At 31.7% G+C, this 111,560-nt stretch overlaps 6 protein-coding genes across 12 annotated transcripts; 4 read left to right on the top strand and 2 right to left on the bottom strand.

Annotated features, from left to right (window-relative positions):
* Positions 1-2,844: 2,844 nt before the first annotated feature.
* On the bottom strand, positions 2,845-10,087 carry LOC109808841 (Core-2/I-branching beta-1,6-N-acetylglucosaminyltransferase family protein). The gene is made up of 11 exons (XM_020371993.3): positions 9,263-10,087; positions 7,991-8,104; positions 6,675-6,775; positions 6,371-6,442; positions 5,995-6,076; positions 5,798-5,878; positions 5,392-5,430; positions 5,131-5,196; positions 4,445-4,594; positions 3,374-3,502; positions 2,845-3,226 (listed from the first exon to the last, which is right to left on the bottom strand). Exons 1-11 carry the CDS (start codon positions 9,497-9,499, stop codon positions 3,203-3,205), a joined length of 1,095 nt encoding a protein of 364 aa, XP_020227582.2. The 5' UTR covers positions 9,500-10,087; the 3' UTR covers positions 2,845-3,202.
* Positions 10,088-13,843: 3,756 nt separating this feature from the next.
* Positions 13,844-20,032, bottom strand: LOC109808089 (GPI transamidase component family protein / Gaa1-like family protein). 2 transcript variants are annotated; one of them, XM_083067770.1, is made up of 7 exons: positions 19,879-20,032; positions 17,762-17,868; positions 17,455-17,546; positions 17,156-17,255; positions 16,213-17,071; positions 15,986-16,119; positions 13,844-15,401 (listed from the first exon to the last, which is right to left on the bottom strand). In XM_083067770.1, exons 2-7 carry the CDS (start codon positions 17,851-17,853, stop codon positions 14,555-14,557), a joined length of 2,124 nt encoding a protein of 707 aa, XP_082923896.1. In that variant the 5' UTR covers positions 17,854-17,868; positions 19,879-20,032; the 3' UTR covers positions 13,844-14,554. The 2 variants fall into 2 exon arrangements, with proteins under 2 accessions (XP_082923896.1, XP_082923897.1); XM_083067771.1 differs by having other exon boundaries at positions 17,762-17,865; positions 19,879-20,022.
* A 9,953-nt stretch (positions 20,033-29,985) lies between these two features.
* Positions 29,986-69,562, top strand: EMB3012 (embryo defective 3012). Of its 6 annotated transcripts, none has more exons than XM_029273065.2 (36): positions 29,988-30,356; positions 31,310-31,575; positions 32,258-32,424; positions 32,531-32,747; positions 34,444-34,790; positions 37,779-37,958; positions 38,162-38,291; positions 38,382-38,530; positions 45,278-45,389; positions 45,472-46,058; positions 46,152-46,275; positions 46,355-46,629; positions 48,045-48,149; positions 48,367-48,429; positions 49,474-49,665; positions 50,412-50,471; positions 51,306-51,374; positions 51,608-51,754; positions 51,857-51,976; positions 57,968-58,087; positions 60,338-60,493; positions 60,576-60,638; positions 61,497-61,621; positions 62,066-62,483; positions 63,104-63,206; positions 63,298-63,410; positions 64,198-64,269; positions 66,568-66,643; positions 66,927-67,034; positions 67,158-67,299; positions 67,396-67,467; positions 67,557-67,764; positions 67,998-68,064; positions 68,332-68,423; positions 68,719-68,779; positions 68,888-69,562. In XM_029273065.2, the coding sequence occupies exons 1-36, from the start codon at positions 30,181-30,183 to the stop codon at positions 69,247-69,249; spliced, it is 5,844 nt and encodes a 1,947-aa protein (XP_029128898.2). In that variant the 5' UTR covers positions 29,988-30,180; the 3' UTR covers positions 69,250-69,562. The 6 variants fall into 6 exon arrangements, 4 of the variants coding, with proteins under 4 accessions (XP_029128899.2, XP_029128898.2, XP_029128897.2 ...); XM_029273064.2 differs by having other exon boundaries at positions 67,384-67,467; XM_083067768.1 differs by lacking the exons at positions 29,988-30,356; positions 32,258-32,424 and having other exon boundaries at positions 31,436-31,575; positions 67,384-67,467.
* Positions 69,563-69,688: 126 nt separating this feature from the next.
* On the top strand, positions 69,689-73,865 carry LOC109793646 (uncharacterized). The gene is made up of 2 exons (XM_083067769.1): positions 69,689-71,122; positions 71,403-73,865. Exon 2 carries the CDS (start codon positions 72,038-72,040, stop codon positions 73,304-73,306), a length of 1,269 nt encoding a protein of 422 aa, XP_082923895.1. The 5' UTR covers positions 69,689-71,122; positions 71,403-72,037; the 3' UTR covers positions 73,307-73,865.
* Positions 71,336-71,713, top strand: LOC114916429 (uncharacterized). Its single transcript, XM_029273098.2, has one exon. It carries the CDS (start codon positions 71,336-71,338, stop codon positions 71,711-71,713), a length of 378 nt encoding a protein of 125 aa, XP_029128931.2.
* A 2,474-nt stretch (positions 73,866-76,339) lies between the features above and the next one.
* On the top strand, positions 76,340-80,104 carry LOC114916420 (uncharacterized). The gene is made up of 6 exons (XM_029273067.2): positions 76,340-76,552; positions 76,768-76,808; positions 76,950-77,113; positions 77,237-77,336; positions 77,898-78,067; positions 79,284-80,104. Exons 1-6 carry the CDS (start codon positions 76,428-76,430, stop codon positions 79,797-79,799), a joined length of 1,116 nt encoding a protein of 371 aa, XP_029128900.1. The 5' UTR covers positions 76,340-76,427; the 3' UTR covers positions 79,800-80,104.
* Positions 80,105-111,560: the final 31,456 nt, after the last annotated feature.

Raw genomic sequence — 111,560 nt, 5'->3', positions numbered from 1 at the left:
TTTTTAAAATATATTTTATTGTTTCTTTTCCTATTTTTTTTATAAGACGCTTACGAATGGCAAAACTTCGGGAAAAGATGCGCACCGACAGCCGCCACGTGTACAAAATGTGGGTCCCAGTAAACCGACATTAATACGCGCGTTGTTGTTTCAACATGAAATCCAAAATATGGGGACACGTGAAGAGTTTACAATTTTTAAAATTTAGCCACTAATTAATAGTAATATTGTTCTTTGTAATTATATTCAAGATCAAATATAATATTTAGTTATTTATTCTACTTTCAATTTTTGTAATCTTTTTTATTTTTACCAAAAAAAATATTGTTTTTAATAGTGAATATAAGAAAAATAAATAACTAAATTCAATTCAATTAAAATTATTAACTTTTTATTTAAAATATAACATATTTTTAAACTATATTTCATTAGAATTTAGTATTAAAAATAAATCTCAATTAAATAAATGGTAATTTTGGACAATATTATCAAAATAAAGTAAAATTTGTTGAGATTATTTATGTTTGAGACTTATAACTTATATATATATATATATATATATATATATATATATATATATATCATACTAGAAACCCTATAAAAAAAATTCATACTATGAAAGTCCCTAATCTGGTTCCATTTATTGAAAATTGAAGAGTGCAATACTAAATTAATTTACATCCTTGAAAATATTTTTAAAAAAGTATTAATTAAGGATTGCATTACTTTAGAGATGTGCAATTGAATTTTCACATACTTTACATTTGTTTACTAACTAATAACTATAACAATTACAAACAAAATATTATCCACTGGAGAAGGATCCAGAGCTTTTTTTCTTCTTTATATATATATATTTTTATAAGGAAGTCAAGGATTCTATTACATAAACAAGAGAAAGGTTCGTCTTACTTTGTTTTCGTAACAACTTATGAGTTATGATATTATTTTGATTTTGAAAATAGAAAACATTTCATCTAGAATTTCATTAAACAAAAGACCAAAGGCACGTGGCTGAGAGAAAGAGAGGTTAGGTTAGTTTATAGCAGTTAGGATACGTTGAGAACAGTTGTTGAGTCAAGAGTGAATGTTGAATGTAATGTGATGGAGAATAATTAAAAAATAAAAATAAATAAATAAATAAAAATCTCAAATTTGGGACACGTGGCATTCCAATATTTGGATAAGAAAAATAATGGATATTGCAAAGTGCCAGTGGGAAAAGGTTACCACCCCTTATGACTAGGGGCATTGCTCCTTTAAGAGAAGACAATGATAATAACATTTGGCAGTTAAAGCCTTTAATTGCGTGTACCCTTTCTTCCACTCTATTACTTGTAGCATGACATCAATTCTGGAAGCTATCTCACACAATATTAGAGACAATTTTATTAAAATTGGATAAAATTATTGTAAATAATTAAAAAAATCCAAATATTTAATGCAATTTATACTATATCATTAATAAACTTGAACAATTTTACATCGATTGATCTATGTACATGTGTTCGGAGATAGATGTTGTGTATAAAGAACTTAATAAATGACAAAAAAAATTATTTTATGTTTGAATTGATGGACGGTGACCAACTAAAAGATAAAGGTGAGTTGTTAATTATTCACCGACCTCAACTCGAAGATCACGGAAACTTCTAGTATTTTAAAGATTGTTGCATTGGTTCCTTTTGATTTTTGGTCCACAACATTGTTGACACCTTAAAGATGGGTCCATCACCTCCCATTTATTCAAAGCACAAACACACGAAGCCCAAAAGAGAACCATGATCACTCTTCATAGATCACTCTTGATATTAGTGTAATTTTTCTATGACTAACTCTATTTAAAAATATGATTGATCACTTATATCATAGATCTTTTCTCTCCATTTTTTATTTACAAGACTTAAACATGACATTTGACTTTTTTTATTTTGATCAACAACATAATCATGTTTATAGGAAAGATAATGGTTGTGCAGATAATTTAGTTAGGTTTAGTTTTAGACATTCTGATTCTTTTTGGTAGTTTGTCATTCTTCCTTGTATTGTATCATCTTACTCTAGGGAAAGAAGTGATTTTCTATACTTCAATTCTCAGAGTGAGAATTGTGGATATCTTTATATTTATTTTTTCATTTCTTTTTAGTGTTGTGTAATCTTTTTGACATGTTACAGATGATTACTTTGAGGTGGAGTGCTAATCTAGTTAGAATCTCTTTCTCACTTTGTGATGCTTTAGCATATTCATTTATTTATTTATTTTTAAAAAGACAAGTTTCAGAACGAGGATATAGAAATTATAACTGAACCATGATATAAAAGTTGGTCTTGGAAGGGGAAAAAAAAAAAAAAAGTTGGCATGAAAAATTATGGTTCGACTTGAGAGATTGGAGCTTCTTGCAGAATTCCCCTAACAACCCAAATAAAGGTTCATGTGGGCCTTTCTCATGGTTCCCACAATTACAGGCCACGGGGAAAACTATTCGACATCTCACTATAAATGCCTCAATCTTAAAAATGATGCTGAATCATGATTTTTGTGCTAAAAAAACTCCATTCAATATATTTAACCAAAAAGGAGTACTATTAATATGCTCTCTAACACACTTTTATTAATTAAAATTTATTTAAAAAAATACAAAATTGGAAGAGAGAGAATATTAAATAAGGTTTAAGATCCACTTAAATGTATTTTTCAATAATTTTCAATCAATTAAAAAAATATATTAAAAAGAATGTTTGCAACAGTGTCCACAAGTCATTATTAACATAATTAAATACAAAAGTGTATCTAATTCATCTTAGAGATTGACTTCTGCTAAACCACATAGTTATGGGACAAAGTTATCTCCTAATCATGTCACCTTATTAGTGGTATTATATAAATGTTTTAAAAAAATTATAGTACAAAAATTATAAAACACATACAAAAATTTGAGGTGTCCATACAGCATCTAGCATGGACAATTACATGACATGACCACTACTTAGAAGTGTCCCAACTTCTAAATATTATTCTGAAAAAACATTAAATGTACACCACAGGCACTCTTAAATTTGTAAATATACAATTCATTATACATATGGCCACAAATACTCTTCAACTGCTTCACCTTATTCATTATCTCCCTCTTATCTGCTTTGCTAAGTGTATTTTCTGCTTGTATAAGCCTCTGACTGACAATGAGCATTTTGTGCTCTCTTAATTGAAATTTCCCATAACAGACTGTCCAACAAAAAAAAGCAGAAAAATAATTAACCAAGTTAGACTTGTAACACATGAATAGAAAGAAGAAACTCAAAAGAACCTCTATTTCCCTAAAAAAATGTTTGAAAGCTCTTCAAGAAAAGACAGAAATATAAATGAACTTACCATATTTAGAAGCCTTAAAGCAGCAGTCCGAGTAAATTTTCTTGCAAAAAGGAAGCAAGTTGATGCTTTACCCTTGCTGCTGCACCATTCTCTTCGGTATTCGGTTTCGTAATAAATATTATCTATTTCCTGCAAACAAATAATCAAACTTGCACATATTTTCTTAATGAAAGTAGAGTACATGCACTTTATATGCTTCTCTACATTAGCTGTCTTAGTATGGTTCAACAATAAGTGAACTTTTTCTTGTTCTTCAGCATATCCCTTCCAAGTCATAAATGCATATTCAGCTCATTATCATAACTGCAAGTGAAATTACTGATAATTGTCCGGTTACTTAAATAATTTGAGGAATGTTTTATTATTTGCTGCTGTGAACTGGCCAGGGCATACATGAAAAACTGATTGCTCATACAAGGTATTGGCTTCAATTAGTTGGCTGATAGGAATCAAAAATAAGATTCAGGTTTAATCAAGGCAAGGATCACATAACTACTTTGCTTTATTTACAAGGTTTAAATACTTATTTGGTCCCTAAATTTTCATAAACTTTATCTTTTAATAGTTAAAAATATTCCTTTTTAGTCTTTAACTTTATACATACCATTTTTGTTTCCTTTTAATATTGTCTATTTATATAGAAACTAAAAAGGTAAAATTTATAAACTATAGGGAGTAAAAAAAAACTAAAAATGACATATATAAGGACTAAAATAAAATATTTTTAACTACAAGTACTAAAAAGTAAAGTTAATGAAATTATTGGGACCAAATGAGTATTTAAACCTATTTACAATAACAAAAATTTCACACCTTGTTCTCTGTAAGTTGGTGAATATGCTGATATGTAATAGGTGATTTATTTGATTGTTTGAATTCATTTAGTCTCCAATAGGGGATTTTCCTATTATTACCACTCACAATGTCTTCCGCTGCTAAGGCAATCGCTGTTTAAAGTCAAATAGTCAATAACCTAACACATTAACCCTTTTTGGATGCATGGAAATGATCATGGAATGAAAGTTGATTCAAAAGAGTGATTTTGCAATGGCAGTACAGTGAAGGTCAAACCTTTATAAATTTCAGAAGCATAGGTGTAGCATCTGAGTACTTGTAAGTTACTGGATGCCATCCCCGGCGCTCACGATCCTTGTTGTTGGAAATATCCCAAGAAGTGTGTGTCAATGATCTTCGTGTGATTTCTTCTTCAAGGTTATTTTGCTAGATTTGGGAAGGCAAACACTTACATAAGTAAATTGAAACTAACATAGTGATCACATTAAAATACTTGTAATGTTATATAAGCCTTGTATCAAAGTTAAAATTAGAAGCCACAAACTTGCTTCAATTTCTTTAGCCATCTGTTTTTTCATATGATGTTTCATTTAACTTAGAAATGCAGTAATGTAATCAATTCAATCTTTGAAACATTGAGAAACAGTAGCCGACAATTGTCATCCCGGTTTTGCATTAGTGTCACCCAAATAAAACAAATACAAGACCCGAAAAAATATACAAAATTATTTTCTTGACATCATTCTTTACTCTAGCATAATAAATTATGACATAGCAAATTGTTTAGTCAAAAGTGTGATTGACACATAGGAGATATGGTAAATAATGTAATCCTAAACTAGTGACTCATAACATATACAGGATCTCTCTTTCTCTCTCTGAGATGAATGCAGCCTGTATCTGATACACATGCACCCGAGACATAGAAAGAGTGCCAGGAGTTAAAAGAAAAGGATCCTTACAGCCAGTAATGTCTGGACATAGTGTTCATCTGGTATACAGTTATGCACCTTAGATGTGTCAGCAGGCTGCATAAAGGAAAAAAGTTATACTTAAAATTTGTTACTTCATATCAGTTCACAATAAAATATTGAATTACTTTGTGACATTGTATGAGCAGAAAATTATTTCAATACAGAAAACAGAGACTGATTGAAGCTAATGTAGTGAAAAGAGAACCTCTTTAAATAATTTTTACATGTGTCATGTTATAGAGCACTTACAATGTAATGAGCCCTCCAAAATTCTGGTAGCGGCTTTTTCTGCATTATTAAATCCATAGGTAAGACAGAGAGAAATGAATAAGGCTATCAGCATGAAAGAGACAAGAAAGATGATTGGCTTAAATACTAACAAGAAGATACATGACCCAAAACATGCATGGAAACCCAGTCATGAGTTTATGATATTTTAAGATATAGAATGTGCGGAAACCCTGACAGATGAAAAAGAAAGAACATGGATAGAAAAGAAATACTCCCTACAACTTTCACTGTCAAATTTGGCAAATTCTCTAAGGTCATCACCTCATTGATGTGTAACTTTATTTGAACAAGAGTCCAACATATCAAAGGAAGTATGTGCACCACTTATTAAAGACAAATTATCAATGGACTGTATCGCCCTTACCTTGCAATATTTTTGAAACATTGGAAAGACAGTTTCATCCTCCACTACGACCTTGGCATGCTTTCTGGTCAGAACAGCCCACTGCAGGAGAAAACATAAATAAACTGGAATAAGATGATATTATTTGGCAAAGCATGTCATGTATTTTGAATTTCAGAATGAACTTATAGTACACTAAGAACTACATTAACCTTTACCTGAGATCCTTTCCGCCAGTTATAGACAGGAATAACAGGATCCATTTTTGGATTGTAACGGCCTTCTTTCGTGTCCGCAAAGCTGCATACATTTTAATGCCAAAAACAATTAAACTGTTGGCAAATAAACAGCTAAAGTTTAAACAAAAAAATTATCCTTTTTAGCAAATTTAACCTAACAAAATTTGCTATTGAGGAATTGTAGTTTCACAACAAACATAATGTCAATAACTTCACTAATTGAAATTAGTGGTATAATTTTCAAAATTTGAGATTTAAGTTTTAAGTCATCAAATGATAAAAATTGATAGAAAAAAAAAGGGGGTAACATTACAGACCCAATATGCTGAAGCATAAGACAAGTGTGTATCCTCACCTGTCGACAAAACTAGTTGATGTTGACATGATGTAGTCATACGTATAGCTGAAGTTGTACAAAGGTACACAACTGAAAAGAGATCAATCAACTGAAATATAGTAAGGTGCTAGGTTCAAAAATAGAGAAATATCAATGTCATTTCTTTAATCAAATAATTAAGAAAACTGAAGTACAATCAAAAGGAAATCATACTTTCAAAACTGTATATAAGTAGCAAGTACATGTAGTTTAAGTCCAGAAAGTGATAAGCCAAAGCATAAGGACTAAAACTTTATAGCTGTTAACAAATTTATACCCTCACCTATCTGAAAGGAAAACAAAGCGGTCATTTAAAGGATCACTAAGCGCATGTCTAAGTAAGACGCGCTCAGCCTCTATCATGCTTGCTTCTCCCCATTCAACCTGGAAATAGATCACATGAACTATATATCATGAAGCTGACACAAAAAAAATGGGATTGCAGATTCCGAAGTACTATTTTTCTGACAAATTTCAGTTTACAATAATTCAAAGTTCACTTTTAGAGAAATAGATCACATGAACTATATATCATGAAGCTGACAGACATAAAAAAAGTGGGATTGCAGCTTCCGAAGCACATTTTTCTGACAAATTTCAGTTTACAATAATTCAAAGTTCTTTTAGAGAAACAATTAAGAACAGGAGATAGCCCAAATTTTTAAGACAAAATGGGATCACAACTTTGTAACAACTATTTTTGGACAAATTTCAAACAATTTGGTAAAATTAAATAAAATAATTCAAAATTCACTTTTACAGAAACAATTAAAAACAGGAGATAGCCTGGATTTTTATTGATGACATGAAAGTTTGTGATAAGATCTCTACCCGATCAGTTTTAGATATAAACTAATAATGCACAATGCTCTTTGAGTGTAACCCAATAAAATGCAACGTTCAAATCAAAATATTCAATATAATGCTAAATGGCACAGAACAAAAGCTCCTACAAAGAGCACAAAGGAAGACTTTTAGGATTCTACTGTGAAACAGCAAGGAAGATATGTCTCCCAATGTTAGAAAATCTGAGAAATATCAAATGATATTTTTTTAGCCTGTCTCCTTTTCCTATTTTATCTCCTTTTTATTTTGATTCTCTATAATCTACTTTTCTCCTTTCCTGCCTAAAATCTTTGAATTCAACACCCAAATTCGTTAATTAAAAAAGATGCATACACTCAACTGCTATTATAGAATGGAGGTGGTCAAACTTTATAGGTGAGAACTATAAATCCTTAAGTTTAACAATTTAAAAAGCACACAATAATCATTCTTATTAGGCATCTTAATGACCAATCCTCTCTCTAAAAGAAAAGAAATAATATACACTTTGAAACAAGTATACCAATAAGGATTACTACATATCTACGGCATTTAATTCTATCCCTAGCAAAATAGTTATACATTTTCATATTTAATTTTATCCCATACTATTTGATGTCCCTATATCATAATGCTATTACGACGTAAGCAATGGGTAGGCACACCAAATCAAGTGCAGCTACTTATTGATATGAACACCACCACATTACAGATCATGGGACATGAATCATAAACAAAAACAGGTTCTGATGAAAACAAAGACAGAAGAGAAACCTGTACGCTATTATTAACTTGGCGATTCAAAAAATATGTTGATCTAGTTGTTGCTTTGTTGAGAATAAATCCTGGCCTGCAGTGAACAAAAATTGAAAATTTGCTATCGCCTCCCTGAAGAAACAGCACAAATGTTTCTGTAAGCATTACTACCTCAAATAGTAAACAAGAAGCACTCCATGAAATTACAAAGAAAAACAATATGTTCATCACCCATGACTTTTCAAAACATAAAAAGGGATATCTACAATTACACATCCATTATAAACACTTACACTTGAGTATGACTTTCCCACTGGGTGTAGAAAAAAGGGAGAACAAACTCTAACAACTAATTTAGCCAGAGGTAGGTCTATTAGCAATTTAGCGTCAATTTTAAGAAGTTATGCAAACTTGCATTAATTTTGAATGAGCTGTTACAATAAGGTAAATATTCGGAACTAATTACTAGACTTGCCTTTAGTATCACAAATTCCCAATATAGATAGCCACCACACAAATCAAAGATTGCTATATGCACATTATTATTTGAATTGATTATTTAAATTAAGAAGGGTCTGTTTGGATAAGTTTTTCTAGAAGCACTTTTAGAAGAGAAAAATAGGGGGAAAATTGAAATTAGTTTCTCCATAAGCTAAAACTAATTTATACATGGGTTAAATTAAGATTTAGAAGAAACTAATAGAAGAAAACTTCTATAAAGTAACTTATGCATAAGCTAATTTCAACTTATGAAAAAATTTATTTCATTTTTCTTTCCTATTTTTTTTTTCTCTCCTAGAAATGTATCTAAAACAGTTTACCCAAATAGACCATAAATTTACACCATCGGCTATTCTCAACAGTGCATTCAAGTAACATCAACAGATTACCAGGAATAATGCACCTCCCCAGAATTATCCATTAGCAATTAAAAGTGGCCCAAGTTTTGAATTGGAAAACAGCACATAGGTCTCAATTAATCCTTACGACTTGAAACTAATCACAATTGATGCACCCCATATTAGCCTCCAAACCTCCTATTAATTAAAAGCCCGACCCACACACACACAGAGATTTGAGTTTAATTTCCATATGCCCTCGGTGTTGAAAATTTTTAAACTAATAACCAGTGAGAAATTATCATTAGTAAGACTTATGAAATAATTACCATAAAAGTCAACAAACTTATGGTGTATAACGGTAAATGGATCGCAGTGTAAAAACACTATTTATTCCAAAGATATAGAGATCAATAATCAATAATAACAACTAAAAGAGAAAAGAAAGTACCCGAAAGAATGCATCCCAAACCATTTCCAAAGGAAGCCTGTTCCTTGCAATGAAGAGAAACGCAATCTTTGGCCCCTGAACTTCAGGCTCAGAAACAAAGTGGTGTTGCAATGAAACCAACCCCGCAACATGATTATAACATGTCTGCATAAACAACAAGCTTCCTAAACAAAACACCACCAAGATCAAAGCAAAAAGCTTCTTCTTCCACTTGTGCTGAATCACCTTACGCTTCATATTCTAACCCAACCCCCTTTTCAGCTAGAACTGCCCCACCATTTCAAACTCATTCAGCAGCTGAATCACACCATAAAAAACGAAACTTTGACCCTCACTTGGACGCTGCAGGACTCAAAACCAGAAGATCCAACCAGATCCATGGCGACCCAAAAATCAAAACCCCACACCTAACAAATTCACTTGAAAATTGACCAAACTCGTGGAAAAAGAAAAACTACACTGACCCAGAAACCAATACAAACCAAGTACCAGTGGGGAAAAGACAAAGTAAAAGAAAGCAAGGTGCTTGTGACGCTATGAGCAAAAAGCTTATAGTTTCTCTCTTCTCTTGTGAACTCTTGCAATAGGGAAGGAATGTTATTTGGAAATGAAAGAAGCTTAAAGAGAGAAAGAGAGAGTAATAGAGTTTGTTTTAAGACTTAAGAGTGAAAGGGTTGTTGGTTATTGATTTGGGTATGAAAAAGTGAAGAGTGTCTCCTTCTTCCCATGATCTCAGTTAGGATGTGTAAAGGTACTACTTCTTTTTCAAGTTGCGTGTGAATCTGGTGATGAACAAAATGCTGTGATTTTCGCTTTATTACTGTGATTGGGATTTGGGAGTTCTAGACTTGTTAAAAAAAACAAAAACATAAACTCTTTTTCTGCAGTGTTGAAGCCTTTCACTTTTTAGAGAGTTTAAGAATCAACTAACATGGATTTATATCTTAATTAACGATTTCTATTGCAAGTAGTTGATTAAGAAAAGAAGAGTTCGAGAAGGAGAATTTCGCTAACACTGTTTGTGTTGTTAAAAAATAAAAAGCCAAGGGGTGTTGATTTTGAAATAGTAACTGAAATTAGACTTAGGTTAAATTATATTTTTATTTATTTTTAGAATGTAATTTAGTCCAATTTTTTTTAATTAGTTCAATTTATTTTTAAAAATATTTAATGTTTTATTTTCATTCAAATTGATACCAACATAATAATAAAATTAGATTAAAGGACAACATTAAATATTTTTAAAAAATTAAAGGAATAAATTATATATTTTTTAAATAGTAAAATCAAATTAAACACTTTAAAAATAATATGACCAAATTAAATAAAAAAAATTAACATTATTTTTTAGATAAATTTAAATATTCTTTTACTTAACTTAACAAGATCATGAATATTTAGAATTAAAAAAATCATAAAATAAAATAGTTATCTAATAAAAAAAATATCAAATAAGTAAAAAAAATTAAATGTATCTTAACAAAAATTTGTTGGATATTTTTTTGTGTAATTTTGTCCCCGTATTTATAGAATATTTAATTTAATTCTTAGTCCTACTATTTTTAAATGACTCATTTTAGTTCTTTAATTTTTAAAAGATATTAAATATTATCTTTTCACCTAATTTTATTAATGTTTTTAGTGTCAATTTGGATGAAAGAATAATATTATATATTTTTAAAAAATTAAAGGATAAATTAAATTATTTAAAACAATGAAACTAAATTAAATTTAAAAAAATAAAAAATTAAAAGTATAATTTAGGTGAATATGCAGCTACTTATACAATTCATCACAAAAGAAAGAGTTATACAACCTCTTTTAGAAAAAATAAAATAAAATAAAATAGTAGGTAATTAATTGATAAGTGTGAATAGTTTTTAATGTGCAATTTATAAATAAATAAAAAAGTTATAATTTACAAATAAATAGTTATAAGAGTAAAACTATATATAAAATGCTTACACCAAAAAGGCTCATATCCTTATTATATTTTAGATATAATTATTTTTGTAAATGTTTCAAAAAATTTATAAAATAGTTTATAATTTATTTATAAATTAATTTTAGCTTATTTAATATAATTCTAATAATAATTTAGGAGAACAAGTTACAATTTCATTATTTATGTGAGAACACCATGTTTAATAGTAAGTATTTAATTCATCTTTTTATTCAAACAAGTCCTAAATATTAAAACACGTTATTTAATGACTTAATAATAATTTTATTAAAAATTAAGTTAAAAATACATTATGCTAACTTATTAATAACATTTTTAATAATAAAAAAAAACAAACATTTTTCTCAATATCTTAATTTCGTTTGACATATTATAACGATTTATGTTATCTATGCCACATGTATAATTCAGTGAAAATAATTTTATTTAAATGGAGTAAGATTATTTAATGCAGCTACATGTTATAATGAGTTTTGAGTGCAGATCCTAATCTTGATGTTGAAAGGGTTGAAAATGGAAGATTCTGCAACGAGTTTTGATTGCGCCACTATGGTTTGGTGGATTTGTAGCATGGCACGGCCTTTAGTGTATGGTGGGCAAGCTGACAGTAGGTGTTAGATTGGAGAATTGCACCACACCTAATGGAGGTTGTTTCTACCCAACTAATCATTACAAATTTGTTTGGCTCCTTTCATAAAATATTCTTATGAATAGTATTTGACACATTTCATGTGCATATGTTGTAACAACTAATCACATTGTGTGTAGGCTTGCCAATATTGTTAAGAAATAAGTGCGTAGTGAAGAAAAAAGAGAGAGAATATATTCGACTTATTTTTATGTAAAAGATATTCTTGCCATTGTCTTCGTACCTTCAACAATTTTGAAGAGAGATTGAAATTCAGAAAGATTAAACTTTGTTTTTTTTTTTCTTTTCTATAGAGGTTGTTCTTAATCAAATAAGAAATTAACATATATATAAATAGTTTCTTCTTTTTTTTATGAATAAGGGTATGCATAGTATTTGAAATAGAATTATTTAATAGAGAAAAAATTAATATAAAAAATAAATTTTATTTTATAAATAAAGATACAAACTCCTTAAAATGAATACTCAATAATAATATTATATATATATATATATGAAGAGGAATCAAATTACTCTAAAAATCTTAGATTTGTTAAAAAACGACATTGAAAAAATAGCCTTAATGCAAGAGAGACTAATTTTCAACAAAGTCGGTAAATACTCTTGTCAATATCATGGTACTAAAAAAAATTACTCCAATAGTAATTCTTGCTAAAGTTACTTCTTTTAATAATTTATCATGTATGTTAAGTTTTAACAATCCAACTATTAAATTAAAAGTCTTTAATGTATAGATCAAGTTTACAAATTTTTTTAAATTTTTAAACTTGATTTATACATTAAAAATTTTTAATTTAATGATTAACCATGAGTTACTTAATGAAGTAACTTTACTAAGAATTACTCTTATATATATATATATATATATATATAGAGAGAGAGAGAGAGAGAGGGGGGGGGGGAGAGAGAGAGAGAAAATTCACTTACTCCAAGACAAATAATAAGTTTTGGTAGACTTACTTCACTCAATAACTTATGTTTTACATCAAATTTCAATAATTCAACACTTAAATTAAAAGTTCTTAATTCACACATCAAGTATGTAAACTTTTTTTAAAAATAAAATATTTAATATTTTATTTCACTAATTCAAATTGATAAATAATCATAAAAATATTTTACATATTGATCTAAATCTATATAAGAAAGTATTAAGTAATTTTCAATTTTCTTTAAATTTGCAAGTTATATTAAAAACTTTTAATTTAATGATCAAATCATTAAAATTTGATATAGAACATTAATTATTGAGTGGAGTAAGTCTATCAAAACTTACTCTTGAAATAAATATATCCCTTATGTGTGTCCGCACACACACATATATATTAACAATTTAATCGTTAGATTAAAAAAATTTAATACATAGGTCAAGTTCACATATTTTTAATTTTTTTTTAGAACTATTTAATTCGTTATTTCATTAATTTAAATTGACATGTAATATAAAAATATTTTAACATTGATTTGAATCTATATGACAAAATATTCAATAATTTTCAATTTTTTTAAAAAAAATTGTAAGTTACATGAAGAACTTTTAATTTAACAATTGAATTGTTAAAATTTGATATAAAAATGAGTTATTAAATAAAGTAAATCTATTAATATTTACTCTTGGAGTAAATAAATCTCTCATACGTGTTTATATATATATATATATATATATATATATATTAACAATCAAACTATTAATTTAAATTTTTTTAATACATATAAATTTGCAAATTTTTTAAAAATTTAAAAAAAATTGATATTTCATTTCATTAATTCAAATTGACAGATAATTTTTATACATTGATCAGAATCTATATAATGAAATATTAAATAGTTTTCAATTTTTAAAAAAAAATTGTAACATTAAGAACTTTTTGAGTTTCGCAGGTCCAGTGAGCGCCTAACTTACCAAGTTTTAGATAGCTAGAGTGTTAAGTTTCAGATGGATAAGAGCCAAATTAAATAACAACTAAAATTCAACTCAAATGATCATCTGATAATGCAATTGCAAAAGTCACGGTTAGACTGAGGGGTGAATGACTGGATTCCCCTGAAATCCACTTACAAGAGACAATACCTGTTGTTACATATCATGGGAACTTGATTTCTCCAAATGGTGAATCATTGTGACTCGTTCGAATGTAGAGGAATCACTATCCAATATTGCCTCAGCTCCCCGCATGTGTGTATGTGACACGCAAGATAAATGCTTTAGCTGCTTGAGTTTTTGTAGCTGTTCTTGTTTTCTCTTCTTAACCAGGTCAAATCACTTAACTTGAAAAGGGACAACACCGGAATCAACTAGAAAGTAAAGATGCTTGGAGCTGGCATGTGGCCAAGCCACACCAAAGTGCCACAATAAACCACTAAGAAAAATAAGTTGCTAAATTAACTCTAAACCCTCGCAGCTCCATGTCTATTAGTCAACTTCAACTTTTTCAGATTTTATGCCACATCAGGCTTGAGGCTCAACAATCATCCACACGTTAGTCATCCATATCAAGATTAGATCCAAAATATTGCGGTCATCACTTAACATTTCTCCTTCCCTAATGCCCAGAAGTCTTCTTGGCCTAACTACTTGCAGAGAAGAAGAATGATGTTCATTGAGGAAGAAAACATAAACATCAAGATAATAAATTTCCCACATGAATTGCTTGCTTGTCTGCCTAACTAATAGTACATGTCAACATGGATGAAATAAAATGTTAATACAGAGTGCCCAGCATGGCAGGTGAACTACACATATATAGAGGTAAGTAGCACTGTTCCAAGCCCAGAGGGATTCCAACCAGTTCCAATAGTCACTAACATTAATACCATAAAAGTCTTCAAATGCACCTTTCAGTAAAACAAATGCAACTGGAGGAAACCCAATAAAACCTAAAGCGAGATTACAAGAGGCCCTTAGTAAGGTTCTCCAGCTCCTAGCTTGAGTATCAAGCTTCAATGGTCTAGCCAACAGACAAATCGGGACAATAAGTAAAGCCCCAATTTCTGCTGTAGCAAAGTTAATGACGGACATGAGAGACAAACCAATGAATGCAGTTGATATAGTTACAGACTTTAAGCTAGCCCACTTGTTTTTCTCATGAAGAGATACAGCAGCTTCAAAAATTGGAGAACCCAATATCAAGTATAAAATTAGCAAGCTAGAGGCTGATAGCGAACCCCACAATATAAAGTTTGTTGTTGGGGTGGTATTGGGTACTTGACATAGAAAAAACGGGAGTAAGGAGACAACAACACCCCATAAATGAATGACCAAAACCTTTCTAGCCGAATTCAACCATTTCCAAGATTTGTGGCTGGCATCAACTTCTAGGGCAGATGTGTTTTGGGGAGTAGAATTACTAGCATTGGAATGGAGATATGCTGCAACTATTGGAAGTGGTGCAACAAGTAATGCAAATGAAATCATGTAAACTCCAACCGACACAAATTTACTAGGAGATGTCAAGAGATATAAAAAAAATGATTGATGAAACTTCTCTAGAAGGTTGTTTATTGAACGTATCACTCCTTCAATTAACCTGCAATATGTACAAAACACTTTGCTCATGGTGATCAAACAGAGAAAGATATGTGCTTTAGAGCATACATAAACAGAAGCAGTAATACACAGTTCTTAAAATGTTAAAGCTAAATATCATTCTATAGAATTAAAAGATTTGCATGTAATGAGAATAATAGTTTCCTATCACAATTCACAACTACAACTATATCAATGGAAAAAGGAAATAAAAAAAGATACCAAAGCATTACCCAATTAAATTTTCATGTTAAAGACTTCAAGAATTTCTTTATCTAAAAATATATGAAAATAGACAAGCACTACCCAATTAAAATTTTCATGTTAAAGGGATCCTGAGACTGAACCGAGTCTTCAAACAACTACCCAAACTTTTCTTTCTTTGGTTTCAAAAACAAGTACAAGATGTTTATAATTTTATACAGTTTCTTGATGGTAAATGGCAAACATAAACAGGACATTATACTATAATTAAGAACTAAAAAATTGTAAAACTTCTACAGTGATTCCCATTGAAAGCCAGCAATTTATTCCATGGTTGATATTCAATACAATTAAATAATACAACTCATGAGTGACACATACCTTCCACCACGGAGAATGAATTCATTACGCCTGATCATTTTAGTAAGAGAAACTTTAGGTGAAATCTCCAGAGTGATTGCATCAACTTGATAATCGCGGAAAGCACCATGAGGACCAGTTGGAACACCCAAACCCTGAGTGGAATAATGTACAGATAAAGAATATTTATAAAGTGGTCACAGGGAATATTATAATAACACATTTTAGATGAAGTAAAAGAAAAGCACCTGGTAATACAATGAACTTGCCAATGTAGCAGCACCCTCAACATACTCAGTAGCAGGAATGCCAAACTTCCACTGAGGGTTTAAGCTTCTAGCAATTCGACCCAAGGATTCAAATATAACACCCAAAGTATTGAGCCACTTGGAACCAAGCAGAGACCACATCTTCTTCACTTTTATCCGCAACCCTTGTTTATGCACTGCTAGATAATTTACAATATTGATAAGGTCGAGGTTTGGCATCTGGCCATTGGATGCCTCCGCATAAATATTAAGACTGTCTTCATACTGGTTACCTTGCTCTGCAACTTTAATTACAAGAGCTGCAGCCATAGTTCCTGCACGTCTAAAACCACCATATAACTTTCCATCCAAATAAAGATCTTGTCCAAGTTCATTAAATGTGCTGCGCTCGTTACAGGTTTCACTGTTAACTATGTCAACTCTTCGGAATGCAGGAGCCTGATATTCTCTTAACCAAGCAGCCACTGCAGAATATTCTCCATATTGTGAATCAGCCACAAGCCATACAATATCTTTTGCCAGCCAAGTAACATGCGAAAGCAGTGAGAAAACTGAATAAGCAATTCCCAAGGACAAAGCCTCACCCAGACCAACTTTATTTGGATTATAAGGCGTCACCAAGACAATAGCTTCCTTGCCATCCCCACGTGGTGCTCTGATAATTCCAAAAGTGTTAATTCCGAACGAAGAACAAGTTGCATTTTCTGAGATTATATCTGAATCGGGACTGGTAAAGAAGTGCAGTGGATGGAACTGATTGAATTGAGGGTAAAACTTGTGAAAAGTAACCTCAGCATCCAAGGCTGACATATAATGTGCAATAAGTTTTTGACTCTCGCTGCATTGAAATGCAAATATTTTATTTCTTTTTCCAGATGAAATTGTATAAAATCTCTTATGATAAGAGTTATGAAGGAGTTACATTGGTGAGGAACCAGATCTGAACTCCAAATCAGTCAAGTCCTTGATGAATTTATTTGCATCCGAGACATGGTGAGTAGATAGCATGTTGTTTGCGGAACCTGCAGAACCAAGTAATAATTAGAATCAGCAAATTGAAGAGGAAAGGGTAGGTAGTGTGTTTTGTTCTCTGTTTGCAAGCATCCAATGTGTGCAAACAGAGAAGCATGTTCCTTTGTGGCTGGTACTTTTGGGCAAATGTCCATTTGAGGCTGCACCAACGGAAAAACAAACATGTAATAAATTGGAAATGGAAGTCACCTGGCATAAGGGCATTCTCGGAAATGTAGGTGTTCTTGGCAAGGATAGGGAGAAGGAGAAGAGCCACCACCCCTGCTGTGAAACAAACCACACTGGAAAGAGCCAAGTTTTAATCAAATTCAAATCATTCAACATACTAATAATAATAAGGCGAATGTTAACCAATGTCTTTAGGGCATTGATTAAGAAATTAAAAGTAGTGTTTTTATTAAAAATATTAATGCACCATCAATGCAATTTCCAATAAAAAATTTCTATTATTGATTTCTTAATAGCACAACCCTAATAATAATAATAATAATAGTACCTGACAATGTTGCTGTGGGAGATGAGAAAGATCCCTAAGCGTACAATTGGGCGTGCTCTTGGTTTTGCACTATTGTTCTCATTGGCACCCATGTCTTCCCTCCTCTTCTGATCCTCAAATCACAATTAGAGCAGTCAGTATAGCAAAACATGCCTAGCAGCCCATATGATCTGAGGCTAAAAAGTCCACTAAATCTGAAGCCCTATGTTGCAAGAGTCCATGAGACCAGGAACCCATGGACCAAATTATCAAGTTTTTTAAAATTCTGCCAGGGTTAGGGCCAGGGCTAGGACCAACCTTGTTTGCCTTTTTGCTTTTAAAACCAAATATGCTTTGACAAAAATAATAAAAATTTCTCCACCTAACCACAAATTCTATAACCTACAACACAAGTGGAGATTCACATATACAAAACAGATTAAAAATGCATACACAGTTCAAAATGTAGTAGAATGAAATGGAGACAAACTCCTAAAATAATATTAGAAAACTAGAAATCCTCTAAAATGTAATTATAAGCCAAAGATATCTCCGTGATACAATCAGGTTTTATTCTTTCAAGTCATAGAATTTAGAACCATTTCCTATAATGCACACCATGTAGGCAAATGTGTAATAATCAAAACCATAATCTAATAATGAATTTTGCGTAAAATGAAGTATTAAAAGTCTATAAGTACATTTTTGTATTTTTTTAATTAGGTACTTAAGTATAGTTTTGCAAATAAATTCAGTAAAAACAATGGGCCTAATACCCGAAACTAAGTGGTCATATCATGTGTAAAAATGCAGGTACGAGATTTGAATTAACAGAACATGGCATTTAGTGCTTATATCCATCCTCCTAAAAAGAAGCTAGCCCCTTCGAGTTGTGACTGGTTATTACTTATTATATCTCACTACTTCTTAAAGAGGAAGGTAATGAACACAAACCCATGCCCATGACTAGTGTTTAGAATGTAACCTCGGTGTATAAAATATTAGTTAGCTTTGCTGGTCCAATCAGTTCTTACTTTATTTTATCTTTCATATCTTGATGATATTGGTTAGACCTTTAAAAAGGATGTGCTTCTCTGAGTGATGTGCCACCATGCATCAGGATATCATGAATAATAGAAAAGTAATGTGTATAAATAGTGAAATATGTCCATATTTAGGTTGATTTGTTTTCTGATCTTTTAACATTTATTTTCCCATACTTCTTAAAGAGGAAGGTAATGAACACGTTATTCACTAATTTCAGTCTTAAGTCAATCAATCAAGTATCATATGTTTTTCTAGTTCACTAGTTCAGGGCTGATCCCCATATTGGCCCCGTCCTGACCCACATACTTTAGGACTAAATTCATTAAGACCTATTTGGATAAACATCCCTTGAAACACTTCTATGAGGAAAAAAATAGGAATGAAAATCAAAACAAACTTCTGCATAAGCTAGTTTAGCTTATGCATCAAGTTAAAATTAAGATTTTGGAAAAGTTAACGAGAGACGGCTTCTACAAATTAGCTAATTTATCTTATTGAGAAACTTATTTCATTTTTTCTTCTTATTGTCTCCTAGAAGTGCTTCTAGAAAAGTTTATCCAAACTGATCCGAGGGCCATTTAGTGATTTTATTAAGGGAAGGGTGAGTGCTAGGTGGGTTGAAAACAGGAATGGGTAGGATTGGCCATTAGGCCACTACCCATATTGACAACTTTACATAAAAGGGAGCAACAGATCTCAGAATAAGAACACATAAGATAAGTAGCAGCTGATTCAGAAATAGAACAACACATGACAGTATCATAGAACACAATCACATTAGGAGCAAGCATAAAAGAAGGCAACGGATCTAGGACAAATAATTTCACCAAACTAAGTAAGCTAAATACATCCCACACCAATGTCATCAACAGCTCAAAAATGCTGGTCTAATCAAAGAATAAAAACCACTATGTCAACACACAGAGAGCGACGAAGAAAATAAGCGAAATGATGCATCCCTTTCGGAATGCGAAAATTCAGTGAAACCTAAAGAGAAAGCAATCGTGCGTGTGCTTAGCTATTTCGTCCGTTCGTTCAATTAGGATAAGAGAAGGACGAGGCAATTCGAACAATGAACAACTAGAAAGAACCTGAGAGCGGAGGAGTCGTGGAACGGAACCGCGCGCGACGGTGGCAGGCGGCGATTGGACGGAGGAGCTGAGAGTGAGAGCGTGATGCGTGCGCCTAGTAAGAGAGAGGAAACTAACACATCACCTTAACCAGTTGATTTTTTTTTTTTTTTTTTTGACTTAATTGCAGTTTTATCTCTCAAATATTCTAATCGTGTAATTTTGATCCCTAAAATTTTAATTGGGTAATTTTAGTCCCTAAAAGATTGAAATTGTGTAATTTTAGTCTTTCAATTTTTAATTAAACAATTTTAGTTCCTCAAATATCATAATTGTGCGATTTTAATTTTTTTTAATTAAAAATTTAATAATTTTAAAATTATGATATTTGAGAGACTAAAATTATTTAATTAAAAATTGAATGACTAAAATTGTACAATTACAATTTTTTAGGGACTAAAATTACTCAATTAAAATTTTAAAAATCAAAATTGTACCATTACAATAATTGAGGGATCAAAATTGCAATTAAGCCTTTTTTTTCTTTTATTATTTCCCATCTTCCCCCATTTCCTTTCTACCTTTTTTCAGTTTTTTGCATAGCAAAAATGTTCGTAATGTAAATTCATATTTTATATTTATATTTTATTTCCCTTAAAAATATATATTTTATTTTATTTTATGTTGTACGAGTAGAGGAAGTGTCTCTCTAATTTTATTTTTTTTAGGATTTTGTGAGAAGATGATCGTAAAAAAAAGTATATTAAAATTTCAAGATAGATGAGTATTTTTTTATATCTATTATGGAGAGAATAGTTTCTAAAATTATAAAGTATGTAAAAAGGTAAAAATATTTAATAAAAAAGATTATAAGGTTTTATATTATTTATACATAGAACAATTGGTTTAGATGAACCTTTGAAAATAAATAGTTCTGAAAAGTCATGCTACAAAATCACTAATGCAAAAATTAAATTTAAATTATCCATGATCTCTGGACCAAGTAAATTGTTATTAGTAAACAAGCAGACACTAAAATTTAAGAAATTAATGCCTTATTTGATTTGTACTTTTCTTATTAAAATTTTCAAGGTGACTGAATTCTCAAGGCACAAGAGTAAAAGGAAGAAAATTTTCAATTACTAAAATGTTGGTTATATTTGAATTTTTTTATTATATTATTAATACAAAATATCTATTTATTTAATTAATGATTAATTTTTTATAAAAAATTTGATTAATCATTTTTAGTAAAATCTTTTTTTTTAATCATGTTGTTTTCATGTACAAAATTCAAGTTCAAAACCTTTTTTTTTAAGAGATCAAGTCTAACATAACTAAACTAAAATGTTGAGTTTGAATCTATATTTAAAATAATAATATTTTAAATCAAAACCAACATCACTACAAAAGAAATGTTTTTTAAAATTATTATTTTATATTGGTTTCCTAAAATTTAATGTACAATAATATTTTTGTAATATTAAGATAAGTATTTTAAATAAATTAAGACAAAAATCAATGTTCTACATAAGTTCTTTAACAATTGATGTGTAAAATATAACCGAACAAATTTTTAATTTGTAAATATTCAAACCGGACTTTCTGTATCAAATTAGTTGTAATTAATTAATGTAAAAAGTGATTTCTATAATAATTCTCATTAAATCTTAAATGTTGATATTGTTAAAAAAAATTAAATCTAGACTTTCTGTTTCAATTTCTAGTACGACCAATATAAAGTCTTACTAGACATCACTTTATTTCAACAAACACTTTCATTATCGGATCAGATAATACAAAGTTTTTAGCTCATGCTTTAAAAAAAATCCTAAAGTTTATGTTATATTTATTATTTAAAGTAAAGTAATATGACAATTTTTTTTTTTGGCTAAAATACTATTTTAGTCTCTTATAATAATTGTTTGTTTCAATTTAATCCCACTTTTATTTTTTGTCTTAATTTGGTTCCTAATAAATTAATTGGTTGCAATGTCGGACTTCCGTCCAAATTATTTAAACGGAGTTAACTGTTGGCCACGTGGATGCCACGTAGATGCATAGGTGGATGCCAAATTTTTTAGAAACACCTGGAACCAGAACGGGCCGTTCTTGGTGCACTCTTAGTGTGTTAATTTTGCATCCGGAATAGCCCGTTCCAGGTGCAAAATTAACACACTAAGAGTGCAACCAGAACGGGCCGTTCTGGTTCCAGACTGCTAAACCCAAACGGTCAATGATTATAGTTAACGGTTGTGAATGAAGGAAAAAAAACCCAAGGTACAAAACATTTCAAACACTGGATTTGGTAATATTGTCAATGAAAATTGATAACTTCAATTGCTAAACAGTTGGGCTTTACAGTATATCATTAAGGACAATGCAGTGTATTACTAAAAACAACGGTAGCAAATTTTATTTCATTGTTAGTCAAACTGAAGTGAACCACTTACTACCAAATTGACACTATACAGTAAAGGATGAAATGACATGGTATTTTTCCTTGAAGTCATTAACGATGTACCCCAATAACAACTACCTGTTCTTGAAGAGGTAGAACCTGAAGTAAAGGAAGAGGATACGCAGGACTAGCATTTCACCACACAACCATATGCAGGGACGGATCTAAGTTAATCATAGTGGGGGCACTTGCCCCCGTTAAATTTTTTTTCATTCTTTTTTTATATGTATAAAATATTAATAATTTTATAAAATATATTATTAATTATATTTTAATTATGTTGTTATATCTAATATAATAAATACATTAATATTTTTTTATATTTTATTTTATTATTTAATTGTTTTTTATTTTGTGGTAAAATTATCTTCATTTTTAATGAAGAAAAAATTTACTTACTTTAAGAGTAAGTCTTGATAGATTTATTCTACTTAATAATTAATGTTCTATATCAAATTTTTAAAAATTTAATTGTTAAATTAAAAAGCTTTTCATGTATATATCAAATTTATAAAATTTTTAAAAAAAATTAAAAATCATATGATACTTCGTTAAACTAATTCAAATTAACATATAAAATATTTTTGTTTTAAATAAGTGTAAAAATTTAGAGGACACTAAAAGAAAGTAAATTAATAATTTTATTATGTTTATCCTATTAATTTTTATCATTTTATTCCTATAATTTTAAATAAGTTGCAAAAAATTATAAAGTGACACTTAAATATTTCTTCAGACAGAAAGAGAAAAATGAAAAGTTATCGCTCTATTTATAAGACAATTGTATTTTATAAAAATAAGTAATTTTAAAATTTTTACCATAAATAAATATTTTTCAAAATTATTATATTTTTTAATAAAATTAATATAGAATATTCTATTGTCCTCACTTAACTTGGCGTTCTGGAACGGGCCGTTCTGAATCCAGAAAGGCTCGTTCTGTTGTACTGGTGGTGTGTTAATTTTGCATCTGGAACGACCCGTTTCAGATGCAAAATTAACACACCAAGAGTGTACCCCAGAATGGCCCGTTCTGGTTTCAGAACGGACCGTTCTAGTTCCAGGTGTTTTCAAGAAATTTGACATCCACGTAACCAACAGTTAACTCCGTTTAAATAATTTGGACGGAAGTCCGACATTGCAACCAATTAATTTATTAAGAACCAAATTGAGATAAAAAATAAAAGCAGGACTAAATTGAAACAAACAATTATTATAAGGGACTAAAATAGGTTTTTAACCATTTATTTATTTATTTTTTCAGCGCATCAAAATTTTATTTATGTCTTGATTATTTTTTTATTAATAAAAATATTATAAAGACCACAACGATAAATGAATCTAGAGGTTTTTTTTAATGTTTTATGTTAATTTAAATCAAAACCAACAAAGCCATACAAAAAAAATGCCTTTTCACATTATTATTTTATATTGGTTTCCTAAATATTGATGTACAATGATGCTTTTGTAATACTAAGATAGACAGTTGAATTGATTGCGACTAAAATCAATGTCATACATCAGTTCCATGGCAATTGATTTAAAATTCATGCTTTTGTAATAAGGTTTTGGAAAATTAAATTTATAAATATAGAATATAAACTACCTGATTATATTTATTTTGTTTTATTTTATTTAGGTTTAATTAGCTAAAAGTATTTTTTAGTTAATAATGCAATAAAAATAATCAGTTTCAAAATATGAAACAAGAATTATAAAACTCCAAGAACGGGTACAATTAGTTCTAACTTCTAAGATAACTAATCTCTAAAACTAAATTTGGATTTGTATAATTAGTAAAACTTTTTTTTTTTTTACTTGTACGTGTTTCTTTTGCCAAGTCATGTAACTTCAGTGGCTGTGTTATTTGAGAATAAGTTCTTTATGCTAAAAACAAATAAGAAAAATAAGTTAGTAAGATAAAATAATATTATATAGTACATGTTTTAAATTATTGTATTATTCATCATTCACTACTTGAGACATGTTAGTATCTATTAGATTTGGATGAAGACTAAGGTTTTCTTTTATGAGCTTGAGTGGCAATTTTTTTTCTTCTTATTTTGTTTTTTACTTTTTTTTTTTTTTTTTTTTTTTTGCTGATTATCATCTTGGGATAATGATTGGAGTTATGGGTTATCACGGTGGCTCCGATTCAAGGGATGGCGAAATGAAGTTGTCAATCATGGAATTGTGGATGATGGTGGAAGAGTGCATCTAGGTGTGAGGAAAATAGATGGAAAGAGAAAAAGAAGCAAATATAGAGGGAAAAAAAAAAGAAGAGAAAGAATAATGTTTTGTGATGATAGCTACAATCCTAAAAGCAAATTTTGATGCATTTCCAATGAAACTTAGTATTTGATTTTACTTATCAAGTTTTACACATTAACTTGTTTGAATTCATACACTTGGAGTCTCAAACATTTTTCAAAAGAACATAGAGTAAACAAAAGAATAGAAAAACAGAGAAATATTCTATATATATTTAAGACTTATTTTGACATTCTTTATATAATTTGCACTCAATATGTGTAACAGTCCAAAATTGTTGGGTCAGAGGCCTAATTGATTGTCCGGAACGGGCCGTTTCAAAAGTGAAACGGGCCGTTCCGGAAGGAGAAAAATGCCCAAAATTGGAGAAGCAGAACGGGCTATTCTGTTGGGATTGAGAACGGGCCGTTCTGGTTTTGGAACGGGCCGTTCCAGTTGAGAATTTTGCGTTGTTTCGAGGGGTCCAGAACGGCCGTTCCACTTTTGGAACGGGCCGTTCCGGTAGGTGAGCCTGAAATCCTATAAATAGCGCCCCTCACCTGTCATTTTCACACATCTTTCATTCTCTCTTCCTATTATCTTCTGTTCTCTCTTCTTTTCCTCTTCTTATCTCTGAAGACCAAGGGGCACTTAGAGGAGGAGACCAAGAGATCCCTGTTTTAGTTCAACTGCTATTTATCCAGGTACGGGGAAAAGAGGATTATTTGTATGCAAAGTTACATGAAGGAATTGAGTAGAAGAGGATTATGAATAATTTCATAATTATTTATGTTTGGAAAATTATTGGTCTTATGTGATTCTGTATGTATTTAAGACTATGAATATATGATTAATTTGTAAAAATGATGCTCTGGGAGAGAGAACGAAATTATAGAAAAGTGCCTGTAGGTTAGGTTTTGGAAAAATTGGATTATTTCTGTTTAAGGAATTGATGATCCCATTAGATTTTGTATGTGTTGAGGATTATAAATATATATTTAATTTGTAAGAATGATGATCTGAGAGGGAGAACGAAACTGTATAAAAGTGTATGTGAGCTAGGTTTTGGAACAATTGAGAGTTTTACCATTATGTTGAAATTATATTAAATTGGTAATTCCGTTGATTATTATATTAATTTATGAATGTTATTGTTATATTACTTGTTAAAAATTGATGATCTAGATGTGAATTGCTTGAGGGGTGTGTAAACCCTTATTTTGTTAGACTTATCTATTGTGTATATGGAATTGTGTATGTGATATGAAATTGAGCTATGAAATGAGATGTTGTATGGATGTGATTATGATTGTGATTGTGGTGCCTCACATCAATGACCAGGGATGGCACGGCCCCTGGGTAAGTGATGCTACAGGGAGGGCGTGACCCTGACATGGTGTGGGATGAGTAAGACGATTAACACGTATCACTTATGTCAAATATGGCAGCCCTGACATAGGGTTAATTGCAAGAGATTTTGTGGATTGTGATGTGATTGTGGTTCCTCACATCAATGACTAGGGATGGCACGACCCCTGGGTAAGTGATGCTACAGGGAGGGCGTGACCCTGGCATGGTATGAGATGAGTGAGGCAATTAACCCGTATCACTTATGTCAGTTGTGGCGTGGCCTTGGCATAGTGTTAATTGTAAGATTTATGTGGATTGTGATGAATTGATTGTGATGTGATTGTGATGTGACTGTGATGTGATTGTGGTTCCTCGCACTAATGATCAGGGATGATACGAACCTTGGGTAAGTGATGCTATAAGGACGAGCGTACCCCTGACATGGTGTGGGATGTGTGAGGTAATTAATACTTATGTCGGGGGTGGCACGACCTTGGGCAAGAGATGCTATAGGCGTGACCTTGGCATAGAGTTGATTGCAAGATTTGTGATGATTGTGGTGATTGCGAATTGTGACGTGATGATGATGCACGATTGATAAAATTATGATACATTAAAATGTTTATGAATATTTCGTTGAGTATCGAGTTATAATGAGATGATATGTTGTGTGTTTGTATGTACTTTACATATAGATGTTTTCTTTTCTCACCGTACAATTTTGTGGATGTTTTAGGTGAGGAAGATCCGGCTGCGAGTGGCATCTAGAATGCCAACAGTTAAATTAGGGGTATGCTATGATATTGTGACATCGGGGCAGAAGACTTTTAGAACCGAATTTTTATATAGATTTGGAATTGTAAATATCATTTTGAAAACAATTTGTAAACTCTTGTGTTTTATTTTCTAAATCTTTATTATTGTAGTTATTGAAGAACGATTTTTGAAGTTTCTCATGTAAACCCTTTAACTTTTTTTAAAACATTTATTTGTAAAGTTACAGTATATGTGTTGGGGTAGTAAGGGTGTCACAATATGACAAAGAACTAATATTTATATTATTACTGTTTCAAGAATTTACCGCTAAAAAGTTATAAGAAAACTATAAAAAAAAATTAAAATAACATTTATATTTTTCATTGATATCTCATACTAAAAGGAATATAAATTTATAATTTAATACTATTAAGAATGACCTTATAAAGGGTCATCATCCTATTTTATGAAATATAAAATTATATTAAAAATAAATATAAATATAATATAATATTCTAATATGAAATTATGAAATTTTTATGTTATTTGTTTTTATTTTTCACTGGACTCTTTAGGTCCAATCTATCACAATTCGATTGAAGACAAAATTTATAAAAAAAACAAAAAAAAAAACTAAAAGCTACTTATAAACATGAATTATAACTAATAAAGTCACTTTGATTAAAAATTTGTAACATCAAATGTGATATCGATAATAAAATGACCAATATGTCAACCATGATAATAAAATGATTAATATTTATGTGTTATTATTTTCATAAACATTATGAAAAAGGTGACAATGTTTAAAAAGAAAACAAAATAGTTCAAACGAAAAAAGAGAAAAATAATTTTAAAATAGAGAGATCAAATAGTTTAAAAAGTTTCTTATCATAAGAGACATAACTTGACCTCTAGTCTTTGTCTTAATATTTTTTTACACATATAAAAGATATTTATTAATAATCATAAATGTATGTTTTTTTAATAACAACTATATTGGTACAAAGCATATAGTATTGAAAATAATGATTAATCTTCATTGACAGTCCTAAGTATATATAAAATAAGGTATTCTCCTTTCAATATAGTTATTTTATATCTTAAGTCAAAATTAAAATCTTGAACCACTTGAAAAAGGAACACAAGTTATTAACACTTATGTCAACTAATCTTAATACTATAAATATATATTAACATCAAAAGTTTATAAAAAAATATATAAATAAAAAAATCTATTGATATGTATATTATAATCCTAAATTTAATCAATTTTTATATAAAACACGAATAATTATATTGTGGAAGAATATTTTATAAGGAAGAAAATTTGTAAGAATTTTTTAATTATATATCTGATTTAAATTTTATCTATCATAATTACTTACGAATTAAATTTTAATATTTGAAGATATTTTTTTAATAAATTAAAATAAATGTTCTATTATATAAATATTTATTATAAATATAAAATATATTTTATATATTTTAAAATATCTACTTATTCAAAATTTAAATATTATTTATATATTTAAACATGATATTTATTTATATACAAGATTTATTTTAAGTTTTAGTTATATATGATAAACATTTAACTTGTATGTTACACATATTAAATTACTAATATAGTTAATTCATAAAAAAATTACCGTAAAATATAAGCACAAGTGTGTGTTTCTCTCTCTATATATATACACACATACATTGTACTAATATATGAAGGAGATATCTCTTTCAAAATAAACTCCTTTTAATTTTCATTTTTACACACTATACTAATATAGGAAGGGAATATCCCTTTCAAAATAAACTTCTTATGAATTCTGATTTCCATTTTTACATAGACCTTTTTATCCTTTATTCATTTTCTATAACTATAAGAATACCTTTTTTATGAGTAACTTATTAATTTTTTTTCTATTCTAAAACTATTAAAGGACTTAAAAAAAAGTTTTTTTAAGACATTGCAGGGATGAACTACCCTTTTTCTACTAATACACACACATACACACACACATACACACACATATATATATATATATATATAATAGATAGGTAGATAGATAAATATATTAACAATTAGATTTGTATCATCTATTTGCTAAACATGACTAATTTGTTGACTAAATATCATTAGTGCAAATAGTTTAATATTTGTATTCTTTTATATAAAAATTAATTTGATTCTTAATTTAGCTACAAAGTTGTGATAAAATATCATTTTTTTTTATAAATATTTACCTAATGAGAAGAAATTATACCTTTCATATAGTTTTCAACATTCATAAAGGATACATATTTCATTATTTTAAAAACTTATTCTCTGAATTACAAAGAAAAATTTAAAAAATTAATTATTTCAAATTTATCTAATACTCTTTCACATCATCCGATGAAAAATAGAATTAAAAATAAAAATTATTTACTTTTTCTTTATATGAAGGTATAATTTCATTATATTAGTCCGGTTATATGAGTAAAGACGTAAAAAAACATCTCCTTTCATAACTTTATTTATGACACAGAGAATGAATATCGATAAAAAAATACAAGTATCAAACTAATTAAATTAACGACTTTTGATTAAGAGTTTAATCTCTTACTTGATCATGGAATTATAATTAAAAACACTACTTATTATAGAGATCAATAAAAATTAAAAATCAATAATAGGAAAAAGGCTAAAATATATATTTATAAGCTTTTTTATTTGTTTTTATGATTCAATTTAATCCACTATTTTTAAAAGACTTAATTTGATTCTCTAATTTTTTAAAAATGTTTAATATTTTTTATCATATAACTCCTTTATTTTTTTTTTATTTCAAATACTTAATTTGTTATAAAAAAGTTCAAATTTATTCAACCAAAAAAATTGATAAATTTTTGTTTTAATTTAATTCCCTTATTATAAGAATGTTTAATCTGGTTATATTACTTTTAAATGATTTAATTTAATTCTTTACTTTATAAAAAATATTTAATATTATCTTTTGATCAATTTTACTAAAGTCATCTATTTGAAAAGAAAGATAATATTAAATATTTTTTTTGTTAAAATTAAGAGATGAAATCAAATTATTTAAAAATAATGAAATAAAATTCAATCTTAAAAATAAATAAATAAAAAAATAATTTTGAAAAAAAAACTTTTGACAGATAGACTTTTAAGAATTAATAAAGTACATTTAAATTTAATAAAAAAGTACATTTAAATTAAATTTAAAAAATTACCTCTAGAACAAATAGACAAAACAAAAGACTTCACTTTCCTTTTTATATGTTGGTGTTAAAAGACGTTACTTACTTTTTGCAGTTTCTTTTTTGGCCAAAAAAAAAAGTCTGACATTACTTTCCACCTAAGAGTCATCGCGCGAGTGCTTCTCCGCTTCCCCAAAACCCTAAACCCTCCAATCCCTCACCAACGCAACTTCTTCAACTCTTCCTTTCACTCTTTTCAATGCAAAATTCCTGAGGAGCGTGAATGATCTGATTCTAGCGAGATGGTGAACCTGGCCTTGTTACTGCTGAGTTGTGCGGTGGCGGTGGCGGTGACGGTGGCGGCGCCGTCTCACGCTGCTTCTGGCCCTCACATTGCCGACGTTAACTTACTCTTGCCGCCGAAAATGACGTTCCCTGTCGATTACAGGCTTCAAGGAAGTGACGGCTGCTTCCAATGGTCCTCTTCCGTTTTCCATCACGTTTGCTTCCTCCGAATTTTTGTTTGAAATTTTGAATTATGGTGGAAAAAAAAAAACTAGGTCATGTCATTTCAGTTCAGTTGTAGACATGATGATAGTAACTTAAGAGAAAACTTACATGCAGTTTCTTAGGTGCTTCTGGTGCTGTTTTTAATTGGAATTGAAATTTTACCACTAGAACCAACGTGTGGTGACCTTTAATATAAACATTTATTACGTTGATTATCTAGATGAAACTTCAATTCTGATAGGAGAACGATGCTAAAAGCACCTACGTTCTTCTTTTCTGTATAAAATAATATTAGTTGATATGATAATAGTAATTGGAAAAAACATGCATGCAGTTTCTTAGGTGCTTCTAGTGCTGTATGCTGGTTTTGAATCAGGGTTGAAATTTTACCACGGGAATGAACCTGTGGTGACCTTTAATTTAAACGCTTGTTACATGGATTATCCGAATGAATTTCTAATTCTAATCGGAGAACAATACTAAAGCACCAACAAATTTTGTCCTAATCATGTTCTTCTTTTTTGTATAAAATAATATTAATTAAAAGGAAGGTACTGGGAGGTTTAGGTTGTGTTTGATTATGTTTTTGTATTTTAGTTTTAAAAATTATTTTATAAAACAACTTTTGGAAAATGATTTTTAGAAAAAGAAATGAAGAAAGAAGTTGTGAAAGTGCTAGGAGGAAAAGAACGAATCACAAAATTTTGAGAATAGAAAATAAAAAAACAATATAGAGATGTTATGGTTTTAAAAACTAAAATAACATATGTTTAGTTTTCAAGACACGAAACAAACAGACCTTTTAGTTGTTGTTCTCAACAAGTGGTTCCCTGATTTCTTCAAGTGGTATCATTGATTCGTTTTGGTTGTAATCCTTTGTTCTTGTGTTGATTCTGATATTTTTTCATGGCACATTGATAGGTCATGGGATCATCATGATATTCTGTCTGTTGTGCCTGAGTATAATTCAAGCAGCAAGTGCTCGACTAGTGCAAGGCTGCAGTCCATTGCCCCTTATAGTGGTCGGAAGGAAACTGCTGTTTATGCTGCGGATTTACAAACTGGGATTGTGATTCGTTGCAAAGTCTTCATTGACAACATATCAAGAATACAAATATTTCATAATTCAATTAAGCTTGATTTAGAGGGGCTTTCCACGCTGCGTGTCCGTGCCTTTGATAGTGAAGGTATTTGTGGAGTCTTACAGCTTTTGTACTTGGGAATTTTATACTTTAGATCATGAAAGTCCAACACCATTGCATATCTTTTCAACATGGTTGATTTTACAATTTTGCTGTATTCCATGTTTTGCCTTTACAGAGTTATTCTCTTGCGAATATGCTTTCTTTGCCATCTTTTGTCTTGAAAATGTAGACATGACCTTTAGTTAACAAAGAAGGCATACTACTGGAGGATTGGCATGAGAAGTGCTGTCAGTTTTACTTTGATTCTGTTTGGATAAACTTCCCTATAGACACTTCTAGAAAAAGAAAAATGGAATTAGCTTCTTGATAAGCTAAACTTAGCTTATGCATAAGTTGAGAAACATATTCTCGAGAAGCTAATATGATAGAGCTTCTACAAGTTAATTTTTGCATAAGCTAATTTTAGCTTTTGAAAAAATTTATTTCATTTTTACTTCTTATTTTCTTCTCATGTAAGTGCTTATGGCATAGTTCATGCAAATAGGCCATTTGCTCTTTTTTGGCTTTTGAGTATAGGCATTCAACTATCTAGCATTTATTTATTTGTCAATTATAATTATTTTCAGCTCAAGCTTTTCTACTATTTTTTTTGTTACCCTTTCCCTCCTTAATTGAGTTGTGATCAGATGGGAAATATTTATCGAACTTCCCTTTTGTGATGCAGAAAATGTATTTTCCTCATTAGTTGGCTTACAGTTTATGTGGAACCTTATGCCTGAAGCCAATGGATTACCTCATCACCTTGTTAATGTTCCACTAAAGGATTCTCCCCTTAGTGATTGTGGAGGACTATGTGGTGACTTAGATATACAAATAAAACTTGAAGACAGTGTAAGGCTGCTACTGGCCGGTTTAAATGGGTTAATAAGCCACTGTTTGTCACTAATAATGCATATTTAATATTATATCCTTCCTTTTTTCTGGTCTTGTTTTGCAGGGTGTATTTTCAGATCTGTTTGTAGTAAAAGGAGTTGAGATTGGTCATGAGATTGTGTCAGTGAATTTGCTTGAGCCACAGTTAAAGACTTTGGCTGATGAGATCGTTCTTACTGTTGCTGAAGCTATGTCACTTGATCCTCCCTCACCAGTTTTTGTCCTCGTTGGTGCAGTCATTCCCTACACCCTTAAAGTCATCCGGGGAAATGTTCCTCAAGGTTTTCTTTAGTTGTTTACTTTTCATTCAAATCTTTGTGCAGGTTGTTTAAAGATGTAAATCCTTTATGTGATTATGCTGTCAATTTATAGTTGTAGCTTTAGCTGCTAGGAATACATGTGGCCATTTATAGATGGCGACTCTTCATTTTTCTGTTTTTTGGGAAAATTTTCGTCCTTCTTGTCTTTATTCTTTTAATGAATTCTTCAAGTTTGCTCAAACACCTTTTGGAAAGCTAAATCTCTAAGGTGAATTTGTTTTTTTTTGGGGCTGTGTTTCACAACCTGTTTAGTACCATTGACTGGTTGCAGTTCAGCACAGGTGTGTTGGTCTTATACGGTCCATTTCTCTGACATGTGTTCTGGGCCACAAGTTTTAAATCAAAGAATAATCTGTTCCTTCATTTGTAGGTATCTTGGAATCTACAAATTAGATTATTTGGGCTTTATGTAGAATTGTGGATCTCTCTGAACCTTTTTTTTTTATCAATACTCTCTAAGTCGGTAGTTGTTTTTCCTATTGGGTTTAGAGGTTTTCACAGTAGAAAGGACTAAAAAAGGAGAGTACGATGCTTTGTTTTGTTGTTGTCTTGTCTGGACAATATATGATTTTTCTGGGTCATAATTTTTGAATCAGTTAGATATTTCTTCATTCTCGTCTTTAGGGAAGCTTTATTCTCATCTTATCTCATCATTCTTGATTCTGGTTTGCAAAAATAGTAAATTGTTTCTTCTTTTATGTTTTGTTTTTATTTCTGTTGTGATTCCCTGTTTTAGGTTTCCTTATCCTCTTACATTATATTCCTTTTCACTCTGTAGTCTGTACGAGTTCTTTTTCTTTATAGAACAAAATACTGTAATACCATTCATTTTCTGATTACATGAAAAAAAATGAGTATATTTTATTTTATGGGATCTATATGTTGGTTTTTCTTTTTTATTCAGTATTCACTTTGGGAGATCAATCAAGTTTCTCAATCTCACCTGACAATCTCTGCAAATGCTGAGAGAACAGAAGAATCAGGATGAATTTCCAGTCAACTACTCTTACACTATAGATTTCTTTTATGCTTTGGTTCTATTTATCAAATACTGTCAGTCTGCCACAATTTGGTCTCTATGGAGGGCATTAGACATGTTCTAATTGAATTCTTCTTTTTCTACCTGCTTTTGAGTTTTTATTTTTTATTTTTATTTTTTTGCTCCAAAAGGGAATAAGGGGCTTAGGAAATTTGCTTTTTGGCTGTTGATTGATGCATTTGAATGGAACAAATGAACAATGAGCAACAGACTTTTGTCTGTTATGCAGAGGGACTGGTTTGCTTGCTTGTCCCTATTATCTTCTTTTGCCAAATTTGTCATTTCGTTTTGTAGAATTTCTGATTCCCATTTGTGCATTTTTGTTTTCTTCTTTAATGAAAAATAAATAAATTAATGTCACAAACTTGCAGCTAATGATTGAGGGTAGTACCATAGTGGAAATCAATAAAAGTATAATTCCTCGTCTTTTATGTGGGTACTGATCAATGGTTAAAGCTGGTAATACTTCAAAAGTTTATAATTGGATATTGTTTACTCCTGTTTTAAAGTTTAGACGACTGTTTTGTGGTTCAATGACTTTTATATATTTGTTTCTGTTCTGATGTAGGCCAGCATATTATCAAGAGTCTTACCAATATTTTTCTTTGGCATTTGTAGTGGTCACCTTACCCTCACCACATCACCAATGGTCTGTCTCAAATGCGTCGGTTGCTCAGGTTGACTCAAAAACGGGGTTAGCATATGCATGGAACTTGGGGATGACTGCTGTTATCGTTGAAGATACTAGGATTGCTGGCCATGTACAAGTGTCTTCACTAAATGTGGTCCTACCAAGTTCTTTATATTTATATATATCACCCTTATCTAGTTCTGGTGATCCAGTGGAAGGAATCAAATCTATTCCTCTAATGACCCGTTGGTATGTTGTATCTGGCCATCAATATCTTATCCAGATAAAGGTTTTTGCACATGATCATGATGCACAAGAGATTTATATTACAGAGGTAATTTGCGTTATTATTCTATTATCGTTTCCTTATTAACATCAATGGTAAAACATGTTTATATTGAGTTGTTACATTTTCTTCTATGATCTGCATCTATTCTATATGTAGTTTATATGTTCAGATTTCGAGGACAAATTTTCTTAATGTTTCTGAGTACTTATCTACATGATAATATTACTATTTTACCCCCCTTTTTAGAAAATAAAAAAATAAAAAAAATCTTGTACTAAAAAGGGATACTATAAATAGTTTATCAATCGGCATAGCTTTTCCTTGGATTGTATTATCTCTGATTAATGATCCGCAGTGGTGGGATCTTTGGGCAATTCACCAACTGATTATCTGTATGGCAGTTGACAAATACAGATGAGGGTAACTATTGTGCATTATGTTTATGCATGATATTAGTATCTTTTCCTGTCAGCTCAGGTTTCTGGTAAATGGTAATCCACGACACAGGTGCCAGACAAAATGCTTCATCTCCAATGATGTATGAAAATCCCTGGAAGGGACTTCTTTTGATTTGGAGTATGTCCACTAATTGGAATTTTACCAACTTTAATCAACTCTCTTTTGAAGAAGCTCTTTGAACATTAAAAGCTTTTATTCTTCTCTCTAGCCAATTGTGTCTTATCAAACAAGAGAAACAAGCAAATATTTGACTTACTATTTGCCAAATAACGGACTTGATAGTGCATCCATGATAGTTCAAACTGTAGACAAAAATGAACACAAGAAACCAGTAGAAATGTTTGACATACTATTTGCCGAATAACAGACTTGATGGTCCTTGTATCAACATCCTAGGATAATAACACAACTAAAGGAAGAAGAAAAATTCTATTCTATTTGCTGCTTTATTAATTAATCCCCGCATGTACTGATGTGATTTGCCTGCCCTGAACTCGTCTGATCCTTCTGAAACACTCAAGTATTCAGCCATAGCCATGCAGGCTAGTCATCCCAAATTCGTGAACGAGATTTGTAACTCACTTTCTACCACTTGGTTACTACCTGATTCAATGAGCACTTGCCCCAGTCCAAGGTTAGGGTATACCACAAGCAAGGGCTTAAAATGGTACTTAGAAGACCTACCTATGAAGGACCACTGGCAGTAGTTGAACCTAAGACCTTTTAGTCCACTATTGTACGATCCTACTATTTGAGTCACCCTAAACCTCATTGTCTGAGACAGTAAGACTGTCTCTGTTTGGAAAGAAGTTTGGTTTAATGTAACCCACGTTCAAATCAAAGTAAGTGCCTCCTTGCTTTAGCATTCCATGCATCAGAAAGTGCAAACTCCTATTTCAAAGCTCTAAAACGGTAAACCAAACATGCTGTATATTTTAAACAGGAAACTGTTGTTAAGAAAAAGTTATCCTATTCTTTCACTGTTACCCATGTCTGTATTTTCCAATTCTTACACCGAATAATCTCCCTATCAAGAGCATGATTTTAGTTGGCAACTAAAATCTTCCATAATCTAATGATTAGGACACATGTATGAAATATTGATGTGTCAATATATCCGACACAAATATTATTTATACTTCACTAATATGTATCCATAAAGTACACAAGCCTTAAAAAAAAATGTAAAAATCTAATAGTTACAGATGAAACATAGAAGTATGTGTAATCAATATAAATCTGGTGCTTTGTACTATTATGTAACATCAAGCTACAATGCAAAAGTGCTCCTTTGTATATAAATATACAATATTACATATATAAAAAGTTATATCACAATAAATATTTAAAATGTTTATCTCAATATTATAGTACCTAAAATATTATAAATAATTATCTCTTAATAATAACAGAGTAATATTATAATAAATATTATGCTAATACTGTGATCAAGATTTAAAATAACTATATCTTAACATTATGAAATTTAAATATTAAACATACCTATCTCTTAATAATTATATGTACCCATCTCTCAATAATAATAAAATAATACTTATTTTGCATAAATAAATATATGTAATATTTAAAATACTTATACTAATACTATAATAAATATTTAAAATAATAATCACTAAATATTATAATAAAAATTTAAAATATCATAAATATATTTCTAACAATAATAAAAATATTTAAAATATGCACAACTAATTGTCATAGCAATATTTTTATAATAATAATATTTTCTAAAGTATAATTATAGAATAAAAATACAATAAAAAATGCACATAAAATAGTTTTAAACATCAGAATATTTAGATTAGAAAATACTTATCTCTAAACAATAGTAAACTAATAATTTAATAAATATTTAAAATATCAAATAATTCTATAAAATGTTGATTAATATTTTATAATATAAAAGTTATGTTTATATACATTTATATTAATATTATAATCTTCAAAAATATAAAGTAAATAAAAATACTAATAATGAATATAAAAGATACAAAAGGTGACTAGACAGATTTTTTGACAATTATTAGTTATTTACAAAACCGGTGGATACTCTGTCCTAATAAAATTATTACAAAAATGATAAAAGAAAGGAATGAGATTAATACTATTTTTATTTTATTTGTAGACTATAAGAAGTGATTTATGATGACAATGATTTATAATCTGTATACTGTAGTTAGTAATGTCCCATAAGAATGTTTTTAATTTGGTTTTGCAAAAATTGCAATTATATATTTATTATGTTTATGAATTTGTATACATATTTAGATATGTATCTTACATGTATTGTATTTTATATATTTTAGAATAATCATATTGCTGGATCAGATACATGTATTATATTTGTGCATCATAGGGGGCACTTCTATTGTGATTGGGGCATTTTTTTTTTGTTTTTTGATATTTTGGACTGGCATTGCTGGTCCTATTTCTTATTTTTTATTTTAAATTATGTGTCTGTATTGGATCTTTCATTTATAATCAATCTCCCTCTCTTCTATGAATTGGTTGTTTTTCTTTCATTAGTATTCAACATTCTTCTTTGCATTGCAGAATGACGATGTTATGGTTTATGATAATGCCTCTGATCACTTGAGAACATTTGGGGTTTCAAATGATATTGCTGTAAAACATGGCTGGCGGAATTCTAAAATCTTGAAGGCTTATTCACCAGGACTTGGAAAATTGACAGCTTCTCTGAGCTATCCTAGTGGGGCTGATGACAAGAAGGAGGTGATCATTCTTCCATTGAAACCTTAGAAGTATATTTTTCTGTGCTTCCCTTCTCAACTATCTGCAGCCTCTTTTAGTTAATGCATCATGTGTTTCTCTGTGGTTGTTACGCATTTCTTCTCCAGTGTTGGACAGAGGCTATTTGATGCCTTGTACTCTTAGGAATGTTGAAGTACTCTTACATATTTGTTCAAATCTTGCAGATTATCAAAGCTATGCAAGAAGTCATGGTTTGTGATAAAGTGAAGTTCACCTTAGGCAATGAAAGTGAAATCATCTTACTGCCCTGGTCTCCAGGTGTTTATCAGGAGGCGGAGTTAAAGGCTGTAGGAGGTTGGATGCTTTTTTCATCTCTCCAATCTGAAGTAAATATCTTATTCTGATATTTTCTTTTATACTTTTTAATCCCACTTTGTGCTGTAGGTTGTGCGAAATCAGTGAGTGACTACAAATGGCTGTCTTCAGACACATCTACTGTATCTGTATCAGATTTTGGTATTGTCCAGGCAAAAAAACCTGGTAAAGCTACTATCAAAGTGTTATCTGTATATGATTCTCTAAATTATGATGAGGTAATGTTGTTAACGTAAATTTATACTTTTATTTATTCATGCCAAATATCTGGAGTTGAAAAAGAGAATATTATTAATTTGTATCATACTAATTACATTCTTCTCTTACCCTATTATAGAGATACATTTGTTCCTAAAATAGGTAAATATGAAAATAAAAGATTATATAAAATCTCCTAAAATAATATCAAATCTCCTTAAGATATTTTTATTTACAACACTCTCCCTTAAGTTGGTAAATGAATATCAATCATTTCCAACTTGCTTATCAACTCTTGAAATCTGCTAGTAGGCAGTCCCTTAGTGAGTACATCTGCCACTTGAAGTCCTATAGGGACATGTGCTGTAACAATAAGACCACTGTCCAACTTCTCTTTGATGAAATGTCTGTCTATCTCAATATGCTTGGTCTTGTCATGTTGAACTGGATTATGAGCAATGCTGATGGCTGACTTCTTGTCACAAAACAGCTTCATAGGTAGTTCAATTTGAAATCTAAGGTCATCAAGAATAATCTTCATCTATAGCCATTCACATATGCCCCGTAGCAAGGCTTGAAATTCAGCTTTTGCACTAGACTGAGCAACTACATTTTGTTTCTTACTCCTCCAAGTCACCAAATTTCCCCCCAACAACATGCAATATCCATAAGTAGATCTTTTATCTATGACTGACCCTGTGTAGTTTGTGTTAGTATATATTTCCATAAACATGGTGTCTCCTCTTTTGAATAGTAATCCCTTCTCTGGACTTGACTTTAAGTACGGAAGGATCTTGTCAATTGCCTGCATATGCCTTTCACGGGATTCATGCATCAACCGACTAACTACGCTCATAGCATAAGCAATGTCTGGTCTAGTGTGATAGGTGAATTAGTTTCCCTACCAATTTTTGATATTGGTATTTTTTCATTGGTGGACTTTCTTTACTTCCAATTTTGTGATTTTGTTCAATTGAAACTCCTAAGGTCCTGCATCCCAACTTTCTTGTTTCTTTAAAAAGATCAAGGACATATTTTCTTTGAGAGATAAATATGCCCTTCTTGGAATAAGCAACTTCAATTCCCAAGAAATACTTTAATCTTCCCAAGTCTTTCATCTCAAACTATGTTGCCAATTTTTTCTTCAGGGTCAATTTTTTTTCTTCATCATCAGCCGCAAGGATTATGTCATCTACATAGACTAAAAGTATTGTAAGTTTACCATTAGGGAAATGTTTTATAAACAAAGTATGATCCCCTTGACTCTATTTGTATCCCAAAGAAATCATTGTTCGGGTAAATCTCCCAAACCATGCTTGTGGATATTGCTTTAGTCCATACAAGGCCTTTTTTAATCTACTTACTTTATTTTCTTTGGTTGAAGCTTCAAATCCTGTGGGAATTTCCATGTAAACTTCTAAATTTCCAAGTCCCAACCAAAATGAGTTGCAAGGGGAAGTATAACTCGTACTGTATTTATCTTTGCCACTGACGCAAATGTCTCCTCATAGTTTATCCCATAATTTTTTGTGTATCCCTTTGCTACCAATCTTGCTTTGTATCTTTCTACTATCCCATCAACTCTGTGCTTTTCTTTGAATATCCATCTGCATCCTATAACTTTCTTGTCTTTAGGTCTGTCTACAATCTCCCATGTTGAGTTTTTTTCCAATGGCTTCATTTCTTCTTTCATGGCTAGAATCCAATGTTCTTCTCTCATAGCCTCTTAGACTGAAGTTGGGATATCTACTGAATTAATAGCAGCTATAAAACTTTGATGTTGAGCAGACAAGTGGTTATTATAGACATACTATGAAATAGGATAATTATAGACATACTATGAAATAGGATATTTAACACAAGATCTTTTTCCTTTCCTCAAAGCAATAGGGATATGGGTATCATCATTAATACTTACTTCCTCCAAATTACCTTCAGGATCACTTACTTCTGAGTCAAACGATTCCTCTTGCTATGGAGCTAAGGCAGGTTTTTTCTTCCTTTGATATTTTATGCCAAAAAACTTATCTTCCTCTTCTTCATTTTGGACATCTTGTAGAGATGAAAATGATGATAATTCTAAGAAAGACTCGTCCTCGGGTTCTAAATTTTTCTTCCCTTGAAGCTAAGGACAAACAAAGGACTCTTTTTCATTGAAGGTAACATCCATGGAGACAAATAATTTATGACTACGAGGATGATAACATTTGTATCTCTACTTGAGATTTGAATTTGTGGCAAAAATCACTGAGTTTCACCTTAGTTGGTATTATATATATATATATATATATATATATATATATATATATATATATATATATATATATGAACAAATTAGGTACACCGATCATAATTGGTTCTAGCCTATGGACCTAAACCCCTTTAGACATATAGGGCCAAAAATCAGCTTTCATAAAGTTGAACAACATATAATAAACAATTGTTTTAACATCCCTTTTTATTTGAAGGGTAACTAACAAAGACACATTTGATTGCCCTCAGATCTAATTTACCTCTATGAGGACAATGTGAATGGACAAAAGCAACACAACCAAAAACGTGACAAGGTAAACTTGACATCAATGGGGAAGAAGGAACCATTGTAAGAATTCAATAATGCTAACACCATTAAAGACTCTAGCGGGTAATCTGTTTATGAGATAGGTGGAGGTTAGGACAACTTCTCCCTAGAAAGTGTTAGGAACAAACATTTGAAAGAGTAAGACTTTGGTAACTTCTAGGGGAAGATGATTTTTTCTTTCTGCAACTCCATTTTGTTGAGGGGGGTATTAACACACGTAAGTTCATGTACAATACCATTCTCAATGATAAATTTAGATAACTCATGATTTGGATATTCTGTACTATTATCAAATCTTATTCTTTTTATGAACTTACCAAATTGATTTTTAACAAGATGGAAGAAGTTGACAAATATTTGACCAACCTCAGATTTGTTTTTCATTAGGTATGTCCATGTTACCCGTGTACATTCATCAATAAATGTCACAAACTATTTAGCACTAGAGATAGATTCCATAATAGGACCCCACACATCGGTGTATTAAATCAAATGGGAAAGAACTCTTATTACCACTAATTGGAAAAAGAAGAACGATGGTGTTTAGACAACTGACAAATATCACAATTAAATGATTCAACAAAAACTTTTGTGAACAAATGTCGAAACAAATATTTAATAAGACTAAAAGGAGGATGTCCAAGCCTCTTATGTTGAAGCCATATTTGAGAGGTAGCCCAAGTATTCGTCTTCTCATGGTGACTTAAGGTTGATTCCATGTTCTTATCACCATTCCTTTTTTGCTCTAGGTAGTATAACCCACCTTGCTCTTTAGCAATTAAAATCGTCTTTCGTGTGGCAATTTCCTGAAAGGAAAGGAACACTGAGAATGAAAGAACGTTACTGAACAATTCAAGTCTATATGAGATTTTGTATAGAGATAAGATTGTTAGCCAATTTTGGGACATGTAAGACATTATGTAAGAAAATTGAGGGTTCAATTTGAATGCTTCCAGAGCCAATAATAGGGACATTATTTCCATTAGCAACTATAATGAATTGTTTGATGTTTTTTTTGGAATATGATGCAAAGCGTGAAGGAAAGGGAGTCATATGATTTGATGCTTTAGAATCAAGAATCCAAACTCCCTGAGAAACGAAGCCAGAAGTATTGAAAGTACTTTTACCCATAGTAGTCAATCCCGGATAGCGGAGCGGAGCGGTTAACCCTAAAAACGGGATAGCGGGATGACGCAGAGCGGGATAACCGCTATTTTAATATTAATTTATATATATTAAATAATTAATAATATATATATATATATATATATATATATATATATATATATATAAGCTAAAAAAAAATCTGCTGAATTAAATTTAATCAAAAATTAAAAAAAATCTGCTGAATTAAATTTAATCAGAAATTAAAAAAATCTGTTGAATTAAATTTAATCAGAAATTAAAAAAAATCTGCTGAATTAAATTTAATCAGAAATTAAAAAAAAAAATGCTGAATTAAATTTAATCAGAAATTAAAAAAAAATCTGCTGAATTAAATTTAATCAGAAATTAAAAAAATCTGCTGAATGAAATTTAATCAGAAATTAAAAAAAAACTGCTGAATTAAATTTAATCAGAAATTAAAAGAAATTCTGCTGAATTAAATTTAATCAAAAATTTTAAAAAAAATCTGCTGAATTAAATTTAATCAAAAATTAAAAAAAAACTGCTGAATTAAATTTAATAACAAATTAAAAATAAATATGTTGAATTATAAAATAGAAAATGAGAAGACAAACAAAGAAGACAGAGGAGGACGTCGGAACTGGAGGAGCAGCATTGGAACTGGAGGAGCGTCAGGCGGAACTGACGAAGTGCGTCGGAACTGGAGGAGCGTCTGACAGAGACGCCTGAAGAAGACGACCGGAGTGCGTCGACGGTCGTTCCCGAGAGAGAAAGAATCGAGTCCGAGAGAGAGAGGAGAGGGAGTGCGAGACGTTCAGAAACCAACAATAATGATTCCGCGAGAGGGAGAGGAAGATTTAGGGCAAGAAAAACCCAACAGAAATGACGGACTTACCCTTAATGAAGGGTCTGTCCAAGACGCGGCGCGATTCCGCTGTTTTTGGCCGCTCCGCTCCACGTTCGACGCGGCTGCTCCAGCCGCAACAGAAATCCGAGATGCGACAACATCACCATTGCGGCATCGGGCCGCTCCGCTCCAGAGCACCGCGATAGCGGCCACTCCGGCCGCGATTGACAACTATGCTTTTACCCTTCATGGACAAAGTATATGAGTGAGAGGGCTTACTCATAGATTCAATCATCATTTTTAGACGATCAATCTCTACCTTACATGCTTTAATATCCTGTTTAAGTTGAAAGAGATCAGAGATGGGAATTTGCATCACCCATGGATGAACTCAAAAAATAAACAATGGGAGAGAGACAAAGAACTTAGATTTGCAATAAACCAGAAGGATTTGGACGCCACCACCCCTTAGAATAAGCTGGGGGGGTCACTGATGAGTGGGTCTTGTTGGAGATGGATGCGTGGCCTACACGCGCCAAGAAAAGGGGCGGATTGTGGCGGCGCATGGGGAGGTCTCTGATCATGCGACTGACCGTTGTGATCATCGATGATGAGCGCTCCTTTCTAGCTCACAACTGACTTCAACAGTGGCAGTGACGATGGCAACGAGGGTGGTAGCGTCTTAGGTTTTTACTTTTATGTTTAGGGCAACGGAAACCGAGCTCCCAAGATTGGGAGCTCTGATACCAAGTTAAGAAAGAGAATATTATTAATTTGTATCATACTAATTACATTTTTCTCTTACCCTATTATACAAAATTACAGATACATTTGTCCCTAAAATAGGTAACTATGAAAACAAACAAATATAAAACAAATAAGAAAAGATTATATCAAATCTCCTAAAATAATATCAAATCTCCTAAGATATTTTTATTTACAACATTTGGTAAATTTGATCTTGTTTGGTTCCTTAAGCTCAAATTTGTACCTATATGGTATTTGAATATAAGTCATGGAGGTCTCACATTGTTTAGAAATAAGACCACAATAGTGTATACAATTAGGGAGTAATCCTCACTTTACAAGTCGATTTCTTAAGATTGAGTTAGGCTCTTAACCCACTTTCTAAGATCATATTAGAGGATATCAATACCTATCCTAGTGATTGTTAGTCGGCTTATCATGTCACCTGCTCTCGGGTTGTTATCGGACCATCCACAAATGTTTAGTCCTGCAAATGTTATGTTCGAGATATTTAGTCCTCGGCGTGAGACGGTGAGAGGTGTGTATTGGAGATCTCACATCATCTGAAATAAGGCCATAATAGTGTATATAAGTAGAGAACAATTCTCACCTTACAAGCTGGTTTTGTAAGGTTGAATTTGACTCTTAACCCCCTTTCTGAGAGTAAGAATCTATTTTTATCAGAGAGCAGTAATATGCTGTGTTCAGTTCAAATTCTTGTTCCTTAATTGTCGTTTTGTCATACTAGTAGTTATCCCATCATACAAAACAGTTGAAAAAGAAACTTATTTTACTAATCTGATTCATACTAATTACATTCTCTAATCATCCTCTTATAGGGGAACAGCTACCCCTAAAATAAGGAAACTGTGACTTAAAGATAAATAGGAAAAAGATGATAACTGATTAAAGATCAAATAAGATGATTTTGGGTCCCCTAAGATATTTCTTTTATTTACAAGTTAAATAAAAAATAGAGACAATAAACCACCATCTTCTTTCTTTTGTGACCAATGTCCAAAATGGTCATGGATTCAAATTCTGTGAACACCCTCCGTGCTTGCAGGGGTAAAGGTTGCAATGCTGAATACATCTACCTTCCCTCCACCCTACTTGGTGGGAGCTTAGTGCACTGGGTTGCCTTTTTACATTTGTTGAATAGTATTACAGATGTGTTACTGTGTTGTCATGAAGAACATACTCACTAGTGAGGTATTTCTGTAAAAGAAAGGAAAAGGAATTAAAAATGTAAAGAGACTGGTTTAATATCTGATGATAGTGGGATGTTTTTCTTAATATAAAATATTCCAAGAGGTGTTTTCTATTGGATCCTCTTTATGCCATCGGTTTGTTTTCTATCTATACATCTATACATAAAGTAATTCATTTTTTTTTTCAATTTACTTTGGAAGTCTAAACAATTTGTACATTCTTTTTTATCTTGTAATTTTAATTTTCTTATAGGTCCTTGTTGAAGTCTCCACTCCATCTTCTATGGTTATGCTTCACAATTTTCCCGTAGAAACTGTTGTTGGATCACATCTTCAAGCTGCTGTGACAATGAAAGCAGTGAATGGTGATGCCATATTTGAAGATATTATAAAGTTTCTTTTCCGTTTTTCTGCTTGCCATTTTTGCTCATGTTGTATCATGTGCAGGTGCCTTTTTCTATAGATGCGATGCTTTTAATTCTTTGATAAAGTGGAAAGCTGGAAGTGAGTCTTTTATCATTGTCAATGCAACTCAGGAGTTGTTATACTTGGAAACAGTGCCAAATACCCAGCTCCATCCATCAGTTGGTGGCTCTCCCTGTTCATGGACATATGTATATGCTTCTAATGCTGGTCAAGCTGTGATCCATGCCATATTTTCTAAAGAAGATCACCACTACAGTCATGGTCCTGTTGTATTAAAAGCATCTTTATGTATTGCCGCATACCTACCCCTTGTTGTGCGTCAGGCAGGTGATGGAAACCAATTTGGTGGTTACTGGCTTGATTTGGCTCAAGCAGAAAGTAACAAGCAGTCACATAGCTTAGAGGAGTTATATCTTGTCCCTGGCACAAGTTTAGACATATTACTTGTTGGTGGACCTGAAAGGTGGGATAAAGGTGTTGAATTCATTGAAACTGTAGAAGTTTTGAATGAAGGGAATGCTCTGGCTGAAGATGGAGTTCTTGTGCATCGAGTGTCTGGAAGCTATAGGAATTTGTATGGAGTTTTATGTCAAACACTGGGAACATTTGTAAGCTTCAGAATTTATTTCTCAATAGAAATTATTCCAGTATATTCATAGAAGTTGACAAATATTAACTTTTTCTTGTTTCAAATGACTTAGAAACTTCTTTTTAAACGTGGAAATTTGGTTGGGGATGACCATCCTCTGCCTTCATTAGCTGAATTTTGGCTTTCAGTGACATGTAGCATTCCTTCTTCTATTGTCCTTATAGCTGATGAACCAGGTATGATTTTTTCAGAGTTAAAGTCCTTCACAGCACAATTATTCAGATTTCTATCTAATAAGTGAGTTGTGCTTTTTAGTGAATGAACGCAGAATTATTAAAGCAGCAGTTCAAGCTGAACGTCGTTCAGGGAGACTTCGTGATACCCCTGTTATTGTGGCAAATGGGCGCTCTATTCGTATATCTGCGGTTGGTATCAGTGATTCAGGAGAAGCTTATGCAAATTCATCTTCTCTCAGTTTGAGGTGGGAACTTGGCGGTTCTGAGGGACTGGCATATTGGGATTATGCTTTTGATATGGTGAAGTCTAACAGTTGGGAGAGATTTCTGGTCTTGCGGAATGAATCAGGATTGGTACTGAAAGATTCTTATTAATTTTGTCATTTTATTTACAGTCTAGCCTTACTGCTGCATTTGCAAAATACCTGGTTATTTAGCAATCAGAGTTGCTTGTGAAAATTTGCTGATCCAAAGTATAGTTTATTTTGGTGTGACTTCAAATATTTTGTTTATATATGCCTTACTTACACTTAGTAGTTAGTACTAATAATGTTACTGTAATAATGTTTTAATTTTTATAACTTGTGACCTATAAATCAGTACTTTAGATTTTGATTTTCTTATTTGACTGTGTACAGCCTTTGGGTAATAATTTTGTTTTCTAAGTGGGGATTATTTATTTCTCATTTGCTTAAAGAGTTCTCTTATTTTGTGTAGATTGCTCTGAGAAGGATTTCTTCTATATTTTATGTTTTCTAATGCTTTCATGTTTTTCTAGGTGGTAAATTACTATATCCTCCTTGATAGATACTTACATTACACTTTCCTTTCCTTTATTTTTAAAAAAGTACACTCTACTCTTAATGTGTTGCATGGGATACATGTTTCTTAGGAACAATTTTTCTATGTGACTCTCAGCATCACTGATAGCTAGTTTTGAATTCTTACTATCAACTTTTAGAAGTTAAAATAATGGATTTTGTGAAGTTTCAAAACAGATAATGGGGGAAGTCAAAGCTTCTTTTCATTCTCTCAAGGCCTAGAAGTAATGATAAATAAACCAATCAAGTTTTGCTACCATTGATATTGAAAGTTGCAGAGATAGGATCATAGGAAAAATAAAAAAAATGTCTTTGAAAGGCTTGTTCATAGTGGCTCACCACTGCTAAGAGGTTCATTTTTAAAATCAATTAAAGCGCAACACATTTCATATCTGGGGAGGTAAGTGTAATTTTTAAAATTAGAGGGAAAGGCAGTAGTTTTGGTGTCTCTCAGTGGAGAGGATTGTAATTTACTTTTTTCTTTGAGATTCATTGATGTTTTTGAAATTCTAACACGTATTATGTCTAGGCTGCTGGAATTGCTCACATGGTCTTCTTTTTAAATGATTGCTAGTTTTGTTGAACACCAATATCCCTAGGTCACCTACTTTGTGGATATCTAAGATTCCTAATACAGTTGTGACATCCAAATATTGATTATAATATATAAATACAAAATCTGCTGATAAATTATTGTTTAATAATATACTTATTGCTGCTATTTTACATGCAATGGGGCTGTTGTCTGTGTATTCGTAATGTCATGCTTATAAATAGTTGTATAAATATTAAATAGTTCGATACATTGAATAAGTTTTAATGGGTCCTTTATATGCATATCATGCTGTGTAACATTCATGCACAATTTCATGAAATGTTGAATTTATTTTACTAATCTTGTTCTAATTTATTGACGGCTAAAGTAACCTTAAATGCTTTGTCTCTTAGTGCACTGTTCGTGCTACAGTTACTGACTTTGCAAGCTTGGGAGATGATACATGTCATCTGTTTACTAAAACTGAAAATGTTCTGACAGATGCAATTCATTTACAGGTAATATTTGTTGTAAATGATTTTTCTTGAATATGAAGCTTTCTTTTTTACCTTAAATGATTAAAATCTATTAGTTTCAAAGTTCCATGATCAAGAAATGCATCTTCTCCCCGCAGTTCTGTTCTTTATCATGGGATTTTGTAGCATCTATATGTTCTTTTTGTTGTTAATCTGTCTTTAGAAGTTGTCTTATCTTTATATTGGTGCTACAATGCAGCTTGTTTCTACCCTAAGAGTTGATCCAGAGTTCAACTTGATATATTTCAATCCTAATGCAAAGGTAACACCATTATGTAAAGAGATTTTATATCTGTTGATCACACCTCTGGCCTCTAGGGTCCAGAATTATTAATTTGTTCTATTCACATCAAATTTGCATAGTCTGTAAACTTGGTTTGCTTTTTACCTTCTATTAGAAGATAGATTTCTTTTCATCTTTTTCATTTATTTTATCTAGATTATGGCAGTATTAATATTTAAATATTTATTTGCTGATGTTTTACTGAAGGCTTTATGGTACACAATCCCATTGGAGCGACATTTTACCAGATTATCCTAAACTAAATATAAACTGAACTTTTGGAATTTTAGCCTAGGCTTTCTTTGCACTAAATATTATCAGTTCTGTAGAAAAATATAAACGATTGCAAGTATTGATGGAATTATTTTACCTTTTATGATGTGTATCAGTCAGATAGCTCATCTACTTCTGCTGTTCAATGTTAATCTTAATGGAAATTCCATGCTATAAAATGATTAGTCTTAGATATGAATTTTACGTCTGAACACTTAATGCACCAATACATAGCACTGTTACAGAAAACCAAGAGAGGTTAATAAATTATACTATAAGAGTGTGATTGGGATAATTGTGAACATTAGATTATTTCAATATCGATTATATGTATAATATTAATCAATTATTGTCATAATCGGTTATAATCAGAAGTTTGAACAACTCAGATTTTAAAATTTTTGTGAGCAGTTTAATCTGTTATCAAATATTTCAATTACCAAAATATGCTCAAACACCAGAAATTATTGAGTCAAAATTGTTATTAATTTTACCCAAGACAAATTGATTATTTTGTCTTACAGGATATATGAGTTGAAATCTTCTTTCGTTCTTTTTTTTGGAGGTTGAGGGGTGGTTTGCTTCTCCCTCTTAATGCAGGACTCTGTCACGCATTATAGTCTAACTTGCTTTTTTGCCCATCTTCGTGATACAGATGTCTTGCATAATGCTTTTTATTCATGAAATTAATTATTAATGCATTTTAGTTAGAATATAAGGGCATTTTATTATTATCTTTTATGACTATAGGTAAATTTGTCAATTATTGGTGGGAGCTGTTTCTTGGAAGCTGTTACAAATGATTCTCAAGTTGTAGAAGTTATTCAACCACCACTGGGATTAGAATGCCGACAACTGATTTTATCCCCTAAAGGATTAGGGATAGCTAATCTAACGTTATATGACATTGGTCTATCTCCTCCTCAGAGAGCTTCTGCACATGTAAGCTCTGTTTTCCCCCTATTCAGGAATTTGCTTGAAATTTAAGGAAAATGCTTGGTTTTGATGTCCCTACCTCAATTTTATGATCAATTAGAGGATTCTGAAAATATATATTGTTATAGTCCCTTGTATGTTAGAATGATTAATGTGTGCGACAATGTACATCTCTTCAAGCATACTTATTATTCTTATTTTGTCTGGCAAACCACAACATGTGTCTTTTGTCATTCAAACCTAAATATCAATTAAATCTCTTATTTTGTTTATGTGTAATACCTATCATACTTACTAGCAATATTATTTCCCTTTTGTACGTATTATTGGTTTAGCACAGGTAAATTTACAATTACATATTGGTTCATAGTGAGTTTTATTTTTGTAGTGCTCCATTTACTTTATTGTAAGGATCAGATATTTGGTGGACCAACATATGGCCATATCTAATTCTGACCACCTCATTTTTGTGACTAAGTGGATATTTGGGAAATGAAACAATAGTTTTTTAAAGCACTCTCTGAAAGTGTAAACACTATATTTTTCCGTAACAAGTTTAACTAAATATTCATTAAAACTGATGATCTTATAAGGGAAATTTATTAAGAGTGCAAAAGTTATCACCTTTCAGTGTCAATAGGGTTTCAAATTTGCATGTTAGTTTGTGCTACCGCATCATAACTTGGTCTTGGTGTCAGATGATTAGCTGATGTCGTTTAATGTTATATGCTTATAATAGTTAAATATTCCAGGTTCAAGTTGCAGATATTGAGTGGATCAAGATATTGTCGGGAGAAGAGATTAGCCTGATGGTATGTCTTTCCTACAATGTTATTGTTTTTTGGTCTTAAATGGCTTATACATGAGATTTGCTTGGGTCGACACGAGTCCCACACAAAATGGTTTCTTTAAAAATTAGGTACAAAAGGTGAAAACAAAGCTGAATAGCATAATTAATGAAATTAAAAATCTTAGATTCGTGAGATTCTATGGCATGATATGCTTGTTTGTTTTTCTTGCAGTTGGAACTTCACAGGAAAACATAGTTGCTCTAATATATGGTTATTTCAATAGTATAGCCCTTACTACTTGCCTGAGAGTTGTGGGACGTTAAATACTCTTTACCCCTCTGTTGAGATACCTGGGCTTGTCTTATGTTAATGATGCAATGAAGCAAAATAATCAAAAAGGAACATTCTAGATAGAATCAAGAGGAGGTTACAAATTGGAATGACCAATTTAATATTGTTAATCTCCTTAGGTCTATATTTATACTTAAAAATATAGATTAGAAAGATAAAGATAGTCCAACCCAACAATAAAATAATCTAAGCACAACTGAAAAATACAGAATATTATAAGCACAACCATTTTCTTCTTTATTATGTGCTTATTTTAGATTATTCTGTATTATTCGGTCATGCTTGTGCTCACTGGTGGTAGAAAACCATTTGAGTTTGAGCACAAGCTCAAGCTGAATAAGCCACCCTTTAGATGCCAAAGCGTTTTTGCTAGTTGCTCCAATGTGTTTATAATGAACTGGCATGCTGGCTTTTGCTCTTGTTTTTGTCATTTTTAAATTCTTAACTGAATATCTGTCCAACCTAGAATTTTTCCTTCATGATATGCTATTCTGATCGTTACAGGAAGGAAGCTTGCAAACTATTGACTTATTGGCTGGTACTAATGGTGGAAGTAGTTTTCATGCTTCTCAGGTTTGAATTATTTTGCCTATTTAATTTTAGGAGCTGCACTCCAATGTTGTATAATATGATCTTGTGTGACATGGTAGTATTGTAACTGTACTGCCTTGAATGTGGTCAACGAGACTCTGTTATTTATACGTTTTTTTGGTCATTTTGGGTTCACCTATAGGAAGTACGAATACGTCATAGTGAGGTTTTTCTATTTTGAGTAGCAATTTGTTGATTTGGAAACTGTGATGCAGTTTGTTTACATGAATCTTCATGTACTTGTTGAGGATAGTATAATTGAGCTGGTGGATACGGATGATTTCTCGAGTCTTGTTGGTGGATATGTTAGTGCACCAAGTTTTAGAATAAAGGGGAGAAATCTTGGAATTACAACCCTTTATGTAAGTCTATTGTCAACCTCTAAAATCTTGATTTTCATCTGAATGAAATTTCTCTAGACTTTTGAAAGCTAATGTAGCTTAATCATTATTTATTGAAATCAGGTTAGGGCTGTACAACATTTGGGACATGAAATTCAAAGTCAAGCTATTAAGGTGGAAGTTTACGCAGCCCCAAGAATACATCCTCATGATATTTTCCTACTACCTGGTGCCTCATATGTGGTATGCTTTGGTACAAGTTTGACTTGAGAAGTTGAACCTTTAAAGAAACACATACTAAATTCTTCTCTTTGATTTTTGTTTTATTTTTCAGTTGGAAATAGCAATGTTGACTTTTTGTTTTTTGGAAAATAATTGCTCATAATTTATTTGATATATGAAGATTCTAGGTTTGCTAAAATTGAATAAAGTCTAGAATCTTTTAAAAAGCCTATATTACCTTGTTCTTGAACAAGTTAAGAAAAGCCAAGTAATTTAGTTATTGTTAATGAGCTATGAAGCACCAATACTTCAAGTTGCTTTATGTATACGTACACCAATATTCTGGGATACTTCATTGATATGTAAAAGTTTATGAAAATCCAAATTATCCTCCGGAGACATATAAACCTGTATAATATACAAATATGGAAATATTGTTCATTGATGAACCAAAAATAGAAATTGTCCTTTGTGGATAATGTTAAGATAATTCTGTTTAGATATACTAGTTTATCTTCTCCCAAGTCCTAGTTTAGTTTCCTTAGTCAGTTTTATCTAAATCCCTAAACTTTAGGGATTGATTATATTTTATGCCTATTTATTTTATTGTACTCATTCAGATTCATTAATAAGAAATTATTCATATTCAAGTTGGTACCAGAGCACTCTGGTCCAGGAACCCTAATCCAGCAGCCAACATCTAGGGTTTCTAGGGTTTTCGAGTTTTGTCCGCGGTTGCCGGAGTTGACACCGCTTGCACACTCAGAGGTCGTCGATCGGCCTCTCCGTCGTGAGCCACCGTCAGCCGTCGTCTCACGCGCTCTCACGCACGGTTATTGTTGAGGAAGCTCGCTGGCGCGTGGGCTTCACGCGCCGCCCTCACAGCCTCCGTTTGTGACTCGGTTCACTCCGTTGGACTCGCCGACCCTCCCTCTTCCCGTTTTGACCCTTTTCAGGTTGTGGGTCACACTCTAGGTGGTCTGTTGGTGGTCGTTTGGTTGCGGCCTCGGAGTTTCGTGGTCGTTTGGTTGCTGCCTCGGAGTTCCGTGGCTGTTTGGTTGCTGTCTCGGAGTTCCGTGGCTGTTTGGTTGCTGTCTCGGGGTTCCGTGGTGGTTTGGTTGCTACCTCGGAGTTTCGTGGTTGATTGGTTGCTACCTCGGAGTTTCTTCATGGCAGAGATTCCTAAGGAGAATCCAAAAATTGAATCTTCCAAAAGGGGGTTGGTCTCCTTTGCCTTTTCTGGATCACCTACTATTACATCTGAAAAGCTTAATGGCAAAAATTATTTGGATTGGTCCACTGCGGTTGAAATGTGGTTTTTAGGTCAGGGTCTCTATGATCATCTTACTAAAAGGGCGTCCGAAATTGATAAAGAGGTGAGAGATGAATGGCAACGGGCAGATTATCAACTTGTATCTCTATTGTGGCAGTCCATTGAGCCTAAATTAATGGTGCATTTTCGTCCGTACAAGACATGCTATGATATTTGGAAGAAGGCTCAAAATGTCTATGCCAATGATATCCAAAGAATATACGAGTCTGTTCATGGTCTGGCAACTCTTCATATGGTTGATAATGATTTGCCAACGTATTTGAATCGTGCTCAATCCACTATTGATGAGCTCAAGCTAATGTTGGTTAGTGATGATCCTCAACAAATATTAAACAAACTTGATAATATGTTTATGGTGTTTATCCTTCAAGGACTCCACAAAGATTATGGATCTGTTCGAGATCAAATCTTGACAAATCCTATCATTCCTACAGTAGAAGAACTCATAGATCGACTGATTCGGGTCCCTTCACCAGAGGCAGATCCTCACACAGAATCTGAGTCCTCTGCTTTTATCTCTAGTACAACTGACCGTGGAAGTCGAGGGCGTGGTCGAGGTCGTGGTCGTGGTAAAGGAGGTAGAGGAAACCTCCATTGTACCTACTGTCAGATAGATGGACATACACGAGACAGGTGTTATTCCTTGCATGGCTTTCCGAGCAAGACAGCTAATGTGGTTCAATCTCCAACTTCAGCTCCAGAGCTCAAGATTGAACCGGAGGGCAATCATCCAATCACATTATCTACCGATGATTACCAAGAGTATCTTCAATTGAAGGCAACTAAACAGGCCTCCTCTTCCATCACTGTTGCTCATACTGGTAATTCTACAGTTTGTCTCTCTCATTCTACTTCTATTGGACCTTGGGTTTTGGATTCCGGTGCTTCTGATCACCTAACTGGTAATGTCTCCCTTTTCCCTAACCTATCATCACCTAAAACTCCACATCATATCACTCTTGCAGATGGGTCAAAAGTTCAAGCCACTGGTATTGGCCAAATATCACCTCTCCCATCACTATCATTAAAATTTGTTTTACTAGTTCCTGGATGTCCCTTTAATTTGATTTCTATAAGTAAGTTGACTCGGTCACTAAACTGTGTCATAACCTTCACTTCTGATTCTTTCTTGATACAAGACCGGAGTACGGGACAGACGATTGGAGCCGGATCTGAATCGCATGGTCTCTACTACCTTCAACCTTCTACCTCTACCATATGTGCATCTATTGAGTCTCCTGGTTTAATTCATTGTCGCCTGGGTCATCCAAGCTTGAATAAATTAAAGAAAATGGTACCTCATCTCTCACGGTTGGTGTCCTTAGAGTGTGAGTCGTGTCAATTAGGGAAACATGTTAGAGCTTCTTTTCCTAATAGTATTAATAGTTGAGCTATGTCTCCTTTTGATGTTATTCATTCTGATGTTTGGGGTCCTAGTCGCATTCCTTCTCTTTTAGGACATAGGTATTACGTCACCTTTATTGATGATTTTTCTAGATGTACTTGGATATTTTTAATGAAAAATCGTTCTGAGTTATTCAATATTTTCCTAAGTTTCTATTCGGAGATCAAAACTCAATTTGGCAAAGTAATTCAGATTTTACGAAGTGATAATGCTAAAGAATATTTTTCAGATTGCTTCAAATCATTTATGGCTTCCCATGGCATTCTACATCAATCTAGTTGCCCTCATACACCTCAACAAAATGGTGTAGCTGAGCGAAAACATAGACATATTGTGGACACTGCTCGTACTCTTTTACTGAATGCCAATGCACCCCCAAAGTTGTGGGGCGATGCTGTCCTCACTGCAGGGTATTTAATAAATCGAATGCCATCGTCTGTCTTGAATGATCAAGTACCTCATTCCCTATTATACCCATTAGATCCCCTTTATTCTGTTCATCCTCGTGTCTTTGGCTGTACTTGTTTTGTCCATGATCTTTTCTCAGGAAGTGCTAAGTTGTCTGCTCGGGCCATCAAATGTGTGTTCTTAGGATACTCCCGTGTCCAAAAGGGGTACCGTTGTTACTCTCCTGCTACGCATCGATTTTACACCAGTGCAGATGTCACTTTCTTTGAAGATACACCATATTTTATTGCCACAGATGTCTCTCCGGTTGACTCAGATCTCCTCTCTCAGGTATTGCCTATTCTTCATTTTGATCATAGTGTGCCTCCTACCACACCTGCTACTTTAGAGGCACCAGATCCTCCCGCACTACCAGGGTCTGACCATCCTCTACACCGATTTGGGATAACCTATGAGCGCCGATCACATACTGTTGTTCCTCCCAATGATTCTTCAATTGAGCCATGTGATTCTACTCCTGCTTCAGTCTCCTTACCTACTCCGGCCTCACCTACCTCAGTTGACTTGCCCATTGCTCTTCGTAAAGGTAGTTGTTCTACTTGTAATCCTCATCCTATTTATAACTTTCTTTCATATCATCGTTTGTCTCCTACCTATTATGCTTTTGTCTCTGCTATTTCCTCTATTACCATTCCCAAGACAGTACAGGAGGCCTTAACCCATCCAGGATGGCGACAAGCAATGATTGGTGAGATGACAGCTTTAGACTCCAACCACACTTGGGTACTTGTCCCACCTCCGCCTGAAAAATCTGTTGTTGGATGTCGGTGGGTATTTAATGTTAAAGTGGGCCCTGATGGATAGGTGAATAGATTGAAAGCTCATCTTGTGGCTAAGGGATACACGCAAGTATATGGTTTGGATTACAGCGACACCTTCTCTCCAGTTGCGAAGATGGCCTCAGTTCGTCTCTTCCTAGCTATGGCTGCTATGAGGCATTGACCTTTGTTTCAATTAGACATCAAAAATGCCTTCTTACATGGTGATTTGGAGGAGGAGGTTTATATGGATCAACCTCCTGGGTTTGTTGCTCAAGGGGGGTCTGGTCTTGTATGTAAATTACAAAAGTCCTTGTATGGCCTCAAACAATCACCTCGTGCTTGGTTTGGTCGGTTTAGCAAAGTTATACAGGAATTTGGAATGATCCGCTGCGAGACAGATCACTCTGTCTTCTTTAGACGCTCATCGACACATAGATTTATCTATCTTGTTGTTTATGTAGATGATATTGTGATTACAGGTGATGATCAGGAGGGCATCAAGGCTCTGAAGCAACACTTATTTAAACACTTTAACACTAAGGATTTAGGTCCCCTACGTTATTTTCTCGGGATTGAGGTCGCTCAGTCAAAGTCCGGTATTGCTATTTCTCAGAGAAAATATGCCCTTGATATTCTAGAAAAGATCGGACTTACAAATTGTAAGCCAGTTGACACTCCCATGGATCCTAATGTGAAGCTTATGCCTAATCAGGGGGAGCCTTATTCTGACCCAGGGAGATATCGAAGATTAGTGGGAAAATTGAATTATCTCACCATGACCAGACCTGATATATCCTTTCTTGTCAGTGTTGTAAGTCAGTTTCTTAACTCTCCCTGTGAGAGTCATTGGCTTGCAGTTGTTCGAATCCTTAGATACATCAAAAGATCACCAGGAAAAGGACTTGTTTACAATGATAGAGGACATACAAACATTGTTGGATATTCAGATGCAGATTAGGCAGGTGATGCAAGTGATAGGCGGTTAACATCAGGCTATTGTGTCTTCATGGGTGGTAATCTTGTCTCATGGAAGAGTAAAAAGCAAAGTGTTGTTGCACGATCAAGTACAGAAGTAGAATATCGTGCTATGGATCACACCACATGTGAGCTCTTGTGGCTAAAATTCTTAATTCAAGAGTTGCAGTTTTGCAAGGTTGGTCATATGGAACTAGTTTGTGATAACCAGTCAGCTTTATACCTCTCCTCTAATCCAGTTTTTCATGAGAGAACAAATCATATAGAGGTTGACTGCCATTTCATCAGAGAAAAGATTCTCTCCAGTATCATCAAGACCTCCTCAGTTTGCTCCAAGGATCAACTTGCAGATATCTTTACTAAATCTTTACGAGGTCCTAGGATAACATATATATGTAACAAGCTAGATGCATATGATATATATGCTCCAGCTTGAGGGGGAGTGTTAAGATAATTCTGTTTAGATATACTAGTTTATCTTCTCCTAAGTTCTAGTTTAGTTTCCTTAGTCAGTTTTATCTAAATCCCTAAACTTTAGGGATTGATTATATTTTATGCCTATTTATTTTATTGTACTCATTCAGATTCATTAATAAGAAATTATTCATATTCAAGTGATAATTACAATAAAGGAATGTGATTGATAATAGTATTCCTATTTGTGAATAATAAATAGGATGTAATTTATGGTGACAAATTATTCTTAATTATTTTATTTTTTTTACTTTAGTAATGTATAAGAAGTATGTTCTTTAATTTGGATTTATAGAAATACAATTATATATTTATTATGTTTTATGAATTCTTATAATATTTAAAAATGTGTCTTACACGTATCATGTCTTGTATATTTTTAGAATATTTGTGTTCTCGTATCAGATATGTATCATAATAGTTCACAAGTCTTGTTTTCATGTCTTTCTCGTCTGCATCTTTCAGCATTTTCTTTTGTGATTGTTCATCTTTGCATTTTGTTATTCAATATTAGGCTGGTATGAAGTTTACATCATTGTTTTCTCCCATTTTCTTGGTTTTATGATGACGTCATGTTATTACATTTGTTTGCTTAGCTTACCATGGAAGGAGGCCCAACTCTTGGTGTTCATGTTGAGTATGAAATTGAAAATGATAAAATTGCAAGTATTGATAGATATTCTGGACGACTCTCAGCAAGTTCTATTGGGAACACTGTAAGATGAATGCGGCTCAGACTTATTATTGTTCGTTATTTTATTTAGCTATTTTTATTTCTATTTTGTTATCAGATATAGGCATTCATGCATATGCATCGTTTAGTACAAACCAATTGTTTAGTTGTTATATGAGTGGCCATGTTACTGGGACCAACAACTTGCTAACATAACATAAGTTATGCCTCCCTCAATATTATAAAATTTATGCAGGTAAAGGTCAGTTTTCAGCAGCACAATCTCTATGTTATGCTTTGTTAACATTTTATAGTCTTTTACATAGGGGGTGTCAGTCAGTTGTAAAAAAACTATTTGTTAGCCCTTGCTTTATGTACTAAGCTTTGAAGTTATAAGTCTCTTTGACTTCTTTGGCAAATAAAAAATGTTTTGCTTCCTTTTGCTTTTACACTACACTGTTGTGTGGACTGTTGAGAGAAAGCTTCACACCATTAGTACTTGAAGCTTTTTGACAAGCACCTAGCACTCAGGGAATGCTCCCTTGGTTCTTGACACTTTACAACACACATCGGTCAGTCTGTTTGGTCAGCCCCTCTGTTGGACTCCAACAACCAACTCTGCATCCAATGATAAAAGATTTAGCTATTAAGGGAGGATGAACCAAACTCTTACATGCTCCATTGAGCATCCCGTACTACTCGATGTGGGACTTAGGCAGCCCACATAATACCCGAGTCTGTGTTATTTTTGTTAATTTCTCTTACATTGAAAAGGGTTCCTCATCCTCCAAATGCTTTGTAAATTGTAATTTATTCATTTTACAACTGAAGAACCCTTTTTTAAATAATTCTCTTCATCTTCGTAGTTTTTGTCTGTTATTGAAAATGCATCTTTTAGTTTGTTGAAAGCTGAGTTATCCTCGCAAGCTTGGATGTTGGAACAATGATGTAAATGTTTTAGGATCAAGAAGGAAACTCTTGTATTGTAGTTATGAGCTATATTTATAATTGTGTAGTGCATGTGCTTAGAGGTTGCTGCTTGGTGTCAGAACTACTTTGAATTTTTTTTTGCCACCCAATTCCTATGGGATAGACTTATTCTAGTGGTATCTTGGTGGAGCTCTGCAAATAGGATCAAGAAGGAAACTCTTGTATTGTATTTATGAGCTCTATTTATAATTGTGTAGTGCATGTGCTTGTAGGTTGCTGCTTGGTGTCAGAACTTCTTTGAATTTTTTTTTTGCCACCCAATTCCTATGGGATAGACTTATTCTAGTGGTATCTTAGTAGAGCTCTGCCAATGATGTGTTTTTGAACGGGTGTCAGTGCATGTTGGCAGGTCAAATGAGGGTTGTTGAGGTAGGGATATATCACATAAGATTTATTGAACTCACTATCCATTCATAATCATGTCACGTTTTTCACTACCCTGACACTATTTTATTATGGGATTGACCTTGAAACTAACTGTTTAGCTCTTCATTAAACGGCACAAATTCAACATGCCTTTCCACACTTAATCTGTTTACTTAATCAAAGAATGATCCTGACTACCTGTTTAATCAATTTATTTTCAAAGAATCCGTATTTCACATAGGTTAGTAGTTCATAAGACAAAATGAGTCAAAAGATATAATTGCTTAAGCTTTTGGGAAATCTGTTTATTATGGGATTAGCCTCTTTTGATCAAATGATTAGGGTTTTGATCATTGCTTCCCTGTTCTTCATAATAAACTAATTTGCATCAATAAACTAGGCTGTGTGTTGTGCACACTTCAAGCCCAAAACTCTAGGGAAAGGACCATGTTGGATATCACTAAACCATTATTGGGTCTTTAACAAATCACTTAAGCTTTAGGTGTTTTAGTTTTTCACAATACCAATTTGAGAAGGGCATTTTGGATTGTATGCCTCATCCTATAACTCAAAATGCTTATTAGTCATGTCTGTTTGGTTGACCATTTTTTTCCAATCCCATTTTTGCTGCACTTGATCCTTTTTTAGTGTTGACTCTCGATTTAAAGTTGTATTCATGTTAGGGTCAATAATTTTCATCCCTATTCTTTATCTGATTTTGCAGTGTATATTATATATTCTGTATATGTACTCTTTCCTTTTCCATCTTTAAATCATTTTTCATGGAACACGTGATAGTTATTTCAAATGTTTGCTTCAAAGAAAACATTTGTATATATTTATTTCTTCAACAGTTTGTGTGTTATTCTTTTTACATTTATCATATCTGGTTGGGGTAAGATATTTGTCTAATGCAAGATATACTTATTATTGTCAGACAATTATTGCTAGCGTCTTTGTAAATGGTAATACTGTGATTTGTGAAGCACGGAGTATTTTAAGGGTTGGAGTTCCGTCTACAGTCACATTATATGCACAGAGTGAACAACTTGGGGTTGGCCTCAAATTGCCAATTTATCCGTTATTTCCTGAGGTGACAGTTAAAATCAAAATAAAGTTTCTATTATTTATATATTTCAAATCTTAATATTGGTGAACTTTTTCTGTTTTGTCAGGGAACTTTGTTTTCTTTCTATGAGCTATGTAAAAATTACCAGTGGACTATTGAAGATGAAAAGGTTTGGCTTTATCTTCAAACTAGTATTCTAGCTCATGCAATGCACAAGATAAATGTTATTTTATATATCTATAATTTATAAGAATAGACCCTAAAAACACTGTCGTTCAAGATAACAATTATAATTTATAATTTATATATGTAAAGGGAATTATCTTTTCATTTCAAACTGCATCAAGGAGCACCAAAGAATTGTAACTCTAGGACACACTGTATACAAAAGTTATACTCCTAGTAATTGAAAATTTGAAATTCCATCATGTCCTAGGAATTATATTACAATTAAGAAAAATACAAAAACATTAAATTCAGAAGTAAAGTGTGTTGTGCTCTAAATAGTAAAGAAACAATTGATTGAAAACAAAGCTCTTACAGCTCCTCCCGAAACTTTTCTTTGTTGTATTTGAGTGTTTGTTGTTCCTATCAACCCCAAAATGGAGCATTGCAAACTTTGCAAAATTTGTGGTGCTAGTAATGGAACTGCTAATTATCAACTATCTGACCATCTGCCTTGCATTTATCCCCAAGCTACCACAACTGTTTTTGTTATTTCTACAATTATCAACTGAGTCTATTGCAATACTCAGCTCTATTCTCAAATCTCAACCTTAACTATGGCAGCTACCAATGCTAATGTGTAAGCTACTATAGTTAACAAACTTGGCAGAAATATCAACTTTCAACACCCTAGAAATCATATGCCAAAAAGATACTATAAACATTTGCTTGACTGCACGAAGATGACCTTCCATAGTAATCTGTCTGTCATTGCACACTATATATTTTTTGGCAAGTCCGTTTCCTCCTAAGAAAATCATACACAAAGGTAGTCTAAAGAATTTTGTACTTGTTTCTTTAGGTATTGAGCTTCAAGGTGGCAGATACATTGCATGGGGAAAGTATCAATACTGCTTCAGCCGGAAGTCAAGTTAATGATTATTTTGATGAGAATGATATTGGTTTTATTAACGTCTTGTATGGAAGGTATTAAGTAATGCAACATTTTTGTTGAGAATAATATCATGTGATAAACATGTAAAATGTGTAATAGTACTTTAGTCTTTTGGATATACTATATAATTGCTCCTACCTTCCAGTATATCATATTTGTAAGTCCATTGTCCAAATGATTTTCACTTTTCTTTTACTATCTATTTCTTAAATATCTGAATCCAAATAATGGTCTATTATGCTTCCAGTTATCATGTATCATTGGTGTAGAGTATTTTCATGATTTATGTTGGTTTTCTGTAGTTTTTTATTTTTATTTTTTATCTTTTCATGATGTTGCTGAAATTAGTTCCTTGTAAGAGCTATGTAAAAGTATACATAAAATTGACAACATGTCAAATTATAAATTATTACAAACAATGTGATAAGTAGAGTTGAGGAATCTGTGATTCGGATCCAAATATTTTGTTTTTTCAGATCTGCTGGCAAGACCAATGTTGCTGTGTCTTTCTCGTGTGAACTTTCAACTTCTGGGTCAAGGACACAATCAAGGTTTTACAATTCTTCTTTATCAGTAACAGTGATTCCTGATCTTCCGCTGGCTTTGGGAGTCCCCATCACCTGGATTCTTCCTCCATATTATACAATGACAAGTCCTCTGCCATCATCATCATCATCAGAATCCTATTCACAATATGATAGTCGGAATCGTAGAGGAACCATCAGTTATTCTTTATTGAGAAGTTTGGAGAAAAATGAAGCTCTGCAAAAAGAGGCCATATTCATTGATGGGGATAGAATTAAAACAACCAAAAGTAATAATCTTGCTTGTATTCAAGCTAAAGATCGTACAACAGGAAGAACAGAGATTGCTTCCTGTGTCAAGGTTGCTGAGGTATGGAATTTAATCTTTCGCTGTTTCACTACTGAATTTTGGGGCCACTTGTTGGCACTCATTTGAGAGTACAGCTTTCCAGCCTTGGGGCATGCTGGTTTATGCTAGAGCTGACTCTCTTTTACAGGTGTTGACTAATAACTTTATACAATGGATATATAAAATAATCTGTACGTTGTTTTCATTGTGGTAAGAGACTGTGCATTGTTTCCAATAGAAATTGAAATCTAGTGTTTAATATATAATTTTAAAAAGTTGTGTATTTATTTGTCCATATTATAGTTCATGCGTCGCATGTGTGTGTATATATATTGCAAATTAAAACACATTGATTTAAAGGAATTTTAAAGAGGGAGGTTGGATATTTATTTATTTAACGAGTCATTGATGGATTGGATTTTTTAATGGATGATAAATGAATTAATGGTTTGTTTCTGGTCCATTCATTATTGTCAATCCATATACCATCCATTTTCCTTTCTTTTGTCTTGGTGCCTGTTTGTTATCAGCAGAATAAGTATCTTTTTTATTAAACATGTTATTTGCATTCTGGATGTATGTTATTTGTTTGGGACTTCTAATTCACAATTTCACATCATAAATTTCTTTGATATGATCAGGTGACTCAAATTAGAATAGCCAGTAAGGAGGCTCTGCTCAATGTAATTAACCTTGCTGTTGGTGCAGAACTTGATCTTCCAACAAAATTTTATGATGCTATAGGTATCAATGTCTCCTTGGTAATGAATAACATACAGGAACTTTTAAACTGAAAAGTACTCATCTTTTATTGTGTCTTACTGTGGTTCAACAGGAAATCCTTTTCATGAAGCATACAATGCAGTGCCTTTTTATGCTGAAACTAACTACCCTGATGTTCTCTTCTTAAACAAAACAGCTGATGGAAAAGGGAATGTCCATATCAAGGTTTGTTGATGACTTTTATTATAAATCATTATTCTTGGTTGCCTTATTCTTTTAATTTTGAGCAACATAGCTGCACAAGAATCTGTAGCTTGCACAATCACAGGTTTTTGCAATTATGGTTTTTCCTTTTATTTTTTTTATTGAAAAGTGTCACATGGGGCTTTGGTCTTTAATGAAGCTAAGCCTGCATAGTGTTATCGAGATCAGGCTTATTTAATGTACTTTATTCATCCTTGTGATTCAACTTGAATGCTTCGTTTGAGAAGATAGAAAGAAAGTAGCAAGAAAAAGAGTAGATTTTGAGGGTTGTTTTGTACAAGAGAAATATGAAAGTGAAGAGAAAGAAAATGAATTCTTATAAAGCAAACAGTTATGTCGCTATTAAAAATAGAGATAAGGGTATTTCATGAAAGATGCAAAACATTGTTTCTCTCCCTTTCTTTTCTTGACTCATGAGACAAGAAAATAAAGAAGTGGTGGATTCCACTAATATATATATTTTTCTCATCTATTTCTCTCCTGACAAATTAGGAGAGTTTATCCTTTTTCACCTATTTATCCCCCCCCCCCCTTCTTTCTCCCTTTATCTCTTTCAGCTCTATTTTATCTCTACCAAACACAGAAGAATAGAACCTATTTGTGAGTGCATGACTTTAGAATATACTATATTTGTTTAGAGACTATACAGATTTATGATTCTGGTATTTTCAATTAGTTTAATATCTATAGAATTGCTTAGCTTAGCTAACTTTGTGGAATTCTTGTCCTGACTGACTGATGGTTGAAGGCAATTCGGCACGGTAAAGCTCTTGTGCGTATAACAATTAGTGAAGGCCTGAAAAAATCAGATTACTTGCTGGTGAGTATTTGCTTTTTTTTTTTTTTCTCTCCAAAAACCTGCTCCAAAGTAATTTACTGTTCTACATACATATCCTGCTCCAAAGTAATTTACATTTCTATATACATATCTTGATATCGTATGCTGTATGCAAAATATTTGGAACCTATATTTAATGATAATAATATGGGAATAATTTCATGCTGATGTACCTAAACAGGCTTATAATTTTGTTCGAGGTGATTTACCTTTTCAGAACCTAGTTAATCTTGCAGGTTCAAGTCTGACTGCTAAATGTCTGTTGGCATTTGCTAGTGACAGTTATTTAGAGAGTTAGTTGGGCTGCGATAATTAGAAGAATGAAGGCATGTTGCCTATAAATAAGAAGAGGTCAAGAGAAAGACCATATTGTCATTTGTGAGAGAATTGGGGTCTTTGGGCATTAGAAGATGAATACCCTCTAAGTTCTGCTGTTTCTTTGTAATTGGGGTTTACCCCTATTTGGCTATTTCTTCTCAATAGGATACCTGGATTTTTTCAGACTTCCTCTCTTCTATTTATTTGCGTTTCCTTCTAAGAAACAAAAGCTTAGATTCAACCTAATGATCAGTAGATGTGATAGCCATCTAACATGATCAAGTCAATAACATTTCCACTGTAGCCATGCATAAATGTTAATTGAAATCATCACCAAATGACAAGTATTCAGAGAAATTTTAATAATCAAACCCCCCTTCTTTTTCCCTCCACATAGCTTTTGCTATCAATAGGATACCCAATCCTTATGTTCTGGTTTCTTTCACTCTTTTTTAGCTTTATTATTCAAAAAATCATTATCATATGTAATTTTTTGAAAAACTAGGTGGTGTTTGGTTTGCTTTCTTTTCAGTTAATATATTGTTGTTTATATTTATAAAAATGTGTCAGGGTCTAGGTCAGGAAGAATGTGGTAAGTAAGGATTAGAACCCGATTCTGTTAATTAACGGAATAACTTCTTGTATTCGGTAATTGAAAAAGGGATGAGTTATGAGAAGGAAAATGGGAGGGAGTCTAGGTCCCTTGAATACTTGGGAGAGGGAGGGAAGTCTCTGTAAGAAATATCTTTACTATGTCACGTTGATACATTAGCGGTGATTGATTCTTTAGTAATAAAGAATAAACTATTACCACATTTTCTGGTCCAGTTTTATCAAAGTGTCACTGTTTTTAACTTTTTGGTAGAGTATATGAAAAATATTCAGCAATATCTTGATTTTATCATAGGATTGGTTTCCATGGGCTTGTTCGATTAAATTTTTTGAAAAAGAGATTTTGTTTTTTTAAAAAAAACCTTGTACATGCGTAAGATTGTTATAATTTTGAGTTCTGAAAACTTTTATAGAAGTTTCTTTTTCAAAAAAAGTTTAAGATGTTTTGAAAACCCATCTATTGTTTTTATGGTGACATTTATTAATATGCTAATAAGTATTTTGTAACAAAATGTGAATTTTGAATATCATCTTCCAAACAGGATCCATTGATTTTTCATTCACAAGCCTTTGGTTTCCCACCATCCCACTATTCACATAACCACCATCTTCTGTCTATTTTCATAATTTTGTAACCAAACTTATTTTTTCTTTCTTTTGTTTTTATAAACAGACTTTCAAAGTATTTTAAAAAATAGATTTTTTAAAAACGAAAAAAAAATTAATTAACCTGTATATTTCTTTATTATCTCACATGTTTCCTTATTTAACTAGATTTAGAAGTCTAGTACAAGTATGAATAAGGATTGGTGTTTTGTCTTTTGTAACTACAAAATGTCATATATCAAGTCAATATCAATTTCAATGTATCCTTTGCTCCTTCGATACCTATATCCCCATAATTTCACATTCCTATGCTAATAATAAGATTTTGTTGTTTTTACCATTTTGTTTGCAAATTCTTGGAAATAAGAAACAAAATTAAAACTAGGTGATTTTTTTAAAGTAATTATCATTGAAAATATATCAACAAAATTTGAAAAAAAAAAAAAACACCCCTTAAACATTTAAAGATCAACTGATGGGCAGGCTTTCTGAAAGTATGTAAGTGATTAGCTCAATGACTGGGAAACATTATGATTAATGACTACAGAATCAAACCGAACACTGGAGCTTATGCCTGATGTATGCGTTTTTACCATGATATATTTCTCATTGCTACCTGCTCAATTGTCCCTTTGTGCAGTTTATAAAATACCTTACATTCACTATTTTGCCTTGTATTCATCTTGCCTCCCCACTTCCTATGTCCTTTTCCACTATCTGAATCCCTTTCCTTTGTTTTTTCAGATTAGAGTGGGTGCTCATATACATCCTCAAAATCCAGTTCTTCATGTAGGAAGTCCTCTTAACCTAAGCGTTAAAGGTGTGGCTGCTCTGAATAGTTTCTGTTAATTTATTCTTCTAATGTTGTCTTCTATTCATGAACAGTTTTCATTTTTTTAAAAAAATTTGTTTGTCAAAGATGTAATGAAACTATTCATTTACATTCACATAACATTAAGATTTTGGGAGAGTTGATATGTAAACCTGGCATTGTAGTTGACAGTTATTTTCAATTGCTTAAATGAGTTTGAGTTCAGAACATCTAATCTTTTCCTTTTACCAAATCTTCAGGAATGATAATGCATTCTATCTTTAAGTTTCAGGTTTGAGTGATACAGTTTCTGGACAGTGGTTTACCACAAATGGAAGTATAATCTGGGTTGATACATTATCTGGGATGGCCAAAGCTATTGGGGAAGGTTCAGCCCAAGGTGCTGAATAGCAATATTTAAGTACAGAAAATGAACTTTTTAATTGTCATTCTCTGGAGTTTTTTCTTTATAAACAATTATTATTTGCACAATTCCCTTGCTGAAATACGTTATTATGAACAGTATCTTTCCATTACGGAAGATCAAAACTGCAAACAACAATTACAGTGTTGAAAGGAAATTATTTTTCCGTGGAAGCTCCAAAAGAGATGTTAACTAATGTTCCATACCCCTCAAAAGGATACAATTTCTCCGTGAAATTCAGGTTTGTAAATTATAACTCCAGATTTTAACTTGGTTTGAATGACATCAGTCTTAACAACTTCTCTGACTGTATTTATTGTGATAGTAATTCCTACAGTGAAATCCTTGGTGCACCGGGAGGAAACAAGAGAATTTTATTCAATTGTAGAGTAGATCCGCCATATGTGGGGTATAAATCCTTATTCATTTATCTTGTATGATGACTCTTTAAATGATCAATTCATTCTTAGATATATCTTGTACGTTCTTTCTCTGAAGGTACGTGAAGCCATGGCTGGATCTGGACTCTGGCAACTCATATTGCTTATTTTTCCCTTACTCTCCAGAGCATTTGGTGCACTCAGTACATAAGATAGAAGGCATGAGGCCCGATGTATCGCTCACCATTTCAGCTTCTCTTGAGGAACAGGAACATGTTTCTGGATCTGCTTCAGCACTTTTTATTGGAGGATTTTCTATAATGGAGGTATGACATAATAACAAAGCTAAAACTTTCCCGTTTTATTGCTTGGAAGTATATCTGAATGAAGTGAGTGTTTGATTTATTAAGGGGGTGCATTATCTTGATCTGGATTCTTGATCAATTTGCTCTCCTTTATGCTTGTTTTGTGCCAAATTGCCCCCTCAAAATCTGATTGTGGAACAAACTATACAAATTTAATTTATTATGTTAAAATTGTTTTGTTCCCCCTTGCACAGAATTCAATGCAGCTGAATCTGACACCAGGATCTAACAAAACTTGCATTACCATCTTGGGAAATACAGGTAACGTGACATTCATTTCTTTTCTTGTGTGATTACCTTGTTTTGTTGCTTGATTATCCATACTATTATCAGAAGTTCCCCCTCTATTTCTTCCTTTATAGAAAAAAAATTTTAATGTGGTTAGGCGGGTGATGTGAATCATTCTGAAGGGTCTCATGGATATTCCTAGCTATGATGTTCACTTATTGTTGAGAGCATAGTTGCTACAAATATTTCCTGTCTTCTACCATATGTGCGAGGTTAAACCTATTGTCTGTTTTATTATAGATGTTGAAATTCACTGGCATCACCGAGATTTGATTATGATCAGTCTCATCCATAAAGAAGATATTGGCATTCGAGGGTTTGCACAGTATGAGGTGAGTACTTCCAATGGGTTTCATCATTTACTCAAATCTAAATTTGAAATTATTGTAGTGTAGCCGGTTTTTGTTTTTTGTTTTTTTACTCTCTCTAGTTGGGTCAGAAAATGCATTCTCCACGAGCCTTGCATTTCTTTTTCTTTTTGCTGCAATTCGATGCTAAAATCACCTGAAAAGTTGCACAACTGTCCAGTGAACTGATCCCATTACTAGAAATGCACTAAATCTTCTGATTTTGGATTTAAAATATATTCGTACGAATCGTACTTATCTTTCTCGTCCATATCTCCAGGTCAAACTGCTGAAAGCGAAGAGGTTCAAAGACAGAATCATCATCACACTCCCTGCTAATGGTTACATATTCCCGAAGCTTAATATGACTTGATTTCCATCATCAGTTTATAAATTGTTTTTAAAGTTGGAGGATCACAAGTTTAATCTTTCCTTTCTCTGTTTTACAGGCCAGAGTGCAGAAATTGACATCAACCATGAACCTGAGGAAACAGCACCATCCAGCTTAACCATAAACAGAGCCTTCTGGGCTAGCATCCTGGGGTGCTTTCTGCTGTTGATTTTATCAGTCGCCATCTTCACACGTTTCTTGGACAGACCAGAGAGATCTCAGCAAACAAGTTCTTCAGTTGCTACAACTACAAGCATTGCAGCGCCTACAACTCCTGATAGAAGCACCCCATCTGTTGTAAATGACATGTCTCCCCGAACACCTCAACCATTTGTAGACTATGTGAGAAGAACCATTGATGAAACTCCATATTATAAGCGAGAAGGGAGGAGAAGGATTAATCCACAGAACACATATTAGACTTGTGGCTTATCACTGGAACAATGATTCATACCTATCACTGCTCTCACTTTCCAGGCTGACACGAACAAGGTCCTCACTTGCAATAACTAATGTATGATTTTCAAACTTACAATTTGGTTAACTATGTCTAGTTGTGTAAATTTAGAAATGTATGCTATCATTCTTTCATGATCACGTTAAATATTTATCTCCTCATTAGGTTAGTGCAGTAGTTGCATTACCATTAGTGCAATTTAAATTGTGATTTAACTTGTGAAATCTGCTAAAGGTTGTTAATTCCCAAAGTTTTATCTAAAGGATGCTGCTACAACATTGTCTCGTGTTCCAAAGTCTGCCAAATCTCTTAGAGCACCTCCAATGGAGGGTGCTTAATGGGTTCCTTATTCTTAAGCAACGTTCCTTATAAAAAACCCCGTTAGACTTATCCTACAAAAACCCCGTTAGACTTATCCTACATGGCAGCTGAGTTTCTTAAATTTTTTTGTCAATTGCTTGTACAAGCAACAGTCCTTAGCACGGACAAGAAAAATTTCATTGGTTGAAATTTATCTACGTGGACCACATTTATGAAAAAGAAAAACAGAAAAAACCATGTTCACGTCCTATTTGTTCGTCCGGGGAAGTTTGGCAACGCCGGCCCGTGTCGCCAGTGGCCGTTCGAGCATCATCGGTTGCGCATCACCGGTCGCGTGTCTCCGGCAAGTCCTCTACGCCCCGCGCGGCAACCGGCCAAACCCCTCCGCCCCCCGTGCGCGACCCCTCCGCCTCGCGTGCCAGAAGCCACCGCCCCCCGTGCGCGACCGCCAGAAGCCACCGCCCCCGTGCGCGACCCCGTACGCAACCCCGTGAAGAAAGAGTGAAGGGAGAGTGAGTGACGGGAGAGTGCAGAGAGTGAAGGGAAAGTGTAGGGAGGGAGAGTGCAAAGAATGAAGGGAGAGTGAGAGACTTTGATAAACGAAAATAAGAAAAAAGAGACGTTGGAGAGACGTTGAAAGCCGTTGGAGAGACGTTAAAAGCCGTTGGAGAGACGTTAAAAGCCGTTGGAGAGACGTTAAAGAGCCGTTGGACATTTATATATAAATTGATGTCCAATTTTCAATTCATTTACACTCTATTTTTCACATTGTATAGTTCATTTGCACTCTATTTTTCACATTGTGTAGTTCATTTGCACTCTATTGTTCGGTTAATTTGCATTTCATTATCCAAGTTTACAATTTATTTCAAAATTTTTACTATTCACGTTTACTATTCGCATCCAAAAAAAATTATTTTTTTTGTTCATTTGTAATTTTTTTTATATTCTACCACATGGATCCCAATTAATTTAATTTTCAAAGTTATTTTAATTTTTTACAAAACCAACCACCACCTCCAACCCCTTCCGATGAAAATTCTCAAAATCCTCAATTTTTTACATACCCACCACCACCACCACATTCAACCAATGATAATTCTCCAAATCCCCATTTTTTTATGTATCCACCACCACCACCACATTCAACCAATAATAATTTTCCAAATCCCCATTTTTTTATGTATCCACCACCGATACTAATCAATCCCAATATAATTTTTAGGCCTTCAAATTTTTTTGAAACAGGTTCACCAATTGGTTCCGTATCCGAGTCTCAAGTAAGGCTAGAGAACATCACACTTGATGTTGGAAGGCAACAAGGAGAAGAAATATCTACTAAAAAAAAATCACGTGTAAGTTTTTCTGTTGAAGAGGATAATTTACTTATTCAATCATGGTTCAACATTTCGAAGGATCCAATTGTTGGAGTTGATCAAACTGGAAATAGTTTCTGGATTAGAATCAAGGAGAATTACAACAACAATCGCAATCAATTTCCAGTAAGAAATCCAGGTCAGTTAAAAAGTCGTTGGTTTCGAATCAATAAAGCTGTTCAATTATTTGTCGGATGTTATAAACAAGCTCGTGATAAAAAAAAAGTGACAACTCAGAAAAAGACATCATGGCAAATGCATATAAAATTTACTCGCAAGATGTAGGTGAAAAATTCAATTTTGAGCATGCATGGCTATTATTAAGAGATGACCAAAATGGAAATCTGAATCAATGGAGAGCTCTTCCAAACGATCAAAGATTTCTAAATCTGGGCAATACTCAACGTCTTCTAACACAGATGCAGCCAATGATTGTGAAGAATATGACCCAACAACACCAATGTCTCGTTCAATAGGTCAAAAAGCAGCGAAGAGAAAAAGTAAAGGAAAGGTTGGCGAAACATCTTCCAACAAAGAGGAGTTGGATAACATGACAAAAGCAATGTTAGAAAGAAGTGCTGCAGTTAAGAAATTGGCTAAAGCGAAGGAAGCAGCTAACTTTAGTGCAATGTATGAAATTCTCATGAAGGACACATCTGGAATGATTGAGAAGCAGCTCAAAGATCATGAATTGGCTTGTAATTTTATTAGGCGCAAATTAGGAGATTAAATATTATTGTAATTTTAATTTATGCAAATTAGACTAGTTTTATTGTAATTGAATTTAATTTTTTATAAACTAGCCGTTGTAAACTAACCGTTGTAAACTAGCCGTTACAAACTAGCCGTTGTAAACTAGCCGTTATAAACTAGCCGTTGTAAACTAGCCGTTGTACACTAGCCGTTATAAACTAGCCGTTGTAAACTAGTCGTTATAAACTAGTCGTTATAAACTAGCCGTTATAAACTAGCCGTTATAAACTAGCCGTTGTAAACTAGCCGTTTTTTAACATACTATATAATTGATTCACATTTCTTGCATCTCATTCTCAAAATGGATTCTGAGAGAGAGTTTGATGCTTTGTTTGAGCAAGTTATAGATGAGGAACTTCAAGACAACACTGACGAACGTATAATGAGATTGGTACTTGAAGACAACACTACTCGTCGAAGGAAAAAAAGATTGATGATTGATCGATGTCGTGAAGAAGGGCACAATCGATTGTTCAATGATTACTTCTCTGAGAATTCAGTTTACACAGATGCTCATTTTCGACGACGATTTCGAATGCAAAGGCACGTGTTCCTTAGAATTGTAGAAGCCCTTGGTCATTATGATGATTATTTCAAGATGAGGGTTGATGCAACTCGAAAGAAGGGTCTTTCACCATTACAAAAATGCACAGCTGCAATTCGTATATTAGCATATGGATCAAGTGCTGATAGTACAGATGATTACGTTCGAATTGGTGAAAGCACTGCTGTGGAATGCTTAGAGAGATTTGTATCCGGTGTGTGCAACATATTCGGAGCTGAATACCTTAGGAGGCCTAACAATGAAGATGTTGAACGACTTCTTCAAATGGGGAATGCACGTGGCTTTCCAGGTATGTTAGGGTCTATTGATTGTATGCATTGGGAATGGAAAAATTGTTCAGTTGCTTGGAAAGGACAATTTTGTCGAGGTGATCATGGCAAACCCACAATTATGCTTGAAGCTGTAGCTTCACAAGACTTGTGGATTTGGCATGCTTTTTTTGGTACCGTAGGTTCAAATAATGACATTAATGTGTTGAATGCTTCGAATGTGTTTAATGACGTTTTGTCAGGACAAGCTCCTGCTGTACAATACATAGTAAATAGAACCCAATATAATATAGGTTATTATCTTGCTGATGATATTTATCCTGAGTGGGCTACATTTGTGAAGACCATCCCTATGCCACAAGGAGAAAAGAAAAAATTATTTGCCGAACGACAAGAATCGGCAAGAAAAGATGTGCAATCTCGATTTGCAATTGTGCGTGGACCGGCACGTGCTTGGCGTGTTGATACATTGAAGAATATCATGTATGCATGCATCATACTACATAACATGATAGTTGAAGATGAAAGACACACGTACAATATTAATTTTGATTATGATAATGATGGTAACGAAGTCTCAACTACCTATATATCTATTGGTCCTCATCCTATTTTTGCTGCAACATACTTACAAAGGAGGGCACATCTTCGTGATAGACAGCAACACCGACAACTACAACACGACTTGGTGGAACATATTTGGGAACGATTTGGACATCATAATAACGAAAATTAGTGTGTATTTAATTTTTATATTTAATTTTGTTGTAATTTTGGGTATTTCTTTTTATTATGTAATTTCTCTTTATTATGTAATTTTTTTTATTATTGTAATTTTTGGTATTTCTTTTTATTAATAAATTTATTTTTATGATTGTAATTTTTTGTATTTTTTTTTATTAAATTTTTTTTATATATTTTTTATTATGTAATTTTTATTATTATTGAAATATGAGTTGTAAAAAAATTGAGGTGTCAAAAAGTGTAATATGAGTTGTAAAAAAGTTGAGGTGCTTATAAGCAATTTCCATTGGAGTAAAAGTTGTAAAAATATAGTATGAGTTGCTTATGAGTGACGTGGTACAGTGGGACCCATTTAAAGTGGTTAAGAGTTGCTTATAAGCAACTCCCATTGTAGATGCTCTTAGGCAAATCAGTAGACGAAAGACTCAAATTATAAATTTTAATGGTCTACCAAAGGTTGTCCATTTAAGTGTCTCGCATTCCAAAATCTTTCAAATGAGACTTTTCACACATTTAACATTACTAGTAGGATCTAAAACCAATAAAACCTGATATAAGTTTAACTCTTTGCTCCTCCATCTAGAACTAGGAGCACTTACCTATAGGTTACAATATTTATTTATTATAAAATAAAATTATATTTTATACATGTACTTATTATTTTATTATTATTTAAATTAGTTAATGCAATTCAATTAATGATTTATCAATTCATTTATAACTTGCTAACTTATATACTTCATCAAATTGATCCATAGTTGGAATTTTTATATATTATCTTATTTTATTTTAGTAAATAAATTAAATTATTACATATTATCATGTCTCCTTTTTAATAATTCAATATAATTCTGATATGATTATAAAGTGTTATTATTTTAATTATTGTATGTTACTTCTTTATCAATATAAGAAACATAGACTAAAACTCAAATTATAAAGTAATTTATTTTCATACATTAATTTAAAATCCCTTACCTTGACAAGAAAACTCTCCTTACACTTTCTATCAAGGATTTTCAATACTTTTTCTTCCCTCTTCAAAGATTACATTTCATACATTTTCATATTTAGGCAAAAAATACAATTCTTAATTATCTAAAATTATTATTATTTTTTATGTTTACATCTATGTAGTTCACTTAATCACATTCGATTTAATCATTAAAATATATATCATAATTTAAATTATTTATTATAAATTTAAAATATAAATTATATACTTAAAAGTATTTATTTATTATGAATTAGAATTATATAGAAATCATAATTTAACTTGTGCAATATACAAGATAAAACATTAGTTAAAATTAAAAGTGAGCATATTAATCAGTAACAATATATAAAGAGAATATTCTTTTTAGTGTTCATTTTTTCAAAGACAATCATATCTTCATGTTTTTATTTTATTTTTTCTCACTAATTTATATTTAAAGATAAAATAGGATAAATATATATGTAAAAAATAACTTCCTCTTTAAAAATAATAATTATTCACTTTTTTAAAATATTATTTTTTTATGGAGGCACATAATACCTTTTTCCTTCTAATAAAGGTAAAATTACATGTAAGATTTAATTTAAGATAATAATATTTTTTTTAATAAAAATATGATATAGAAGTAAAATGAATGAAAAACATTATACATCTTTTTGAAATTTGTTAAAATTGTTATATTTTTAAAGTTAAATTATGTATTTTTTTATATGATATATCTTTATATTTTTAAAATATTTATATATAGTAACAAAAATATATTTAATATAAGGTTTTATTTATTATTTCATCCAAAGCTGGTGAAATATCATGCCGAGTCCCAAATTTTATGAGATGTTGTATGTGTACATATTTATCAAAATATTCTAATCAACTAACAACTAATTCAATAAATAATTTTACAATGCCTGTGGCACTAAATTTAGAAAATTTATAATAATAATTATTATTAATATTAATTAAAGTGACACTATAGTTAATTTAGTTACACAACAAAATTTTATTTCCGTTGTATATGACACAGATACCGGCACAACACATGTAAAGAGGTTATTTTAATTAAATATTTTATTTAAGAAAAATATTTCAATAATATTTTTTCTATTCCCTAAAAAATGTCATGCCTAAAGAAAAAATAAGTTATTAAATAAGTATTATGTTAATTTTTTAATATAGTATTAGTTGCATTTTTTTAATTAATATTTCTCATAATATTCTTTTTAAATTAATATTATATTACATCATTTTTAATAAAGAAAATTAATCAAAGTTAATTTTGTAAAATTATTATTCTTTTTTATCTATTAATTAAAATTTCTTGATCTATAAAATAATAAAGATGATATTTATTAGATAGATAAAATAATTTCTTTAAAAGTTAAATAGTAGTTTCCAAAAAAGAAGGTTAGCACCAAATAGTGAACATAAAAGGCCACAAAATATAAGTAATCCCACATTACATTACAATTTCTTAATTACAGTTGAAATTATCCACACACATGCACACATATATATATATATATATATATAATTATTTCAATTAACTAATATTAATTTAATATTTAATTTTTAAAATAACTATAACAATAAAATTCAGTAAGTGTATAAATATTATTATTTTTAATTAAAATGATATAAAATACAATTAAATATACAATAAAAATTTATTTTAACTTTGTATGGCTCTAATATACAAGAAATTTATTTTTATTATTTTTTTCTATACTAAAGCTACTTTTCACTTAAAGAAAATTTATTTCTATTGTATTGTAGAGAGTATCAATCAAATATTTTTTTTGTCAATTTTTTTTAAAAGTAAAATATTCAGTTAGTATTTTTTTTAGAAAGAGAATTAAAAAGTAGTAATTCAAAAAAAAAATTGCAGAAAAGTGGCCCATAAAACATCTATAGCCCAATAAAAACACCACAATGCATTGCATTACGTCCTTCAAGGAATCTAAGACCATTGTCTTGTCCGATTCTGACATCAGCCACTCACTCACATTAAATATAAATAAAAAGGGTTTTACAAAAAAAAAATAAACGAGAAACAATATCTAGGGTTTCTCTTCCCTTCTTTCTTTCTCTTTCGCATTCTCTTCCGAATTCATAAGCCATGGAATCTCCCGGTAACGAGCATGTGGTAGGCGGCGCCGAACCCAACGACGTTGTCACAACATTTTCTCACAGAGAAGAACCCCACAATTCTCAACCCCTCACCGGCGATGGTGCCAGTCCCGGGTAACTTTCCCCTTTCTCTTTTTTCTCTCAATTCCTTTTGTTTTTTCGGAAATTTTTTTAATTGGAGCATTTGGGAAAACCCAGCTTAAGAAAAGATCGATTCTTTTGTAATTCTTAGAAAATGTTTTTTTTTTAATTATAATTTTGTTATTTAGAATAGATGGTGATAATGTTCTTAGATTTGGTTCTAATCGCACTCGACCCATAATTTGCAGAAAGATATTTATAGGTGGTTTAGCGAGAGAAACGACAATGGGTTAGTGCTTGCTTTGTCTTCGTTTATAATATTTGTAATTATTAGAGGGTGATAATCCCTTCTATGAATTGTGTGGATTTGTAGTTTTGTGCATTGGTTTCTGACTTACCCTACCCCGATGGATTGTGTTTTGTGTTGTAGATCAATTTATCAAGCACTTTGGTAAATATGGTGAGATAACGGATTCAGTTATCATGAAGGACAGGAAAACTGGGCAACCTCGAGGATTTGGGTTTATAACTTACGCGGATCCCTCGGTGGTCGATAAAGTCATTGAGGATCCTCATATCATCAATGGCAAACAAGTATGTCTTGAATTTGATGATGTCTTATCTAAGGATGTCATGTTACCTGTTTCTGTTTTGATTATAGTGATTAGCGAATGGATACTTTGCTGGCTCTTATGGTTTTGGGATCATTATATATAGGTTGAGATTAAGCGGACGATACCAAGGGGAGCTGTTGGCTCTAAGGATTTTAGGACAAAGAAAATTTTTGTAGGTGGAATTCCTTCAAATGTGACTGAAGGTAGGTTGCCTCTTTAGTTAGTTAATTTTTTGCTGCTTGACTCTGAGGTGTCAATAAGGGGGACACTATGCAACACCTTGAGAGAGCAAACTCCAAAATATGAGGACATTATGGGCATAAAAAATTATCTAAGTTTCAGATCCTAGAATCGGATGCTGTTTTATATATACACAAGAGTACTGTTTAGGATGTGTCAGACGATAGCTCTGATATTGTACATGGACAGAACTGCCTTATTGTGTTGTACTTGTACCTATTATGCTCATGCTTTCCTGTAACATTTCTTCTTATGAAATACTTGGCCACATGTAAATCACATCTGGGCTGATGTGAATGATTTGTTATGTTATTATGATGGGGTGTAAGTAAATTGACTATTTTTATTATGAATCCCGTTTCTCCTTTTAAAGCTCTTTTAAAATTAACTTTAGCTATTTGTTAGACACTATAAAGTTATTGATTTTGAAAGTAACTTATCACTTGTTAAACATAAAATAGCTGCAGGGAATGGCAGTTTGCTTTGGTTGATATTGTTTTTAATCAAGAGATGCACTTGTGCAGATGAATTTAGAGACTTCTTTACTCGCTATGGAGAAGTCAAAGATCACCAAATAATGCGGGACCACTCCACCAATCGATCTCGTGGCTTTGGGTTTATCACATTTGACACTGAAGAAGCTGTTGATGATCTTCTATCCATGGGGAACAAAATTGAATTTGCTGGAGCTCAGGTGAGGAATCTTTTATTCAAAATAGGTTCCTGTATTATTCTATCTGGTAGATGTAGGATTCAGTGTAATAAAGGGATTGGCTCGTGTAATTGGCATCCAATTCCAATGGATTAATTTTATGAATTTGATATTTTCATGGCTGAAAGTTTGTTTTGAAATGTCTAAAATTTTAAAGATTGGCTTATTGATTTTGTCAGCACCATGAATTGCAGAATCTAAAACTTGTTTTCTCAAAAAAGCCAACTCTTCTAAAGGTTTAAGCTTTTAGGTAGAACCTCATTAATTAATGGCTCTGATTTTCATGTCCAAAGAATATCACTCACGAATCATCAATAACTTCTACCCGTACTTTACTGTCAATAATAAATTAGCAATGATTTCTGAATACTGATTTTCCTATTCAATTCATTGTATACTGAATACAAAAAATATTAGATACATAGTTTCATAACATCATATATATCTATTTTAGTGATAAATACGGCTTTAAGTATAGTTTCATAACATCATATATATCTGTTTTAGTGATAAATACGGCTTTAAGTAGTAGAGTGGGTTTGCATATAATAATCCACATCAGAAATATGGGTCAATTGGTTAACCAAATCAGTTATGTGCTACGACCTTGAAAGGTTTACATTAAAAAGGGACACATGGCAAAGAGGAAGGATAGTGGGTTTTGGGAATGGGAGAGAGGGTGTATTGGTAAAGTAGTGGGAAAGGGTAGTTATAGAGGAAGAGTTGGTGTATTGGTAAATTTAGTGAACTTCACATATTCTGCTTCATGCAACTTTTACTCTTGTTTTGGAATAGTATGCAGAAACTACATTGGAAAGTAAAATTATATGGAGAGGACGTTCAAACATATTACTTAGAAATTCACCTTGTAATCTATTTTTAGGGAGGGGGTGGGGATTGTGTATAGTTATAATGGTAAACGACATGATGCCATCTGCAAGAATGTTTCCTCGAGTACTCATTAACCTGATCTATCAACCTTTGAAATGGTCTTTCTTAGTTTAACTTTTTGCACTACCATCATGGATTGACACCTTACCAATCACAAACATTTTTTACTTCATTCATAATAATTATGTCTTTAGTTCAACAGACCAAGAAGCTTCTGAGAACTATTTTGGCTACTTAGTTTTTCTTTTTTGTTTTCATCAAATGCAAATTTTATCAATAAAGTAACCTTGTCATCTTTCTTCGGTAGGTGGAAATCAAGAAGGCTGAACCAAAGAAGCCAAACTCAGCACCTCCACCATCCAAGCGCTATAATGACTCGAGGTCTTCATACGGTGGTGGTGGATATGGAGATGCTTATGATGGATTTAGTGGAAGCTTTGGAGTTGGGGGTGGCTATAGGTCAGGCGGTGCTTATGGTGGTGGTAGGGGCAGTGCTTATGGTGCCTATGGAAGTGAATTTGGTGGATATGGAGGATATGCTGGTGCGATGGCGCCGTATCGAGGAGATCCATCCCTTGGCTATACTGGTCGTTATGGTGGAAGCTTTAGCCGAGGGTATGATCTTGGTGGGTATGGTGGACCGAGTGAGAATTATGGCGCATATGGTGCAGGTGGTGGTTCTTCTGGCGGTGCTGGTGCCTATCAAAGTGGCTATGATGGCAACATAGGGGGTGGATATGGAGGGGCTAGTGGAGGCCCCTTCTATGGAAGCAGTAGAGGAGGATACAATGCTGGTGGTAGATACCATCCTTATGGAAGATAAGATTGGAAAGCAAGCATTTGTAGTCTAGGACTAATGTGTCTAGCATCAAAGCAAGTTTGTAGTTTGTGTTTGGTTCATCAGTTAGATTACATACTCTCTTTTGAAAAATGAATTGTCAGGGTTACTTTCATCTATCAGCACACTCATTTCTTGAATTCCAAACAAAATTTCCTTTTGCCCCCCTTTTAAGTCTTTTTTGGTTGATGTAAGAACTGCAAATTGTGCAGATGGTTGTATTCTCAATCTTGTTTATTTGATGCTTGTAATGCTTCTTACTGAAGTCTATTTTCTTTTATTTGGTTTAATTACTCCTTTATGTCGATTTGTTATTTCTTGCATAGGATCTTTTAGGTAAACTTTTTTTAAAAACACTAAAAATATAAGAAAATGAAATAAATTTATTCATAAGTTAAAATTAGTTTTTGCATTATAAAAGCTCCCTTATTATTTTATGGTTAAAATGATTTTTTTTAAGTTCTTATAGTTTTACTTAATTTATTTTTAATTTTATAGTTTAAAATAGACTTTTTTGTCCTTATACTTATTATTTTTCTTAATCATCTTTAGTTTTTATAGTTTAAGATAGGTCTTTAGTTCTTATATGTATTTTTTTTTAATGTGAAGAGTATTAATTCAATTTTATATATTTGATCTTAAATTTATTTTGTTGAAGTTTCTTTGAATTGAGACTCTTGATTTTTCATACTTCTTTTGTACTTTATTGGAGTTTTTTTTATATTCTTACAAAATTGAAGACTGTTATCATGTTAACATAAAATATAATGTTACAAAAAAAATTAAAAATGGGAACTAAAATGATTATAAAATTATAAGTGTAGGGACTAATAAAATTTATCTTAAACTATGAAGACTAAAAAAGATGATTGAAAAATGAGTATAATGACTAAAAGTCTATCTTAAATTGAAGGGATTAAAAAGTAAAGTAAAACTATCAATTTTAAAAAATATTTTAGACTTATTTTATTTAAAATCTTATTTTTAATATATTTTAATTTTCCTTTTCTTAAAAAATGTTTTTAGTGTAGCTTATTTTAAGAGACTCGGTTATGAGTGGCGACCAAACCCTAATGATAGGCCACACATTGTTGTCAATTTTTGCCTAATCATTTTTTGTCCATCACTTCGTTGTTGCATTATATTAACAAATAAAATAACGTATTAAAATGACCAGATTTTATTGAATGTCGTAAATATTTTGTACTCGGTGAATATAAATTAAATTCTTCAATTTGCCAAGAGAAAATAGTACATTTGTTTAACGTACATTGAGCATCATTTTGTGTCCTAATAACATTTATTCGTTGATTATGCGTCGAAGTTTGTGTTGATATGATTTGATATCTAACCAAACAAGTTCTAAAGAGGTATGGGTCTATGTATACTTTTATACTTTGGGTATGTTTCACGTTATTGTTTTTCGATGTAGAAATATTTTAATGTGTAGTATTTAATTTTGTGTTGGACTTCAAGTAAGGACGAACTCTATTATGGACAAATTTATCATATTGTTTATGTGTGTACAAGTGAATAGTAATTATTTTTATTTATTTATTTTATCTAAACTATTTAAAATTATTAAAATGTTCTCTTTATTAGAAACTATTTGAACTTAACGGCCATCGCTTGTCCTTTACTTTGGTAACAATGCACTCGTCGCATACTCACTCATCAAAGATAGCCACCTTCTAGCCGTTGTTGCCGGCACGAAACTTGATGCAAACGAGGTGGATTTATGGAAGTAGATTAGGGCTTCAAGGGTTTGATTCGATTGGGTTTTGACAAGATAGACGCAATTGTAGAAAAGGTGTGTGGCAGTGTCAGAGGTGGAGTGGCGAGGGTGGTCTACGCAAGTATGTGATAATGAGGGAGTGGGTGGTGTAACATCCCGAATTTTTTACTATTACAATATCAATTATTATTATTATTATTATTATTATTATTATTTTTTATATTTATGAATATTATTTTTATAGTTATTTTAGTTAATTAAAAGGGTTCTATAAAGTTTTTGTAAAGGTTTGTAATAATTTAAATTATTTATGAAAATTTTTATAAAATTCAGTCTTTTACGCTGGAACGGGCTGTTCCAAAAGTGGAACGGGCCGTTCCAAACAATGAAAAATAAACTATTTCTGAGCAGCAGAATGGGCCGTTCCAAAAGTGGAACGGACCGTTCCAAAAGTGGAACGGACCATTCCAAAGTAGAAAAGAGGCCTATTTAGGTTCTTCCAGAACGGACCGTTCCCAAAGGGAAACGGGCCATTCCAAAATTCTAAAAATGCCTAGAAAGTGAAGTTGGAAACGGGCCGTTCTGCTTATGGTCAATCAGTGTTAACATGAACCCCAGAACGGGCTGTTCTGATTTTAGAATGGGTCGTTCTGCTTTTTGAAAACTGACCGTTTCGATTTTAGAACGAGACGTTCCTATTGAAAAATTTGCCTACATTCGAAGGCTCCGGAACGGGCCGTTTCGGGTACACCAGGATGCCTATAAATAGGAGGGAGGGGGGTGAAAAAATTATAACGGAGTGAGAAGGTGAAATTAGAGAGAGAGACAGAGAGAGAGAGAGAGAGAGAAAGAGAGAGAGAGAGAAAGAGAGGGAAAGAAAGAGAGAATCCAGATGGGGAAGTTCTGCTCAAATTTTAGCTTCTGCTTATCTAGGTAAGGGGGAGGAGAACCTTATCTCTTTAAAATTTTATATACTATTATGTATATTTATTTATGTTATTTTTTATGTATATTTATTTAGTGGGGTGTCCCTAACCTCATTTATTTGCTTAATTTATGATTATTTTTATCCATATTAATTATTAAGGTGTTCATATTTTATATTGTTTAATTATTTTATAATGATTGTCATTTTTATTTATATCATTGGTATTTTTAATATATTCTTTTTACGTAAATATATTTATTGTAAATATATTTATAATCAACTATAATATAGTTGTGATATCTTGGACTTGTCTTGTTATTTTTTCACATATTTATGAAGATAAATATTGTTCCTATGGCCATAGAAGATAAAGTTTGAATTATTTGTAGCTGGAGGTTTGACCTTGGGGATTTAAATGAGTAAGGAATGAAGGTGAAATATCCTATTATTGGTTAAGGTGAAATATCCTTTTGTTGGTTGGTAATATGATGATGTTCATTTATCCTGACTAGTCACTACAAGTATAATTCAAATTTTATTGTATCATGAAAATCTAATATATGATCTATATATATATATATATGTTTAATATTGATTATAAATAATTCTGTATATTTTTTTGAATTATTGTATTTATTGGATATTGTTCTCACTCCTCTCTTTTCTTTATTTTTAAAATTAAATATATTATAAAATAGATGGATCTACTTGGGATTTCAGATCATTTTGCAGTTGTTATCGTTGTTGTCTTCTTTGGAAGGAAATGGAATGTGGAGGTTATTTGATGAATCTATTATAATTTTATTTTTTATTGTAAATTTATTCCCACTATTAATGTAAATATTTTGTAATAGAAGTGAAAGAAAGGAATATTGTGTAAAATAATACATTATTATAAATATATTAGAACGATATGTTATGTAATAAATTTACAAAATATTCTTTTTCTTTATCTTTATCTTCAAAAAAAAAAAATTGTTAATGATATAATTGCGAAAATATTATATAAGAAAAGATATAATTATTATTATATAAATGGGGCGTTACAGGTGGTGTTGTGGTTAGAGGATAGATCAAGCCTGGGAATAGAGTCGTGGCCAGTGTAGGTGTGGCGAAGGAGGACAAGGGTGACGTAAGAGAGGAAGAAGGGGAAGGCAAAGTTGTTGGGAGTGAGGCCAAGGGAATGCAGGCAATGGAGTGGGAAGGGTGGTCTTGCGACTGTGGCGAGGGCAGGGGAGGTCAACAACCACGTTGGTCTCCTCATTGGAGGAAATCGATTCAGAAATCTTGTCTTCGTGGACCTTCTTTACTTCTTTGATGCTTACTGATTTCTCTTTAGGTTCAACTTCAACTTCAATTGTAACATCCCAATTTTTATTTCACTTTTTATTTATTTATTTTTAATTAAGGGTATTTTGGTAATTTTACAAAGGTAATAGGGGTGATTTAGTAGCTTGGAACGGGCTGTTCCGGAATTGGAACGGGCCGTTCCAAACTACCAAAAAACATGTGATTTAGTAGCTCGGAACGGGCCGTTCCGGAATTGGAACGGGCCGTTCCAAACTACCAGGTTGTGTGTGAGTTAATAGCCCAGAACGGGCCGTTCTCAAGGTAGAACGGGCCGTTCCAGACGATTTAATATGCCTTTAACCCTAAATGAGAACGGGCCTGGAACGGGGCGTTCCCAAAATTATGGCCGTTGGGGGTAATTAATGCACACCAGAACGGGCCGTTCTGGTTTTGGAACGGGCCGTTCTGGATGTATTTTTTAGCCACGTTTTAAGGGTCCGGAACGGGCCGTTCCGGATTTGGAACGGGCCGTTCCGGCGTAAAAAGCCTATAAATAGAGCTGTTTGCCACTCCCAAAAAGCACACCTCTCATTTCTGACTTCTTTTCTTCTGCTCTCTCTTCTTTCCTCTACTTTCTGCTTCAGACCGAGGGGAACCCAGCGAGGGAGATCAACCAGATCTAGTCTAGATTCAGCTTCTTCATATCCAGGTACGGGGGAAAAGGGAATTATTTATATATAGAGTTACATGAGGGAATTTGGTAGAGGAAGAACCCCTTAGAATTATGAGCAATTTTAGAAATATTTCTGTTTGAAGAATTATTGGCATTATTTGATTCTGTATATATTTAGGACAGTAAATATATAATTTGTTTGTAAAAATGATGCTCTAGGAGGGAGAACAAAATTATAGAAAAGTGCCTGTAAGTTAGGTTTTGGAAAAATTGGATTATTTCTGTTTGAGGAATTAATTATATCATTAGATTCCGTATGTGTTGAGGATTAGAAATATATATTTAAATCGTAAGAATGATGATCTGGGAAGAGAGAACGAAATTGTAGAAAAGTGTCTGTGAGCTAGGTTTTGGAACAATTAGGGGTTTTACTGTTTATGTTGAAATTATATTAAATTGGTAATTCCGTTGTTTATTATATTAATTTATGAATATCATTGTTATATTATTTGATAAAAATTGATGATTTAAATGTGAATTACTTGATACGTGTGAAACCCATTATTTTGGACATATCTGATATATGTATGAAATTAAATTATGAGATGTTGTGTGGAATGTGAATGAGATGTGGTTGTGGTTCTTCACACCTATGACCAGGGGTGAGCACGGCCCGAGATTGTTACATGAGTATCGTGACCTTGGTTAACATGTCAGGGGTGAGCACGGCCCTAGATTAGGGGTAACGTGACCTTGGCACAGTGTTATATCAGGGGTGAGCACGACTCTGGATTGTTACGTGGGTATCGTGACCTTGGTTAACATGTCAGGGGTGAGCACGGCCCTAGGATAGGGATAACGTGACCTTGGCACAGTGTTATATCAGGGGTGAGCACGGCCCGGGATTGTTAAATGGGTAGCGTGACCTTGGCATAGTGTGAAGTGCAAGATTTGGGATGATTGGTTTGATTGAGAATTATGACGTGATGACAATGCATGAATGATTGAAATACGATATGTTGAAATAATTACGAATATTAAATAATATATTGTGTTTTCTTATGTGCTATATATATAGATGTTTTCTTTTCTCACCGTGCGATTTGTGGATATTTTAGGTGAGGAAGATCTGGCTACGAGTGGTATCTAGAATGCCAACGGTTGAATTATCGGGATGCTCTGATATTGTGACATCGGGGCAAAAAGGATTTTTAGAACATAGATTTTTATTGTAAATGTTATTTTGAAAATAATTTGAAAACTCTTGCGTTTCATTTTTTGTTATTGTGGTTATTGAAGGATAATTTTTATGATTCTCATGTGAACCCTTTTACCGAAATTGAAAAATTTATTTATAAGTTTTTATTATTACAATATATATGTTGGGGTAGTAAGGGTGTCACATTTAGTGGTATCAGAGTAGGTCGATCCAATCGGCCGTGAGTTATGAGTCTACTATGCTTGTTTGGTAGATAATTGATGAAATGATTGATTGTGAAATTTGTTGATATGTTAGTTTGTTGTTTACTTATAGTATAATTGTTAACTTTTCTGGTGATCAGAAAAGTAATGGTAGGAGGTAGGAACGATCGTGCAATCGCTGATGCCCTACAAGCGATGGCTCAGGCTCTTGGTAATATGAACCAACAACCAGAGATAGATTGGTTGGAGAGATTCCAACGAAATAATCCGCCAAGTTTCCGTGGGGGTTATAATCCTGATGGAGCTGCTGACTGGATTTTTGAAGTGGAAAAGATATTCCAAGCTATGGGATGTCCTTTGATACAGAAGGTGACTTTGGCTGCCTTCATGCTTTCTGGAGAGGCTGGCATCTGGTGGCAAGGTGCTCTGCAAAGAATGATAGCTGCAGGTACCCATGTGAACTGGGAGAATTTCAAGCAGCTATTCTTGGAGAAGTACTTTTCCCGAGATGTAAGACATAAGAAACAGGTGGAATTCCTTGAATTGAAGCAAGGAGAAGATTCTGTGGCTGATTATGTGACTAAGTTTGAAGACTTGGTTAGATTCTGCCCTATGTATGATGGTGTGGGCAATGAAGAGGAAAAATGTGTGAAGTTTGTGAGTGGTCTTCGCCCTAAGATTAAACAAGTTTTCAATTATCAAGGGATTACTCACTATCACGAATTGGTAAACAAGTCCCGAGTATATGATGAGGATAACCGTGCTAGGGTAACTCATTATAAGAGTGGAGGACCCATGAGGAATAATAAGTTTGGGTCATCTAGTAAGGGTAAACCTTACACCAAGTTTGCCGGGAATTCGAGTTCTAAGGTGAATAATCAAGGTTTTGTGCAACAAAGAAGCCAAGTTTCCACGGCTAGCCAAACTTCTAGAGGAGGAAGTGTGGGTTCTGTTTCACACAACAATTGCTACAATTGTGGGAAGCCAGGTCATAGGGCATATGAATGTCCGTTACCTAGAGAAATAACGTGCTTCAAATGTCAAGAGAAGGGACATAGAGCTCGTGATTGCCCCAAGAACAAGACAACAGAGGTTGGAGGGAGTGCTAGCAAACCTCGAGCGACAGGAAGGGTGTTTGCCTTGAGTGGTGCTGAAGCTTCGCAATCCAAAGACTTAATCCAGGGTATGTGTTTCATTAATAGAACTCCTCTAATTGTTTTATATGACTCTGGTGCGACTCACTCTTTTATATCACATGCGTGTGTGTCCAAATTAAAATTTCCTATTTCTTCCTTGTCTTTTGAGTTAATAGTAGAGACACCAACTAGTGGTTCAGTGTCTACTTCTGAGGTCTGTTTAAAATGTCCTTTGATTATTGAGGGTAGAGATTTCATGGTTGACTTAATTTGTTTGCCTCTAAGTCAGCTAGATGTTATTCTGGGTATGGACTGGTTATCTTCCAATCATGTCCTTTTGAATTGTGCTGATAAATTTATTGTCTTTGGTGAGCCTGTTGAAAAAGTGAGTAAGGATTATTTGACTGCCAACCAAGTTAAGGTATCTTTACAAGAGGATGCCCAAGTGTACATGTTGTTAGCTTCTTTGAATTCTGAGAGTAATGTTTTGGTGAATGAACTGCCTGTTGTGTGTGACTTTTCGGATGTCTTCTCTGATGATATGACTAGCTTACCACCTAGAAGAGAAGTAGAATTTTCCATAGACTTAGTACCAGGTACAAGACCTATTTCTATTGCACCTTATAGGATGTCACCCGTAGAGTTAGTGGAGCTTAAGAAACAAATAGAAGACTTGTTGGAGAAGGGGTTTGTGAGGCCTAGTGTATCACCTTGGGGAGCACCCGTACTATTAGTTAAGAAGAAGGATGGTAGTATGAGATTGTGTGTAGATTATCGCCAGTTGAACAAGGTGACCATTAAGAATAAATATCCATTGCCTAGGATAGATGATCTTATGGACCAGTTGGTGGGTGCTTGTGTATTTAGTAAAATTGATCTTAGATCGGGGTACCATCAGATTAGAGTTAAGGGTGAGGATGTACCTAAGACAGCATTTAGGACTCGTTATGGACACTATGAGTATCTAGTAATGTCTTTTGGTGTGACAAATGCTCCTGCAATTTTTATGGATTACATGAACCGAATTTTTCATCCGTATTTGGATAAATTTGTAGTTGTCTTCATAGATGACATACTAGTTTATTCCAAGACTAAAAAGGAGCATAAGGAACACTTAAAGGTAGTACTTCAAACTCTCAGGGAGAGACAACTTTATGCCAAGTTGTCTAAGTGTGACTTTTGGCTAGAGGAGGTGAGTTTCTTAGGACATGTGATTTCAAGTGGAGGTATAGCAGTAGATCCATCTAAAGTTGAGGCGGTGCTTAAATGGGAGACACCTAAGTCATTTAGTGAGATTAGGAGTTTTCTTGGATTGGCTGGATATTATAGAAGATTCATAGAGGGATTCTCTAAGTTAGCATTACCCTTGACAAGTTTAACTAGGAAATGAGTTATGTTTGTATGGGATAGTAAATGTGAGAATAGTTTCCGAACCCTTAAGGAGAAGTTGACTAGTGCACCTGTTTTAGTGTTGCCTGACCTTAGTAAGACTTTTGTGGTTTATTGTGACGCTTCTAAGATGGGTTTGGGTGGAGTGTTAATGCAAGAAGGAAAGGTCGTATCTTATGCATCTAGGCAATTGAAAATACATGAGAAGAATTACCCCACCCATGATTTTGAATTAGCAGCTGTGGTATTCACACTCAAGATTTGGAGACATTATTTGTATGGTTCAAAATTTGAGGTATTTAGTGATCATAAGAGTCTTAGGTATTTATTTGACCAAAAGGAATTAAATATGAGACAAAGGAGATGGTTAGAGTTCCTTAAGGACTATGATTTTGATCTTAGTTATCATCCGGGTAAACCTAATGTGGTGGCTGATGCATTGAGTAGGAAATCTTTGCATTTGTCTTCTCTTATGATTAGGGAGATGGACCTTTTGGCTCAATTTAGAGACTTGAGTTTGACTTATGAGGTGACCCCTAGAAGTGTGAGACTAGGTATGACTCGGGTGACTAGTGAGTTGTTGAGGGAAATTGGAGAAGCACAGTTAATGGATTCATTTCTAGTGGCTAGACGTGATGCTATAGGACAAGGTGTTGGAGGAGAATTTACCTTGGGTGTAGATGGAGTGTTAAGATTTAAAGACCGAGTGTGCGTGCCTAGTGACCCTACACTTAGACGTTTGATCCTAGAGGAAGGTCATAGGAGCAAGCTTAGTTTTCACCCAGGGGCAACTAAGATGTATCAAGACCTTAGGAAGATATTTTGGTGGCCTAGAATGAAGAAAGATATAGCTGAATTTGTGAGTGCCTGTTTAGTGTGTCAGAAGGCTAAGATAGAACATCAGAAACCTTCAGGACTACTTCAGCCTTTGAGTATACCCGAGTGGAAGTGGGATAGCATTTCTATGGATTTTGTAGTTGCTTTGCCTAGGACTAGGAGAGGGCATGATTCCATTTGGGTTATAGTTGATAGGTTGACTAAGAGTGCTCATTTCTTACCTATTAACATTAGGTATTCTCTAGAGAGATTGGCTGGACTGTATATTGATGAGATTGTGAGATTGCATGGGATACCATCTAGCATAGTTTCAGATAGAGACCCTAGATTCACCTCTAGGTTTTGGGAGAGCCTACAACGAGCTTTGGGGACCCAACTTAGACTTAGTTCAGCTTACCACCCTCAAACTGATGGTCAGACTGAGAGGACTATTCAATCTTTAGAGGATTTGCTTAGAGCCTGTGTGTTGGACCAAGGGGGTAGTTGGGATAGTCTTTTACCTTTGATAGAGTTTACCTATAATAATAGTTACCACTCTAGTATAGGTATGGCACCTTATGAAGCCTTGTATGGTACGAGGTGTAGGACCCTTTGTGTTGGTGCGAGCCTGGTGATAATGTTATCTTAGGACCTAAGATTGTGCAACAAACCACTGATAAGGTTAGATTGATACAAGAGAGGATGAGGACAGCTCAGAGTAGACAGAAAAGTTATGCTGACAAGAGAAGGAAGGACTTAGAATTTCAAGAAGGTGACCATGTGTTTTTGAAAGTCACTCCGTGGACTGGGGTTGGTAGGGCATTGAAATCCAGAAAACTTACTCCTCGATTTATTGGTCCTTTCCAAATTCTAAAAAGAGTCGGTAGTGTTGCCTACCAAATTGCTTTGCCTCCTAATCTGTCAAATCTCCATGATGTCTTCCACATTTCCCAACTTCGGAAATACATCCATGATCCTTCGCATGTGATTGAGTCGGATCATCTTGAGGTTAGGGAGAACCTAACTGTGGAAGCTGCCCCGGTGAGAGTCGAGGATCGAATGGTGAAGCAACTTAGGGGTAAGGAAATTCCTTTGGTGAAAGTTATTTGGGGAGGAGCTACACTTGAAAGTGCTACTTGGGAGTTAGAGGAGAAGATGAAAGCTTCATATCCATTTTTATTTGCTTCAGGTAATTTCGAGGATGAAATTTCTTAAAGGAGGGGAGAATTGTAACATCCCAATTTTTATATCACTTTTTATTTATTTATTTTTAATTAAGGGTATTTTGGTAATTTTACAAAGGTAATAGGGGTGATTTAGTAGCTTGGAACGGGCTGTTCCGGAATTGGAACGGGCCGTTCCAAACTACCAAAAAACATGTGATTTAGTAGCTCGGAACGGGCCGTTCCGGAATTGGAACGGGCCGTTCCAAACTACCAGGTTGTGTGTGAGTTAATAGCCCAGAACGGGCCGTTCTCAAGGTAGAACGGGCCGTTCCATACGATTTAATATGCCTTTAACCCTAAATGAGAACGGGCCTGGAACGGGGCGTTCCCAAAATTATGGCCGTTGGGGGTAATTAATGCACACCAGAACGGGCCGTTCTGGTTTTGGAATGGGCCGTTCTGGATGTATTTTTTAGCCACGTTTTAAGGGTCCGGAACGGGCCGTTCCGGATTTGGAACGGGCCGTTCCGGCGTAAAAAGCCTATAAATAGAGCTGTTTGCCACTCCCAAAAAGCACACCTCTCATTTCTGACTTCTTTTCTTCTGCTCTCTCTTCTTTCCTCTACTTTCTGCTTCAGACCGAGGGGAACCCAGCGAGGGAGATCAACCAGATCTAGTCTAGATTCAGCTTCTTCATATCCAGGTATGGGGGAAAAGGGAATTATTTATATATAGAGTTACATGAGGGAATTGGGTAGAGGAAGAACCCCTTAGAATTATGAGCAATTTTAGAAATATTTCTGTTTGAAGAATTATTGGCATTATTTGATTCTGTATATATTTAGGACAATAAATATATAATTTGTTTGTAAAAATGATATGCTCTAGGAGGGAGAACGAAATTATAGAAAAGTGCCTGTAGGTTAGGTTTTGGAAAAATTGGATTATTTCTGTTTGAGGAATTAATTATACCATTAGATTCCGTATGTGTTGAGGATTAGAAATATATATTTAAATCGTAAGAATGATGATCTGGGAAGAGAGAACGAAATTGTAGAAAAGTGCCTGTGAGCTAGGTTTTGGAACAATTAGGGGTTTTACTGTTTATGTTGAAATTATATTAAATTGGTAATTCCGTTGTTTATTATATTAATTTATGAATATCATTGTTATATTATTTGATAAAAATTGATGATTTAAATGTGAATTACTTGATACGTGTGAAACCCATTATTTTGGACATATCTGATATATGTATGAAATTAAATTATGAGATGTTGTGTGGAATGTGAATGAGATGTGGTTGTGGTTCTTCACACCTATGACCAGGGGTGAGCACGACCCGAGATTGTTACATGAGTATCGTGACCTTGGTTAACATGTCAGGGGTGAGCACGGCCCTAGATTAGGGGTAACGTGACCTTGGCACAGTGTTATATCAGGGGTGAGCACGGCTCTGGATTGTTACGTGGGTATCGTGACCTTGGTTAACATGTCAGGGGTGAGCACGGCCCTAGGATAGGGATAACGTGACCTTGGCACAATGTTATATCAGGGGTGAGCACGACCCGGGATTGTTAAATGGGTAGCGTGACCTTGGCATAGTGTGAAGTGCAAGATTTGTGATGATTGGTTTGATTGAGAATTATGACGTGATGACAATGCATGATTGATTGAAATACGATATGTTGAAATAATTACGAATATTAAATAATATATTGTGTTTTCTTATGTGCTATATATATAGATGTTTTCTTTTCTCACCGTGCGATTTGTGGATATTTTAGGTGAGGAAGATCTGGCTACGAGTGGTATCTAGAATGCCAACGGTTGAATTATCGGGATGCTCTGATATTGTGACATCGGGGCAAAAAGGATTTTTAGAACATAGATTTTTATTGTAAATGTTATTTTGAAAATAATTTGAAAACTCTTGCATTTCATTTTTTGTTATTGTGGTTATTGAAGGATAATTTTTAAGATTCTCATGTGAACCCTTTTACCGAAATTGAAAAATTTATTTATAAGTTTTTATTATTACAATATATATGTTGGGATAGTAAGGGTGTCACATCAATGGTGGTTTAATGCTTTCCTATGAGTTCAAATTTAGCTTGGGTAGTTGGTGAGGGAAGAAGGTTGGCGACGAGCTACACTTCTTTTGTCAAATCTGGTTTTTGAAGTTCATTGGAGTTGATTTTTAGGATTCCTCAGCCATGGATCGATTGGAAGGGAAAAGATTATGAACAAAAAGAAACACAAGCAGGGATGTTAGCAATGGTGATGAAGGTGTCTATTCAAAGTTGAAGGAGCAGAAGGGGGTGATGATGGTGACATCGGAGAAATGGAAGGGAGGGTTGGGATAATTGAGTGAGATTTAGGTTTTTTCTTTTGGACAAAATGGTCATTGACGACCAAAAAATAAAATTAATACATTAATAAAAAATTTATTATCAAATAAATCTCTGTTCAATTTCATTATTTTTATATCTAATGGTATTTTTTACTTCTCCATTGATAAACCACATGAAAACTATCTTTTTATTTCTTTATCCACCCGTGCACCACATGATGTAGTGATTTACCATAGATTTCACTTGAAGTAAGTCCTTTTATTATGTTTTACGGCTAAAGGTTTTTAAATATCTTGAAAGCTTTTTTTATTTGAGTTAGATGTATTCTTAACTAAATTTCTTTTGTTGATTTTTTAAATTAATTTTAATATTAAAATAGTGACTTTATTCTATGAATTTGTCAAAAAGATGGTACGTTAAAAGGAAAAAGCTATATCATTAAATGAAAAAGGTGTGTAAAAGTTCAAGTAGCAGTCCGATAAGGAATATAAAGAAATTTAAAGGGTAGTAACATAGGATATGAACATAAGTTATTATTTGCATGAGTACAAGTCGAAATTAGGATTTTTTTTTTCCCAGCACAAGTACGTGAATATTCAGTTTACTCAAATCTTAATTATTGTCATACTTGTTTTAACATTATTTTTTGTTTCCTTTCTTTTGTCTTTTTATCTTCTACGGTACCAATTTTTTATTTATTATTCTTTTGGTGTCTTTTTCCCTTTTATGTTGTTGCTCTATCTTTTAGTACAAGTGACTCCATAGCCAGTTTCTATTTTGTCCTTCTATCTTTTATTTAGTTGTTGTCTCTATTTTTCAATCTAAAACGCTAAAACCACTTATTATATGAAAGACCTATCCTCTCTCTTTTTATTTATTTTTTATAGCACTTAATTATCTATTTAGCCTTCACACCTCCAAACTATCCTTTTCAAGGATTAGAATTTTTTTTTTTTTTTAATTAAGATTACAAAATCAAGTGATGTTAGCTACCATTAATTAACATACAAGCTAGTTAGTTTTACTTATAATAGAGTTCCAAAGATGTGTAGTTTAACATGTTTTAATTTTAGTGGGTGTTTTCATTTTCTTATTAAATATAATTTTAGACGACATATACTTTGATATTTAAGTTTAGAACTAGTGTGAGAAATAACTAATAAATATATTAAAATTAATAATATAAGCCTTTAATTTACTTTTTATATACATGCATTTATTCTTAATATTTATATAATCTTTTGATAATATATACATACTACTTAATATATCTTTTCAAGAAGTAAATTAAGAATCAATGGTATGTATCCTTTAATTGTACATAACTTGAGGAGTTTAAATGTTTAATCACCAAGTCATGAATTAAGAGAAACTAGCTCTTAAATAAATCCGAGTATCTAAAAAAATTAGTCTCTAATTAGTTAAAAGATGCTTTGGTTTCAAAAACAAAAAATCAAAGGAAATGATTTTTTTTTTGTCAGTTGCATTTTTCGTCCCATAAATTGGTCTATGTGTGATTTTGGTCCTCTAATCTATTTCAAAGCTAATTAGAACCTTAATTAAACATAGTTAATCCTTCTATCATTTTTCTTCTACCCAAGATCCTAAAATTGTTAGCATTTGTAAATATTTGTTTTTATTTGGGGAAAATTGATGTTTTGGTCGGTGAATTTATAATTCCCTCGCATGTTCCTTTTAGGTGTTTTGGTTAACCACAGTGTGGCAACTCAAAGAGAGAAGATAACTATCTTCTAATTTGGACAAATGAATGAATGATGCTTTCAGGAAAATGAGACTATATATTTTGGTGTCCCAGTTCCACCATACAAAAATCTCGAATTACTCTTAGCATTGTGGTGATAAATGTGTAGGACCAAAAACAAATGGCAAAGGCGTCATGGATGATGGAACATTGGTGTTGGTGACCTAAAGGTGCTTTTTCAGCTATATACATTCTCGTGGATTTCCCATTTGCCTTTTCATGCCCTAATTCTTCCTCCATTGGGACTTGGATTCTAATTTTCTCTCTTCTTTGATTTCACCTTCTCCAATTTGAAAAGAATTCCAAAGTTCTTTGATGCACTGGCTTTTCTTAAAAAAGAAAACCTTTGCCTCAATTAAATAACTTTAGATGCACGCATAAACATCTAAATTAATTGATATGAAATTATTTTAGATTAACAAGTATGTAATTTAGTTTGAGTTTGAATTTTAAATATGTAACTGTATTAGATATTTGAAAAGAAATTATTTTCGTTCATAATAATTTTATTCGACTTAAAATTTTCTCCAATAAAAGATATTTCGGTCCGTGAAGAAAAGAAGCTTTGCATAAACAAGACTAATAGTGAAGAGGTAATATAATAGGAAGAGAATTGAAAAGTTGATATTGAGAACACCATGACAACAATTACACGACAAAAATGAAAACAGTTGCAAACTATTCAGCTCTATGAGAACATATAAATGGGTGATCAAAGATGCAATAATAAAAGAAGCATATAGGCATATAATTGGAGACAATGCACGTGTTTGAGTCCAAATTACACACACACAAAAAAAAGGTTGATGAATGATAAAATTTTAGCATATATTAGTTTTATAAGTTTGAGGAATATGGTTTTGATTGCTTCCTTTGGATCTGTTGTATCTCATTTCCAATGGGAAGCATTATGGAGGGATGGCCTATGGGACCATATATGAGATGAGGATTTGTAGCAAGGTGTTTGGTTAACCAGCCATGATGTGATTGTCATTTGTCTTTATGGTTCAGAAAGCAGGTGGTGATCAGTGTGGATTCATCAACCCAATTGTTCATTTACTGTTTAATACAACATACCTAATCAAATTATGATGTGTTCTCTCATTACTCAATACAACATTCTTGTTTCAAGCTCTTCAACTTAAAGTGTGATCAATCACATACATGAATTGACATCAAATTATTCTGACTTAATTAAGAGTCTTAATTAAGTTCAATTTTATATATATATAAGGTTAAAATATTTTTTTAATTTCTATAATTATACTTATTTTATTTTTTAGCCTTTATATTTTAAAATAAATATTTTTAATCTTTATATTTATCTTTTTTAATATTTTTTAATCCTTATAATTTAAGATAAATTTTTTAGTTTCTATACTTGTAGTTTTGTAATTTTTTTAGTTCCTATTGCTAATTAATTTTTTTTTTTGCAATATTATCTATTTTATATTGACGTGATAGATGTTTTCAATTTTGTAAGGGTGAAAAAATGTCTCAATAATAGACATTGTAAGTGAGGGTGTAAAAACATGAAATGCCCAAATACCTAATTTAAAATAATTTTAATAAAATAAATTTGACATAAGATATTCGAAATTGAGTTAATGCTTTTATCACTTCAATACAAAAGAGCTAACATCACAAAAAAATTAACGATATGGACTAAAAATATTTAAAAACTATGAGTATATATAAAAACTAAAAAAAATATTAAATTAAAAGACTAAAAAGAATTGAAAAAAATAAGTATAAAAACAAAAAAAAATTATTTTAAATAATAGAACATACAAGATAAAAAAAAGTAAACTATAAAAATTTAAAAGTATTTTAACCTACGTATAGTTATGATAAATATTAAAAAGAAAATTTTATCATCTCTTATTTGAACACCCACAAAGTATACCTCATAATATCTTTTAAAAAAAATGGGGATGTCATGTGATATTTTTAGAAATATTGTATCACATACTCCATCGTCAGTCCAACCTAAGCTAAAAGGGACCCCAAAATTCTCTAAAACTAAAGGGTACCCACCATTCTCTTTGATTTTAGAGTGTATCTTTGCGTATATGAAAAAGATACAAACTATATTAATTATTCAAATAATATCATTACTTCTAAAATGTTAAATTTTCTTATGATAACTTAATATTTTTAAAGTATGCTTATAGTATATATTGTTGAGTTCCATTCGTCACCAATTTTACATGATAGCTCATTCAAATTGAAGGTACATCGAAAAGTGAGAATTGGCAATAAACAAACGCATATTTATAATATAATTGATAAGAGAAGGCTATTATTTTCAAAAGAAATAGCATATACTCTTTGCCAATTAAAAATATTTATTCATCTTTAACATTTTCCATTTTTAATAACAAAATGTTTGAACTATTAAAATTTTGAAAATTTAAGTATGTAAGTTGACGAGTGTCAACTTTTTAAACATTAAAAAAAACTAAATAACATTACTCTTTTAATAATGGGTCGAGAGGCATTTCCGATGATCAGAGAATTAATACAAAATTTTTCGATAGAGAACCACGTCGTGCAATATATAATCTACGTCATAGAAGAAATACATGTTTGGAAACTCATAAGTACAAATCACATCAATTGACTCAACTTTGAAAGATATATATAATTATTAACTTTTGATTAAACATGAAATATCACGTCAACAACATGCAATCAAACACAATAGTGGTAATCCTAACTTGTATGTCTACTATTATATTTGAATTGATGGTGTGATTTTTTCACTGAAACTTTGGTGATGGACGTGTGATAACACAAGTTGTACTCACGTGCACCACCGGCAAGATGGCAGAGTTCTTTTCATATGAAGCAGAGAAACAAAACTATATTATATATATTGGCAAGATGGCAGATTTCTTTTCATATGAATCAGAGAAACATAACTATATTATATATATATTTTATAAGATATGTTGTTATTTTTCATGACTATAAATATGATTTTAGTATTGTTTCAAAATTATAATTAAAGATTGATTTGTATTTGTGAGATATAGTTTTTTCTAATTAAATACTATTTTAACTATGACACAAATCCATCTTAAAAACTCCAAATTGTCCCAAAGCAGATATCTTTATAACTTCATAAGATATGTTCTTGCAAGCTTCTTTCTCCATTGTGCCAACACAAACAGCCTGTGAAGCTATTACTAGGCATGTTTTATTCATAATACTGTCGTCTATGTTGCCAATAATTAACACCATTTTCAATCTGTCTTTGCACAAATAAGATTGCATTACTGAGCTACATGTTCTGAACAAAAACAAATAAATAAAGTAAGCTACGTGTCCTTCTCTTTTCTTTAATTTTATTTTCATTTCCATTTTTTTAATGAATTCAGGGTATCTTTTGGTCAAAAGCAAGTAACTAATTCCTTAAACTAATTCTCAGCACTTGACTTTGTTTTAGCCAAGCAATTTAGATATTTATATAAATATATTTATAAAAGATTATATGTTTAATATATATATTATCATTATATTTATTAAATCACTTAAAAATGGGTGGAGGTTTAGTATTTTACTTTTGCATGTGATCATGCACCCGATGGATGGATCCTAGTCTAGTCTTAGGGATGCCACTATGCAAACTATGAATCTGCTATTGCCTGCCTACCTGTGAGTCTACTTGTATTCTATGGATTTCTCATTCATAGTGATTGATAGACAAAGAATATGATTGCTTTTACTGTTCTCTGAAAATGATTGTTTAAAACATGTTTGGCTAATTGCTGGTCCCGCAGAATTAACACTGTCTATTTTTTTTGGCCCCACCTAAATTTTTTTACACGTGTCAACCTTCTAGGCACCCAGGATGATTCTGGATCTTATCAAATCAATCTCATGTTTCTATGACTTCATTGCTTCCGCACTAAATTTGATTACTTATTTCACATGTACATTTTTATGTGAAATTTATTATTATTATAATTAATTTAATATCATAATTTAAGTATGTATGTAGAATAATAAAATATTATTAATATATAAGATAAAGAAAGTATCACATATTTCACATTTTCTTTTTCTTCATTTTTTTACTTCTTAAAATGCATCAAATTAAGGAATGAAAGGTACGTACAAGTACTCTTTTCCATCTCTCTATTATCAATCCCTCCATATTTCAGTATTCAAACATTGTTCCTTTAGCATGGAAAAAAAGTGGATAGAAGGATTGAGGAAAGGAGATAACCTCAATTTTTTACTTCCTATTTTTTATTTATTTACTTTATCATATCATTTTTTTTCTTCTTTTTTTCACCTTTTTATTGTGCATCTTTCTCTTCTAATCTACTTTAAAATAGTGTGACCGTTTATAATTTTTTAATTTTTAATCTTTCCTTTGTTTGGTTGAAGGAGATAAAACGAAGGATTCTTACAAGTGGATATAACACCATTTTTATCTTCCATCCAAAAGTGAATAAGAAAATGAAGGAGAACATTATTACTTTCACAAAGACAACTTTTTTTTTTTGGGTACTAAATAACTTTAAAACCATCTTATTTTCTATTCCTTTGTCTTCTTTCCTTTCATTCAATCTCTTTCCTAAACCTAAGATCCGGTTAGTCTACAAACCGAATCCAAATCAGAATATCTCGTCATGGTTTGATTTGCATATATTTCAGAAATCAGTGCTCAAAGATGTGTATATATCATATATGTTGTTTGGGGGGCTAAATCTAAATGGTGTGTGAGGGCCATCATCAAATGTGATGAAACCATGTACGTGGTCACAATCATTAGAACTACCCAACTAGCGTGTGCCATTGGTGCCCCAAGTGAAGGACCCCCATGTTCCATTGCTTTGATGCAGCCACTCACGGACAAATCATTCCAACCCCATCTTCAAAAGGATAAGTTCTTCCCTCGTCAAACTCATATGGTGAAATTTGTTTGTTGCGTAACCACACATCATTGATGAATAATGGAGCCTTGTGTTACGTTGACAGTACATCATGCTAGCATTTTTCATTAAAATAAATGCACCAAAATATGAGAATTAGTAAGAGATCTTGTATCAACTAGTAACATGATTAAAATAATTTATATAAATTTGAATAATCATCATTGATAACTTGATTTTGTAAGATTGAACATCTTAGATGATATCATAGTTTATCTCTAAGGGCGGAGCTAGAAAAAATTATTGGGGGTGGGGAGGGGCAAAAATTTCATGAGATGATAAATAAAACTAATAATGATTAATAAAATATTAGTTTAATAAAAATAATGCTTTAGATATGTTTTTTGTCCCTATAAAATAAGTAAATTTTGATTTTGATTCCTGTTAATTTTTTTTTCTCATCATTCTAAAATTTCTAAAATTTGTAAACATTGTTTTTAGTTCTTGTAAAATACTTTTAATCTTTGTAAAATGAGTAAATTTTGATTTTGGTCCCTTTAAAGTATTTTTCTTTTGATTTTAGTCTTTTAAGGTTTTCCTTCACTCTCACATATGTATTCACTCTTCCATTGTTCTTTTCCTTCATGCCAATGCTAGCTTATCCCAATGCTTCCCCGATGATGTTGAGTTTCATTTCACTGTCGTTCGAAACATTCATATATTGCCTCGTGTTCTATTTGTTGCATTCAAGATGTAGGGAAAGGATTATTCTATTCTTTATTGCTATATTCCAGATTTTTATTAGGTGTTTATTTCTCTCTCTTTTTTTTTTAAAATTCTTTTTTATTGGATATTCTTTTATATATTGATACTTAGCTTGAGGTTTACAGGTATTCAAGATGCAAGGAAGGAAAATGGGTTTAAGAATGGGGATAAACGACTTGGGATTTACGGGTATTCAAGATGCAAGGAAAGGATATGGGTTTATGAATTTAAGAATGAGGATGGGTGGCTTAGGGTTTTCGTAACAAGTGAGAAACTGGGTGAATGATAGTGCATAAGAGAGGAGGGGTACATAGAGAGGGTAAGGAGAAACTTTGTGAGGGAATATGGAAATGGACAGGTTTTGTGACAATTAATTTTGTTTACAATCTGCATTTTATTTTGTGATATTTTTGACTTGCATATGAATGAAAAGTTATAGATATAATTGATGAATTGTTTTGGAGTTTGGATCAATTATCACTAAAAAAAAATGCAAATTATTGACGGATAAAAATTTATCAAAAAATTTATATTTTCGACCGAAAAAATTCATTGGAAAAATTATTTTATCGACATATATAAATCTGATAGAAAATTTATATTTCCGACAGATAGAAATCTGCCAAAAAATTTATATTTCCAATGGATATATCTGTCGGTAATTTTTAACAGATACAAATTTATTGAAAATTTTATATTTGTGATTAAAAAAATTTGTAAGAAAAGTTATATTATCGATGAAATATTTTTGGCGAATTTATATTTGTCAAAAATGTAAGAATTTTTGACAAAAATTTTCGACAAATGCTTAAGTCAAAATTTTCTGATAAAATGTTACTAACGGATAATGGTTTGTCAAAAATTTGATATGTCAAATGACTCACAAAATAACTCTTGATAAAGTTACTCTGCTCAATAACTCGTGGTGTACGTTGAATTTCATCGATGCAACTGTTAAATTAAAAGTTATTAAATTTTACTAATAATTAATATAGAGAAAAATTGATTAGCTTTGGAATAAATTATTTGCTAACAATATAGTTGAAAAATTAATTATTTTAAATTATTTAACTAGAATCTTATTGACAATTTTCTATATTATCTTGATATTTTTGAATAACTAATATTTGATTTTAAAATTGATATAAAAATGTTATAATATAATTAGATAAGATTTTAAATTAGTATTTTATTAATGATTGATAATTAGAAAATAAAACAAGGATATTTTTTTTTGAATATTATATCTTAGATTTAAGATAAATAAATATTTTAAGTTAATTAATAATTTATTTAAAATGTTAAAATTTAATTTATAAATATGTAATAAATAAATATTTATAATTTTATAAATTATATTATTATAATAAATTATAAAAATAATATTTCAAAATATATAAATTATTATTAAAAATTTTAAATTTATAATAAATAATTTAAATTGTATCATTATATTAATTTTAAATAGAAATAAGTAGATTGTTAATTGTAAGTATATATACAAATAAAGATTGATTAAATATAATATAATTATTATTATTGTTTAATATAACTAAATATAATATAATTAAATATAATATAATTATTATATATATTATTATATTTTTGTAACAGTCCAGACACACCGAAATGAGAGGATCCAAAGATAGTACAAGTATGACATTGTACAGTTTATGATGACTTAAATGAATTAATTTGTGCTACTTGTATTAACAAGATGCATCTACTTTTTCGTAGCTTATCTCATTAGAACTCCACAGTTAAGCGTGTTTGACTTGGAATAATTTGGGAGATAAGTGATTTTTTGGGAAGTTTCCTAGAAAGTATGCGAGTAAGGACAAAGCACGCTGAAAAGTGAAGTGTTGTGAAATAGAACCCTTAAGAGGTCAAATATGAGGGGTGTTACATTAATAAATTTATTAAAATTAAACAAAAAATTTTCAATGAATAATCACATAAATATTTTCAAACAATACCCATGGAATTCTTTTAGTAATTTCTGACAGATATATCCGTTGGTAATTTCTGATAGATATTTACCACAGAATCATCCGTTAAAATTTTTTGACGATTTAAATTATTTCTGATGATTTTTTTTCCAACGCCCCTTTTCCTGATGGATTTGCATTCGTTGGAAATCTGTCAGAAATTCACTTTTTACAATGGATATTTCTTTTTATTGATGGATTATGTTTGTTAAAATTTTACGTTTTTCTTGTAGTGTAAATGTGTTTTTGCAACAAAGCATTCATAATCTTGTTGAAGACTATTTGGTGCTAGTTCGTAAATGTTGTAGATAATGTGTGTTGTTATCTTGTAAATGCAACCTATGTAGGGATGGAAAAAATACCCGCACCCGCAGGTATCTGCGGGTAAAATCCGCTACGAATAATAAATGGATAGGTTATTGGATACCCACGGATAATGAGGACGGATAATTTTTTACCCGTTTATAAATGGGGCAGGGGTGGGTATGATGATATCCATACCCGCGGGTACCCGTTTAATAATATTTCTTAAATATCCTAATTATCCTTGTACCACATAACCCTAAAACTACACTCTCTCATCTTTTTTTCTTACAAAAGTGAGGTTGATGAAGTTACCAACATGTGTTAAGCATGTTATAGAATTATGTTGGATGTAATTTGATTAATTTTCTATCTTTGATTGGACCAATAAAATTTATGTATTTTAAGTTGTTTACTTTCGTTTGAAATTATGAGATTGAATTATTGTAGCTTTGTGATGAGACTTTAACTTACTTGTGAGATTGATGTATTTTAAGTTATTGATTATCTTGTATTTTTATTATTATTTTAACAAAATTAACGTTAAATACAAGTTCAAAATTAACATTAAATTTTTTATTTTTAATATTTCAATGACAATAAATATAAATTTTAAATTATTTGTAATATAATTTTTTTAATTTCTTAAAAAATTTATAAATATCCATGGATATCCATGGATATTCAAGAAATTCATGGATACCCGCTTAATGGATATTCGCGCGGATATGGAATAGGTATGGAGCCAATTTTCATCTAGCGGGGCGGGGGCGGGTTTACTATTACCCACCCCCATGGGCTCTATTGCCATCCCTAAATGTATGTATTGTGATATTTTTCACTTGCATGTGAATAAAAATCTTATTTTGGTGATTTTTATATTATGATATTTGTGTTGTTATCCTACAAATACGACCTAAAAAGATTACATTGCTCAATGCATTTTTGCCTAGCTAGTTAGTGTGTGTAGCAAATCACAGTGGAGTGCAAATTCAGATTTAGCCCTAGCCATAAAATTTACTAGTTCCTACCAACTTCCCTCAAATCAAATTTCAAACCCAATATAAATATAAAAATATTATATATATATATATATATATATATATATATATATATATATATATCATGTTATATAAGTTGATTGAGGCAAAATGGCAATAAAAAATAATTAATATATTTTTGTTGATAATGTAGTGTTTGATAAGTTTGTTTTTGCATCAATAAATATATGGTAAGACTTTTTTCTTCTTAACTCTTTTAGCAATGCATTATTTTAAAAGTTACATGCAATTTAGATTTGTTGATTCATTTCAATTTTTTTAGCCAAAATTGGGTCTTGCTCATGATCAATCTTAAAATGGAGATAATTCATTATCTTGATCCTTTGGAGAATGACATTAGTATGTGACAAGATTGAAAATTTTGTTTGATATATAAGAATATACACATGATTGACATTTTGCTTGGTTTGTTGTAATATTTTTTTACTTATGTATACTTTATTTCTTTTTATTAACTAGGGCTATACAAGCCTAACGAATTCAAAGAAAAGATATGGTTTTAGACTTCAAGTCAAGTAATAACATCAATAGGATAACAATTAAGGTAGATTATAATTGTTATTTCAAAATCAATCAATAATATTAATTTTAATTATATTGATATTTGTGATTTTGGTTTCATAGTGTTCGAAGTAATCAAATGAAAATAATTGTGATATTACATTTGTCGGTATATGAAGAAAATTATCACCTATTGTGAAGGGGAGACAATTTTAAAAGGTGTATATAATATTTTGGTTCCATTTTTTTTTGATAAGCAATATTTTGGTTCCATATAATTCCTTTTAAGTAGAATTTCAATTGGCTAATTTTAAATTCTTTTAAGTACTTCCCTAGATGCAGCGTACGACGATGTTCTAATGATCAAATCATGAAGGTTAGAAAAGATTGGTGTTTGTATGTCATTAAAAAAATGCTTGTAGGTTTAGTAAGTTGTGCTATAACATTTTCGGGCTATGCCACTTTTCTTTTATGTTAATTTCTTTTTAATCTTTATACATTTTCTTTTATATTGTATCTAGTTGACGACTAATACTTTTTCTTTTCTTTGTAGTACTAATGGGCCATGGAATATTCTAAGACTAAGAGCCACATGATATTGGACAAACATTGGTTATATGTAACTATTGAGTTAATGGCAATAAACTAAATGTAATATATTAGGTCTATATACACTATAATTATTTTGATTTTACTACAGCTTGCTTAATATTTGAATCACAATTGGCTACATTCTTGATCGATTGGTATAGATCTATGTTTTGAAATTATTTTTGCATACATAACAAGATCAACAAGTGTGAATGATGTGAAATAATTGTTAAAAAGATTAAACATATAGACAATGCTTGTATAGGAAGCACTGTCTATTGACTAAAATATAGAAAATACTTCCTCTACAAGGCGCTTTCTATAAATTAAAACAAAGGCATTGCTTTACCTAAAAGCCCTGTCTATACATTTAAAGATAGAAAGTGCTACTTCTAAAGAACATCATGTAAGTATTTACACATAGAGAGCACATTTCAAAGGAAGCGTTTTCTATTTGCATGCATATAGCTAGTGATTTTTTCGAAGCGCTCTATTAATAAATATTGTTCCAATAGAAAGCGCTTTTTAAGCATTGTCTCTCTTTAAAATAAGTATCATCTATTAATATTTTTGGTGTAATGAGAATCGCTTAAAGTTTTAAGTTTGGAATAAAAAAAATAATGAGTTGCTTAAGAACTACTTAATTATTATGTGACAGCATAAGACTCAATGAAATAAAATAAAAAATAATTATTTTTAATGCTAAGAAAATACATAAAAGAAAAAGACAAAAGTTACTAAATATCAAGATTATGATATTTTTTTATTATTAATTTGATAAAATATTTTTATGATTTTTCAATAATAAAAATCTTCCATAATTACTTGTAATATGTAAAGTAAAAATCTTTTTGTTACAATTTATTTTAAAATTTAAAGTTTTTTTTTAATGTAATTTGTAAAGTAATATGTAAAGAGTTTTTAAATTTAAATTTTTTTAAAGTAACTAAAACGATCTCTCAGCACTTACAGTGCCATTCCTTTTTAAATTAAAAATTATATTAGATGTGACTAGATAGTTGTACTAGAAGAGTGGCCAAATTTTAAAAACTGTTTTAATTCGTTGTTGATTGAATGGAGGAGGGAGGCGAGTTTTTTATATATTTTTTAATGCAAAATATATTGGCATTTGGATATAGTTTGGTTTGGGAGAAGGGAAGGGGGGTGACTGGCTCTATTCTATAACACCTAATTTTGTGCCTGTTTATCTCATTGAGTGTATTAGAGTTTATTAGGTCATCTTTTATATATCGAGTTTTATTTAAAATGCATGTACATTTTAGTTTCGTAAACTTTATATTTGAGATAGTCCTCAACGTGAAAGTAACATGTTAGAAATCCTAACTTACGAATTAAGATGACTAAAATATTGTATGAGGAACAACTTTCACCATACAAGTTGGTTTGGTGAGATTAATTAAATTCAAATCTACATCTTAAGAGCAATCTTACCAACTAATTAGTCAGTCTAGTTCCTAAATTGAGATCATACTATTACTAGTCCTTGAAACTAAGAAAATATCTAATAAGTTCTTGAAAATACAAAATTGACATTCATACAAAACTCACAACATGTAACTAAAGCGATAATATTGATGTATATTCAAGAACAAAATTGATAATGAGTAATTAAATTTAAAAATTTATTTGACATTTTAAGGAATTATTTTACATTTTCTTAGTTTTAGGTAAGACGTTAAACAGGTCAAGTTAGGTTTGTACTATTTTATTATCCAACCCAATTAAAAATTTGAAACAAATAAGTAACCTCATGACCCAACCTGACTATAATCGAGTTGGGATGAGTCGGATAATCATGTTAAACAATTAGAAAATAATATATTTTAAAAATTTGAAAACAAATAGAAAAAGAAATCAAAATTAGACACTTAATTTAAATTTTAATACATGATAAAAAGTACAAGCAACATTACAGTAATTACAAATGTCCCAAACAAGCAAACATTAAGTCCCTAATATAACAAAATTGATTATCTTTAGTGTTTTGTGAGTCAACACTAGCAATAAGGAGTGTATTTGTGTGTAGTGTTTTTTTTTAATTTAAATTAGGCTTTGTATGGATAAACTTTTATAGAAATATATACTTTTAAAAGAGAAAAATAAAAATAAAAATGAGATAAATTTATCGATAAATTAAAACTAGCTTATGTATAAACTAAAATATGATTTTGTTGAAATTAATAGGAGAAAACTTCTACAAATTAATTTATATATAAGTTAAAATTTTAATTTTTGGAGAAACTTATTTCACTTTCCTTCATACTTTTTTATACTTTTCTCTTATATATAAATGTTTTTGAAAAAATTTATCTAAACAAATCCTTATTGATTTATTATAGGTCTAGTCATCAAGTAGCAAAATCCTTTTACTCGTTTCTCAACTCAATTATAATCGAGTAACATAAAAGTTATTTAACTTAACCAACCTTATGACTCAATTCTCAAAAATATAATTGAGTTAAGTTAGGTAGTAGATAAATCATTATATCATATATATTCTTACTATCAGATACTAAGATGACCGTATTGTCATTAATTTTAGAAACTAGAATTATTGATCACTCAGTTCTACCATATACCCTTATAAAATTATAAAATTGAGTAAGAGATTAATTATTATTATAGTTATTGGACTAATAACATTTAAGTTTCTGTCACTTTGGATTCTTTTTCACAATTTACTAAAACATCTGCAATTGAGTTGGTCTCTCAATGAGCATGGATTCAATATGTATACTTAAAAGTGAACTAGGGATATCTTAAATGTTAGATACTATTTCCGCAATATAGAAGATTAAGAGTACAAACTTAAAGAATGGAGTCCATAATTACTTGCACTTTATTCATATGCTTTTCGATAGCAAAAACAAATGACATGACATTCAGTAATTACGTACTTATATTTTGATTGTCTAAAACACCTCAATTAAGAAAAGTACCTCAATTTATAAAGGTAGCATACACACTCCCAAAAAACCATAGGGTTGAAATAATTGAGTAGTGTGGTGTCTCCCCATTTGTTGCAAGTATAATAGAGTTGGTTTCCAAAATAGCATAGGTGCATAGGTGAGAGGTGTTTGTTGTTTGAAGTTAGAATAGAATATGCAACCCCAAGTGAGAACCCTCCACGTGGTACAAGTCAGCTTCACGTGTGTGCATGTGAACGCTATTCCTTATTATTCTCGCCATTTGGACCTTTTCGTTTTTGGTTCTTTATACCTAACTCCCATGTGTTTCTGATTACATTCTATCTTTTTTCTTCAAATTATTTCCCCAAGTGAATGTTTCTACATGCAATTATATAAACATAGGTGTGTTTATTAAAAACTTTTGTTTCATCTTTCTCTATTTTGCCAATTTGTTTCCATAATTTTGGTGAATTTGATCCGCTATTCTCTTAATTGTACAATATGTTCATTGTACATTTAACAAAAACATTCATGTGACACTTTAATACGTTGTTATGTCAATGTTATCGTTAAATATGGAATGATAAGTTAACGGATGAATCCAAATTACATAATTAAAATAGTAGGAGATCAATTTAAAAAAAAAAATAAAGTGAAGGGACAAAATTTGTAAATGACCAAAAATATGATTAAGCTTGAAAATTATTTAATTTTTAGATCAAGTGAAAATGTGTGACTAATTAACTATGTATGAAATGTGTAACTATTGAATTGTATATACATAATAAGATTTATAAATATTAACCATTATTAGGTTCTAGATATCTATTTTATAAATATTAACCTTTATTAGGTTCTAGATATCTATTTTAATTTTAGAAGTCTACATCTCTAAAATCAGCCTTAATTAATGAAAATATCTTATTATTAATATTCTTAGGGATTTTTGATTTAGTTAGATGTTAAAAAATGCCTAATACAGTAACTTTATAAATTAATGTAGTGATTAAATATTTTGCGGTCATGTATTATAATTTATTTTAGTAGAAAATCTTGTGTTTAATTTTAATGTGTAAAACATTTTCATATGACAAAGAAAAAGTTTCCAAGACAATAAATTTCAAACAAATACTCAATTTATCTCCTAGAATTGAGGATTTAGACAATTTTATGATTTGCCACACAATCTATTATATTTTTCATTTATTTCATTCATTGTCAATATAAATTTAATTATAACATATTATTTCCAATTAAATTATTTTTATTTTCACTATTTTTTCTTAAATTGTTATATGCATTATCATTTTTCACATACTATATTATATATTTTCATTTATCGTAAAAAATTTGAATTTAAATTTTAACAAAAATATTCTTTTTTAGAATTTGTTTGACCTTTCTAGATTTGTTTTGATTTCAATTTCAATGTTTACTTAAATGAGTGATGAGTATCCTCGATTTCCATATTTCTTTTAGAATTAGGCTATAAATATAACAAAAAATTTAGAATTAGATTGATTTTCTGAATTTTATCTTCTGAATTTATTTATCTTGATTTTGTTTTCAATTTTTATATAATCGGGTGATAAATATGAATAAAAAATTATATATAGTTAGCTTTAATTTTTCTAAATTTATGTGTTGTTATATATATATATATATATATATATATATATATATATTATTGATAAAAAACTTAGATTAGGACAAAACACGATTTCATGTAAGATTAAAATAAATCATTTTAAGATTTTCTGTTATAGATTATAAATCCACTATTTTATCTACAACACAAGTCTTCATTGAAGGATGATATAAAGTTGAGTTGCTATTTAAAGTAAAGAATCAATTCTATAATTTATGATATAATAAAAAAAATATTATATATATATATTAATCTCATTTTTTTTTAAATTTCACAATGAAGATAAAAACATATTTTACAATTACTTTAATCTCTTGACTTGATTATGTGAATTTAATTTATTTAATTGAATGATCAATATTAAAATATTTTAAGAACTAACTCTAATCTTTCCAAATCACTCGGTTGTTATTTGAGAATAATAATCAATACTACCACCAGAGAGATGTTATATGGTATACTTTGTTTTACATGTTATATGGTATACTTAAGAGTGATTTTATTTTTTTAAATCTGTTTATCTAGATTGTGTTTGAGAAGGCATTTAAGTAGCTTATTAAGTTATTTTTAACTAGTTTATAAGCTAATCCGATTAAATAAGCTTGTTTAGTATGGGTGTTTATAATTTATTTTTATAAATTAATTGAAATAACTCATAGTTTGTAAGTCTTTTTTTTTTATTCTTTTTACTTTTTTATCCTTATTATTTTTTTGAAATTATTTTTTATTCTTTTTAATTTAAAAGCTATTTTATCTTTCCTGTCATTTTCTCATCCTCGTTATAAGAATTATTTCTTGACATTTTATAATTACCAATTACAAAAAACTTCCAATTCAATTAGTTAGTTCACAAACTTATAATTTTTCAGTTCTTAACTAATAAGTTTTCAGTTTCCAATTTATAACTTATAATTTTTCAATAAATTTTCAGTTAGTTTATGAGCCAATTTTACTAAAAACCTTTAATTAACTCTATAATTCTTGTAACTTTTTTTTTTTTACAATATAACATTGCTTATTAAATAATTAGTAGCAAGTATTTTTTTTTAATTATAGTCATTTTGTACTGGTTATCTAACTCTTGCTCGTATCAGTACATATAAATTTAATACATTTAATTATAATATTATTTTTTATTGTTCAATTACATTTTTTATATGTTTGAATTAATTTAATTTATTTTAAAATATTAATTTTCAATTTATTTTTAAGAAAAATACAGTTGATTAAATTTAATAAAAAAAACACGTTTATGTCATTGATTATATTAACATTTTTTTTTCATGTTATTTCAATATTTGTTATAAGTAGTACTTGTGATGTGAAATATCAACTTGACTCTTAATTTGCCGGCAGTTGCATCCGTGATCCAAATGACTCAATCATCGAAAAACACAAGCTTTCTTTAATACACATTTCCGTATTCAATGATTAATATAAATATGTTTATCCTGTGTCCATATAAAAAAAAAAATTGTTTATCCATTGTTCACAATAAGATATACCATGGATCCAATATCATAAAGAATTCAACAAAGTATCTTGATTCTCGTATTTATTCAACGACAATGTTTTTTGAAGCTAATTTGCATATTCTAACCGATTTCTTTTAAAATAAAATAATGTCTTTAGTCTCATATTTTAATAAGTTAAAATTATGGTACACTATAAATTGAATTAATGATAAATATATGATCTTTACTCTAATTAACACTATACTCTGCATTTTAGATACAAATGTACACAACTAAGCAGCACTAGTACAGTTTGCATTATTATCAACCATAAAAACAACAGAAAATAACCTAAAAAAGATAGTTGGAAAAGTACATGAAATAAAATATTTTAAAAATACTATTTTATTATTATTATTATTATTTTAAAAATAAGTAAAAATGATATATAACTAAAGAAGTGATATTATTGTTTAAAAAGTGGGGAGGAGTGCTTCACGCATCATGGTTCAAGGGAGGAAAATGAAGTGCCCCATACCAGCCAGAACACAACCCATTTCTCTTGAACCTGTGTTCTCCAAAAGCATAAAAAAAAACTTTGCAAAAACAAGAACAAGAAACAAGGAGAATTTGGCTTTTAGAGGGAAACTACATTAAGATAAGAAGGCCATTATTTTCTTATTATTATCTTCCCTTGTGATGTTGCCTCCGTTCTAATGCTCTTTCCATTAGCCCATATAATTTGAGTCATAAATAGTAACAAATAAATATCATTTTATTACCTAATAACTAATTGGTCTGAATAAAATTAAATTCAACTTTTTTCAATAAGATATTGTACTTAAGCCTTAACAAAATTTGTATATATTTTATTCTTTAAAATATTATTTTATTATAATTATGAGTAAATAGTATATACATGTTCTTAATCTACTTTAATTGGTCAAA

This window comes from Cajanus cajan, chromosome 2 (genome assembly GCF_000230855.2).
Source record: "Cajanus cajan strain Asha chromosome 2, NIPB_CcT2T_4, whole genome shotgun sequence".
In the NCBI taxonomy this organism is placed as follows: Eukaryota; Viridiplantae; Streptophyta; class Magnoliopsida; order Fabales; family Fabaceae; genus Cajanus; species Cajanus cajan.
Note: the sequence above shows the minus strand (reverse complement) of the source record. Positions and strands in the feature narration are given on the sequence as shown.

Bases quoted from the DNA above. Each gene is read 5' to 3' on its own strand.
- LOC114916420 (XM_029273067.2), top strand. From the start codon at position 76,428: ATGGAATCTCCCGGTAACGAGCATGTGGTAGGCGGCGCCGAACCCAAC. The intron at 76,809-76,949 runs GTTAGTGCTTGC...TTTGTGTTGTAG, and splicing joins AGCGAGAGAAACGACAATGG to ATCAATTTATCAAGCACTTT. The intron at 77,114-77,236 runs GTATGTCTTGAA...CATTATATATAG, and splicing joins ATATCATCAATGGCAAACAA to GTTGAGATTAAGCGGACGAT.
- EMB3012 (XM_029273064.2), top strand. From the start codon at position 30,181: ATGGTGAACCTGGCCTTGTTACTGCTGAGTTGTGCGGTGGCGGTGGCG. The intron at 51,755-51,856 runs GTAAGTCTATTG...TATTGAAATCAG, and splicing joins TTGGAATTACAACCCTTTAT to GTTAGGGCTGTACAACATTT. The intron at 58,088-60,337 runs GTAAGATGAATG...TATTATTGTCAG, and splicing joins CAAGTTCTATTGGGAACACT to ACAATTATTGCTAGCGTCTT.
- LOC114916429 (XM_029273098.2), top strand. From the start codon at position 71,336: ATGGAGAGCTCTTCCAAACGATCAAAGATTTCTAAATCTGGGCAATAC.
- LOC109793646 (XM_083067769.1), top strand. From the start codon at position 72,038: ATGGATTCTGAGAGAGAGTTTGATGCTTTGTTTGAGCAAGTTATAGAT.
- LOC109808089 (XM_083067770.1), bottom strand. From the start codon at position 17,853: ATGGGTGCCAATGAGAACAATAGTGCAAAACCAAGAGCACGCCCAATT. The intron at 17,256-17,454 runs GTGACTTCCATT...TTGGTTCTGCAG, and splicing joins CGAGAATGCCCTTATGCCAG to GTTCCGCAAACAACATGCTA. The intron at 15,402-15,985 runs GTATGTGTCACT...TACATATTGCAG, and splicing joins TTCATTCTCCGTGGTGGAAG to GTTAATTGAAGGAGTGATAC.
- LOC109808841 (XM_020371993.3), bottom strand. From the start codon at position 9,499: ATGAAGCGTAAGGTGATTCAGCACAAGTGGAAGAAGAAGCTTTTTGCT. The intron at 8,105-9,262 runs GTACTTTCTTTT...CTGTTTCTTCAG, and splicing joins TTTGGGATGCATTCTTTCGG to GGAGGCGATAGCAAATTTTC. The intron at 6,443-6,674 runs GTGAGGGTATAA...ATCTCTTTTCAG, and splicing joins TTTGTTTTCCTTTCAGATAG to TTGTGTACCTTTGTACAACT.